Source organism: Balaenoptera musculus, chromosome 1 (assembly GCF_009873245.2).
Source record: "Balaenoptera musculus isolate JJ_BM4_2016_0621 chromosome 1, mBalMus1.pri.v3, whole genome shotgun sequence".
Classification (NCBI taxonomy): Eukaryota; Metazoa; Chordata; class Mammalia; order Artiodactyla; family Balaenopteridae; genus Balaenoptera; species Balaenoptera musculus.
In genome coordinates, this window is record NC_045785.1 from 111,762,159 (window position 1) to 111,902,562 (window position 140,404).

Here is a 140,404-nt window from a genome sequence, read left to right on the forward strand (position 1 = left end):
TCAGACCGTGGAAGGGGGTCCCCCTTCCTGCAACAATCAGGTGGAAAGAGAGAAACACCCTGATTTAATGAAGTGGCCCAGGGGCTCCCTTGGACTTGAGGCACCGTTGAACTTGAGGCACCCAATTCCAATTTCACCACAGGAGCCCCAGGTAAAATTGACAGTGGGGAATGAGCTGATTGACTTTCTGATAAATACAGGTACAGCATACTCTGTGGTGAGTGCCAAAGCGGCACAGAAAACCTCTCAATCCATCCCAGTCACTGGAGTCTCCTGAGAAGTACAAAATCGTTCGTTCTTACAACCTCCAGAAGGCCAACAAGGGGACCTCACCTTGATGTCCCTCACCATGTAAAAGGCAACTGGTTAGCTGGCCAAGCTGCAAAGAAGGCAGCAAAGGAAGGTGGTTATCGAGCCATGATAGGATCACTTCTCCCACAGATTGACTTGTCATAATACCAGCTGGTGTATTCAGAAAAGGACAAAGAGAGGACCAAAGAGTAGGGTTTCATTCTGATCACACCTCGCCTGGCTGGAAGTGTAGCGCACAAGGAACTGTTTTGATCCCTCGGGCACTCTTGGACACTGTGCTGCAGCACGTTCCTAATGGTACCCATTATGGGAGAGATGCCACCTTACAGTGGAGTCAAAACTATGCAATGGGGCCTAACCTACAAAAGACCATTCAGCGAGTCACTCAGAATTGCATGATTCGTGCTAAAAATAACCCAAAGACTGCTGTTAGACCTCCCCAGACAGGGACCCAACGCAGAGAAACCTGCCCCACCAAGGACTGGCCAATAGACTTGACTGCTTTGAGCTGCAGAAAACTTCAGATACCTGCTAGTGTTTAGACCCTGTCTCAGGATGGGTGGAAGCATATCCCATCTGGACAAAAAAAAAAAAAAAAAAGCTTCCAAAGTGGTTAAAGCTCTCCTTAAGGAAATTATCTCCTGATTTGGATTAAATCATTACCATTAACTGGAAACTACATTCTTCCTGGAGACCACAATCAATAAGAAAAACCGGGAAAATGAATCCTGCCTTAAAAAGGAGCATTGCTAAAATATGTCAAGAGACTAATTTAACTTGGGATAAGGTCTTGCCAGTTGCCCTGCTACAGATCAGAGTGGCTCCCAGAAGCAAGCTTAAATTAAGCCCCTTTGAAATATTGTATGGTAGGCCATTCCAGGTGTCTGCTTGGGCAGAAGAATGTATAAATGCTCTGAAAGACCTGGCAGCTGTCAATTATGTTAAAGCTTCGGGCACTATACTAACCTCTGATCATGAGTTTACCTCCAACAGCTCTGCCTATCCAACTGAAGCAGCCTTACATCCTTTCCAACCCAGAGGAGACTTGAGTCCTGCTTAAAACTTGGAGAGAACAAGGGCCTGAACATCAGCTGCTTGCAAGGTGGACAGGACCACATGTTGTATTACTTACCATGCACTCGTCTGTGGGATTAACTGGGATAAAGCCATGGATTCATCACACTCGGATTAAAGCAGCACCAGTGTCATCAAAGAACAACCCAGCTCCTAAGAGGCCTGGAGAGCAACGGGTCTGTGAACTCTTAGAAGGCTTAAGGTTGCTCTTTAAAAAAAAAAAAAAAAAGTATTGAGACTGTAACTTCATTGTAGCTGGAGAAGGGTCAACCTACTTGTTTAATCTTGCCCAAATGAATAGCACAGGAATCTTGTATAATTATGGCACAGTCAGAAAGTTAAAATCAATAGATATGTACGGGCAACTGGAACCAAAACTCCAAGTCCGACTACAAATTAGACAACAAAGGGCTAAGGGGTTTCATCAGGTTCAAATAGTTGTCGATAAAAAAAGGAAAGAGGAATGTACTACTGACTAAACGATTCTAATTTCCATTCCATAATCACCTCTTTGTAGGCACAGTTCAGCAGGACTAGAGCGGTCTTCATCCCTTTTCACACAGGACTGTGGAATGGGTCATTGACAGTGGGGAATTATAATAGGAAAGGACCTTATAATATCAATAGAATACAAAGTTAATCACTAAAGGGATGTTGCCTATAAACTTAAATTATACATAATGGGAACCCTGCATCCCAGGTAATGAACCTTAAGGTAAAATACCTTTATTTAGCTCACATTCCCACCTGGGAATGGCTGCAGGAAGAAATTGACATATCCCCTCCGGGGTCTGGCTGGAACCAGGACTTTCCCCCTCCCCTTTTAGTATAGAACTCTAACTAGGAAGATGGTTCTTTGGGGTGCTAATCTGCCACCTTCTCAGTCGGCGGCCTTCCTGAATGAAGTCGCTACTCCTTGTCCCAACATCTCATCCACTTGCTGCGGGGCAGGCCAATCAATCCAGAGCAGGAGCTTGAACTTGGTAACATTGCTTTTATTAGATATGATAATGACATTACAGCTACGGAAAAAAACGTGTTTTTAAAAAGATGCACATAAGTATATAGGTGTGGAATGAGATGATGTCCAGGATTTATTTGAAAATGCTTCAGCAAAGAAAGGGAAGACTGAGGGAAGATGCGCCCAGCAGAAGGAACAGAGTGCGAAGTGCCAGAGACCGGCAAGGGCCAAGGCGAGGTGGGGGCGGGTGGGTAGCGGAGGGATTGCCAGGGATCAGGTCCTGCGGGGCTTCGGAAGAAACATCCCAGGGTGAGGACAATACCCCCGAGGGCGTGGGGAGCTTAGTAGGAGAGGGACCGTTCGGGATGGGGCGGTGTCGGGGTACAGGCGCGGGCCGTGGGCGGGAGCAGCCTCCCCAGGCTTTCCGCGCAGCTCTGCGCAGGAGAGAGAAGGATGTGGACCAGAGCCGAGGGAGGTCAGGCATGGCTTTGCAAGGCTGGCTGGCTCTCCTTTCATCTTCCCTTTACCCCGTGCTGACAGGGAGTGCCACCTGCTCTGGCTTTGGGCACCCAGCGGGGATCATGTGAAGTCCCTGTCCTGGTGGAGCTTACTCTCCAGCTGGCGAGATGCACAAGAAACCCACACAGAGGTGAAATGAGGAGTTGGGGTGACAGTGTTGGTGATAGAATATACAGGGATCCTGTAGAGTTTTCTATTTGCTGTATCAAATTACCACAGAAGTAATGGCTTCAAACAACACAAAGTTACTATCTTAGGGCTCTGTAGTTGGACTTCAGACTTGGGTCCCACCAGGCTAAGAGCAAGGTGTTCCCAGGGCTGCATTCCTACCTGGAGGCTCCAGGGGAGAGTCCTTTCCTGCCTTTTCCAGTTTCCAGCGGTCACCCACATTCTTTGCCTCTCTGTTCTCTTCCTCTCCAAAATGGGCGACAGCAGCTTGGCTCTCTCTCCCATCACATCACTCTGACCTTTCTCCCTCTGACTTCTGCCAGCCTCTTCCACTTCTAAGGACCCTTGTAATTACATGTACCCACCTGGCTCATCCAGGATAATCTCCTTCTTTTAAAGTCAGGTGACTAGTCACCTTAATTTCATCTTCAACCTTAACTCCCCTTTGCCATGTAACCAAACATATTGATAGGTTCAGGGATGAGGACATGGATCTCTTCAGGGCCATTATTCTGCCTGCCACAGACGGGGAGACAGATGGAGATAGAGAAAGATGGAGGAAGAAAAAAGGGTATGAAAAGAGATACAGATCCTGGGTGAGAGGAGGGTTGTGGAGAGAGAGAGAAAAGAGACACCGTCCCAGGTGTGCTAGAGGGGCCCTCAGAAGGATTTCATCTGCTAGGCGCACCTTCCAGGGAAGTTGTTCCAGAAGAGCCTGCGGCTGTTCAGGGTTAGGCCAATTTTTAATAGGGAGGGAGGAAAAGAGGGCAGCTCTCAGCAATTCAATCCTGCCAGCATTTCCTGAGCATCAAGGCTATTCGGGAGACTTCCCTGGTGGTCCAGTGGTTAAGACTCTGGGCTCCCACTGCAGGGGGTGCCGGTTCAATCCCTGGTTGGGGAACTAAGATCCCGCATGCCACACAGTGTGGCCAAAAAGAAAAAGGCTATTCGGAGCCCTATTCCTGGGATAGCACCTCTCAACCTGGGGCTCAGGGGGTGTATGCAAATGTAAGTCTCCTTGGCTGGGGGTTGGGGAAGCTTTCACCAAATTCTCAAAGGGTCCTGGGACCAATAAAGTTAACTCCTGTCTTGAGGAGTGCTTAGAATGTACCTGGCTGCAGCCACTTTGGAAAACAGCTTGACAGTTCCTCAAAGTGCAGAGTTACCATATGACCCAGAAATTCCATTCCTAGGTATGTACCTGAGAGAACCGAAAACACGTCTCCACACAAACTGTACATGAATGTTCACAGCAGCATTATTCATAATAGCCAAAAAGTGGAAACAACCCAAATGTCCATCATCTGGTGAATGGATAAACAAAATGTGGTATATAGCCATACAATGGAATAGTGTTCAGCCATAAAAAGGAATGAAGTCTGATATGTGTTCACTACGTGGATGAACCTTGAAAACATCATGCCAAGTGAAAGAAGCCAGACACAAAAGACCATATGTAGTATGAGTGCACTTATAAAAGGTGTCCAGAATAGGCAAAGACAGAAAATAGCAGAAAGTAGACTGGTTGCCTGGCAGGCGCAGGGGTGAAGGAGGGGGCAGATGGGTAGTGAATGTTAATGGATACAGTGTTTCTTTTGGAGGTGATGAAAATGTTCTAAAATATAGATTGTGGTGATGGTTGTGCAACTCGGTAAATACCCTAAAGCCATTGAATTGTACAGATTAAATGGGTGAACTTTAAGGTATGTAAATTATCCCTCAAACTGTTTTTTTTTTTATTTTTAGGCAAACTCCCCGCTAAGGCCACCCCACTGCCTCTTTCTTTTGTTTTTTTTTAAAATAAATTTATTTATTTTATTTATTTATTTTTTTAGCTGTGTTGGGTCTTCGCTTCTGTGCGAGGGCTTCCTCTAGCTGTGGCGAGCGGGGGCCACTCTTCATCGCGGTGGGTGGGCCTCTCACTGTCGCGGCCTCTCTTGTTGCGGAGCACAGGCTCCAGACGCGCAGGCTCAGTAATTGCGGCTCACGGGCCCAGCTGCTTCGCGGCACGTGGGATCTTCCCAGACCAGGGCTTGAACCCGTGTCCCCCGCATTGGCAGGCAGATTCTCAACCGCTGCGCCACCAGGGAAGCCCCCTCAAACTGCTCTTAAAAAGGAGGAGGAGAAGGAGTGGCACTTGGCCCTTAAAGTATCAATACAAAGCATTTCACCTGATCATCACAACCATGAAAGGCAGGTCTTGCCCTTCCTCCCATCTTACAGGGGGGCATATCTCAGAGGTGAGGGATACCAGTCCAAGGCAAGATGACTGGTTAATGACAGAGCTTGGACTTGAACCCAGGTCTTCTGTATTGGTCGTGCTTTGTCCTGTGGGCCACTCTGGAGTGTGAATTAGGAGGTGACAGCGTAAGTGCAGCAGATAAGGAGACATCTTCTTAGTAGGTGCTGGAGAGGGGTTTTGACAGGAGGAAAACCAGATAGGGGGACAAGACCAAGCACTGCAAATGCTCACCTGAGCCACACTCTATCCTAAGCCCTTGCCTCACTTAATCCTCCCAGTCATGAGGGGGAGGTTGTTTCTATCACATCCACCCCCATTTTATCAATGAAGCTGGCTCAGAGAGGTGAGGTTGCCTACAAAGGACACAGCTTGTAAGTGATTTGAACCACATCTTCCTGACCTCAGGGCCTGTGATCCTTTCCCTCTCCAGGCTGCACTGATTGAGGAGGCCACCCCGGGGAAGGGGTGAGAACCTGCACTGGAGGCTCCAGGACAGATGCAGGGCTGGGTGAGGAAGGCCCAGTGGGGAGGCTGCAGGCTCTCTTCCCACAAGGCAATCTCACTTAGGGGTAGCCCAGGCTCAGTCACCCCCCAGGACTGCCAGACTAGGAGGAGGGGCCTGAGCTGGGAGAGGCAGTGTTGGATGAGTTGATCCTGAATGCCTGTGCAAGAGGTGGGGAGCCAGAGAGGAGGCTGAACCTGTCGGGGAGAAGGCTGAGGATGGGGGTTTGTTCTGAAGAGATGAGGGGCACAGCCTGAACGGGCAAAGCCAAGGAGAAAGAGAGAGGGGAAGGGGACTCGGGGAGACTGGGTCAGGGGCCAGACTGGCTGGAGCTTCTGGGGACAGAGGCCTGGATGCTTGGGTCCTTGTGTTCTGCCCCAACTAGATTCCCTACCTTGCTTTTTCTCCTCATCCTTTCTCACAGACAACCCCCCCACCTCATCTTTCCAGAAACTTTGCTTTTGGGGGGGAGGCTGCAGTTTAGAGGAGGGAGGTCCTACAGAAATAGTTAGGTCTGAACGTCAGCACCTTCCTGAGTCCCAGGCTCCTCTGGTGAAAGGGCAGTCCCCCACTTTTCTCATGTTTAGATGGTCAGCCCGGCTAGGGGAGGGGCCCGGGTTTCTTCCTTCTCTTTAGGATTGGGCAGTGGAGGCTGGATCCCCACCTCCTGCCTTCTGGCCGCCTCCCCGGCCCGGACGGCCCCACTCCATTGTCCCAACAAGAATAGAGAGAACAGCTTTGGAAAGTGACACTGTGAATGGTGAGGGGGCTGCTGGGGCCGTGACCAAACTAATGGGATGAGCTCCGTCACGCTGGGCCCGGCTCAGCGCCTGGGACGGCGACTCCTCTAGGAGAGTGGGGCTCTGCGCCCCTCCCTGGGACCCCCAAATCAGACCCCAGGCCTCCCCGTTCTGGCCCTGGATCCCCAGAGTCAGTCTTAGGGGAGCAGATGCTTCTCCCCACCCCCAGAACCTCACTCATTCATCAGTGTTTGAGAGGGAGTAAGGGGTGGGTCTAAGGCTGGGAGAAGATTCTAGAGGCTGGGAAAGGGGCGGGCTCGACCCCCCAGCTTTGCCCTCCTCTCACCGGCCGCCAGCCCTCCCCTGTCCCCGCCCCAGCTGTCTCAGTGTCTGGGTCCTGGCCCTGAGAGGAGGGGCAGTGGGGATGGGGGAGGGGAGGGGCCCAGGCTGAAGGCAGAGAGGGACCCGGCTCCGGGGGAGACGGAGCAGGGACAGCAGCCTCCAGCGCGGCCCCCGCAGGCCCGAGGCTCGCCGCAGCAGGGCCAGAGCCCCAACACTGTGCCCCCGAGTGTGTGGGGGGGATGCCCGCAGCCCGGGGCCCCCAGGCTGAAGGCGGAAGGCCAGAGCTGCCTGGGGGGGCAGCCAGGGCTGAGGGGGCCAGGCCTGTGGAGACACGGGGCCAGGGCTGCTGCTGCTCCCAGACTGGGGTACGGGGTCGGGGCCTGCCGGACGTGCGGGGGAAGGAGCCTGAGGGCAGTGGGGGGCAGTGGGCGAAGGCCAGGTGGGACAGGTGAACAGAAGGATAAGGCGGAAGACACAGGGGTGTGAGAGCTGGGGGGCAAAATGGGGGAGGGAGGCGTGGGGCGCCGAGCTGATAAGAGCAGAGGCGCTGGAAACGTGCAGGCAAGCAGGGAGGACAGGTATGTACCTGGGGGCAAGAGCTGTGTAGAGGGAGAGCCTGGGGGAGCAGACTTTGGCTGCCGTCCTGGGGCTTCGCCAGGAAGGAAAGCGGGGGCTGTGCAGTTAGGAGGGGCTGTCAGGCAGAGGGTCTTGGAGAGGCAGGGATCAAGAGGTCTCCCCGCAGGTGTCCCGAGGGTCCCGAGCCTGCCTGAGCCCTGGGCCTGTGGGCTCTGGCCCTTCCAAGGCTGCTGTCCGCCTCCGCCGGGCAGGTCCCTGCTCAGCCTCGTAGGCTGAGTTACCATATCCACGCGTGTGCGTGTAGTCGGGGTCTATGCACGTGGGTTCGCAGCTCTGCTCGTGCATTTCCGGGCCTGGGACATTGGTGTCTGTTGCGTATTTGCGACTTTGAGTCTGTAGGGACATCTCTGTGTGACCTGTGCTTGTATCCTCTGCGAGAGTGTCTGGGATGGAGACTGTGTCTGGGTTATGGGGTGGCCTGTGAGGTGGGGCTTTGCAGTCCAAGTGTGTGTGTCTGTGAGTGAGTATGTGAGCGTGCTCCTTCCCTCATTCAGCGGCGGGGGTCGCGGCGGTGGGAGGGGAGAGCCAGGAGTCCTGGGAAGCTGACCCTGTGGGCAGACACGCAGATGGGCCGGCGGGGCAGAGAGGGGACGACCTCATTGTCCCCCGGGGAGCACAATGCCCAAGCCTGGGCCCCTGACCTCGCCGTTGTGCCCGTGCCGCCCCCTCCCCGTTGCCAGGGCCCAGCTGAAAGAGGCCATGGATCATGGCGGCCCTGCTCCTCAGACTGCAAGGCCCTCCTCCCCCTCCTCCCTTGCTGCCCCAAGGTGCCCCCAAACTAAAGTCCTGCCTCCTCACCCCTCGCCCAGGCCGAGAGGGGCTCAAAACTGAGGGGAGGTGGTGGGCGCCAGGAGGCCGCCGCATCCTGGCCTCTCTGGCTGTCCCCGCAGGTCGCGCTGCAGGCTCTGAGCTGGCCTTCCTGCGGGAGCCGGGGGACGTGGTGGCCACGTGGGAGCGCCCACTGGTGCTGCCATGCCGGGTGGAGGGTGAGCCGCCTGTGTCCATTTCCTGGCAGCGGGATGGGCTGGCCCTGGCCAACGACAGCAGTGCCATCCTGATGCCCGACGCTCCCTGCATCTGGCCACCCCGCCCTCCCGCTGGAGCCTCCCCTCCCGCGCCCACGAGTACCACTGCGTGGCCCAGAACCGCTTTGGGTGCCTGGTGAGCCGGCGGGCCCGGGTGCAGCTGGCAAGTACGTGACTGGGCTGCTCCTGTGCGGGCAGGGGGGGCGAGAATGCGCAGGGGTACCCACAGACAGCACCCGCGGGGCACAGAATTGCCCAGGGTGGGCCTGGGCAGTGCCGACTTGGCCGTTAGACGCAGTATGCACAGTGCCTGGGGCACCAGAAGAAAAAATGAATATAATAATATATAATAATGCGTTGTTATTTTATAGTGCTGGATTATATTTGTCTTGATACCAGTGCAAATGTAAAACAGAATTTTAAATGTTATAGAGGAAGGCAAAGTGCTTATGGCCCAAAGAAATCACAGACGTGAGACTGCAGGGGTGCAAGCGAGGCGGTCAGCAGGGAGTGGCAGCCGTGGGCACAGAAGGGGAGCTGGGGCTCTGGGACAGAGCTGCTGGCTGCAGAGCCGGGGGCCAGCTCCCTATGCTCAGGTAGTCCCCGTGCCCTAGGTCTGTCGCGCTTCCATCAACATCCAGAGTCCGTCGAGGTTGAGCCGGGTGGAGTCGCCCGCTTCCAGTGCCTGATCCGGGGAGTGCCGGAGCCTTCCGTTTCCTGGGAGCACAACGGCACGAACTTGAGTACTGCCAACCACCGGTGAGCAGCAGCGAGAAGTGGCGGAGTGGCAGGCTATGGGCCACTGCACAGCCACGGACCCCCGACTCCTGCATCCTCAGGGTGACGCTGCTCACCTCGTGGCATCCTCCACATCACCAGCGTGAGCCGGGCTGACGTGGGCACCTACCGCTGCGTGGCACACAATGTGGCCAATACCCGCCACAGCCAGGATGCCTGGCTGACCCTGAAGGGTAAGCAAGGACCAGGGGAATCAGAGTGGGCACTGGGCAGAGAGGAGGGTGTGGGAGCTGGCACCACTGGGAGTGGGTGTGGCTGATTTGGTTGTATGTGGCACAAATACTCTTGAGCGCCGGCTGTGTATGAGGAATCTGCCGGGTGTGGGAATATAGCAGTAAGCAGGCGGAACGGGCTCGGTCCATCACTGGCTTCCCAGAGCTGCCAACTGAGTAGAGAGGGAGGTGCTGTGGGAACCCAGGGCAGGGGCCTCTAACCCAGCCTTGGGCTGTGGGCAAGGGCTGCTCAGGGCCTCAAGAGAAAGCTATACCAAGCTGGCTGTTGAAGGGTGAGCGGAGAGAGGCAGTCCAAGGTCAGGAAGGTGGAGAGGGTGGCATTCCTGGCATTGCTTTGTGAAAAAGCACAAGGGTGAGAATAGCACAGTTCATGCAGACAGTTCCATGTTGCTGGACCACAGAATGGGCAGAATTCAGGGTAACAAAAAATTGATGTAGGACAGGTAGGTGAGGCCCATCATGAAAAGGAGTTTGGACTTGATCCAGAGAGCAGTGGGAGCCCTTTATGGGTTGAGTGTGGGCTCCTGTGTCTCGGCTGGGAGTGAATGGCTGCGTGCGCTTGTGTTTGTGAGTGGTGTGCTTAGATGTACATATGCGTGTGTGTGTGCACATTTGCATGTTTCCTCTTTGGGGTGAGGATGAAAATAGCTTTGTACCTGAGATGAAACACCCAGAACGACCCCAAATGCAGGCCATGTGGGGGTGGGAGAGTTTTGTGCCCAAAGTGAGGGTCACAGCAGAGCCACTGAAGAGTTGGCACCTAACAGGAAACTGAGGTAACGCTGACGCCACAGCCTGAAGCCGAGATGCCACCGGGGATGTGAAGGGAAGGTGTGCGTGAATCATCCACTAGGGGGCCCCATAGTATAGATAACCAGTGAACCTTGGGCAAGCATCAAGGCAAAATTTCACCAAAGGGTGCTTAGTTTTTAAACTGAAGACTGAAAGGGGAAGAGGGGGATCTGTTGTGTCTCTGCTCTGGAGCTGACTTAGAAACTGAAAGCAAAGGGTGGGGATCAGGGGCTCCTCCCTGAGAGCAGAGGGAAGCCTGGGTGAAGTTCTTCTGGCTTCCCACTTCCTGTTCCCATCAAGCATCCGGGGCAGGAGGGCAGGGCGGGATGCCAGGCTTCCATGATGATCAGTACTCCTGGCCAAATGCCGGGCTACGGGCAGGCACGGTTCCTCCATCCTGCTGCATGTAGAGGCGGGGAAATGAATGTCCAAGAGAGCTTCAGGCAGCTGAGAAGAAGCAGGTGCCTTTTGGGCGCAGAGGATCAACCAGTAACTGAGGGTTCATGGGTTGCCTAAATATCAGGAAAGGAGCTGGGGTCAGTGTAGACTCTTCCCCAGGGACAGGAGCTGGGTACCGAAGCCCCAGCCATTCACTCCTAAAACACTTCCCTGGGGCAGGCCTTACCCTGGGCAGGCACCAGGGACACAGAATTTCCCTGGCTTTCGAGGAGCTCACAGCGGCAAGAGGGGTATACTGTCAGCTGTCCAGTGCTTCCAAGATCCAGGTTTGTGTTCCGCCTCTGCCGGTCCCTCTGATGTTGAACAAGCTACTTAACCTCTCTGACACTTGCTTTTCTCATCTGTAAACTTGGAGAAATAAAAAGCACTGCCCTCACAGGCTTGTAGTGAGGATTAAAGGGGACAATGCATTTGGGGCTCACAGTATAATGCCTGGCACGCGGAGAGGTTCAGCCAGGGATGTGTGAAGTGTCATTACATGGGCCAGCTCTACCTCACTGAACGGTCTGACCAGGTGGAACATGGCCTCCTTGGCCAAGGCCAGGACATTCCAAGACAGGCCACAGCCTGAACTAGAGCTCGTGGAAGGCAAACTGAGGAGTGCCTGGTACAAAGTAGACCCTCAGTATATGATGGTGGGATGAATGGATGAATGAACGGAGAATGGGTGAAATACTATTCTAGGCCTTGAGGCAGATTTGAAGATGTGGAAGAAGACTTTACACCAGTACTTGAGAAACTTTCATTTTAGAGACAAAATTTTGTGTGAGAAGTTTTATGTTTTTTGTTTTTTTCCGTGTGGCTTGTGGGATCCTAGTTCCCCAACCAGGGACCAAATCCAGGCCCCCTGCAGTGGAAGCACAGAGTCCCAACCATTGGACCACCAGGGAATTCCCGAGGAGTTCTTTTTTTTTAATATTTACTTATTTATTTATTTATTTATTTGGTCGCGCCAGGTCTTAGTTGCACCAGGCGGGCTCATGTGCGGCTCGTGGGCTCCTTTAGTTGTGGCATGCGAACTCTTAGTTGCGGCATGCATGTGGGATCTAGTTCCCTGACCAGGGATCGAACCCGGGCCCCCGGCATTGGGAGCGCAGAGTCTTAACCACAGCGCCACCAGGGAAGTCCCCAGAGGGGTTCTTAATAAGGGACATTTATGAAAAGGTTAAAGATATGTTGCAAAGTCTCATAAAATACAAAGTGGTAAAACAAGAATGGGGGTGACTGGATAAAGGAAAACAAAGGCCTGTTTCCCCTGTTGTTCACAGCTATTTGTTCCCAGTGTGGGAATAGCGCCTGGCATACGGCAGCCCCCCAGTGATGATTGGTTGAATAACCTAATAAAATGGGAGAGGGTGGCATAAAATGAAGACCCAAAGAGCAGTGTATTTCAAAAAACATTTGCATCCCTTCTGAGCAGTTGAGACCTGCTGACTTCTCAGGGGGGCCTGGCTTTCTTTCTGAGGGAAGGGTCTCCTGCCAGTTTTGTGGGTGACTTAGGGAAGGGGACTAGGCCCCTGGGTATCCCCCCAGGGTACCCCTCTACCTGGCCAGTTCATGTTCTGACACTGCTGCAGGCCCTCCAGGGGCACCCTGTAGCGGGGCATGCTTACACCCTCTCCTCTTTCCGCCCATCCAGTTTAACTTGGGGCCTGCTTAGTACACCAGAGCTGCTTAGCCCTGATACAGGCAGACCTCGGAAGTATTGCAGGTTCCGTGCCAGACCACAGCGAATATCACAATAAAGTGAGTCACATGAATTTTTTGGTTTCCCAGTTCATATAATAATCATGTTTACACTATACTGTATCCTATTAAATAGCACTGTCTAAATAAACAATGTACATACCTCATTTAAAAAATAGTTGATTGCTGAAATTGCTAACCATCATCTGATAACGCAGGATTGCCACAAACCTTCAATTTGTAAAACAAACCAAAAAAACGCACTATCTGTGAAGCGCAATAAAACGAGGTATACCTGTACTTACTGCCATAGGACCCTGGGCACGTAATTTTCTTTATCTGTAAACCAGGAGTAAAATAGCAGCCGCGCTGGGGTCTGGTCACTTGAAGACTAGAAGGGTCCTCCGGGAGCAGAAGTGTGTCCTGGGCGCAGGGGGAGAGTGCTGCTGCCTGACCCTTCGACTTGCTATTTCCACCTCACAGTGGGATCCCCACGGCTGCCGCAGGAGCCCGAGATTCTGTCTGGGCCTCAGAACCTGACGCTCACAGTGCACCAAACGGTAGTGCTGGAATGCATCGCCACGGCCCACTCACGGCCACTGGTCTCCTGGAGCCACCTGGGTGTGAAGCCGCCCCGTCCCACCCCGCCTCCTGGAGCCCCCAGCACTTGGCACTTCCGCAGCTCTGACCCCTCGTCTCCCTGTAGATGGCCGCTCCGTCGGCGTAGAGGGCATCCAAGTCCTGGGCACCGGGAACCTCATGATCTCCAATGTGTCGGTCCAGCACTCGGGCATCTACGTCTGTGCGGCCAATCGGCTGGGAACCCGGGTCCGACGCACAGCACAGGGCGTCCTGCTCGTGCAGGGTGAGCCCCGAGGGCCGGCCAGGGAGGGTCCTGGGGCGCCCCATCCCCCCATGGGAACCTGAATGGGGAGAGGGGCAGGGGCAGGAGGAAGGTGAGAGGCCGGGCCTCATGGCGCCCTCCACCTGCCATTGCCTGCCCAGCTCCGCCCGAGTTTGTCCAGTGGCCACAGTCCTTGTCCAGGCCTCCAGGCAACAGCGCCGTCTTCACCTGCGTGGCCCAGGGCGTCCCTGAGCCCTGGCTGGCCTGGTTGAGGAATGGGAAGGGGCTGAGTCCTGGGGATAACATTCGGCTAACCCACAACAACAGGTAGCTGAGATACCCCTGTCCCGCCCCCTCCACCCTGCCTGACTGCCGATGTATCCTCACCTGCCCCAGGCGTCCAGCCCCACCTCCTCACAACACTCTCTACCACCCACACAAACCCCCTGCATCCACCTCCACCCACGGGAGGCTCTGCCCTGCCTGCTCCATACGAGCAATGCCCACACACAGGTGGTGTGTCCTTCTGCTTCTGGGCAGGTCTGTGGGTCTCACCACCCAACCAGGGCAGGGGACTTGGCGGGAAGGAACCCCCAGTGGCTACGTCTGTTTTTCCCTTAGCACACTGATGCTGGTGGGGATCTCAGCGGAGGACGAGGCCATCTACCAATGCGTGGCAGAGGACAGCGCGGGCTCCAACCAGGCCAGTGCCCGCCTGGCTGTGACAGGGGACCCAGAGCCACCCCCTGCCCCCAGGTGTCTGCAGGCAACGGCTCTCTCCACCTCTGCCATTCTAGTGTCCTGGGAACCACCGCCCTCCAATGGGGACATCACTGGCTATGTGCTGCACCTCCGGCCCGTTGGAGGTGGGTGTGGGTGGGTGGATGGGAGTCCCTGACCCCAGCCCACTTCTCCCCTGACTGGGGGTGTCCCTGGGCAAGTTTCTCTCACTCTTAGTGACCCCCAGGCCTGTCTGGACACTGGCCGGGCCTCTGGACCTGTGGTCCTCTGGTACTTCCTTCTGCTCGTCAGCCCCTTTCTCATCCTGGCTCTGACTTCTGCAGCCCCCTTCCCTGCTCTCCTTGGAGACCTAGCTGAGGCTTTGTGCCCACTTTGTGGGGGTGGGGGATGTTTGTAGTGAGGGAGAGGGATGCTGGTTGCCAATCTGCTCTGCTTCTCAGAGCCAGCTGGCCCGGAGCTCCAAGAGGCCGTGGGCAAAGGCACCTTTGAGCATGTCTTCTCCAGTCTGGAGCCTGACACGGTCTATTCTATCCACTTGCGGGCCTACTCAGCAGAGGGTGCCAGCCAGGACCCTGCCTCCATCCACGCTTCCACCATGGGCAGCAGTGAGTGACACCCTCTCCAGCCTTGTAGAGCCCCTGGCCTCAGGTGGACAGGGCTGCCAACCAGCTCATCTCATTTCTCTGCAGCCCCTGCTGCCCTTGGCTTCTCCACCAAAGTGCTCAACGCCACCTCTGTTCAGGCCTCCTGGGAGCTGCCATCCCAGCTGGGGCCCATCCAGGGCTTCAAAGTCTTTCACCGCAAGCTGCCCGCTGCCCATTTTGAGGGGCCCCTGCTCCTGGCTAGCACTGTCAGTTCCTTCCTCTACACAGATCTGGGTGAGGCCCTGAAACTTCTTGTGCCCCCTCCTCAGTGTGGTCTTGCCCCAGGCACTGAGCTTCCTGGCCCAGCCAGGCCTGTTCCCTTCACAATCTCCTGCTTCTTGCAGAGCCAGCCGCCCTCTATTAGATCAAGCTCCAGGCATTCAGTGGCAACGGGGATGGTAACAGCAGTGCCCGTGTTGTCTCTTTGCGTGATGTGCCCCTAGCCGCCCCTGGTGAGGGTAGCAGGCCCGGGGTCAGAGCAGGCTCTTCCCATAGGACCTACGGCTGTCAGTCTTCAGGGAGGAGGAGGGGCCTGAGCTTTGCCTCCATCCTGGTCCTCTGACAGATGGCACTGTGTCCACAGAGTCCAAGGCTGGGTGCTCCTGCAGCCGGGATGAGAACAGCTCGCTGCCTGGGGTTGTGGTGGGCATCCACGTGGGCCTGGCTGCCCTCATCGTTTGCCTCCTTTGTCTCCTGCTGGGCTGGAGACACAGGTAAGGGCCAGGATGGCCATATGTGGAAAACTGCTAGGAAGACAGTCTGCACTATGGTGGCACAGGCCCAAAGAGCAAGAAAGGGCTTTTTTAATCCATGACTAATCTGTCTTACAAATGAGGACACTGAGGCAGAGAGAGAGGGCCAGTTCTTCTCACAGCTGTGTGGTATCAGGAGTGGGAGGAGGCCTGGTGGGCTGCAGGAAGCAGGGCAGAGAGCCACTGGGGCTCCCGAGGCAGAGAACAGGTGGCAGAAGTGGGCCAGAGCCAGATCCCTGCCATCCTGTGCACAAGGAAGGGGCCCAGCGTCTCCCGCTGTGGAGTATGGAGAAGGATGAAAGGCTGGGGCTGATGGATGCTAAGCCAGAGAGAAGCCCCAGACAGGTCAGGGCGCTGATCCTCCCTATCCGGGCAGCCTCTTCTGCAGACAGGGGTCCCAGGAGTGCTGGGCAGTGCCTCAGACTGCCTCGGACAGAGCTGGGGGCTGCAGAGGCCCGGCTCCGAGTGGAGGGAAGCCGGGGGAGAAGACTGAACTCATCACCCAGGTGAGGGGCATTCAGGTGAGGGGGACTGGGAAGGAGAAAGTAGTGTGCTTTGAGGCTCTGGGGCCGAAGCCTGATCACCACCTTCCCTCTCAGGTGACCGTGGAGCAGCCGCCCTTACCCTAGGGCCCTCCAAGTTGGCTCCCTCCCAGATGCCACTAACTCCGGCCCCACCAAAGAATCTATGTCACCTTTCCCTGCCACCCCGGAGTCAAGAAAGAACCAAAGGTCCCTAAGCCCCTCTCCGGGGAGGGTCAGGTCTGACCATAGGGTGAGAGAAGAGGTTGTGATTTCTGTTTCTCCCTTCTCCTCAAGAAATGGGGAAATCTGTGTCTTCCCCAACACACCAAATAACTCAAACTAAACCATGCTCAGGTGGGAGTTCTCTCCAACCCATTAGTCCTCCCTCATAACACCATCGAATATATCCTCTTGATCCAAAAATGAACTACCCAAAGATATATAGCTTTAAAGCCCCCCCCACAAGAGGGGACTCAGGGCAAGGGGCTCTGTCAGCAACTCCATCTTCCAACCCAAACCCCCAGTCTGTCTGAAATCTGTTTGTCTCCTCATGCCTAAGCTGGAGTCTGACCAGGGACAGGCAACCTGCATTCCTGCTGGTCTAAATAGGCAGGTGGGCAAAGGGGCTGCCAAGTTCCTTGCCCCCTTGTCCCAACAACAGAAGAGTTCTGAACATCTAAGCTCACACATGCTGCTTCTCTGAGCAACCAAATGCCCATCTCCCCCTTTCCAGATCCAAAGCATTGACCCCTTTTCGGGAGGCATGCCTCCTCATTTTTCTATTTTTGAAAGGAGATACTAGTTTGCGTTGAGGTTCTGTTGGCCTTGAATCCCTTGTAGAATGAGCACAGACGCTGTGGGGCACCCCACACATCTATTCCCCTCAATTCTAGGTGTCCAAAGAGCACCTCTTTCCCACTCCTCCCTCTGACCCTCCTGGCCCCCTTGTCTCTCCTCGTCCAGCTCTACCACAAACCTAAAACCAAACCCCAGGCTCTCCCTCAATCTGCCGCCCTCCAAGGCTGTCCAGTATTGTGTCAAAAAGGGGGTAGGGTCTTGGAGGAAGGAAAACCCAGGTCTTAGGGGGACCCCAAACACTGTCTCCTCTGTGCTCTTGTAGGATGATGCTCATACCAGTGACAAGACCTCCAGCAAGGCTGGGCCCTGCCCCTCCCCAACTGCACAAGGGGCATAAGCAGCTTTAACTAATAAATGTGGCAGGGGACCAAGAGGTTAAGAACAGCCCCAAACTTCAGGTCCCTGAGGAAGTAACATCCTCTCCTCTGCGTGGGCCTGGTCTAAGAGCTTTGTTGGAAATAAACCAAAATGGAAAAAATAAATTAGGATCTGGTTAACGCTCTGGATTGAAAGGAAAACCTGGGGAAGCGGGGGTGATGACATGGTAAGACAGAGCAGTTCCAGATCTTTCAGGGGATGTTGCACTGAGGCTGAGGAACTACATATTCTGCAGTTTGCTAAGGAAAGAACAGTGTGAGCTGTTTTAAGGTCCCCACCTGGAGAAACCAGCATGCTACAAAGGATTGTTTTACTGGACCCTAGAGCAGTGTGATAAGAAGGGCCAAGGACAGCTAGGGTACACCTCTCCTTAGGACAGGATGGAGGTCCAGCCTCTGGGTTAAATGCAGCCTCCTTACGGATACCTTTAGACCTTAAGTCATCAGGTAACTAAAGTGGGATCAGTGGCTTCCAGAACACTGGATCTACATAAAGGTGAGGGGAAGAAGAATACAGAGGTAAGTAGGGGCTTTAAATAATCAACACAATTGAAGAAAAGGCACAAACTAAAGGTACCCCATTGACTGGAGGGAGTATAAGTCATAGCTAATCTCCAGATCGCCCCTAAAATTCTCCCACCAAACTGCCCCCCCACGCCCCCCATGACTAAAGCACAAGCCACAGGAAAGTTTAGAAACCATTCCTTTCTTTATTAAACATAGCTTGCAAGTGATAAATATTACAAAGTTTTTTTTCTTTTAATCCTTTCTCCAAAAATTAGCTTATTATTTGAATCTGTCACTGCTGAAACGCTCAGCAGCATCTGAAACAGATGGGAGTGTATTTGCCTTTTTGAAAACCAGTTTCTATTGGTCTTAGTTTTTTCATTTTAATTCCCAAACACAATGCAGAAAATTAGAATGAGTTTGTTTTTTGTTTTTTGTTTTTTTTTAAAAAAAGGAAACTTAAAGAGTTGTGCAAAAGGGTCTTGTTCCCCTCCCACCCACCCCATTCAGAGAAGGCCATTCCCCATCCCACCTCCCTGCTCCCCACCCCACCACCAATCTATCCTTCCACCTTCACCAGGGCTTCACCCACCATCCTATACCCTCTCCAGGCTTTACCAGCCAAGACCTAGAGTGTGGGAGTACTCAGCCCAGGCTGTGGGGAAATTGGGCCCCTGAAGGAGACAGCTGTTGAGACAGCTGCCTTTAGGGGGTTCAGATGAGATCTGAGGGAAGGAGACAAGATGTAGACTATATCTGAGCTCTCCTACCAAGAAGTGAGTAAAGTTCTGCATCCTGTAGCTCACTAAGGGTGTGAGTGACCACCAACCTGGGGTATTCAATGGTCAACCACCCTTGAGGGCAGCTGCTTGTGAGGTGGGGCTTGGGGCCTGGTCCCTGCCCTTGGATGACTAGAGACATGAGGGCAAAGATGTCACAGGTTTAACTGATGTCCTAAACATCACTCTGCTGCCTTTCCTAAACCAAAAGGAACAGCAGGGGCCTGACAGCTCTCCAAGGGCACTGTCACACATTTACCCACTTCAACACTAGTAACTTTGGTTTCCTCCATGGGTTTTCAGCCCAACACTTTCCTCACCTCAAGTTTTGTAGGTGGGGAAGGAAGCATTTTAAACTTGGTGGCCAGATGATCTCCCCCTGTCTGCCATCAGTTCACAAATAAGAAAACTGAGACCCAGAAAATTAACTCTACCAAAGGTCACATAGCAAGTTAGTAGGAAAGCTTGGGACTAAACCCCAGGTCTCCAGACTGTGCCACCACCCACCTCCCTTTGTGTTGTGGTTCTCTTTACTCTCCACAGTCCGGACTAAGAGCCTTAGCTTTTGCAGTAACCCAGCCTCACCCCAATTTACAATGATGGATATGGCCCTCCCTAGGGGAGACTTGCTTAGGATGACTTGTTTGTTAAAATCATTTCTATCATCCCATGACAATCCACCCTCAAAGGCCCATGAAACTAGGTTCTTTTTTGGGGTTGGAGGAAATCCCTTGCATAAGAAAGCTTGACACTGAATTTTGTTATATAGGTATATTGTATATATGCTGATGCAATCAGAGGAAAAAAAACAGTGCAAATACAATTACAATTCATAATAATACTTGGTTTCAATGCCCCCGGGAACTGCCCCATTCCTCGGCTACCTCCCAACCCCCAGCACTTCCCCACAGTATCAACCTAATGCTGGGGGGTAGGGAGGGTGGGCAGGTTAGGGTAGGGAGTGGGCTCTGCCAAGGCAGTGCTGGTGACCCGGAGGGACTACTCCAGGGTGGGGAGGCAAGGCACAAATTAGGGGTGGGTGGTGGGGGAGGTGGCATCTCTAAGGAGGGATGGGGTTGGAGCAGCTGCCAGTCTCAGTGTGCTGGGCCCGGCCCACTCCCCTACCCACCCTCCACAGCCCTGCCTCCCTACCCCCTCCCCTTCCCCAGAAACCCTTTTGCACGGATCATACACAAACGGGCACATTACAAAATGACATAACACAGTTTCACAATATCCATGGCTAGGGCTTTTTTTTCTCTTTTTCAGTTTTTTTTTTTTTTCTACACAATGTACAATTCCTTTTAAATGGATCAAGAAATAGCTTATATACACGAATGAGTCCTTGTTATAACATCTCGGCAGCAAATATCATAAGCTAATGAAGGTCTTGTTGGAGGGGAAGGGAGCCTAGGACTGGGGTGTGGGGTGTGGAGAGAAGGTTATGCCTTCTGGAGAAGTGGGGAGAAAAGGGAGTGGTTGGGGAAAAGGAACAAAAGTAAAATATCAAGAAGCATCTTTACAAAGCAGTTCTATAGCTAATTCCTTTTAAAGGGGAAAGGAAAGGTAACCAAAGCAGGAAAACATTTATCTCTGTGTCTTAAAAAAAAAAAAAATTGTCTACCATACATACATCCAAAAAATGTGGAAAAAGTACTTATTCCAGGGATGAAAGAAGTCCAGATGCTGTGGTCAAATGACAAAAAAAAAAAAAAAAAAAAAGACAAATAAGGACCTCTGTCCCTCAGTTTTACCCAAGCCTTACTGCTTATCCACCCATATCAGGCTTCTAGAGAGTAAGCCACTGTCCATAAACTACTACTACTTTTAAAGCCTCTGGGGATGGAGGAAGCCAGGCAAAACTGGTGGGATCCTCACTCTAGTATCACCCTGAGCTTCAATGCTCCAGGGGTAAAATAACTCTGAACAGAGGGTCTTTCCTCCTATCTTTAGGGCATGAGGTTTAGTGTCTATGGGGCCCAAGGCCTGGGGATGGACAGCAACAACAGACTTGGAGGGACACAAGGCAATCAGTGATGAAAAAGTAGAGAAATGAGGAAAACAGAAGGACGGGGGAGAGGGAGGAAAGGGAGGAGGTGGAAGGCTAATACTTTACCATGATTAGGGGAACCTCACCCCTGTCACTAATCCCTGGGAAGGGTATGAAAATGGGGAGAAGAGAGGGTAAGAAATCAAACCTCAGCGATTGAGCAAAGGGTCACGGAGCTATACTAGTCAACAAGCAGCCTCTGTGTAACTGACCCTGAGGGGATAAAAACAGGGAAGACTCCATCCTCTCCCCTATCGCCTCAGCACCTTGGCAGGCACTCGACTACAGGCTTTCCTTCCCCATCATCCCCCATTCTCGACACATATTACTTCCAAACCCCATTCAAAGGTGGCCTGGCTCCCAGGGAAGGGACTCAGCTCAGGGCAGGGACACCCCCCAGCCAGACGGTATTGCACATTCTCTGTTCCTTACTTTTAATCTCAATTGACAAACTTGGGTACCTCGTACCTCTGAGCACCTCTGAGCTGGGGGAGGGGAGACATAACAGAAATGGCACTTCATCATGGGGGGTGCGGGGGGGGGGAAGAAGCTAGACAGACATGCCACAAGGCAAGATGACTTGCAGGGAAAGTATTTTTTAAAAAGCTTCCAATTTCGTGGAAGAGGGAAAAGCAAAACCAAACGATTTATCCAGTGCTTTCAAAGCACAGAGGGCAAAGGAGAGATGTAAGAATATATCTTTATATATATATATATAATTTTAAAATAATCCCAGACCCAGTTCCACTAACCCCCCTCCCTCTCCCACCACTTACAGTCAGGGATTCCACATTCCCCAGAAAAATACTCGAAACGACCCCATCACTACCTGTTACTAGCGTCTAGCTTCCAGATCATTTCACCACTGGGGGAGCCCAGACACAGGCTGCATCTCTGCTCCTTTATTAAGTGCTCAATGAATTTGGGGGAAGGGAGGAAAGAAAAAAAGCCAGGAAGGCCCGTAGGGCCAGTATAATCACCCACAGTGGCTCTGGAGTATGGGGAGTAGAGGCCAGTGTGGGGGGAACTGAGCCTGATTCCAGCTCCTTCTCCCATCCCCTCCCCAAACTTTATGGGGAGGATGTGCAGTTTGTGTGTGTGTCAATTTTAAAAGTGCCTTCTTACTTTAAAAAATTATTTAATTTTAAAAATAAAAGTGGGGGAACTTCCCCAGGTGGCTTTCAAGGGTAAAATGTTAAACTCCTCTCTTCATACCTCTTTGCTGAGAGTATCCCTTCCTTGAACTCTGGCAGCTTCTACGGCTGGAGAGACAGGTGGGCATACACTATGAGGAGAGCAGAAACCTCTACCTTTAAGGGGCTTCCCTTACCTCAAAAACAGCCTGGTCCTCTCCCCCTTCCCCCACAGTATGGGCAAATGGGATGCTAATCTCCCCAATCCCCAGAACAGCAACATTGCACAATTCAATTCATTCTCTACATTAGTAGCACTTAAGAAAAAAATAAAAACAAACAAAAAAGCAAAATTTATAGACTTCTGGGGAGAAAAAAGACAACTACTTGTATAGCACAAGTCCAGGATTTGTTTTGACATGAATTGTCTGGCTTTGAGCGGCTGGCTCTGCAGTTAGTGCAGCAGGGTCAGGGCAGGGCTCCAATCTGTTAGGTGCCCTCACCCTCATCTCCTGGCGCTCAGAGGGTAAAGAGACAAATGGGAGAGTCGCAACTGTTGGGAGGGAAACCCCTCTTTCTTTCTTCCTCTATTTCCTCCCTTTGACATTTCACTCACTCATGTCCATCCAACGTCCAGGACACCCAGCAAAGTCAGGCTAGGAATAGCCACTCCTCTACATTACAGATGGGGCTGTGGTTACCAAGGGCAGATTAGGATTTAAAAAAAGAAAAGAAAAGAAAAGAAAGAGATGGGGATGGGGGAGAATTTTACAAAGAAAATAAGATGAAATAATTTGGGGCTAGTTGGCCTGGAATAGACTTCTGTGTCTCCACTGGGGTCAGGAGACCAATCTCATTCCCCCAGCATCCAAAAGGCCAGGACCTGGTCTCAGTCCTCCTTGGCTCAACATTATGCTCATTGTCACGCCCCTTTCTCCCCCTTCTTTATGGGTCAATTCTAGGGTGGTTAAGTTTTAAAGCTTCTCCTTCCAGGCTCTTTCCCCTCATTCTTAGAGCCCAACTTCAATACTCAACACTGCCTCCAGAACTGTGCAGCTCAGAGACACCCCACAGCGGGTGTGCTATTCCTCCTTGTTTGATGCCACCACCTACCCCTGACCCTGGGGTTAAGTGCATTAAAAACTTCTGCCCCTAACACTCCCAGTCATGTCCTACCTGGCAGTTGGGGACCCTACTGCAATGCTCCTGTCACTTAACTGAATGTCATTTGTGTTTACCAAAAAAAAAAAAAGACGAAAGGAAGAGGAAAAAAAACATATTGGGGGGAAAATAAAAAGGTTTAACCGTCCACTGAACAAAGGGAGGACACACAACATCATTAAAAATGATAATAATAATTAAAGCATAAAAACAAACTTTAGAAACACACGTCAGAGGGCTTGGATTTCTCCCCAGGACCTCATTCTGACCTCTATCAGAGGCAAAGATCCACCTCACTGTTATAGAAAACTGAAGAGAGAAAGTGGCAGAAGAACAGATCGCAGCAGTGTGAAATACAGGGGAGGTGGCGGGGCAGGGCGTGTGTTTTCTTGTTGATTTCTACTGTTTGTCTTCTGTTTTTCTGTTTTGTTTTCCGTGTATGGTAGGCACCAGTACAGGCACTGCATGCGACGGAAGTTGGGGGCAACGGGAGAGGAGAGGAGTAAAGGATACAAGGTTGGGGCAGTACAAGTGGAACAGGCGTTATTTCTGTCCACTGATGGACTGCGATATAGACCGAGGAGGGATCATGTCTAAAAGGTATTCCCGCTGTCGGTCTGCCAGACTGGGGGCTTTGTGTCCTCCAATACCAGTGTTCAAGTATGCAATGTTGACACCTAGACCCAGGAGACAAAAGTGGAGCGCAGGTATTAAAAGAGGAAATGACACCTTCTTCCGCACTACCCTGGGGCTGCAGTGGTGGAGATGCAGAGGAAACATTAGAAGCTGTCTACATCTTTGCAGACTCAGTTAAGCTTTATTTCAGTAGCAACTACCCACCCTGCTCCCAAGCTTTAGGAGAGGTCTTCCCAAAACTTCAATCCTACCAGGAATAATAAACATAGTCCTGATGGTATAGAAGAGTCAGAGAAAACTGGTGAGAGGAAAATAATCAAGACAAAGAGGGAATTACTGAATCTGCTTTGGTTTTGGGGCTGCTGACTGTAAAGAAGCATCCCTGGGTCATTCAAACTGGATCAGGACAGTTAACCCTGCTATTCTGGCCAAAAGAGATCAATAACCACATGCCCACTAAGAGGGTACACTAGACAGGACTGTGTCATTTTCACCACTAAAATCCTAGTGTACTGTGCCTAGCATGTAATATGGATTTAGCAAACCTTTGCCAAATAACAAGAGTGAAGGGAGTAGGGCCTAAAGAAAGAGCAGAAAACAAAAGAAAGAACAATTCACCTAAAGGGGCTGCTAAAGAATTGCATACTAATTAGTCAATCCCTGAGAAAAGTTCTCAGATCAACACTTCTTACCTGGCATACCAAGGAGGCCACCTGGCACAGACAGCTGGGGTGCCTGTGCAAAGTTGGAAAGCATGGAACGGGCAGACGTGGGTATACCACGCTGGAGACTGCTTTGGGGCTGTGGAGCCTGCAATGATGAGGAGACAAGCGATCATAACTTTACCATGATGGAAGGTGTAAGGGGGAGGTAAGGATATGGGAGTACAGAAGAGCAGTATGATTTTCTGCAGAAGAAAGGACAAATTGAGATAAATGGCTGACAAAACCTCAAGAGAAATCCTCACCTGTCGAAGCGTATGATGTCTCATTATGGTCTCTTGTTTACTGACACTGGACACAGCTGGAGCCGTAGTGGGGGAGAGTGCTGCCTGCTGCTGTAATCGCTGTTCAATTTCCTGTTGGGAGTCATCAGGTCAAGTTGGGCAGGACAGCACCCAATTTCCTAACCAGAAAACCTAGAGGTCTTCTTATCTCTAATGTTGCCAGCTAGTTGGAGGGATATGGAAAAGGCAAAAGAGTTTGGTGGGGTAGGTGCACTAAGATCTCTGGGCACAAGTAACCTACATACTTCAATGATTAGGAATCCCTCTCTCCAAGAAAGCTGGCTCTCAGAAGTTGGCTGGAGAGATCTGGGTGGTGGCGATGAGCTGACTAATGTAATTAATTAAGGCTGATGAGTTACTAAGTTTTATTTTTTGACTCTTGTCTACCCATTTTCCAGGAGACCCATGATGCTACCCAAAGGGGTCTGATGGGCGGTGGGGTGGAAAAGAATCTGAGCTTCCCAACACATCTTCCCCACTCCAAGATATTCTCATTCTATTAATACTATATGAGAGTTCACACACACTAGCAACCACTAATCTTCATTGGGCTACTTTATAATCTACCCTTTCCTTTGTCATTTCTTTGTCAAATATGGACTGCAGATAATTACTTCTCTCAAAGAGATTTCTAGTACAAATATAAATCCCTCTCACCAAAATCCATTTGTTTAAGGAAATGAAATCAAGAATAGAGGAATTCTTTAGTACTACCAGGGAAAGCCAGGAGTCTCAAGCCTTTTGTCCCTTTCCCTTAAGCTCAGCCATATGTCATTATGCTCTTACCCAATCAGAAACAGTCAAATGGAAATGGAAAAGGCAGAATGGTAAGAAGAAAAAAAAGGGAACCCAGACCTCTAGGTTCTAGGAACTTAGATTCAGAAACCTAGATCACCTGGACTGTGGGGATCACAGAGACAACTCCTCTAAACTAGAAAGAACTGTCTTTTGGGAAAACCAAACCTGGGCAGGTGGCTGGTGAGAAGTAGTCAGAATTCTTACCTGTTCCTGCTGTAGGGCTTTAACAAAAGCATTTTTCAGTCGGTTGGTGTGTTCTGCCTTTAGAGCCTTCTTCTGGTTGGAGGTCATACATTGCTCACATAGAATCTTACCATTCTTTTCTTGCTTCCAGTGAGGGGTGAAATCTGTGCGGCACTGGGCACAAACAAAGGGTTCAACCCGCAGAAGTGAGGCACAGCTTTTCCCTAGATGCCAACAAAAAGAATAATCAGTGGTTTCACATTTCCTCTGTGTCTCCTCTGTTTCTCTTCATCAGATGATCTTTCTCCAGGAGTTTACTCTGCTGAATTAAGAAAGAGACTCTATAATTTATAAAATACTTTTATTTCATTTGATTGCAACAACATCACTTTAGGGAATTAGACAGTACCATCCCCATTTACAAATGAGGAAACTAAGTCTAAGAAACATAGCTCCAAATGACAAAGCTGGGACAAGAACCCAAGTTTTCTGATTTCCTATTACACCACACTGAGAAGAAAATGTGTGTCAGTTCAGTCAAAGGGCTCCACCTAATTCGACCAGTACTTTTGCTTCTTAGCATCTCTTTACCTCAGACCACACTTATCCCTATCATATACATTCATAATTTTTACCTATCAGTGTCTGAGTTATTCACTTTGTGATCTGTTTATAGCCAATACTGAGCCCTTTAGGCACTTTCCTCAGGTGTTCCCCTAAGTCCTTATGTTTAGAAATTCAGGCTTAATAACTTTTGTCAGAATAGACTGTGTGATGTTATTAATACTTTATAGTTCAGTGTTGGTTTACAGCTTTTACGTGGTCCTAGTTATCTTTATCAGTCTATTTTCTCAACTAAAAGCACTCAAACAGCAGGGACTGAATATAATAATGCAAGCACAATGCCACATAAACACTAACATTAAAAATAAGTGTTCTAGTCTTCAAATTATGCATGCATCACGCTAGGCACATTTAAAAGAGCTAACGATATGCTGCAAAAAATAGACAAGATATACAAAATACACAACAAAAATACTAAGTCTAAGATACACAGACACACAAAAAGCTTTTTGATACGCTGCTCCTAAACAGTCTCTGAATCAGAGACGGGAGGTGGTTTGGCAATAGTAAAGAGAGACTATTTAATATTACACAGTACCATGCAATACTCTGCCCATATCAACCAGGTTTGGCAACTTCTCGTTTAGATAAAAAGACTGCCCAACAAACAGCCTTACCTTGGCTGTCGATGACACTCTGTACGACTTCTTCCAAGCCTACCATGTAGATGAACTCACTATTGGCTGCACTAGGCAGGAAATGAAGCAAGGGAGCAGGTGGTTTAGGGGGTGGAATCTCCAGGAGTGTCTTTTCCAGCTGTTTGCGAAGAGCCAATTTGGCTGCAGCCTGTGAGTTGGCAGCATCAGTCATGGCGCTGGGGCTAGGAAGTGGTGAGGACACCCTGTTCACGGTCCCTGGCTGAATATGGGAGGCAAGGTTCATATAGATGGCAGAGGATGTTGTACGCTGACAGGGAACAGAAGAACTTGACTGCTGAAATAGATTCAGTATAGGGGTCAGTGATGGTATGTAGGAGAAAGAACCAATTCTTACTTTCGTGGCAGAGGACACTATCTGATCCTAGTCTGAACTACTTAGCTTCCCCCAAACTCAGAAAAAGACATGAGGCGTCCAACTTCTCCACTGAAAAAGGACTCTGGCACATAAGAAAGGAGAATGATAGTGGCTATGAACTAAAACTGCTGAGAGAGAGACTTCTCTGGTGGCACAGTGGTTAAGACTCCACGCTCCCAATGCAGGGGGCCCCGGTTCGATCCCTGTTCAGGGAACTAGATCCCACATGTATGCTGCAAACTAAGGAGCCCGCCTGCTGCAACTAAGACCCAGTGCAACCAAATAAATAAATAAAAATAAAACTGCTAAGAGAAAAATAAAGATTTGGGATGCTTTGTCATGCATCCTTTATGCTTCTTATTCCTTAGATCCCTCTCTCTCTTTCTTCTAGGCAGATTTTAGCTTACTGCTGCTCTGCTGCATATAACCTTTCTTCTCTACTACTACATAATTCCTCAGCGTTTCCACTTTTGGGACCACTGTCAACCCACCAAAATTACCTTTGTTGTCCTAGAGTTTCTCAGTGTCCCCAAACTTAAAATCTATGGTCCTTTCAACAGGGAAAGCAAATAAAAGATTTCTCTGTTTCCCCATGAGGGCTCCCTCTTACCGGTTGGTAATTGATGGCGGGATTCATATTGGGTGTTGTGGTGCGTACAAGGCCGGGCTTAGGTGGGCCCCGCTGACCCTGTAGCTGGGCTGGGTTTGGCGCAATCACACGTTGAGACATTAACATGTGTGGGAGGGTGGTATTGGTCGCTGAACGGATAACACTGTGACCCTGAACGGGAAGAAGAGGAAAAGATATAGTCATAGAGGTAAAACGCTTCACAAAATGCCAAAGAGAAAACACTGCCTATAATACATAGCTAAGTGGAAACACAGAAACATAGTCAGACTTGGTAATTTTGTCTAAGGATCTTTGGGGATAAATCTACCACCACTATAAAACCTGATTAGTGGTTAGGAATTCCCTGGCTTTTTTGGTATAAACTATTTAACCCTCTATAGAAAAGGGCTAAGCTGGAAACCTCTGGAAAAGAAAGACTACGGTGGGAAGATTAGTTATTCATCCTTCTACTGCAGACTAAATCATGCCATTAAGGACCAACAGGACTATCTATGGTAATAACACCTCTATCAAGGCCAGGTTCTTCTATTATCTTCACAAAAGCACCAAAACAGAGATAGGATAACAGGGCCCCCTGAAACTAAGATCACCCTATGGGTCACATACCTGCAATGTCCTCAAATTCTGTTCAACCCCTTGGGCCCCAGGCCGGGAGGGAAGCTTGGAGAGGCCTTGCTGTCCCACATGGGCAGGAGATGGCTGAACAATAGATGCTGCATTCTGTACAACTGGAGTCTGGGAGAGAGAAGAGAAAATGAGACAGTGGAAAAGGCTAATAATCAGAGGTAGAAATTTGGTACACTTCTAGACTTTCAAAACTCCTTGTCAGTCTGAAGCTCCTGTTGACCAGAGGGGAAAATAAGAAAAACAGAATCACGGTTTTCTTGATTAAGGCCCAAGATTTTTAAAAAATCACTATTCCTAGAGACTAAAAACCATGGAACCAGAGAAGAATGAGCCACCCAGCTGAATCTACCTGGGGTAGCCCATTCTCAAACCAGTTTTTCTTTGCTTTCTGCTAGTCCCTTCTTTCTCAGGCACAGTACCTTCTGGACGACATTCTCTTTCTGTAGCTGACTCTGTCTCAGTTTCTTTAACAGCACCAGTCGGGCTTCTTCCAATCTCAGCTCATCTCTCAGCTGCTTGATGAGCTGCTGCCGTTCCTCAATGCCTTTCCCCTGAGGAAACATGGAGACTATCAGCTATGGCAGCAGTTACTCAGAGTCCTTTCCTGCAAGATGATCTCTTCTTTGAGGTCCCAAACCTCCACCTTCCACAAGAAGCACAAGGGGCAATGGAATTGTTATCTTTGTGTCCCTAGCACACAGTCTGGCACAGTGCCTGGTATTCAGTAGGTACTCAAAAACTGCTTACAGAATGAAAGAAGAGACCACATATAAATGCTAATTAACCAGATTCCTGGCAAAATAGAAGAACAGCCAAAGGGAGATATTGCTTTCCTTTAAAATAATGTTTCTCAATCTTTTAAAGCCATGTTTCCTCTAGAAATACATGAAAACTTAGGAATTCCTCCATATTCTGAGACCCAGGATAGAGTATAGAATGTATCCTTCTAGCTAAGAGTTTACTTTACATGACTTGAATTATTAAGTTTTCATTTTCCAAAGATAAATTATATTGAATATGCGTTTTCAAACTCTCTTCTCCACTTGATTCTAATAGTTCCCTCTAAAAGGGCACACCTTTGAGGTTGAGAATCACATATGAAGAGTTTCATCAATGGGTAGTTTTTAGATCCAAAAAGTAAACACTAAAAAACCAGAAATGGGACTCTCAGGGAATTAAAGAGAATAGTAGAAGCAAAAAATGAAGAAAGGAATCTTTCTTTTCTTTACCTTAAACATCTCTAGGTTGGCTGCTTTGAGTCTTTCTTCCATTCGGGAGCTGGAACGGGGACTGGAAGCCTCATTATCAGACAAAACAATGATGTCTGGGGAGGGAGTTAGCCTTCCTCGGTCTGGCTCACTAGACAAGAGAAGAAAAATTAAGGCACTTCCAACAGTGAAAGTTCATAGAAAAGTTCAGAAAACTTTTCTACACTGACCAAAGAAATTCAAGGGAACTTAAGTCTGTCCTGATTCACCCAGGGAAAGACAGAGACACCCAAATCAAAGGATAAAGTAGACACCAAGATGTAAGTGATGACAAAACCTCAGCAAAAGTATTTTTCCCATCTAAATTCCTTACAGAAGATGCAGACAGAAAGACACTGACTGGCTTTAGGAATGGGAAAAAGAGATGAGTGTTTTTTATCACACTGATTTTAATCAAAATTCCAAATGTTTTCCTTATATCTCAGTCTCCTTTTGGGTTGTCTTGTTAGTTACAGAGAAGGTCAAGAAGGAAATGGTTAGCTTCACAGGGGAAGAAAGACAAAGGCAGCAGAGCCTACTTGTCCACCCCAGATACAGATGACACATCGCTAAGGAGGCAACCCATGATACTGATAACATGGTCCTGCCTATCTGACAATTTACAAGAAAGGAGGTTACATGACAACTCCACTGACAGTCTATCCTGTCAAGAGTTAAGGCCAAAAGAAGGTACTGTTGTCAATGGCTTGAGGGAATGGACAGTGCTAAGTATAAATGTCTACAGCCTTCTGGAGGACTGAAACTCCAGAATTAAATATATGGGACTTGCATCTACTTGCGAGTTCTACTTAGCAACTTCCCTCAGAAAGAAACTGTCTAGAAATGACTTTGGAATCTAAATCTTCCACACTGGCTATGCCTTATGGCCAATCCTATTTATTAGACAACTCTGGTTTTGATCTTCCTGGGGCAAGCCTTAAGAGCATCTTGTCCCTCTAAAATCATGAGAAATGACACTCACTGCATAAGACCTGGATAACAAGAATCCTGCAAATTCTAATTGCCGTAGGTTCCCAAGTCAGCGACCATATCCTCTAACTCTCCTCTGATTTCTTAACTCAGAGTTATCTTCGCTGACCCTACTTCTTTGAGATCTATAGTGTAGTCAGGAGTATGTAGGTCTAAAACAATGTGTTCTTAGATCTTATTTAAACAGGTAACTCAAACCTTTTATAACCACAGATCTTTATAGTCCTGAGAGCCTCTGACCATTTCTCAGGGCCTCTTGTCTCAGGTACTGTTGGGACTTGGATGCCTTTTGAACAAGGCACCCTGGATGGTTGGGATAGGCATTCAATTCCTCAACAGGGTAAAACTGAGTTACTAAACCAACCAAATTTAGCTGAGGAAATAAAGTAGGGAGACAGTGATAATAATGACTATCTTGGGAACTATTAAGTTTGTCTGCATCACTCTATAACCACTGCTCACAGACACAGCAAGCTGAGAATGTAGGCTTACAGAAAAAGAAGTCACTACAGGGAAAAAAGAACCTTCCATTCTCTAACCCCAAGTTCCTGGAGTAATGGTCAGGCCTAAATGAAGAGTTTGAATTTTTACTTATCATTTCTATATTCCTTCATGCCCCCCGCTTCCCCATCCCTAACAAGAACATGGGTGAACAACTTTGAGGTCTGGTAGATTTCTACTTCTTCTACATGATTCCCCAATGCTTACATCGACAGTCAGAACTCTTTCCATCCTGGTCCTGGCTAGATACACACCTCACAGATTATTTCTAACCTAAGGAATTCTTCCTTGCTCAAATGAGTGCCACCTACTGCTTAAGGACTGTCCAGCAACAGGACAAGCAGAGACATTCCTACGTGGAGATTTTGGAATTGAGCGACATTTGTGAGGAAGCTGTATCTGAGAAAACCCTAAATGATATTTTATTCCCAGATATAATCAGACTCACATTAGATAGATAGCACAGGTAAGGCAAAGCCCAAGTCAAGTTTCATTCCTCAATTGTTTTTTTTTTAACTTTTGACCTGGAATTCTGGCCTCATTTATTAAGCTTTTCCGGGGACAGAAATTATTTTGCTACTTTCCCAAACACATATACGATTTACAATATTTGGTGTTCTTAAGTATGAAACCCTACCAATTAGATAATATTAAAAGCCAGACTTGCTGCTGACATCATTTTGTGACTCAGACTGGCAGATTCCCAGAAACTATAAAACTCCTAATCCTTATCCAGGTAGTAAAAACAAAACCAGAAAGAAAACTGCTACGTCTCGACAGCATTCCAAAACATAAGCAGTGTTGGTTTCAAGCATATCTTATTTCACAGACATCATAACTTACCCAACTGATGGCAAAAAAGATATTTAGGCAATTATGGCTATCACATCAAGAGCCCTTCCTTCTTTCTGCTTTTAAATTCCAATTCCCTCCTCCTTTTTTATCCACATCAAATAAACCATTGTTCTCCATGCTGAGCAATCTATCAGTCTTGTTCATTCTTACAATAAGCTTGAGGCTAAGTGGAAATAGCTGTCAGTATATCTGGTCTGGTGAAAGGGAAGAAGGACGACAGGGCAGATAGGGCCTATTTTTTCACGCAGAATGGGGATCTAGATGGTTTACATCAAGCCTCTTTTCCTGGAGACCACTAAAAACAGTTCCCAGTTTCCAAAGAATCAAGTTTCAAAAGTTCATTCCTCTAATAAAATTAAACACACTGGTAGAGTTTTCAGGGTACTCTTTTCAATACAGAATTTATCTGTGATATACTGTAATTCCAACAGAACTGAGATCTTATCAAAATGTGTAACAATGTTTCTATGAAAAACACATTTTCAGTTCCAATGTGCATGTAAGGAATCCACCTAACATTTCTCCTCTTCATTGTCCCCAGTGAAGTAGTATTAGTCATCTGCCCCAGAAGGTTAAGGGTGATTATGGGGCAAGTGGGTTACTCAGGTGCATTATCTCATTCACCCACTTTCTTTTTTTCTAAAAGGATCTAAGGATTAATCTACTTTCATAACACTCTGCCGATACTATGTATAGCTCCCAAGAATTTTTCTCTTCTTCCACAACCACTAGAGAACTTACCTGAAGTTTCCTAAGGGTTTTAATGCTATTACCAAGACAATGTTCCCCTACTAGGTGTGGTTTAAAAAAATAATTCTGGGACAATACTAATAAGTAAACATTAAAAGGTAGAGAAAGAAACCCAAGTAAGATTGTAAACCATTCCTTCCTTTTTTCTTCTTTCTGCATCAGTCCAGCTTCTTAAGGATCCTGCTTTAGATCAGTCCTAGGACAAAGTCAGCAAGGTCAACTGGAGGGCAACTGAACAGTGAAGAGTAATTCTCATGTCTATCAGGTGTTTCTGAACCATGAATAAACTGAATGTTCTTAAAATTAGGGCTGTCTATACTATGATTCACTGTTCAGGTAGACTCTAACCTCAGCCAGTTCTTGGTACCTCTTTATATTGTGTTCTCCACAGTTCCAAGTACTCAACCTTGACCAAGACCTGTGAAAACATGTGCTTGTGTGCTGTGCGTATGTATGAGAAAGAGAGAAACAGCACAAGCATGAGTGTACTCATATAAGTGAACGTGTATGCACATATGGGGCTTGGGGAATGTGGCACAAATGAAGTAAGAATGTAGAGGATTAGCACATAAAGTTCCTTGTTGACACAAGAAAAGACAGGCCCATGCTCTTTGATGTAATAAAAGCTGGGTCTCCATAATAAACACATCCCTAAAACTCTTGGGATGATCTGAAGAAAAGGCTGTTCTTCCCTCCTAAAATGGCCATAAGATTAGAGTGAAAGTGTATATTAACTCGCTTCTAATTGGGGTATCAACTCTTAGTGCCTCCTTTATCCAGAAATGGCCACTTTATCTTAAGGGTAATAATTTTTGGAGGCACCTAGTTTCATCTAGAAACAAGAGGAATTCACGGTCAAGCCAGATAGCACAGATACGTCTTCATTCAAGAAGCTTTAAGATGAAAAACACCCTCCTCTCATTGGAAGTCATTCCTTTTTCACAGGCGTAGTTTATGAGAAGACCCTATCTATGGAGGCAGCTGAACTAAGCCATACCTCCGTCTAGCACTCATATCCACAGGCTCATCATTGATGTTTTCTTTGCCTGGCCTTCCAGCAGTCCTGTTGTCTCCATGAGGCCTGAGATTCCCATTGAGCTTCTCTTCATAGCCCTTGACACCACTGCCATCCTGTTTGGTGGGTAACTCATGTGGCACTTCAAGATTTGCCAAATCCTTCCGTTTGAGCAGTGCCAACATTTTCAGACGTTCCATGGCCTCGTGCCCCTCCATTTTGAGTCGCTTAGCCAAAACATCATCTCGCTCATCAGCTGGGTCCAAGCTCCGCTTCAACAGATTCAGGCGAAGAGCATCCTCTGTCATTCTATCCATCCTATGGAAAGAAATATACAAGTGCTTTATCAGAATAAAGTCCCTTAAATAGTCCATAAGGAAAGAAGAATCATAGGTATATACATGGAAGGTCAAAGTTAACTGAGCTAACATTCTACCCTATAACTTCCTAGATGATCTATATTAAAGGAGATTTCATCTCTCAACCTCAGCAGTGAAAGTAAACTTCAAACGCTTTCCAGTCACTGAGGTTCTTACTGTATAGATGCCTGAAACCAAACACCATTCTCACCTGGATAGTCCATTAAGAGCCTACATCTCTCAAAAAAGTAAACATTCTTTTGTGACTGGCTTTCTGTGCATGCATGCTCAGAAGTCAGATGCTTTGGTTTTAATTTTCATACCAAATTCTTCTCCTGGAGAAGACTCTTTTATGAATGGGAAGTTCCTCAGGTCACCCATGCATATCTTTAATGGGTCTATGTTACTGATGGAGACCAAGGGCATCTAACAGGAAGCCTCAGTTGTCTGGATACAGCAAGGGTCAGAGGGGCCCACTGTTATTTGCCCTCAATTCTATATAAATTCAGTATCTTGGCATTGTTTAATGAAGAACTCAGGCTGATAAAAGGTAATATTTTCTTTACTCATACAGCAAAGTTATTACAGACAAGCTAATTATCATTTGTCCTTCTCATTTTGATTTTTTACACTAACAAAATCTAGACACATAATTTCTCCAGCACTTTTAAATCCAGGGTTATCTTCCTGGTAGGAAAAAGCAATGTGACACTGGAAAGAAAAATTTTTAAGTCATCAAAACATAGGTTCAAACTGCTACTTTTACAAGGTCAAATATTTAATAAGTTACTTTACCGCCCCAGTCTCAACTTCATCTGTAAGAGTGGGCACTTGGAAGAGGGCTCAACAAAATTTAATTCCTATACCCTCAGGATATGACTACCACACCTAAGATACAAGATCAGGCTTGATAATTCACAGATTCAAGTAGTAGGACAGAGAAGATTACCGATGTTAACTGGTGCTCTTGCAAAGAAAAATATGTATGCACTTGAGACATCTTCCTTCCTGTAGTGCAGAGTAAAATAAGAGCTATCTGATTTTCTTCTAGTTATAATGAGGAAAAACAGTAACCAACAAAAGAATTTCCAGCAAGAGGAAACAGACCTTTTGGAGACCAGAGAAAAGTCAGAACTCAGATCTCTGAATTTTCAGGTAATGTTTCTTAATTCTCTTTCTCTTTTTTAAAGAACAGCTTTGTTGAGATATAATTCACATATCATACAGTTCACCTATTTAAAGTGTATGATTAAGTGGTTTTCAGTGTATCCACAGAGTTGTGCAACCATCACCACAATCAGTATTAGAACATTTTCATTATCTCCTCCTTAAAAAAACCCATACCCATTAGCAGTCACTCTCTTCCCCCTTCACCTCTATCCCCCACTAATTTACTTTCTGTCCCTAAATTTGCCTATTTTGGACTTTTTTTTTTTTTAAGAGCTCTTTATTGGAGTATAATTGCTTCACAATACTGTGTTAGTTTCTGTTGTACAACAAAGCAAATCAGCCATATGCATACACATGTTCCCATATCCCCTCCCTCTTGAGCCTCCCTCCCATCCTCCCTATCCCACCCTTCTCTAGGTCACTGCAAAGCACCGAGCTGACCTCCCTGTGCTATGCTGTTGCCTCCCACCAGCCAACTATTTTACATTCAGTAGTATACATACGTCGATGATACTCCCACTTCACCCCAGCTTCGCCCTCCCACCCCATGTCATCAAGTCCACTCTCTATGTCTACCTCTTTATTCCTGCCCTGCAACTAGGTTCATCAGTAACTTTTTTTTTTTTAAGATTCCATATATATGTGCTAGCATACAGTATTTGTTTTTCTGACTTACTTCACTCTGTATGACAGACTCTAGGTCCATCTACCTCACTACAAATAACTCAATTTGGTTTCTTTTTATGGCTGAGAAATATTCCATTGTATATATGCCACATCTTCTTTATCCATTCATCTGTCGATGGACACTTAGGGTGCTTCCATGTCCTGGCTATTGTAAATAGAGCTGCGATGAACATTATGGTACGTGACTCTTTTTGAATTACCGTTTTCTCAGGGTATATGCCCAGGAGTGGGATTACTGGGTCGTATGGTAGTTCTATTTTTAGTTTTTTAAGGAACCTCCATACTGTTTTCCATAGTGGTTGTATCAATTTACATTCCCACCAACAGTGTAGGAAGGTTCCCTTTTCACCACACCCTTTCCAGCATTTATTGTTTCTAGCTTTTTTGATAATGGCCATTCTGACCAGCGTGAGGTGATACCTCACTGTAGTTCTGACCTGCATTTCTCTAATAATTAGTGATGTTGAGTATCTCTTCATATGCCTATTGGCCATCTGTGTATGTCTTCCTTGGTGAAATATCTATTTAGGTCTTCCGCCCATTTTTTGGACTTTTTATATAAATGAAATCATACATTATGTGGTCTTTTGTGACTGACTTCTTTCACTTAGTATTATGGTTTTTTTTTTTAACATCTTTATTGGAATATAATCGCTTTACAATGGTGTGTTAGTTTCTGCTTTATAACGAAGTGAATCAGCTATACAAATACATATATCCCCATATCTCCTCCCTCTTGCATCTCCCTCCCACCCTCCCTATCCCACTAGCATTATGTTTTTAAGGTTCATTCATGTTGTAGCATATATCATTCATTACTTCATATTTTTTATGGCCCAATGATATTCCATTGTATGAATATATAATATTTTGTTTATTCATTTATCAGTTTATAGACATTTGGTTTGTTTCCCACTTTTTTTGGCCGCACCGTGTGGCAGGTGGGATCCTAGTTCCCCAACCAGGGATCAAACCCATGCCCCCTGCAGTGGAAGCGCAGTTTTTTGTTTTTGTTTTTGTTTTTATGGCTGTGTTGGGTCTTCGTTTCTGTGCGAGGGCTTTCTCTAGTTGCGGCAAGTGCGGGCCACCCTTCATCGCGGTGCACGGGCCTCTCACTATCGTGGCCTCTCTTGTTGCGGAGCACAAGCTCCAGACGCGCAGGCTCAGTAGTTGTGGCTCACGGGCCCAGTTGCTCCGCGGCATGTGGGATCTTCCCAGACCAGGGCTCGAACCCGTGTCCCCTGCATTGGCAGGCAGATTCTCAACCACTGTGCCACCAGGGAAGCCCAGAAGCACAGTTTTAACCACTGGGCCCGCCAGGGTTATGAGGGCTCCAATTTCTCCATATCCTCTTAATTCTCTTTTAACAGCTATAGATATGAAACATATTATAGCATATATAAACATTCTTTAGCTGCAGCTTCCCCAAAGATTTCTTATTTTGACATGTGTTACTTCTGAAGTGGTTTACCTTTAAAAAATACCCCCAGATGGAGTGACTGGAAAGTTGAATGCTACAGAACATCAAAAGTTAAGCCCTGGGCTTCCCTGGCGGCGCAGTGGTTGAGAGTCTGCCTGCCAATGCAGGGGACATGGGTTCGAGCCCTGGTCTGGGAAGATCCCACATGCCGCGGAGCAACTGGGCCCGTGAGCCACAACTACTGAGCCTGCGCGTCTGGAGCTTGTGCTCCGCAACAAGAGAGGCCAGGATAGTGAGACGCCCGCGCACTGCGATGAAGAGTGGCCCCCACTTGCCGCAACTAGAGAAAGCCCTCGCACAGAAACGAGGACACAACACAGCCAAAAATAAATAAATTAATTAATTAAAAAAAAACAAAAAACCTTCCCCGAGCAAAAGGTGCAGTCTAGGGCAGGATCCTCTACGCCTATGTTTAAAAAAAAAAAAATTTAAGCCCTAACTCCACAATGTCTTGGGTAACTTGATCAACACCTCATATTGAGAGTATGATTGAGAATACCATGAGGAGTTGCAGATGGTAAAAAGTCTGTCACTTGGGCTTCCCTGGTGGCGCAGGGGTTGGGAGTCTGCCTGCTAGTGCAGGGGACAGGGGTTCGACCCCTGGTCTGGGAGGATCCCACGTGCCGCGGAGCGGCTGGGCCCGTGGGCCACGGCTGCTTAGCCTGCAGGTCTGGAGCCTGTGCTCCGCAACAAGAGAGGCCGCGATGAAGAGTGGCCCCAGCTTGGCACAACTAGAGAGAGCCCTCGCACAGAAACGAAGACCCAACACAGCCTAAATAAATAAATAAATAGAAACCCTTCTTTAAAAAGAAAAAAAAAAAGTCTATCACTCAACTAATTATAGACCTAGATGAAAAAAGTACTTCAGAAAAGTACACAGCAAAATATATGAGTGTGTATTAACACAGTACAGTGTTCTAAGTTTTGAGATAAATTATATTTATGAGCACTGAAAGTATATGACAAAATGGCAAAATTCAACAACCTGGAGCTGAATGGAATTTGGGATGCCATTATTAGCTTGGCTTCTTCAACTGACAGTTCTACGAATAGCTGAAATCAGTTCAAAAAATTTCCTCTTTATTATAATGACATAAATGGGTACACTGGAAGTTGGGAAAAACCAGAACCAGATATTTGAATGTCTGAGGTAAGTAATCTTTCTCAATAGATGGCTTGAGAACTCTGACCAAAATTTCGTTGCCCACTCTTGACTTTACTGGCCCAACTTTATGTACTCACAGCCATGCCTGCTTCAAAATCCAATGAAATATGGATGAATCTTGAAAACAATCATACTAAGTAAAGTCAGCCAGACACTGACTTTACTTAGTCAGAAGGGCAAGTATTTTATGGTTCCACTTATATGAGGTACCTAAAATAGGCATATTCATAGAGAAAAAGCAGAATAGAGGCTATCAGTGGCTGGGGCTGGAGAGAAGGTAGTAAGGAGTTATTATTTAATGGGAACAATGTCTCTGGGATGAAGAAAAAGTTCTTAAATGGATAGTAGTGATGGCTGCACAACACTGCGAAAGTACTCATAGCTGAACCGTACACTTTAAAATGTTTAAAATAGTAAATTTTATTTTATGTATATTTTGCCACAATAAAAAGAATCCAATGTAATAGAGACTGATTAAAAATGGGCAAAAGTGATCTTTTGGGGGTGATCTAAAACTTGATTGTAGTGACAGCCGTACAACTCTATCTATCTATCTACTTATTGTCTGCGCCACAAGTCATGTGGGATCTTAGTTCCCTGACCAGGGACTGAACCCATACCCCCTGCACTGGTAGCGAGGAGTCTTAACCACTGGACCACCAGGGAAGTCCCTGCACATTTACTTTAAAAAAAAAAAAAATCACTGAATCATACACTTAAATTATACTCCAATAAAATTGTAAAAATAATATTCAATGTAAGTTTGTCACACACAAATTCCTCTCCAAAAAGTAAAACAAAAATTCTGTAAAATGAATGTTGTATGTTGCCTTTTAATGCCTAATCCAACTTTTTTGTTTCTTCTGGGCTGCAAATAATAACTAATATTTCTTAAGTATCTACTTAGAAGTCAAACATGCTACTAGCTACTTTATTATGTATTCTTATTTAAATTACCTCAACAAGTTACTAAGTGATACTATTTCTACTTTAGAGGTGGGAAAAAGTGTCAAATCAAGTATCCCAAGACTGCAAAGCTTTGGATAGTGAATCTGGAATTCCAACGCAGGTCTAGCTCACTTCAAAAATCTATTATACATTTTACAGCTACTTCAAAAAAAAAAAAATCGATTACACAGTACATCTCGCTACTCAGAGAGAGAATCTTAAGAAGCAGTGTTGTGTATTCATGTATTTGCACATGCATCTAACACATCCATTCCCCCCCAGACATTACATACATACTATGTGCCAAGTTCAGGGTTAGGTACTAGGAGTAAAGGTGAAAAAAGACCAGGTCACTGTCTTTAACAATTTCATTCTGATAGGAGACAGACGTGCATATAACTAAAGTACTTAGATGTTACAAGAACTCATTTCCTCTGCCTTCCCTATATCCTGCTTTTCTTCCTCATAATGAAGAGAATTCAATTCATCCAGAGGCAAAAGCTAGAAGCCTGGAAATCATCTTTGACTTTTCCAGACTCTTAAATCTAAGTCATCAAGTCCTATCAATTTTATTATCCTCCTCTGAATGAGAAAATATGTAACACTGGTGTGCTGCTATTGGCAGCCATCTTGTGACCATGAGGGAAGGCAGCTTGCAGATAAAGCAGACACTGTGCACAGTAGAGTACTGAGAGGAGAGCTAATTACATAGCTGTGCCACCAGATCAAACTACTTTGAAGCTAGTCCTGTTACACAGACCAATAAATTCCTTTAATGTTTAAGCCAGTATGAACTGGGTTTTCTGTTACCTAAACTGAAAATATCCTAAAGAATAGATAACTCTGTCAGAAGTGCTGAAATGAAATCGAAGTGGAGATATCCAATAAACAGGTGGATACATGGCACACAAACAAGAGAGCCAGAGTTCAGGCCACAGCTGGAGATAAATATTTGAACAGGTAAAGGAGGTAATTGAAGTAATGTACAGGGATGAGTGAAACTGTCCAGAAAAAGAAATGAATATATACTCAGAAGGAAAAGAGCCAAGGATAGAACCTTGGGCAATACCTACATTTAAGGATTGGCTGGTCAGAGGAAACTAAGAGAGCTAGGGGGAAACTAGGAAAGCATGACGTGTCAACAAATTAAAGGAGAGTAGTTAATTGTGTCCAACAATTACAGCAGAAAAATGTCCAGCTTTAAATTTACTGTTGACTGTTGTAAAAAACAAGAATGGCCAGATGGTGACAAAGCTTTAGATTCATGCTTGTCAAGTTTTTGACTCATCGTTAGCCCCAAATCAAAATACAGGTCTGCAGCGAAAACTTTTAGAAGATCCTGAGAGGGAAGAGGAGGGATAGAGGTGAGCAAAATGAATTAATATCTACTGAGCTGCCTTTTATTTAGTAGGCAATGTACAAGACCCTTTATATTTATTCCCTCATTTAATCACATTAGAGAAATATTAATTTATTTTTAGTGAATTAAACTTTACAGATACACTTGAAGCACTCTGTGTCACTTTCCCACCAAACCATTCTCTACCCTCCCTTCTTCCCTTCCCAGAGAAAGGCATTATGATGGATTTGTTATCATTCTATTACATATATATGTAACCATAAATAGTACATAGTATAGTATTTATTCATTTGTTTGTTTAGGCCGCACCGCACCTAAACAATTCCCTACTTCGTGTATTTTTAAAAGTAGCTCTTGGGACTTCCCTGGCCGTCCAGTGGCTAGGACTCCGTGCTCCCAGTGCAGGGGACCCGGGTTGATCCCTGGTCAGGGAACTAGATCCCACATGCTGCAGCTGGGATTCCACATGCCGCAGCTAAAAGATTCCCGCATGCTGAACTAAGACCTGGCACAGCCAAATAAATAAATAAATAAATAAAAATTAAAAAAAAAGTAGCTCTTGTATGTATCCTTTTTCATTTTGCTTTTCAATGTTTAATTTTTTAATATTTAAAATTTATCCAAGTAAATACATGAAGCACTAGTTCATTTGTTTTAACTGCTGTGTAGAACTCCACAGCAAAAATATTTGATTTAGTAATCATTCTCCAATTCAACATTTAGGCACCAATATGTCGATGTTTAAACCAATGCTGTGATTTCCACTTCTGGCCAAGATTCTGTAACACAGGACAGATTTGCCCTCTCACTTGAAATAACAAAAAAACTCCAGACAAAATACATGAAACAAGGTTTTCAAGACACTGGACATCAGGCAACAAAGGATAGTGATCCCAGAGGGACAGGAAACAAATGAGGTGAGCTCTACAACTGCACTCGTTTATTGCCATAGGAGAGTTTCTTTTTTTTAAAAAAAAAACCCTTTTATTTATTTATTTTTTGGCCTCATGGCATGTGGGATCATAGTTCCCTGACCAGGAATGGAACCCGCACCCCCCGCAGTGGAAGCGCAGAGCCTTAACCACTGGACTGCCAGGGAACTCTGCCATAGGAGAGTTTCTAGGACATGATGTGGGGAGGGGGAAATGAGGCAGCGCCAGGCAGACTCCTGAGTTCAAGAGAGGGAGATGAGGGTGTAAGCGTACAGTGAGACAAAGGCAGCTAGATTTCAAAAAGGACAGAGTACCATAGAAGTAAGAACTGCAGAAGATGGCTATCATAAAAAAAGACAGGTTAAGTATTCAGCATGTAGAGAAACTGGAATCTTCACACACTGCTGGTAGGAATGTAAAATGGCACAATCACTTTGGAAAAGAGCTTGGCAGTTCCTCACAAAGTTAAACATAGAGTTACCATATAACCTAGCAATTCCATTGCTAGGTATATACCCAAGAGCACCAAAAACATTATCTCTACACAAAAACCTGTACACGAGTGCTCACAGCGGCATTATTCACAATAGCCAAAAAGTGGAAACAATCCAAATGTCCATTAACTGATGAACAGATAAACAAAATGTGGTATATCCAATGGATATAAAGTCGTTGTATGTACATATACAATGTATAATAGCCATAAAAAGGAATGAAGTGCTGATGCATGTTACAACATAGATGAACCCTGAAAACATTATGCTAAGTAAAGGAAGCCAGACACAAAAGGCCTTATATTGTATGATTCCATTTATATGAAAAGTCCAGAATAGGCAAATCTATGGAAACAGAAAAGCAGTTAGTGGTTGCCTAGGGCTGAGGAGAGGGGCAAAACAGGGAATGACTGCTAAAGGGTAGGCAGGTTCTTTTTGGAGTGATGAACACGTGCTAATATTAGATTGTGGTAACAGTTGCACAACTCTGTGACTATACTAAAACCACTGAACTGTATATAAATGGGTGAATTTTATGGTATGTGAAATATATCTCAATAAAGATGTTAAAAAGTACAATGGATGATACTAAGCAGATTAGGTATTACAGGAAAAAAAGACTACTGAACCAGAAGACATAGCAATAAATATTATCTAAAATCAAACAAAGATGGACTTCCCTGGCAGTCCAGAGGTTAAGACTTTGGTTCCAATGCAGGGGGTGCAGGTTCAATCCCTGGTCAGGGAGCTAAGATCTCACGGCCAAAAAACCAAAACATAAAAACAGAAGCAGTGACCACCTAGAGGGGTGGAATAGGGAGGGTGGGAGGGAGACGCAAGAGGGAGAAGATATGGGGATATATGTATATGTATAGCTGATTCACTTTGTTATAAAGCAGAAACTAACACACCATTGTAAGGCAATTATACTCCAATAAAGATGTTAAAAAAAAAAAGAAGCAATATTGTAACAAATTCAATAAAGACTAAAAATGGTCCACATCAAAAAAATCTTTAAAAATGAAATAAAATCAAAGATAGAAAAAAAAGAAAAAATAAGAAGAGTCTCAGGGGACGAGGGGACAACTTTAAGTAGCCTAGTATACAGATAATTGGAGTCCCTCAAAGAGAGGAGAGAGATAAAGTGCACAAAAAAAAAATATATGAAGAAATAATGGCCAAAATGAGGACTTCCCTGGTGGCACAGTTGTTAAGAATCCGCCTGCCAATGCAGGGAACATCGGTTCCATCCCTGGTCCAGGAAGATCCCACATGCCGCAGAGCAACTAAGTTCGTGCACCACAACTACACATGCCACAGAGCAACTAAGTCCGTGCACCACAGCTACTGAAGCCCACATGCCAAGAGCCTGTGCTCCGCAACAAGAAAAGCCACTGCAATTAGAGGCCCGCCTACCGCAACAAAGAGTAGCTCCTGCTCGCCACAACTAGAGAAAGCCCGCGCGCAGCGACTAAGACCCAACACAGCCAAAAGAAGAATAAAGAAAAGAAAAAAACAGTCAAAATGAATAAATGATGAAAACTATAAACCTACAAATACAAGAACCTCAAAAAACCCGAAGCACAAGAAACATGATAAAAACTACACCAAGGGACATCATAATCAAATTGCTCAAAACTACTATAAAGGGACTTCCTTAGCAGTCCAGGGGTTAAGACTTTGCCTTCCAATGCAGGGGGTGTGGGTTCGATCCCTGGTCCAGGAGCTAAGATCCCACATGCTTCACGGCCAAAAAACCAAAACATAAAACAGAAGCAAAGAAGTTGTGGTACATATATACAATGGAATATTACTCAGCCATAAAAAGGAACGAAATTGAGTCATTTGTTGAGACGTGGATGGATCTAGAGACTGTCATACAGAGTGAAGTAAGTCAGAAAGAGAAGAACAAATATCGTATATTAACGCATGTATGTGGAACCTAGAAAAATGGTACAGATGAACCGGTTTGCAGGGCAGAAGTTGAGACACAGATGTAGAGAACAAACATATGGACGCCAAGGGGGGAAAACCGCGGTGGGGTGGGGATGGTGGTGTGCTGAATTGGGCGATTGGGATTGATATGTATACACTGATGTGTATAAAATTGATGACTAGGGCTTCCCTGGTGGCGCAACGGTTGAGAATCTGCCTGCCAATGCAGGGGACACGGGTTCAAGCCCTGGTCTGGAAGGATCCCACATGCCGCGGAGCAACTGGGCCCGTGAGCAACAATTACTGAGCCTGCACGTCTGGAGCCTGTGCTCCGCAACGGGAGAGGCCGCGATAGTGAGAGGCCCGCGCACCGCGATGAAGAGTGGCCCCCGCTTGCCGCAACTGGAGAGAGCCCTTGCACAGGGGCGAAGACCCAACACAGCCATAAATAAATAAATAAAAATTAAAAAAAAAAGAATATAAAATTTATTAAAAAAAAAAATTGATGACTAATAAGAACCTGCAGTATAAACAAACAAAAACAATAAAAAAAACAGAAGCAATATTGTAACAAATTCAATAAAGACTTTTAAAAAAACAGTCCACATCAAAAAAAAAAAAAACTAAAAAAAAACATGATCACATGTAAAGATAAGGATAACATCAGATTTCTTGCTGGAAACAATGCAAAAGAGAAGACAGCAACATCTTTAAAATACTGAAAGAAAAAAAATCTGACAATCTAAAATACCATACCTGTCAAAAAAATATCTTTTAAAAACAAAGATGAAATAAAGACTTTTTCAGTGATTTTAAATTTCCTTTATCAATCTTCTCCTTTACAATTTATATTTATTTATATCTTAAAAAGTTCCCCTAATTATGGCCTCAAAGCTTATTTTGTCTGAAAACTATATACATAGTTCTACTATAGGTAAAACAGATAAGGAACAAGGATTTACTGTATAGCACAGGAACTATATTCAGTATCTTATAATAAACTGTAATGCAAAATAATCTGAAAGTATATATGTAACTGAATCACTTTGCTGTACACCTGAAACACAATATTGTAAATCAACTATACTTCAATTTTTAGAAAAAGGGTTATTAACTACAGTCACCATGCTGTACATTAGACCTCCATGATTTATTTTATAACTGGAAGTTTGTACCTTTTGACCACCGTCACCCATTTTTGCTCCATTCCCCCCACCCACTCTGGTAGACCTCCATGATTTATTTTATAACTGGAAGTTTGTACCTTTTGACCACCGTCACCCATTTTTGCTCCATTCCCCCCACCCACTCTGGCAACCACCAATCTGCCCTCTGTATCCATGAGTTGGGTTTTTTTGTTTTGTTTTGTTTTGTTTAGATTCAACATATGAATAAGATCATACAGTATTTGTCCTTCTCTGTTTCACTTATTTCACTTAGCATAATGTCCTCAAGGTCCATCCATGTTGTCACAAATAGAAAGATTTCCTTCTTTTTTATGACTAATCCATTTTGTGTGTGTGTGTGTGTGTGTACACATATATATCACATTTTCTTTACCTATTCATCCACTGATGGACACTCAGGTTGCTTCCATGTCTTGGCTATTGTAAATAATGCCATAAAAAACATGAAGGTACATTATCTTTTCAAGTTAGTATTTTTGTTTCCTTTAGATAAATATCCACAAATGGAGCTGCTGGATCATATGGTAGTTCTAGTTTTAATTTTTTTGAGGAACCTCCATACTGTTTTTCAAAATGGCTGCACCAATTTACATTACCACCAACAGTGCACAAGGATTCCCATTTCCCCATCCTTGCCAACACTAACTTCTTGTCTTTTTGATAACAGCCATTCTAACAAGTGTGAGGAGATAACTCACTGTTATTTTTTGTTTTTTTTTTTGTTTTTAATTTATTTTTGGCTGTGTTGGGTCTTCGTTGCCGTGCATGGGCTTTCTCTAGTTGCAGCAAGCGGGGGCTACTCTCTGTTGCGGTGCACGGGCTTCTCATTGCGGTGGCTTTTCTTGTTGCAGAGCACGGGCTCTAGGCTCGCGGGCTTCAGTAGTTGTGGCATGAGGGCTCAGTAGTTGTGGCTTGCGGGCTCTAGAGTGCAGGCTCAGTAGTTGTGGTACACGGGCTTAGTTGCTCCAAGGCATGTGGGATCTTCCCGGACCAGGGCTCGAACTAGTGTCCCCTGCATTGGCATGCGGATTCTTAACCACTGCGTCACCAGTGAAACCCTCACTGTGGTTTTGATTTGCATTTCCCTGATGATTAGTGATGATGAACACCTTTTCATGTACCTGTTGGCCATCTGTATGTCTTTTTTTTTTTGGCCGCACGTCTCAGTTTCCCAACCAGGGACTGAACCCATGCCACAGCAGTGAAAGCCCAGAATCCTAACCATTAGGCCTCCAGGGAACTCCCCATCGGTATGTCTTCATGACCATTTAGTCTTACTCTCCCCTTCACTAGTTTCTACTGATATTCCTAATTCTAACTGTATGCATGCCCTTGGGCTCAATCATGTACCTTTTCTTTATTTGCACCCACTCCCTACATAATCTCATATATTCCTGTGGCTTTAAAGAGCAACTATATGCTAATTCCCAAATTTATATTCCTGAACCTCACCTCTCCTCTAAAATTCTCTTTATATATTCAACTGCCTAATTGTTATCTCCATTTGGATGTCTAACAGGCATTTTATGAACTTATGTCCAAAACTGAATTCCTGAACTCCTGGGAGTTCTCCTGAACTCCTGAACTCTCCTGAACTCCTTCCCCTAGTGCTTCCCACCTCAGTAAACGACACCGCCATTCAACCAATTGCTTAAATCAAACTCTTTGGAGTCATTCTTGGTTTCTCTTTCTCACACCCTACATGCATTCCATCTGTAAATTCTGTCAGTACTCTTTTCCAAATATATTTCAAATCTGACATCTTATCACCACTGTCATGTTATTATTCTAGTCCAAGCTATTGTCATCTCCTGCCCAGACTATTGTAATTTTTTTAAACTCTGCTTCTGCTCTTGCCCTTCTCAGTCTATGTTCCACAGAGAAACCACAGTGATCCTTCTAAAACTTAAGTGAGATCGTATCACTCCTTTGCTCAAGATGCTTTAATGGCATCTGTAGTGGTTTACAAACACTGTCACCCCAAATTCTTTGAAATTCCTCATATCAAGAGGTGGTGGTGGTGGGGGGAATCTGTGTCCCCATCCCTTGAATCTGGGTGGGTTTATGACTGCTTCAACCTGTAGAGTATAGCCGAAGTGATGCTGGGTGACTTCTGCCACTGGGTTATAAAAAGCAATGCAGCTTTTGCCTTATCCTCTGGAACACTGAAGTCTGGAGACCTGAACTGCTTTCTAAGAGGTACAACTACCCTGAGGCTGCCATGGTGTGAAGAAGCAAAGCCTCAGGGAGAAGTCACATGTAGACACTTCAGCTGGCAGGCCTACTCTTCAAGTCATCTCAGCCCACGCACCAGACATGTAAGTGAATGAACCCTCAGATGATTCCAGCCCCCCACTAATACATCTTCCCCACTCCTGCATCTTCCCAGCTACAGCACCATTCACTAGAGCAGAAACAAGCAATCATCACTGTGCCCAATCTGAATGAATTACTGACCCACAGAATCCAAGAGCATAATAAAAACAGCTGTTTTAAGTTACTAAGTTTTGGGGTAACTAACTTGTTGCACAGCAATAGTAACCAGAACAGCACTGCAAGTCTTCATCATAGCCTATAAGGCCCAACATAATCTGGCCCACTACCATTTGGCTTTATATCTCCCAATACTGTCCCATCACTCCCTTTCCAGTCAGTTTAGTCTCCATGATCTCCCCTGATAGCCATGTGGCTTGTTCCCTTATTTCCTTCATATCTCAGAGAGCCTTTTCCTACTGCATCTATTAGGGAAAACAAACAAACAACAAAAACACAGCACCTTTCATCATTACTCTGTCACCCCCTTATAAAACTTTATTCTTCTTCTTGGTAATTACGACTGCCTGGCCTATTATGTTTATATATGTTGGCCTGTTTCCCACCCACTAAAATATAAGCTCCTTGAGACAGTTTTTTCAGTGCCTGTCCCATAATATGTACTAGATAAATACCTGCTGAATAGAAGACCATAATCTGCACTTTTTAAGATATTCTATTTAGTTCTTTTTTCAAATCTGTCTCCCCCAAAGCACTTTTTCTTATCTTCTCAAATCTTTGTATTTAATAAATACATTTATTTTATGGACTATAGCCAATGGCTCTATTATCTGAAGTTTTCAATTCCTGCTGCTTGTTGTATCTGTGACTCTTGTTCATGGTAAATGAATTGTTTTCTTGTGCTTTTTGTCTTTTTTTTAAGAGCACCTTGTCTTCATTGGGACTTTATCTGTAGGAATCCTGTGTGGTTTGGATTGTGGACCTGTTCTTCCAGAGCAGTTTTTCATGTGCTTCTGCCACTTACTGCAAGGATATAAAGCATTCTGAATAATTTTTTATATTTATTTCTCAGCTTGGGGATCTCAGACAAAAATAATTTAAATCCATATGAGAGTAGCCTCATACTTAAGTTTTCAGGGGAGATTCCCACACACCCCTAGTCAGAGCCTAAGCTGAGACCGAAAAGTTTTCTTGTTTCCTTGAACTAGGGGATGGAATTTTTTATGGTCACCTCCCTTCCCTGAACATGAGCCTTTAAGGATCTTGGCTTTATAAGGGGATTCTCATCTCTACCTCTGTTCCATACAGGCCTAAACTTTGTCTCTTGGACCCCTCATGAGCATTAAGACCAAGTCTTTTAGGGACTTCCCTGATGGTCCAGTGGTTAAGACACTGCACTTCCACTGCAGGGGCCCCCGGTCGGGAACTAATATCCTGCATGCCTCGCGGTGCAGCGAAGAAAAAAAAAGACCGAGTCTTTTGGTTACTGAAACTAGAAAAGCCCCCAGAACTGCCACAGCATTAAGTCACATGCACACTGCTCATTTTCAGTTCCGTTTCATTCGTGTGGTTCCTGAGAATTTTCCTTACTTCTTTCAGGCTCAGCTATGTATTTAAAAAAAAAAAAAGTTTGTTTTACAATATTTTATCCAGCATCACTAGGTGGTGTTTTGCAATGGAATTGCAAACGGTTTTAGTTATATGGTCTGCTATACTCCAAAGTCAAAACGATGGTCTGGAAGTTCAAAATTTATTTTCATAATAACTAGCTCAGTATCCTTTCAGAGCAGATAGGCCACCCAGCTTAAAATAAACAAAACAATACCAAAGACTACTAACTGCAAAGGGGAAAACACACCTTAACAATAGAGAGATCTTGCTATCACCTTAACCCAGGGATCAAACTTGGCAGTGAAAACAGTGAGACAATCAGATATTATGTGCCTCCTGATGTGATGCAGTATGAAGTACACAGCATCTCCCATGAAGTATTTTTGCCAAAAACATATAAACTTTACACTGAAGTCCAGTTTACAGGACATACAGAGAGTCCGAGAACAAGCTAAATGATGCCATATGGAAACAATCTGACAAATCTACAATGAAGAACATGTTGCAAATAGACTAGTCTGGTCTCTTAAAAAGTTGATATTAAAAGGGGGGCGGCACTGCAGACTGTTCTAAATTAAGAGACACTTAGAGATATACCAAATGCAAGGTATGATACTTGACTGGATCTTGGTTTAAAAAGAAAATCTACAAAAGATATTATGAGGAACAACTGGGGAAATTTCAAATGGACTGGGTATTAGATAATATTAGGGAATTACTATTAATCTTGTTAGGTGTGATAATGGTATTGTGGTTGAATAGAAAATTGTCTTTCTTGTTTGGGGAAGCAAATTACCACAAACTTAGTGGTTTAAACAGTACAAATTTATTAGCCTACAGTCTGGAAGTCGGAAGTCTGAAATGGGTCTCACTGGACCAAATTCAGGGCATCAGCCGGGACTCTTAATTTCTCCTGGAGTTTCTAGAGGAGTATCTATTTTTGTGCCTTTTCCAGCTAGAGACCACCTGCTTTCCTTGGCTCATAGCCATTTCCCCATCTTCAAAGCCATCAATGTTGGGCCCACTCCTCATGTTGCCATCTTTCTCTCTTTTGCCTTTTTCCTTTTAAGGACCTATGGGATTACAATGGGCCCACCTGGATAATCCAGAATAATATCCATATTTTAAGGTTAGCTGATTAGCAACCTTAATGCCATCTGCTGTCTTAATTCCCCTTTGCCATGAAACTGAACATATTCATTGGTTCTGGGGATTAGGCTATAGACATCTTGGGGGAACGGGGGCATTATTCTGCCTAACACTTCAATCTTAAGTATTTAGAGGTAATGTCTAAAACATACTTTGAAATGATTGAGCAAAAATATGTATATGTTACTACCTATCAATGAGGCAAAACATTCATTGTTGACTCAAGATAGTTACACAGCTGTTCATTGTACTATTCTTTACATTTTTTCTACATATTTAAACATTTTCAAATTCTTAAAAAATTGAAAAGTTTAAAGACTGCTTTAATTAAAAAAAAAAAAAGATAAGCAGAACAGAACAGACTCCTTTTTCAAAAGGAGGCCTTTAACCTGGCTACAGGGAACAGTAATGTGGATATATTTAATACGGACAGTGTGTGACATTCAATAGAGCAGCACTATTAAGGTGAAGTGCATGTAGACTTCCTGATACTGTGGATATGGTTACCAGCTGGGTTTGTTAGGGATTAAGTTGCTCTTTACATGCAGATGACAGGGTCCCACCTGAAAAGTGAGATCATTCTGAGTTAGTTATCACGGTCCTACTAACTGCCTTGGAAAAAAGACACATCAGATGAGAAATCTGGATTCCTTATGTCTTGCTTTTATATTTAAAAAGGAATAAACAGTAGCTTTATAATTTTTTAATAAATATAACTTTAAAAAAATATATATATATATATACATAGCTCTGGCTTGCCTTTGCTACAGTGTCCTTTCATAGAACAAAGATTCCCTTTTCAACTGTAGGCACTAATAAAACTCATTGCATGTGATAAAATTTTCATGTTAATAAAATATGTAAAGATTAATCACCAAGTCCACTATATTCATCTATTCAAGTCCAAAAAGGACTTGAATAAAAGGTAAAAAGGAAAAAAAGTGATAGAGGGAGAATTCAGACTACAGAAGTCTATGGGGTTCAGAATGGGATAATCCTAGTAAATAAATCCTTATGACAATTATAAACAGGCAGTGCTGAAACATCACCCCTTCTTACATTTTAAGAAGGGGCAATTCCTGGTTTGCTTTCTGCCACTGGGAGGCATCAATCAGCTACAGGTCTACCAAGACCTGTTCACTCCCATGTAATATTTTAAATAACTCCAAATCAGACAATCCAACAACACAGAAAGAAGGTTGGAGGAAATGAGAACCTCCATCTCAATGAAGGGATCAAGTGAAGATTTTTCTGAAATCATTCAAACAGTTCTGAAGCACCTAGTATGTACACAGTAGTAAGAAATATAAGTAATTAGAGGATGAGTTCAAGGATCATACAGTAGTTGAGAAATCTGGAGATGTGTTTACCCTCAGAGAAGAAGTGACCTAGTAATAAGACTGCTATGATGTGGATGACTTCAAGAATAGAATCTAAGTCTCAGACTAGATAGCTGACTTCTTCCCCCTTCTTGCAAGATTCTTCTTGCTTCTGCCACATGAGTTACACAAATGTGAGGAGGTATCCTTTCCTCTATCAATCTTATTCTTTCTCTTGTATTCCATATTTATAATAGATACCATCATTCCCTTAATCAAGTTGGAAACCCTAAAGTCATGTGAGATGACTCCTTCCTACTTCATTCATTCAATTAATTTTTTCATAGATTCTAATATACATAATTTCCTCTATTTTAACCTCTGATATCAGGGCGTATCTTATAATCAATGGCATCTAACAACTGACAGTATTTCTTTTTCCTTATTGGTTCATAAAATATTGACACATCTTAAAACCAATGGCATCTTCACGTTTGCAGCAACAAGGATGGACCTAGAGATAGTAAGTCAGAGAAAGACAAATACCATATGGTATCACTTACATGTGGAATCTAAAGTATGACACAAATGAACTTATTTACAAAACAGAAACAGACTCACAGACATAGAAAACTTATGGTTAACAAAGGGGAAAGGGGGTGGGGGAGGGAGAGATTAGGAGTTTGGGATTAGCAGATACAAACTATTATATATAAAATAGACAGGGGCTTCCCTGGTGGCACAGTGGTTAAGGATCCACCTGCCTATGCAGGGGACACGGGTTCGAGCCCTGGTCCGGGAAGATCCCACATGCCTTGGAGCAACTAAGCCCGTGCGCCACAACTACTGAGCCCGACTGCCACAACTGAGCCCGTGTACCTACAGCCTGTGTTCTGCAACAAGAGAAGCCACCACAGTGAGAAGCCCGTGCACCGCAACGAAGAGTAGCCCCTGCTCGCTGCAACTAGAGAAAAGCCATGCGCAGCAATGAAGACCCAACACAACCAAAAATAAATAAAATTAATAAATTTTTTAAATAAATTAATTAAATAAAATAGATAAACAACAAGGTCCTACTGTATAGCACAGGCAACTATAATCAATATCCTGTAATAAACCATAATGGAAAATAATATGAAAAAGAATACATATATATATGTATAACTGAATCACTCTGCTGTATACCAGAAAGTAACACAACATTGTAAATCAACTACAGTTCAATTTAAAAACAAATATCAAAGGCATCTTAGATTCCATGAAATACAATATTTATGAAATGCCTAATATTTATTATTAGCATTTTTCTAGGCACTCATGGACTTAACATTCTAGTGGGGAAAAGAAACAATAAACAAATAATACGGGCAGGTAAAGCAGTGATAAGTACCTTAAAAATAGTTAAGCATGAAAAGGGGACAGAGCGTCAGATCAGGGGAAGAGACTATTCTTAAAAGCACAGTTGGGGGACTTCCCTGGTGGTCCAATGGTTAAGAATCCGCCTTCCAGTGCAGGGGACTCGGGTTCGATCTCTGGTCGGGGAACTGAGATCCCATATGCCTCAGGGCAACTAAGCCTGTGCGCTCTAGAGCCCGAGCGCCACTAGAAAGCCTTCGTGCTACAACGACTGAGCCTGCGCGCCACAACCAGAGAGAAGCCCCCGTGCCAAAACAAAGAGCTGGTGCACCACAACGAAAGATCCTGCATGCCTCCATAAAGATCCCGCGTGCTGCAACTAAGACCCAATGCAGCCAAAAAAAAAAAAAAAAAGCATAGTTGGGAAAGTCCTATCTAAAAAGATAACATTTGAGCTAAATCCTGACTTAAGTGGAAAGTGAGCTATGCATGTATCTGGGAGAGAATATACCTGGTAGAGAAAAAAGCAAGAATGCTGCTTGAGACAGAATGGTGCTTAGCATTATGCTAGAAACAGTAAAAAGGTAAAGATGAAGTGCCATATCCAAGAGGGAGAGTGGCAAGAAAAGAGGTAGGAGAGGTAATCCTGGGGCCAAACCAAGTATCAGGATATACCTTGAAAGAAGAGCCAACAGAAATGTTGGTGTACTGGATGTGAAGTATGAGAAAGCAAGCAGTCAAGGATGACTCCAGGGCTTTATCATGAATGATGATGCCTTTTATGAAAATGGTGAATAACGGCATGTTTAGAGTGAAAAACGAAAAGTGTAATTCTAACATGTTAAGTTTGAAATGCCTATTAGACACAATCTAGAGTTAAGAGGAAATGTTTGGCTGAAGATACATATTCAGGAGTCATAAACATACAGACAGAATTTAAAGTCACGGGGGTAGACAAAATCATTTAAGGAGTGAATGTAAACAGAGAGGAGGTATGAGGGCTGAGCTCTGGGGTACTCCAACATTTATAAATTGAAGAAAATACCTAGCAAATAAGATTGAAGAGTGGTCTGTGAGGTAGGAAGAAAACAGGAGAGCGTGGTGTCCTGGAAGCCAAGTGCCTTTTCCCCCCACAAGTCTAAATATCTCTAAAAGATCTAAATGTCTCTGGAGTTTCTCCATTCTTTCCAACTTTCCTGCCATTCCTTAATTCAGAATATCATCTTTTCTCTCTTAATCTATGGCAAATATTTTAAAAGATCTTGTGGTCTCAGTATCTAAGGTGTCCCCCGCTTCATCTTCCATATAGCCAGTAAAGTGATCTTTAAAAAAAAAAAAAAAAAAATCTAATCTTATCATCCCATCCTTAATATCAAAGACTTCCCATTATCTACAACACTAGCACACAGGTCCCTACATCATCTCGCCCCAATTTACCTTTGCAACCTTAACTTCTACTACTCCTGCCCTCAAGTATTTCATGCGCTAGGCACACCTACATATTCTTTCATGCTTCCAAGCTTTTCTGTGTGCTATTTTCTTTCCCTAGTAAATCCTCCAACTCTTACTTTAAGACTACATAAAGACATTTATGAATAGGGTGAAATATGTCCTCGTTTGCATGGGACAGTCCCAATTTATACCTGGTGTCCCCTCCTGATGATTAACAATATTCCTTTCACCTTTAACGGTGTCTCAAATTAGATGGTCATCCTATCTATGAAAACATCCCTGTTCCCCTAGGCAGTTTTTTCTTCCCATGTGTTCTCAAACCATTTTGAACATGTCAGTACCTGTCTCATTACTGAATTACTTGTCCTTTTCCCTTAAAAAAAACTGTGAGCTCCCAGAGGTCAGGAGCCTTATGTATTTTTCATTTTCTTATCTCTTGCACCTAACCTGTTCACAAAAGGCAGTCAAAAATTCCTGGTTTAAAGGGACTCTAACTTCTGCAAACACTCTGAGAACAGGAGGTAGTCAGAGGAGAGAAAGGGTATGGTATTGGGCAGCAAGCCTGAGACTGGGAGCCAGTTGGGAGAAGGGGTAATCTGCTCCAGGATTAAGAGCACAGGACCCATACACGAGGAGGATAAGAAGCTTCAATTCAAGAGGGCCTGCCTCCAAAATGTTTCCAATCTATTAGAGAAATATGTTACGTACTTTCAAAAAGTTTTTATCTCAGGCGTTACAAAGAAACATTCCAAAATTACATATTTAAAAAATATAAGTATGCTACTGGAGTTCAGAAAAAGACTGCACAAGTCTAGGAAAATGTTTATGAAGCTGGAATTTTATCAGCTCAGCATACTGCCAACCTTATGTGGCAAATATATAACTGAACAGTAAGCTCCTTGTAGTATCTCTATATCCCTAGTTGCTGAAAAAGTCCCTGAACAATAATAAATGTTCAATAAATGTTTCTGATGATTAATGTAACTTACATTAGTTTTTTTAGTTTGCAATGTACTTTTACATACATTGCACTTTATATGAAGATAACATCCCTATAAGATAGGCAGAGTAGTAAAACTGTCTCAGTTTTATAGATGAAGAAATCAGGCTTCCTGGGATTTGTAGAAGAGACTAGGTTTCTAGCTTGCCAGTTAACACAAACTCATCTTCATTTTCTGAAGAGCAATGCTACTCAAAGTGTGGTCCACAGACTGGTGCTGGTCCATGAACTGTTTGTTACCACTCTGCAATAAGATAAGCATACAGGTTGCGAGTAAGCATTTAGAAACTTTTATTTTAATTTGACAGAGTAATTTTATGCCCGTTGAATCTAACAATTAAAAATACTGGGCTTGTATTTGGATATCGTTTTTTATCCCCCTTTTCCAGTAATTCATCTCACTATATGTACAAAAGTATTGGTCCATGCTATATTAGAAAACCAAACAAAAAAAATTTTTTTTAATTAATTAATTTATTTATTTTTGGCAGCGTTGGGTCTTCATCGCTACGTGCAGGCTTTCTTTAGTTGCAGCAAGCAGGGGCTACTCTTCTATGTGGTGCGGTGGCTTCTCGTTGCGGTGGCTTCTCTTGCTGTGGAGCACAGGCTCTAGGCGCGCGGGCTTCAGTAGTTGTGGCTCGCGGCCTCTAGAGCGCAGGCTCAGTAGTTGTGGCGCACAGGCTTAGCTGGTCTGCGGCATGTGGATCTTCCAAGACCAGGGATAGAACCCGTGTCCCCGGCATTGGCAGGCGGATTCTTAACCACTGCGCCACCAGGGAAGTCCCAAAATTTGGTTTTTTTGAAGGTTTGGAGAAGTATCACTAAAGAGGGCAATGCAGACCAATGTGTCACTCATGGATGGAACTCAATAAATTTAATTTTGTCATTTTTCTTTTACTTTAAATCCATGTTTCTCTAAGTATCATTTTAAACCCTACATCAGAATTACTTCAGATATGTGTTTAAAATGTATCCTCCCAGGGCCATTTCAAAGTAATGAACTGGAATTGCTCAGTGAGGAGCCAAGGAATCTGCATTTTATCATGTTTTCCTGGTGATTATTATCACTCTATATAGTTTAAGAATGACTGCCCTAAACTTTCACAAAAGAAACAGGGAAGTAAGTAATCTAGGGAGTATATAATTAAATAAAAGAATAGGAGTTAGCCACATTTTTCCAACCTCCTTCAGAACTTATCTATAACACTCCATTTTTCTTTGGGCAAAGTAGAGAAAATGTAAGCTTTCCTTAGGAATATTATAAAAATAATACTTAAAAGAAGAAAACAAAAAAAAATTTTTTTCATGTTTTATACCAGGGCACTAATAATAATGGGCGGTAGGAAAGAAAAGTTTTGAACAGTTGTGATCTTTCACACTGCTCTGAAAAACATGATCTCTTAGGTATATTTCATACACACATACTCAGGAGAACCTCTTCTCAGATAAATCATTTTTTGAGTGATATATTCATCACACAAATCTGAAAACAGTTGGGGGAAAGTGCACTTCAACAGGAAGAGAATTAACATCTTGTGTACTGGGAGCAAAGGGGCAGGGGATACAGGAGAAAGGAGAATAACATTTGAGCGAGGCTAAATATCAAAACTGTGGGCTAAGAAACACAGAAACAACACTTCATTTAACTCTCAAAACATTCCTATGAAGTCTGCATTATCCCCATCCTATGAATGAAGTAATTGAGACTTAGAAAGACTAAATAAACCTGTCTGGGGCTTCCCTGGTGGCACAGTGGTTAAGAATCCGCCTGCCAATGCAGGGGACACGGGTTGGAGCCCTGGTCTGGGAAGACCCCACATGCCACAGAGCAACTAAGCCCATGCACCACAACTACTGAGCCTGCACTCTAGAGCCCGCAAGCCACAACTACTGAGCCTGTGTGCCACAACTACTGAAGCCCGCGCGCCTAGAGCCCGTGCTCCACAACAAGAGAAGCCACCGCAATGAGAAGCCTGTGCACCGCAACGAAGAGTAGCCCTCGCTCACTGCAACTGTAACACTCTGTTCCATCAGTAAAGACTTTTATTCAATTATTGTCTGCCATAGGTACAACATATGAAAGTAGTAGCACACACACCAACTAAATATTTACCATATACACACTCTCATACTCAGACTAGTAAAACCAGAGGTATTTGAATTCAGTGGACTGTGAGGGTAACCACATTTTTGCACTTTGAGGAAACAAGAGCTGGGAGGTGGTCATGAAAGGGAAACAGCAGTGATTTGTAAGCTTTAGGAGAGTCTTACAAAAGTTTTTGGCTTCACAAAAATTTCTCCAAAATATCCCTCAAGGATATTCATAGCTCTGTATACTAAATTACTCATAACAGAGAAGGGAGAATGTTATAAGTAGCGGCCTAGCCAGATATTTATTCCACAAAGAGTAGGTCTAATAAAGTTTCTGTAATGAAAATTCTTGTACTTTAAAGGGATAAACATAACCATACCAATAAATTCTATCTCAATGGAGCTTCAGAGATTAGTAGGCTCATGCCCACTACTTGCAAATGTAAGCTGAATGAATGGCCATTTGACTTCCACCAAACTGGAAGCAAATTGTACTTCCAGGTCCTGGCAAAGATCACAGACCAATGGTTCTGTTCTGCACATCTCCAAACTACCCTAATGCAAACCAGATAGCTGAGCTCCTTCCAGGCTATCTAATGCTTCCTACTGCCAATTATTCCCAACAATTAACTCCACACTTTCCTAGGATGGAACCTCTCTATTTTAGTTCCCTAAAGGAACTTAAACACATACAAACCAAACTGCAAAACGAATTCCTCAAACGGGGGTAAAAGCCCCTAAGGAAAAACAAAGTGGCTACAGAAAATGTTAGATGCTACAAAGAGTAAAATTATCTCTGAATGTACCATTTTATTGGATCATCTTAGAAGTTGCTTCCATACAGTCCTAGAGGTAACAATCTCTGGAATTCAACATTTGATGCAACAAAAAAGATTGTGGACAAGGGCTTGAGAAGAGTATGCATCAATGTGAATACCTGAGCTCTATTAACTACTTCTCATTAAAAGGAGGTTTCGATAACAGGGAACCAAGAGAGACCACCCTGATCTCTGTATAAGACAAAAAGACACAGGACAAATCATACCCTAAAGTGTTTATTATACTACAATATATCTAGCAATATTATCAACCATAGGTTAGAAATAAACCTGACACAACTATAGAAGACACTGGCAGATTACTACAAATATCACTAAAGCTGTTACAAAACATCAAGCCTGCAAAGAAGGAAGCTGGGATCCAAAGAAATCACATTTCACTTTTACCAACTTTCTGCTGAGTCAAGACTTACCTCTACAAATTAAACGTGCAAAAATTACATGTATGACACAGTTAAAACTTGTCTTAAGCCACTCTTAGGTAGAATATCACAAGTCCTACTTAAATTGATCTACACTGAAAACAAAGGCACATTAACCCTTTCACCCAAATCCTGATTTATTTTTCTGATACAGTACGCATTTGGTTATTGTCTTCCTTCTTCCTCTACCAACTTATAAACACTATGGAGTGAAGGATTTGTCTACTTTGTTCACTGCTATATCCCCAGTTCTGAGATAAGTTCCTGGCACTTAAAAAAAAATGACTCAATGATTACCTGTTAAGTGAATAACTGAATCCTTCATTTGCATGCTACTTTGGTAGTGGACAATGGAGCAAATGAGACTGAGCAAATGCTACACAATTTTAACTTCAACAGCAGAGCTGATTCATTTCTGCTATTTCAGGATTATTCAGCTTTCTTACTAGATGGAGACTTCTGATGATTATTCTCTATATAAACATCTTCCCATTTCTAAAGCAAGAAGCTTCAACCCCCATACAATATCCCCACCCTATTCTAGGTGGTCAGCTAAGTTTTGGCTCCCCATTTTTCATTTGGGTTTGTAGGTCAAGGAGGCAAGGGGATATACCATGCAACTGCCACCCCCTGGGGTCACAGAGAAAATTATGTATCAGATACACATATATGGGTAATTAACACCAAGGCATCAAGAGCCCCTAAAATGATTTCTGTGGCTATGATTTAGAATGGGAAAATAACAACACAGAGCATCATCAACAGAGAAGGACCTTAAGACCCTTTCAGCAGGAGAGAACAGCTTCTCAGCTGGTTTCTTGCTGAATCAATTTTTCATATAAATCTGATTAGCCTTCTTGCAGTATAATACCTTCCACTATTACTTACTACCTGGCCCCCTCTACTCTGCCCTCCTAACCAAGTTACTCTGTCCCAATCTTCCAGAAGACAGTTTCACTTTTATATATACATATACTACTCTCCTAGACTTTCCCCTGCCACACTTCTAAGTAAATTTCTGTTCTTTATGATAAAACATATTGCCTAGTTAATTAGTCCTATCCAAGTATTTATTTTTCCAATGTCTTGGTACTGTTGCTCACTGCCCATCAAAATCAATCCCCCCCTCCTTCCATAGTAATGGAAATACCGGCTACCTAGCTGTTCAGCTCACTACATTTCCTAGCCTCCCTTGGTGATCGTTAGGCTAAATTCTTGCCTTGCCGATGGAATAAAGAGGACTGATGTGTGCCGCTTTCAGCCCAAGAACTATTAAAAGTAGGCAAACTCTTTCATGCTTTTTCCCCTTCCTGCTGGCTGCAACACAGTTTCAAGCCTGCAGACAAGGACAATACCCTAGAAGTTGATCCCCCTGATAGTGGTATCAGCATCTCTTAGGAATTTATTGGATATACAAACTCTCGAGCCCCATTCCAAACCCATGAATCAGAAATTCTGGGGAAAGAGACTAGGGACTGTGTTTTATGTTTTAACAAGCATTCCAGGTGACTCTGATGCACGCTAAAGTATAAGAACCATTGTTCTAGGGATCAGCAGGAAAATTAATATAAAAGAACCTGAGTTCCTGAATTACCACACAAAACAACAGAGCATCAGGAACCAATCACTTTGGGCAATTACATGAAAGAAATACGTTCTATCTTGTTTGTGCCCTTGAGTTTTTGGATCTTTGTTGCAGCTCTTAGGCATACTCTCCCAGTTCTCAAAACTTTTTGGTCTCAGGATCCCTTTAAGAGGACACTCCTAAAAATTAAGACTCCAAAGAGATTTTTTGCTTGTACGCTATAGCTATCAATAGTCACCATATTAGAAATTAAAACAGAATTTTAAAAACATTAGTTCATTAGGACTTCCCTGGTGGTGCAATGGTTAAGAATCCGCCTGCCAATGCAGGGGACATGGGTTCAAGCCCTGGTCCAGGAAGATCTCACATGCCGCGGAGCAACTAATCCCGCGCGCCACAACTACTGAAGCTCACGCGCCTAGAGCCTGTGCTCCACAACAAGAGAATCCACCGCAATGAGAAGCCCGCGCACCGCAAGAAGAGTAGCCCCCACTCCCTGCAACTAGAGAAAGCCTGCGCGCAGCAACGAAGACCCAATGCAGACAAAAAAAAAATTTAAAAACACAAAAAAGACCGCTGGATTCCCATAACTGCTGCTGCATTCAATCTGCTGTGATATGTTGTTTTAGTTGAAGTATATATATATGGAGAAAAGCATTTTTTTAAATATTTATTTATTACTTATTTGTCTGCATCAGGTCTTAGCTGAGGCACGCGGGATCTATGCTGCTGCATGTGGGATCTTTAATTGCAGCATGCGAACTTCTTAGTTGCAGCATGTGGGATCTAGTTCCCTGACCAGGGATCAAATCCAGGCCCCCTGCATTGGGAGTGTGCAGTCTTAGCCACTGGACCACCAGGGAAGTCCCCCAAAAAATCTGGTCTTAAACAGATGAGTAGTTAGAAAAAGAAGGGCATTTTTTTAAAATTTAAAGTCTTTAATGAACTCATTATTTAAAGAAACTTTTTCAGCTTTGAAATTTTAAACTTACAGAAAGTTGCAAAAATAGTTCAGAGAAGCCCTACATACTCTTCATCCTGTTCTCCCTAATGTTAACATCTTTTTAAAAAATTATTTTTAAAATTGAAGTATTTTAAAATTAAATTTTAACTAAAGTATAGTTGTAGTGTTATCTTACATAACCACAGTATAACATTACTGAAACCAAGAAATGAATATTGGTTTTTCTAAAATTTCTGTTTATTTTTGGCTGCGTTGGGTCTTCGTTGTTGTGCACGGGCTTTCTCTAGTTGCAGCAAGCAGGGGCTACTCTTGTTGCAGTGCGCAGGCTTCTCACTGCGGTGGCTTCTCTTGTTGCGGAGCACAGGCTCTAGGCGCGCAGGCTTCAGTAGTTGTGGCGCACAGGCTTGGTAGTTGTGGTTCACGGGCTCTAGAGTGCAGGCTCAGTAGTTGTGGCGCATGGGCTTAGCTGCTTCGCAGCATGTGGGATTTTCCTGGACCAGGGATCGAACTTGTGTCCCCTGCATTGGCAGGTGGATTCCCAACCACTGTGCCACTAGAGAAGTCCCCTGAATTGCTGATACAATACTATTAGCTACTCTACAGGCCTTATGCACATTTCACTAGTTTTCCTGCTAATATCCTTTTCAGACCCAGGATACAATCCACAATCCCACATAGTATTTAGTTGTCATGTCTCTTTGGTCTCCTCTAACATGTGGCAGTTTATTAGTCTTTCTTTACCTTCACATTTTTGAAGAGTACTGGCCAGTTCTTTTGTAACATATATCTCAATTTGGGTTTGCCTGATGTTTTCACATGATTAGACTGAGCCTATGTATTTTTGGCAATGTCACAAAAGTGATGTTGTGGCTTTCTCAGTGTATCATATCAGGAAGTACATAATGTCAATATGTTGAACTTTAATCACTTGACTGAGGTGGTGTCTGCCAGGTTTCTCCACTGAAAAGTTATTATGGGGAGATACTGGAAGGTTATGCTAAATCTCATTTTGCATCAAACTTCCACCCACTAATTTTAACATCTATAGATAATTCTTCTTTGTTTTTAATATTTGTTTATTTTTTAGCTGTGTTGGGTCTTAGCTGTGGCACGCAGGATCTTTTGTTGAGGTGCGGGCTCTTCGCTTCATTGCGGTGCACAGCCTTCTCGCTAATTGTGGTGTGCAGACTTAGTTGCCCCTCGGCATGTGGGATCTTAGTTCCCTGAACAGGGATCGAACGGGCACCCCCTGCATTGCAAGACAGATTCTTAACCACTGGACCACCAGGGAAGTCCTTACAGGTAATTCTTGCCTGCAACAATTATTACTGTAGCATTTGCCTAATGTTTCCATCATTCTTACATATTTTGAATTTTACTGGAATAAATAGCTGTCCCCTCTTCCCCATTTATTTATTCAAGTATTTATTTATAGCAGTATGGACTTGTGGATATTTATTTTATCCCATGGGTTATAGTTCATTACTATCATTACTTATTTTATTCTTCAAACTGTCCCAGACTTGGTCACTGGAAGTTCCTTCAAGTTGACTCTCCATCTTTTTTTTTTTTTTTTAGCATTTCATTACTTTCTGGTTACACGTGATATTTCAGATTCATGTGAATTTTTTCTCTGCCCTAGTCATTTCTCCAAGGAGCTCTGGTTCCTTTTATTGGATACTGGCATCTAGAAACCAAGAACTGGTGTCATATGTGCTTGCTGCGCTACGGTGGTGTCCTCTCAGAACAAGAAATATATGTATGTGCATACAAGCACACGTCCATGTCTATATCTGTATATGTGTATGTGTGCAAAAACATGTATACAGATTAAAACTCGTGAGTTCATACTGATAACAGAGAGGGATATTCTAATACTCTTTTCAATTGGTCAGAATTGTGGACACCTTCATCTTTGATATACTCAAAGCTCAACACACGTGGGCAAAGGACTTGAACAGATATTTATCCAAAAAATATACTAATGGCCAAAAAGCACACGAAAAGATGCTCAACATCATTAGTCATTAGAGAAATACAAACCAAAACCACAATGAGATACCAATTCATACCTCCCAGGATGACTATAATCAAAAAGACAGAAAATAAGTGTTGGTGAGAATATGGAGAAAGTGTAATTCTAGTATATTGCTGGCAGGAATGTAAAGTGGGACATCTGCTTTGGAAAATGGTTTGGTAGTTCCTCAGAAAGTTAGAATTATCAAAAACATAGAATCGGGCTTCCCTGGTGGCGCAGTGGTTGAGAGCCTGCCTGCCGATGCAGGGGATGCGGGTTCGAGCCCTGGTCTGGGAGGATCCCACATGCCGCGGAGCGGCTGGGCCCGTGAGCCACAGCTGCTGGGCCTGCGTGTCTGGGGCCTGTGCTCCGCAACGGGAGAGGCCCGCGCACCGCGATGAGGAGTGGCCCCCGCTCGCCGCAACTGGGGAGAGCCCTTGCACAGAAATGAAGACCCAACACAGCCAGGAATGAATAAATAAATAAATAATAATTTAAAAAAAAAAAAAAAGCTATGGAGTCTACAGAAAATATTAAAAAAAACAAAAACAAAAACATAGAATCATCATATGCCCCAGGAATTCCATTCATAGGTAAATAACTAAAAGAATGGAAAACAGGTATTTGGGACTTCCCTGGTGGCGCAGTGGTTAAGAATCCGCCTACCAATGCAGGGGACACAGGTTCGATCCCTGGTCCGGGAAGATCTCACATGCCGCAGAGCAACTAAGCCCATGCGCCACCAACTACTGAGCCTGCACTCTAGAGCCCACGAGCCACAACTATTGAGCCCACACACCACAACTACTGAAGCCCATGCGCCAAGAGCCCATGCTCCACAACAAGAGAAGCCACCGCAATGATAAGTCCACACACCACAACGAAGAGTAGTGCCCCTGTCCTCCACTCACCACAACTAGAGAAAGTCTGCGGGCAGCAACGAAGACCCAACGCAGCCAAAAATAAACAAATAAAAAATAAATTAAAAAAAAAAAAAAGAAAACAGGTATTCAAACAAAAACCTGTACAAAATGTTCGTAGCAGTACTACTTACAATAGCAAAAAAGGTGGAAACCACCCCAATGTTCACATGAATGTGAACTGATGAATGGATAAGCAAAATGTGGTATATTCTTAAAGTGGATATTATTCAGGCATAAAAATGAATGAAGTACTGATATATGCTACAACATGGATGAACCTCAAAAACATGCTAAGTGAAAGAACAGACGAAAAAGGTCACATACTGGATGGTTCCATTTATATGAAATATCCAGAATAGATATATCCATGGAGACAGAAACCAGACTAGTGGTTGCAAGGCGCTGGGAAATGGAGAAATGGGAAGTGACTGCTTAATGGGTACAGGTTTCCTTTTGGGGTGATGAAAATGTTCTGAAATTTGATTTAGGTAGTGGTTGCAAAACGCTGTGAATGTACTAAATGCCACCGAATTATACAACTTAAAATAGTTAATTCTGTTACGTGAATTTTACCTCAATTAAAAAAAAAAAACAACACAGTAGTTTCTAAAGGTTAGTTGCAACGTGAAATCTGAAACCTTATCAATAAACTTCATACTGTTACTTTAAAATCCATTGTCTACCTTATACTCTGAATGGCTCTTTTACCCAAGCATGATTTTTTTACATCATGCATTCATCATCTGGAAAATTCTGGTCCACTAGGTCATGTAGATTTCAAATGCTGATACAGTTCATTATAAAATATATATTTTTAAAAATCACATTTGTCAATACCACCACTAATCTCAGCAGAAAAGTATTGATATTTAAGTCCTGGAAGCTGTCAAACTCATGGTTTAATTTTTATTCGAATTTTATCACTGGGCACAAATACAGTCAGTTGCTTTCCTTGAAAAATTTTAAGAATATGTCTGCCAAATACCCAAATCTAAAGATCATAGTTCACTGATAATTCTTTTTTTTTTTTTTTTTTTTTAATTTTGTAGGCTGTGCCGTGCGGCATGTGGGATCTTAGTTCCCCGACCAGAAATCAAACCCGTGCCCCCTACATTGGGGGCACAGTCTTAACCACTGGACCACCAGGGAAGTCCCTGATTATTCTTTCATCAAGTGACAAGTAAAATCAATGTTCTATGAAGAAAGCAGCTAGGTAGCTTGTAACTTGATTACACTTTTCCTTGAGTCCTTGAGACAACCACTGTAGCTCAACATGTAGCAAAAGTGGTTTATAAGTACTTCTCATTTCATCACACAAAATATTCAAAACCCATGTTCTGAAAGGTCAAGATTAAATAAAATTCTTTTTTTTTTTTAAAGTGGAAATTTTTTTTTTTTAATTAATTAATTTATTTTATTTTTGGCTGTGTTGGGTCTTCGTTTCTGTGCGAGGGCTTTCTCTAGTTGTGGCAAGCGGGGGTCACTCTTCGTCGATGTGCACGGGCCTCTCACTATCGCGGCCTCTCTTGTTGTGGAGCACAGGCTCCAGACGCGCAAGCTCAGTAGTTGTGGCTCACGGGCCTAGTTGCTCCGTGGCATGTGGGATCTTCCCAGACCAGGGCTCGAACCCATGTGCCCTGCATTAGCAGGCAGATTCTCAACCACTGCGCCACCAGGGAAGCCCCTAAAATTCATTTTTACTGCTTCATCAAGAACATTCTTAAGTGAAACTAGATTTTTTTTTTAACCTGCAAGTTTAAACTGCATGGCAATGAAGAATACAATGACTACTAGTACAGTTTGGTGCCACCGCTTTGATTCATACTAAGGCATCAGAGCAGTTTTACTCACCACTGTTTTTGGATCATCAGTGCAAATGCCAACAAAGGGAAAAAGGCAAAATAATGCCTCTGTATTACTATGAAATAGCTTTCATCGCAGGACTCCCTGAAAGGGTCTCAGGGATCCACAAGAGTCCATAGATCACACTTCTACTTTTTTGTGTTAGTTTCTGCTTTATAACAAAGTGAATCAGCTATACATATACATATATCCCCGTATCTCTTCCCTCTTGCGTCTCCCTCCCTCCCTATCCCGCCCCTCTAGGTGGTCACAAAGCACCAAGCTGATCTCCCTGTGCTATGTGGCTGCTTCCCACTAGCTATTGATTTTACATTTAGTAGTGTATTTATGTCCATGCCACTCTCTTACTTTGTCCCAGCTTACCCTTCCCCCGCCCCGTGTCCTCAGTCCATTCTCTAGTAGGTCTGTGTCTTTATTCCCGTCCTGCCCCTAGGTTCTTCAAAACCTTTTTTTTTTTTTTTTAGATTCCATATATATGTGTTAGCATACGGTATTTGTTTTTCTCTTTCTGACTTACTTCACTGTATGACAGACTCTAGGTCCACCCACCTCACTACAAATAACTCAATTTCGTTTCTTTTTACGGCTGAGTAATATTCCATTGTATATATGTGCCACATCTTCTTTATCCATTCATCCGATGATGGACACTTAGGTTGCTTCCATGTCCTGGCTATTGTAAATAGAGCTGCAATGAACACTGTGGTACATGACTCTTTTTGAATTATGGTTTTCTCAGGGTATATGCCCAGTAGTGGGATTGCTGGGTAGTATGGTAGTTCTATTTTTAGTTTTTCAAGGAACCTCCATACTGGTCTCCATAGTGGCTGTATCAATTTACATTCCCACCAACAGGGCAAGAGGGTTCCCTTTTCTCCACACCCTCTCCAGCATTTACTGTTTGTAGATTGTTTGATGATGGCCATTCTGACTGGTGTGAGGTGATACCTCACTGTACTTCTGATTTGCATTTCTCTAATGATTAGTGATGTTGAGCATCCTTTCATGTGTTTGTTGGCTATCTGTATATCTTCTTTGGAGAAATGTCTATTTAGGTCTTCTGTCCATTTTTGGATTGGGTTGTTTGTTTTTTGATATTGAGCTGCAGGAGCTGCTTGTAAATTTTAGAGATTAATCCTTTGTCACTTGCTTCATTTGCAAATATTTTCTCCCATTCTGAGGGTTGTCTTTTCGTCTTGTTTATGGTTTCCTTTGCTGTGCAAAAGCTTTTAAGTTTCATTAGGTCCCATTTGTTTATTTTTGTTTTTATTTCCATTTCTCTAGAAGGTGGGTCAAAAAGGTAGATCACACTTCTAATACACTTGTTAGAGTAACCTACCAATTCATACTATTTTGCAGGTTTAATGCAAACTCCTTGGCAGCAAATCTCTCCTTTGTACTTCCCTTATTATCCACTACTATGAAATGCCCCAATAGACCATGTAAGCACTGTTATTGCCTAACCAACTCCAAATGGTACTTTCTTTCACCTAACTCGCATCAGCTACGTCAACGGACCTCTTCCCACTATTCCCCAGGCTAAAGAATCCCATTCCTAAAAGCCTGAAATGATTAATTCCTTCTGGTCCATTTAAATCTAGTCTATTTTAATTACTTCCCTTTTGATTTCCAGAACTTGCTTTCTGGTTCACTTTTCTTAAAAAAAAAAAAGGACTCTTGATCTAGAACAGGAGTCTGCAAACTTTTTCTGTAAAGGGTCAGACAGTAAATATTTTACACTTTGTGGGCTAACTTCTCAACTCTGCTGTTGTAAGCAAAAGGCTGTGTTCTAGTAAAACTTTATTTATAAAACCAGGCAGTAGCTGTAGTTTCTGACTCCTGATCTAGACTCTTCCAACATATACGTCAATCAATCCAGTGTAACTCAAAAGATGCCAAAAGTTTAAAAAGGATATAGTTACAGACTGGCTAAAGAAACTAATAGGAACACTGAAAACAGTATACACAAACCCAATAGATAGGAATATTAGTAATAGCTGCTAACACTCACTGAGGTCTTATTATTTGCTAAGCACTGTGCTAAAGTGCTTCACAATGCATTACTTCATTTAAGCCCTTTAAAGGAGAGCTTTAATAATTTAAATAATTCTCCTTTTACAGAAGAGAAAACAGAAACATATAAGGTCTCATAGTTTGTAAGTAGCTAAGCCTGACTCAAACACAGGTCTTTCCTACTGCACGGCCCATGTTCCTAATCATCAGACTATGCTATCTGTCTATATTGTCATTTTTTAAAAAATAATCCTTTTTTAAATTTTTAAAATAGATTTTATTTATTATTTATTTATTTATTTATGGCTGTGTTGGGTCTTCATTGCCGGGCTTTCTCTAGTTGTGGTGTGTGGGCTTCTCATTGCGGTGGCTTCTCTCACTGCAGAGCACAGGCTCTAGGCGCGCGGGCTTCGGTATTTGTGGCTTGCGGGCTCTAGAGCGCAGCCTCAGTAGTTGTGGCGCATGGGATTAGTTGCTCCGCGGCATGTGGGACCTTCCCGGACCAGGGCTCGAACCCATGTCCCCTGCGTTGGCAGGTGGATTCTTAACCACTGTGCCACCAGGGAAGCCCCCCATTTTTAGTTTTTTAATCCAAACTGCTAAGGAAGTAATTCTAAATAAAACAGACAGTCACTGTTTTAACAGTCTCTTCTATTTCATTGAGTTTACTGCACAAACCTTGGCTCACGTCCTTGAATGGAAGAGCCTAGGTGACCTTGCCTTAGATGACACACTGTTTTGTTTAATAATACACACCAAGGATCATAAAGGCTCCTATGCTTAAATGAGACAAGTTAGGATGTGCTGCCTAAAAAGCTCATGAATAGGAGGTAAGCAGCCCTCTCCCACTATCACCTTATAATAAATCAGCACAAATATAACATTATCTTATCATACTAACACATTTAATAATAATATATATTATAAAGAATAATTATAATAAATCAGCAGAAAAGTTCTGATATATATCAAAGGAAAGCTGCCAGACATTATTTAAAATATTAGAATGGGGAGATCAGCTTGGTGCTGTGTGACCACCTAGAGGGGTGGGATAGGGAGGGTGGGAGGGAGACGCAAGAGGGAGGAGATATGGGGATGTATGTATATGTATAGCTGATTCACTTTGCTATAAAGCAGAAACTAACACACCATTGTAAAGCAATTATACTCCAATAAAGATGCTAAAAAAAAAAATAAAACATTAGAATGAAGGAGACAGAGGTGGTCAAAGGACATATTTTTCACACATCCTTCAAAACTACTCTTCAGTCACTCCTAAACAGTAACTAGGGCCTATGGGAATTAAGAAAAAAAAAAAATCTGTCCACTGATAGAATGTGCTAACTTATGCCTCACTGATTTTAACTACCTAACCATAGATTATCGCTACTAATCTGCTTCCAGGTACAAAGAGAAAAGTTAAAAGTGAAAGACTGCAAAAGATTTTTGAAACCTATCAGTCGAATACGTAAGCATCCTATAGACAGAATTAAAACATAACAATACTATACATACGCACCTGTAAAACGGCTGGTTCCCATGGAGGACATTACAAATAATATTGGGTTGGCCAAAAAGTGCCTTCGGTTTTTAAGTGAAAATAAAAGACACATTTTTCATTTTCACCAAGAACTTTATTGAACAACGTATTCACCCTTTTGTTCCACTACCTTCTGCCATTTTTTTTAATAAATTTATTTATTTATTTTTTATTTTTGGCTGTGCTGGGTCTTTGTTTCTGTGCGAGGGCTTTCTCTAGTTGCGGCAAGCGGGGACCACTCTTCATCGCGGTGCGCGGGCCTCTCACTGTCGCGGCCTCTCTTGCTGCAGAGCACAGGCTCCAGACGCGCAGGCTCAGTAGTTGTGGCTCACGGGCCCAGTTGCTCCGCGACATGTGGGATCTTCCCAGACCAGGGCTCAAACCCATGTCCCCTGCATTGGCAGGCAGATTCTCACCCACTGTGCCACCAGGGAAGCCCCCTTCTGCCATCCTTCAGGCAACTTCATAATTCTATCTTCCCAAAACTTTTTTTTTTTTTTTTTTTAATTTTTGGCTGCATTGGGTCTTCGTTGCTGCACGCGGGGGCTACTCTTCATTGCGGTGCGTGGGTTTCTCATTGCGGTGGCTTCTCTTTTTGCAGAGCACGGGCTCTAGGCACGGGCTTCAGTAGTTGTGGCTTGTGGGCTCAGTAGTTGTGGCTCGCAGGCTCTAGATGCTGGCTCAGTAGTTGTGGCTCACGGGCTTACTTGCTCTGCGGCATGTGAGATCTTCCTGGACCAGGAATCGAACCCGTGTCCCCTGCATTGGCAGGCAGATTCTTAATCACTGTGCCACCAAGGAAGTCTCCCAAAACTTTTCATCTTTTTGAGCAAAGAACTGTTCCAGGTGCCTTTTACAGTCTTCCAGGGAACTGAAATTTTTTCCAATAACAGAATTTTGTAGGGACTTCCCTGGTGGCGCAGTGGTTAAGAATCCGTCTGCTGGGCTTCCCTGGTGTCGCAGTGGTTGAGAATCTGCCTGCCAATGCAGGGGACATGGGTTCCAGCCCTGGTCCGGGAAGATCCCACATGCTGCGGAGCAACTAGACCTGTGAGCCACAACTACTGAGCCTGCGCATCTGGAGCCTGTGCTCTGCAACAAGAGAGGCCGCGATAGTGAGAGGCCCGCGCACCGCGATGAAGAGTGGCCCCCGCTTGCCGCAGCTAGAGGAAGCCCTCGCACAGAAACGAAGACCCAACACAGCCAAAAAATAAATAAATAAATAAATAATATTTTAAAAGGTGCTAATAATTAAAAAAAAAAAAAAAAAAGTTTTTTTTTCACTTAACTTACGTGGAACCCAAACACCAAAGCAATTAACATAACCAAGCTGGTGCAAATGACTTTCAATGCTTGATTTGGATATTTTGAGTATGTGGGCTATCTCCCGCGTGGTATAACGTTGATTGTTCTCAATTAATATCTCGACTTGACCGCTATCAACTTCAACTGGTCTATCCGACCGTGGAGCATCGTCCAGCGGGAAGTCTCCAGTACGAAACTTCGCAAACCATTTTTGACACATTCGATCAGTCACAGCACCTTCTCCATACACTGCAGAAATCTATTTTTGCATTTCAGTTGCATTTTTACCTTTCTTGAAATAATAAAGCATAATATACTGAAAGTGTTGCTTTTTTCTTCCATTTTCAATATTAAAATAGCTACACAAAAATTCACCAATTTTGATATCTTTTTTTAGATGCACGCTGATATGACAGCTGTCACATACAATCTAACAAAACTGTTTTGAATGAAGATGAAGACAACTAAGTGCTACTAGAGCCATCTTACGGAAAAAACCGAACAAACCTTTTGGCCAACCCAATAGTATAAGAGGATAACATCAACTCAAAAAGGTAATTATTACTTCCAAGAACTAGGGAATCACACAACTTGGAATGAATCTTTATCTAGCCTTTAGGTTTGAGCTAGGCTGGTCTCTGTTGCTGTTTTGTCTTTAGTATTCAACTGACAGGGAAAAAAATCTCCCTTAATCAAAATGGACATTTGGAAGAGTGAGCTCCAGCTACTTGTGGTGGGGAAGTAACTGGGGGCAGCCTAGGAAATAAGCAGGCCAGCCACTCTTCTAAGTCCCAACCAGCAACCCTTAAAGAAAGTACAACCTCATATGCACCTCCTCACACTTGCATCAACACTCACATATCAAAGAGAAAAATATACACAGTATATTCAAAGATTGTTGCTTGTGAAAACATGGCAAGAACACAAATTCATGGGCTATAACACAAAGACTCAAAAAGACTGAATTAAGGAACTTCCTCTAGACTGCAACATGACAAACCTTATTATAGGATAAACTACTTCAAAAGTTCTCTCTTACTCTAAAGTCTCCCTACCCACTTACTGCACATCAGCGTCATTACTCCAATCAGACAGGAGCAAAATAAACTTACATAAAATGACTGTAACAGTATGACCTTCTTTTATTCCCTAACACACTTTATTTCACATTTCCACTTAACACAAGAGCTGTTTCATATATACGTTAACACACCTAAGAAGCACATAAAGTGAAATTAAGAAACTAGGAAAAAAGGCACCATGGTAAATTAGTGGTAAATTGAAATACAATTTCTAAACGAGCTCTTAATGACCAATTAAAGATACAATCACTCCAACTGAATCCCAAAATTGTAACACTTGCAATGTCTGGAAGCTTAGATCTTTCATTTTTCCTTCCTTTCACATGCTGTTTGACCTTCCCTTTGAACAATCCTAACTCTGCAGCAGATGGCAGGGGGAGACTACTGCATTTTTGTAATACACGAAATAAAACAAAAACAAGAAATAAAGAGAAAAGAGGGGGAGGACTCAAAGGAGTAGCTAATAGATAGTATTTGCTCTATTATTTGGCCTTTTGCTTCTCCTTAAGAGCACCTCCCCCAGGACTTCCCTGGTGGTGCAGTGGTGAAGAATCCACCTGCCAATGCAGGGGACACAGGGGTCCGGGAAGATCCCACATGCCGCGGAGCAGCTGGGCCCGTGAGCCACAACTACTGAGCCTGCGCTCTAGAGCCTGCGAGCCACAACTACTGAAGCCTGCGCACCTAGAGCCCGTGCTCCGCAACTAGAGTAGCCACTGCAATGAGAAGCCCGCGCACCGCAACGAAGAGTAGCCCCCACTTGCTGCAACCAGAGAAAGCCCGTGCACAGCTATGAAGACCCAACACAGCCAAAAATAAATAAATAAACAAATAAATTTCTAAAAGAAAAAAAAAGAGCACCTCCCCCCTCACCCTGTACCCTTGGCAATACTGAATGATTAGAAACAGTCTGGAAGAAAAGAAAAAAGTAACAAATTATAGCTGTTAAATTCAGGAGGCATTTCTCTTCTAGTCACCCCTCTTCCTCAAGCACACACACCTCCGAATCGGGGCAGGAAGAAGAGACTCGGAACAAACTGCTTCACCTTCCAGAAGAGTTATTACTACACTTCACTAGGAACAAGGTCACTACCACCTGGACACAGAAGCCCTGTCTCATTTTGCCACAACAGAAATATGTGTTTTTTTGTTTTGCTTTTTTTCAATAAAGACAGGAAGGAAAAAAATGTGCGTATGTACATACATCAAAAGGGTATTTTTCTTGCTCTAAGCCTTCCCCTGTTCCTTGTCCATCAGCACAAGTAAGCAGAGATGACGCAGACTTCCTTATATAATAGCCTGTGATTTCCTAGACTGCAGGCTTTTCCCTTTGTGTTCTGTATACACTTACACATGCGAGTGCGCGCACATTCTCATTGCTTTGCAGCCCCTGGCACGATGCCAGCACTCAGTCAGCTGGTTGACTCCATTCACAGAGCAGCCTCGGAGCTGACACGGGAAGGGGGGGTGGGTAGTGAGGATAAGGGGGAGCTAGAACCATCACTGCTACAGACAAAAGAAATTTAAAAAAAGAAAAAGAAGACCTTAGCATAACATTCCTCTCACAGCTTCAGCTTGAAGAAAACTAGAATCCAGAGACCATTATAGCAAAAGGATGAAGTAGAAGGGTTGAGGATCCAAACCAAAAGGAGCTTTGTATGAGAAACAATTATCCTGCAACAAATTTTTAAAAGCAACAGTACTTATTACTTCAATCCCATCAGAAACCTCAGCGTATCACCTTCTACACATAGTGAGGAAAACGTTGTGAAGAATTGAGTTTCTGCTTTTAGAAAAAGAAAAAAAGGGCAGGGGGGGGGGCGGGCAAGACAGTTAAACGTACTTACAGGTATACATTTTTCTGCTCCCTCCTTTAGCTGCCAGGAAAGCTGGAGACAAGAAAGGGGAGGAAACAGAAAAAGGAGGAAAAAAAGGAATAAGAGATGGGTTTAGGTTTGTTTGTTTGTTTGTTTTGTTTTGTTTTTTAGGAGGGGTTCCCTTTCTCTGTCTATCGTAAGAGAAGCTCTTTCTATAGCACAGGGGAGGCCCCATACGTGCCAGCCCCCCTGGGAGACCTGCACAAACCCGGTCTCCAAGCGGGCACTGCCCTGCCAATCACATGGCGTACTGTTATATTAAACAAAAGAAACAGGGGGATGCTTACTTTTACCCATGATGCCTAGCGGGGGCAGGAGCGGGGTGGGGGGGATAAAAACCAGTTGTAGCCGGTTTATAACCTCAGGACATGGAATTATCTCTTAATTTTTAAAAGTCATTTGTGGTACAAAAGTCAGTTAGTCTCCCCACCCTAACTATCACCCCCATTATTCCGGCCTAGTGCCAAACTTTGCCTTCATTCATGAGAGCTAGTTTCCTCTCAAACCATGATGCTTTAACTGTTTAGTTTCCAAAGCCAACATCCAAGACAGGAAATCACAGCATCAATACCAAACCCCAAATTACCAAAAAACGAAGACATATTGCCAACCAAGCTCCTTTTCTTTATCCCTTATTGCTAGTGCTAGGGAACAGACACTGATAAGACACTAGATAAATTCACTAAAGATTTTTCTCCTGAAGCTGTCTCACAGGTAGATAGCTCATTTAGCCCTATCAATTCACACCACTCAGGGCAGTTGAATCCACATCTAACAAAAATCATATAGCAAGGTTTCACAGCAAAGTAGTCACAACAGTATATGCAAACTATAAAAATGGCTTAGGCCCTTGTAATGTATATTTTACAACAATTTCTCCTAATTAACATTTTTTTTGTTTTAGAACAGATGTCTCCAATCACTTTATAAGGAGTTTTTATTTCCCAAGAGTACTGATTAGGGGTCAGAAAGCAGTGGGAAAGAAATCCAAGCCAACCAAAGAGGAGGTAAGGCAGTGGTAACTGTTTTGGCCATCTACTAGCTGGAGGACCTTTACTCTAGGATCTCTGCAAGAAAATAATTCTTTATAAACAGTAACAGGGAATACTGGGGGCAGGGGAGAGATTTCCTTACTTTTCAATTGATATCTCTTATCAATATATCACCCAAATACCTGCCTCATTTGGGCCTCTGAAACTCAAATCGTAACTGTACTTACTCCATCAGAATCTCTCACAAGGGACTTCCTTGGTGGTTCAGTGGGTAAGACTCCGTGCTCCCAATGCAGGGGGCCCAGGTTCGATCCCTGGTCAGGGAACTAGATCCCGCATGCATGCCACAACTAAGAAGTCCGCATGCCGTGACTAAAAAAAATCCCGCGTGCCGCAACTAAGACAAATAAATAAACATGTTTAAGATGCCTTAAAAAAAAAGAATCTCCTACAAAACTCTTGTTTTGTCCAAATATTAAAGCTTCTAGAGTCTAGAGAATAGAGAAAAATAATTGACACCCTACCCAAAGATATTAATTTGTAAATAAAAGTTTTCCTGAGCAATCTAATATTAACTTCAATTTTCAGAAAAGGAATACTGAGCTATATCTGAAATAGGTAGTACTGATCACTGGCATAAGGCATTCAATAATTTACAAACTACAAAGGAAAACCCTACATCTACATCTACATCTACACCAAGCTAAACTTCAAGTGCTTGATGTTGTACCATCTCAGTCACAATAAGCTGTACTTAATAGGAGCCCATCAGAGGTCTCCAGATCTAGATACTATCATTTTAGGAGATAAAGGAAAACATGATGTCTGTGATAAATGGGGGAAAGAAAATAATCAATTTTCCTCTTAACACATTTCCACAAGAGACCAACTATGAATTTCAAACTGAAGTTCACTAGTTCCATGTTTAATCAGGGTAGGGAAGACTGTCCATCTTTTAACAATCATTCAGAGGTCATGCCCATTTAAATCCATACATTTGACTGCATCTAAACATTGGTCAGCCCGTGTGCCACAACTAGAGAGCCCGCATGCTGCAACGAAAGATCCCGCATGCCGCAGTGAAGATCCTGCATGCCACCACAACTAAGACCTGACGCACCCAAATAAATAAATAAATATTAAAATAAATAAATTAAAAAAAACCCTCTGGTTATCAGTGTTCAAGATAACATAAAAGGCTTAGATACAGTTAAGCTGTCGGGAGTGATTACCTTTAGCAAAGAGTTAATTCTCCCAACATTATACAGGTTAAGACAGTATACTATGTTTACTACAATGCCTGCCTTTATATTAAACTGATTAGTAGTCCAGAAGTACCAGAGATGCTCTCAAACCAACAGGTATTTTTCTTCAGAATCCTCAAAAATTAAGAACTATCTGGTAGCCAGTGACCCTGCTCTTTTCAGCTAAATCATCATCATCCAAAACCAAAGGTATTTAATTGTGTAAGCTGAAAACTTTAAATTTAGAAATACTCCTTGGTAAATGTTATCCAAGTTGTGATGCTCTGAAGAATATGAAATTCTTTAAGAAAAAGAGACGATCTAACATTCACTGAGCATTTAATACGCTAAATATTTATTTAATCCACGCAACAAACCAGAAAAGTGAGGTCCTTTCCCCGTTTTATAGATATGGAAACTAACTTGGTAAAATTAAGAAATTTGAATGAAGTCACTCATTCAGCTAACTCATTCAGTAGATGCTGGCTCCAATGTCCACACTTGGTCCACTACAGCATGATGACTTGAGCATTTCTTGGCCAAAACTCAAGAGCCCAGTTCACTATGTTTGCTGTGCCAATCTCCATTCTATGCCACTGGACTAAAGAAAATATCAGCCAAATACAACTGAAGTAAAAAATACAAACTCTTTGATTTCTACTCCTAGAAGACTTCATCCAGGACTTCTTTTGAAAGGCTGATAAGCATATACAATCTAGATATGTACAAAAGACATCTGATAGATAAATGTCTGGGAAGGTCAAATCATAAAGGGTACTAATCATCGTGAGGAAAGAGGTGATTATCTATCTGGACTCAGGAAACAGGATTCAAATTAATTATAACTAAAAGCTGGAAGGTACTCCTAAAAGACAAATATGAACTTCAGAGAATCAAATACTTTTTTAAAAACCTCAGCAATATCAGAAACAAATTTGCAAAAACTATATAGTCGCCCATCTCTGCTCTTTACAAATTTTATAAGTAATTTGCTAAATTTTTTGTGCCGGTTTTGATATATATCCTTGGGCTCAGAGAACAAATGGATCAAAATTAGAACCACTGCTAAGGTTAAAAAATAAGATCTATTTTTTTCTTTTTTTTCCCCCCGCCCACCATAAAAATCTACTTTTTTAAAAAAGCCAACTTAAAAATTTTAACATACACCTAAGATTATTTTGTATAAAATTCACAAGCTATTTATTGGTGTCAAAAGCAAACAAATAAACAAAACAAAAAAACCCCCAAAACCAAGCTAAAGTTAAAAAGCCCAAGCTAAAAACCCAAGCTGCAGGGCTTCCCTGGTGGCGCAGTGGTTGAGAATCTGCCTGCCAATGCAGGGGACACGGGTTCGAGCCCTGGTCTGGGAAGATCCCACATGCCGCGGAGCAACTGGGCCCGTGAGCCACAACTACTGAGCCTGAGCGTCTGGAGCCTGTGCTCTGCAACAAGAGAGGCCGCGATAGTGAGAGGCCCGCGCACCGTGATGAAGAGTGGCCCCCACTCGCCGCAACTGGAGAAAGCCCTCACACAGAAACGAAGACCCAACACAGCCAAAAATAAAAATAATAAATAAATAATAAATTAAAAAATTAAAAAAAAAAAACAAACAAAAAACCCCAAGCTGCATAGCTGTAAGTCCTCTCCTGCACACTCCTTATAGTCTGTTTTCAGTGGGTCTAGTCTATTTGGAGAAATCAGCTCATGATTTTGAAATTACTATTACAATAACAATCAGATCAAAGAAGAGCAGAACCCCATTCATCTGATCAATAAGCTTCCATTTTTTCATTAAGTGTAGATAAACTCAACTAATCAAAATGAGAAGTTAATTCTTAAGGCATGGGGAGTTCTTCTCTACATATTTAGAAATAGTACGTGCAATCAAGCAGTACTACAAAGAAAACCATTTTGCTGTCCCAAGCTTGATGCACAAATTGGGAATTACTTCCAGAATAATGCACTGATTTAGTCTTTAAAAACAGGTGATTTATGCTCATTAGGTAAAACAGAATAATTCCTATTTTAATGGGGAAAAAAATCAGTCTTCAATTACTTCAGAGTTATAAATTAGTGATTGATTGATGATACTGAAGTGTCTACCACTAATTGGATGTATTTATTAAAAATTTGGTTAAAGCAAATAAAAACTAACTACGCTGATACAGCAGAATATGGACTGGGTCTTACACAGGCACTAAAGAAAATGAGAACAAGACTTCCTGTTCTGAGATAGTATTTAAATTAAGGAGTACTGTTTTTTTTCAAAGTAGTATTCCTCAATGTGTTCAGTCCTGGGTTTACAGGAAATAAAATTGTTGTAGAGGGAACTTGCTGGTGGTCCAGTGGTTAGGACTGGGTGCTTTCACTGCCAGGTCCCAGGTTCAATCCCTGGTTGGGGAACTAAGATCCTGCAAGCCACGTGGTGCAGCCATAAAAAAAAAAAAATTGTTGTAGAGGCGACAAAGATCTCTACTGTTCAAGTATTGCAAATAATAAAAAGTTACTGTTATACCCTACTCTCAATGACTTAATCAGCGTACAGAAGAAGCAAATTACATCAACCATTTCATCTCTCATGAGACATAAAATGTTCCTAGACCAGTCTTTTCTATGAGGGTGGTTTACCCTACCAAAGGCACTGGGGAATTTCACTGTCTATCGCTAGGAAAAAGAAACATGAAAATCATCTAGAGCATTAAGTTAGTCTTTAACACCTACAAAATAATAATTCTCTTCCAAAAGACAAAGCAACTCCAGCGGGGATCCACAAGGTATCTAACTAGTATAGTCTCAGGGACTTCCCTGATGGCGCAGTGGTTAAGAATCCACCTGCCAATGCGGGGGACACAGGCTTGAGCCCTGATCAGGGAAGATCCCACATGCCGTGGAGCAACTAAGCCCGTGCGCCACAACTATTGAGCCTGCGCTCTAGAGTCCGCAAGCCACAACTACTGAGCCTGCGTGCCACAACTACTAAAGCCCACGCACCTAGAGCCCACGCTCCGCAACAGAAGCCACCTCAATGAGAAGCCCGCGCACCACAACAAAGAGTAGCCCCCGCTCACCGCAACTAGACAAAGCCCGCGCGCAGCAACAAAGACCCAATGCAGCCATAAATAAATAAATATATTTATTTAATTTTTTAAATAAATAAATAAATAAATAACTAGTATAGTCTCAAACCCCTAACTTATTCTCATCCTTGTATCAGCAGCATGCTATTGATTCCTAGGGACCAGGCCTGAGAACATCTCATTTCTTAATACTTGACTGCTGTTTTCATTCTCTCCTATCTGTACCTTCCCTGTACCTTTATAGGGGTACCAAGTTCTTTTCAGACAAGTCACATTTAAATGTTCATACACATCTGACAATAAAAACGCAACTCAAGGGACTTCCCTGGCAGTCCAGTGGTTAAGACTCCATGCTTCCATTGCAGGGGGCATGGGTTCCATCCCTGGTCAGGGAACTAAGATTCCGCATGCCACGTGGCACGGCCTAAAAACTAAAATAAACAAACGGACGAACAAAAAACAAAAATTTCAACCCAAACATCCTAAACACCTGTCATCAACTAAGTGCCACAGAGAAAAGTCATGTTTTAGTAGTCAAATTAACATTTTGTCATAGATTTTCTAAGCACATGGATTCTTCTTGACCTGGCTTCTTCCTGTTACTAGGTATCCACCAGTGTCTCTCCCTCTCTAGCTTTCAAAGGGTAGAGCTCCTAGGCTATGAGCAGCTTTGCTTAAAGCTTCAGATATTTTACTCTGCATTAAGCTTCTCATCTTTCGCTTCTGTTGTAAAGACTGCTCTTAGCTTTATCACTAAATCACAAACAATGCCTGTAATATATATATTATATATACACGCACACACGTGCGTGCACGCACACACGCACACACATACACATACACACACAGAGCTACCCTCTGTATGCTCATGTTCCACTCAATCTCCGACTTTAAAAGAGCCTCCAGGGGCTTCCCTGGTGGTCCAGCGGTTAAGACTGCGCTCCCAATGCAGGGGGCCTGGGTTCAGTCCCTGGTCGGGGAACTAGATCCCTGCATGCTGCAACTAAGAGCCCACCTGCCGCAACTAAAAGATCCTGCATGCCACAATGAAGATCCCTCGTGCCACAACGAAGACCTGGCGCAGCCAAATAAATAAACATTAAAAAAAAAAAAAAAAAAAGAGCCTCCAACAAGGAAGAATCTAAGATAAAATAAATTATCACAGCTACACGACTCCCATAAACTTTAAAAATCTATCCTCCACTTTAATAATTACCACACTGAATTCCTCTGCTCAACAGGCTATGCTAGAACTAGATCTACCTATCCATTAATGATCTGATCAGAGATGGAGAAATCGCTTTGGAGTCTAACCTACTGTCCTGACTGGGCAAGTTCAGAATTCACTTCAATCTGTGACAATCTTGGTACACCTATGACACAACCAGTTACTAGAATTTCAGGACAACCACCTCATATCACACTAATGAGGTAAATGGAGGCCAACATAAAAGGAAAGATCTGGAAAGAGAAAAGTGGTAAATATCTGATTGTCAAATTTAAATATCTTCAAAATATGTTCTCTATATTTTCAACATTAAAATTAACAACCTCAGTAATAGTGACACTTTGGGCCAGATAATTCTTTGTTCTAGGGTCTGTCCTGTGCACTGCAGGATGCTTACTCTGGCCTCTACATACTAGACACCAGTAGTAGTACCACCACCACCAGTTTTGAGAATGAAAAATGTCCCCATACACAGCCAAATGTCCTGTAGGGGGCAAAATCCTTCCCAGTTAAGGACCATTACATTAGAGTGAACACCACCAACATGATTTTACTCTCAAAGAGGTCTGTGTCTTGTATTACCAACAACCTCAACCCTGCAATTTAACACAAATACTACCAGAGGAAATAAGAAAAGTAAGAATAGTGTCAAATACCTTTAGGGGTGGGGAAGGATAATGACTAGGAGGGAGCATGAAAAAGGCTCCTGGGTGGAGGTAATCTTCTGTATCTATCTAGGTGGTCACCTTATAAAACATTTTCTGTATTTATACTATACCTCAATTAAAAAAGAAAAGTTTAACAAAAAAAACACAACAAAACAAAACAGAGGGACGACTTCCCTGGTGGGGCAGTGGTTAAGAATATGCCTTCCAATGCAGGGGACACAGGTCTGATCCCTGGTCTGGGAAGATCCCACATGCCGTGGAGCAACTAAGCCCATGCACCACAACTACTGAACCTGCACTCTAGAGCCCGCGAGCCAAAACTACTGAGCCTGCGTGCTGCAAGTACTGAAGCCCGCATGCTCTAGAGCCTGCATGCTGCAACTACTGAAACCAGCGTGCAACAAAGAATTATCTGGCCCGAAGTGTCACTATTACTGAGGTTAATTTTAATGTTGAAAATATAGAGAACATATTTTGAACATATTTTAAAGAGCCTGTGCTCCATAACAAGAGAGGCCACCGCAATGAGAAGCCCGCACATCGCAACGAAGAGTAGCCCCCGCTCACCACAACTAGAGAAAGCCCACACGCAGCAACGAAGAACCAACGCAGCCAAAAAAAAATAATAAAATAAATAAATTTTTAAAAAAACTGATAGGCAAGAAGCTTGATAGTATTTCCTTGCTTCAACGCTGCTAGAAATCAGGTGCAAAAGGTACAGAACCAAGACATCTGAGGAGCAGGGAGATGAGTACCTAAATACTTCTTGATGATGCAATGATTTACTCCTGAATTCAAGAGAGTTGACAGTATTCAGGTCCTTCCTTTAGGCACACAGCTCCAATTACTCATTCTTTTTTACCTACAAAGCTTTCTAAGATTGATAATCACATCTGAGATTAGGGTCATATATATCCTGTTCACTGAGACTTTCATACCTTTGACTTTGGAAGTGAAGAATGGCCCTTCCAAAACCCCTCTAACAAGAAAATCTCTAAGTAGCATTAAAGAGGTCTGCATGAGATCAGGTATGAAATATATTGGCTCCTAACACTAAGACAGTTGCTTATCCCCAAGCAAAAACCCCACTCAAACAAGAACTGGATTCTCTACTCCAACAAATAGGGCAGATAAAGGGGATAATCTGAAACAAAAAGGAAAGTAGGAGGGATCATAAAAACTGAACAGCTTGTGAGCCTGTAAGAGTGGCCGGGAATATTTTCAGACCAAGAAAGCAATTCCTAATACTGACTGAAATATTAAGTACAGAGAAGTTTAGAAGATCTTCCTATATCCTACTTGTACATCCATAAATTTCCTAGAAAAAAAAATGTCATCAGACTAGATATTTTATGCTTCATTGCTTTTTATATCCAAGGCAACGGTATTAAGATCCCTTTTTGAAGGGTCTTTTAAAAAAGAAAAATTCATTAACCAAACATTTCCAGCTGAATAAAAAATACTGTAGCTATGGCTTTGAAAACTAAAACAATATCGCTTAAAACACCTTTTATAAGGAAGAAAAGATGAAGAGCACTGATTTTACTTTTCCGTTTCTTCTAATATAATGAGAGCAGAACAGTCTTACGTAACCTGGGGAGAACGTGAACAAGACAGTTACCTCAAATAGGATTACTTGACTTTTGGCGCTGAACGTCTCAGACTACCCAATGGAGTGCAAGGGAAAGATTAATGTTTCTCAGGGAAATAAGTCATGATGTTTTTACAAATAATCAAAATTACATCATGTTGCCCTGAAGCGGAAGTATCTGCGTAAGAAAAATTTCTTCTGTAGGGACCTAGCACTATGTCTTTAAAAAACACCAACTATATTGCAATGGATTCAAAACACCACTACTGCTATATAGGTTAAGTTCCCAAAACTAAACACTTGGCCAAAGTTTAATACACCTAAAAGTAAAAGAAGGATTACTGAAAGAGATGTCCCTACTTCAATGACTTTGCATATTCAAATATTACATTCCTTTAAAGTGCTGCTGCTCTACTGAAAATTGTCGGAAATAATAAACAATAAGCTACCAAAACACCAATCCCAAATCACAAAGCTCTGGTAGATATTTAAAACTGTCAAATATCCAAGGTTAAATGAGAATCAGGAACTTTAATAACAAGCAAGTTAAGGAGTGATTCAAAGGGGGAAAATATATTAGATTTAGACTTATCCAAGAAGGTGAGACTACTACTGGGCAACCTTTTTTTTTTAAATTTTTAAATATTTATTTATCTATTTATTTATTTAGGCTGTGCTGGGTCTTAGCTGCAGCACGTGGGGTTGCAGCATGCGGGGTATTTGTTGTGCCACGCGGGCTCTTTAGTTGCGGCATGCGGACCTCTTAGTTGCAGCATGCAAACTCTTAGTTGCAGCACACGTGTGGGATCTAGTTCCCTAACAAGGGCCCCCTGCATTGGGAGCACCAAGTCTTACCCACTGGACCACCAGGGAAGTCCCTGGGCAACCATTTTTAAAACTTCCATGAAAGTCAATATCTGGCTGACTTTTCTTTGATTAGGATGTTCTTTCAAAAAACACAATCTGGGTATAACTACCTCCAACTTATTACAAGTATTCACCAAATAGCAGCTCATCTGCCCAGTTATATCACCATTATGCTAGGAAAAGAATTCATCTATACCACACATTGGCCTTTTTCTGTAGAGGGCCAGACAGTAAATATTTTAGGCTCTGAGGGCCTTATCTTTGTTGTGACTATTAACTCTGATACTGTAGCAGTGTGAAAGCTGTCATCGACAATATGTAATAAATAAGTGTGGTTATTTCCAATGAAACTTTATTTATGGAGACCAAAATCAGAATTTTGTATAATTTTCACATATCATGAAGTATCTTTCTTTTGATTTTGTTCAACCATTTAAAACCATAAAAAGCATTCATAACTTAGCTCATGGACTGGACAAAAACAAGCAGCAAGCAAAATATGGTCTACCGGCCCTTAGTTTTGCTGACTCCTGATCTATACCTCTCATTTACTTTTTTTTTTTTAATAAATTTATTTATTTTACTTTAGGCTGTGTTGGGTCTTTGTTGCTGTGCGCGGGCTCTCTCTAGTTGCGGCGAGCGGGGGGCTACTCCTCATTGCAGTATGCAGGCTTCTCAATGCAGTGGCTTCTCTTGTTGTGGAGCACTGGCTCTAGGTGCACGGGCTTCAGCGATTGGGGCACGTGCGCTCAGCAGTTGTGGCTCGTGGGATCTAGAGCACAGGCTCAGTGGTTGTGGGGCACGGGCTTAGTTGCTCCACGGCACGTGGGATCTTCCCAGACCAGGGATCGAACCTGTGTCCCCTGCATTGGCAGGCGGATTCTTAACCACTGCACCACCAGAGAAGTCCCCCTCTCATTTTCTTTTTTTCAATTTATTTATTTTATTTATTTATTTTTGGCTGCATTGGGTCTTCGTTGCTGCACACGGGCTTTCTCTAGTTTCGGTGAGTGGGGGCTACTCTTTGTTGCGCTGCGCGGGCTTCTCATTGCGGTGGCTTCTCTTGTTGCGGAGCACGGGCTCTAGGCACGTGGGCTTCAGTAGTTGTGGCTTGCGGGCTCTAGAGCGCAGGCTCAGCAGTTGTGGCGCACGGGTTTAGTTGCTCCCCGGCATGTGGGATCTTCCCGGACCAGGGCTCGAACCCATGTCCCCTGCATTGGCAGGCGGATTCTTAACCACTGCGCCACCAGGCAAGTCCTCTCATTTACTTTTATTAAACACTTCAAATTTACACAAAAGTGTAGAGAATAATATAACAACCATTTACTTATCACACTAACTTAAGAGATATAACGTTACAAATAAAACTGAAGCTAAGTATTCCAATCCTATTTCTCTCTTCCTTTCCCCAAAGGTAACCACTAGACTGAATTTGGTTTACCACTGCCATGGTATTTTTTTTGTTTTTTTGTTTGTTTTTTTTTTAGTACTTTTACTTTATGTGTGCAAGTATAGCTATATAAAACATTATATCATTTTGCAAGTTCAAAATTTTTATGGGATTATATCATATACATATGCATATCACTTTGCAACTTACTTTTTTAACGTTACCTTTGATAATTTACCCAGGTTGATACATGTAACTTGTTCATTCATCTTAAATGGTATACAGAATGCCAACTATGGGATATCACAATTTAGTTTTCCACTTCCTGTTCACTCAACAAATTAATTACATATTATATGGCAGGAATTGTTTTAGGTGCAAGGGCTACAACAGTGAATAAGGCAAAATTCTTCTCTCCATGGAGTTTACTCTGATAAGACACTAGCACTTTCTCTTTACTGACATTACCTCTTTCCAAGTGAAGTCTCAAAAGTGACCCTAACCTAATTTTATCCAAAGCATAAAAGAAAGTGAAGAAAAAAAAAGCCATCAATTTTATTTAGTAAATGGAAGAGAAATCCTTTCTCCTTCATTAAGGTTTGTTTAAAGATATTTCTTGCTAAGCTAAAAGAGATAAAAGAAAACTGCAGGAATAAATTTCACCCCAAATATCAAAATCATTAAGCTTTCGACATTTTAAAATTAGAACCCGGGGCTTCCCTGGTGGTGCAGTGATTAAGAATCTGCCTGCCAATGCAGGGGACAAGGGTTCGAGCCCTGGTCCGGGAAGATCCCACATGCGCGGAGCAACTAAACCCAAGAGTCACAACTACTGAGCCTGCGCTCTAGAGCCCGCGAGCCACAACTACTGACGCCTGTGCACCTAGAGCCCGTGCTGCACAACAAGAGAAGCCACCGCAATGAGAAGCCCACGCACCGCAACGAAGAGTAGCCCCTACTCACCGCAACTAGAGAAAGCCCGCACACAGCAAAGAAGACCCAACACAGCCAAAAATAAACAAATAAAGTAAATAAATTTATTAAAAAAAAAAAATTAGAACCCCATTCACAGTTGCCTGCATTTAGACTTACACTACAAACAGGGAGTACTGATGATAAGACATCTGAAGCTTCCAGTTTCTGTTCCTCTTCATTTCCCAAAACCAGTGTCAAGCAATAAGGAAGATAAAGATCAGCAGTGGATCTAAATCTTTTGGTCAACAGAAGGAAATATTATAGTAATCCAAAACTTAATAGAACTGATATTAACAGGCCTAGAAGACAAGTTTTGCTCCTTGGAAATAAAATGACAGACTTTCTGAGTAGGAATTAAACAAGACATCACCACCAACAATAATAAATTAATGAAACAGTCTCCAATGCTCTTTTAATTCCAAAGGAGATGGTAACTTTGAACACATCTCATACCCTTGAATTAGTCAAATTTCCTGTCACTGCTTAAGGATGTGTACGAAAACTAAGTTTGTTTCATTTTACTGCTGCCAGTAGGCCATGAATGTGGGATAAAATAAAGAATGTATGTAGGGTCATGGTACCACCAAAGGTAACGCCCTTCTCTGGGCAAGTGAAGGCCTACTAATAAGTTCTAGGTTCACTAAACAAAATTTAAATCTACTGAATAAAAAGAATCACCTTCACCCTAAAAGCAGAGAAATGCGATGAGGAAGAAGACAAATAACTGAACAATGAGCAGAAAACTAGTTGGAAAGGAAATGAGTCGTATAAGGCATTTGGTCTTATTTGTCTTAACATCCCCATTCCCTAAAAACCATATAACCCTGCTGATTTAGCAGTGTTTGGCTTTCTGCCTCTGCCTACTGGGAGTTTAACAAGAACTCCAGTAAGGAGTTTCCACGAGAGCAGTCAGCTGGGAACTGTATATGCTCCTTATTCCTGAAGTTGTCCTGATTTTAAAAGATTGTGGTGACAAGAAATCACCTTGTCGAAACTTTTACATTTACACTGACAATTGAGAGGTTTGAAGGACATTTCCAAAAAGTAAAATTTGCTTCTAAAATGCATACTCCTCTTCCCAACAACTGGCTACAGTTAACATGGCCAATAATCAAAATCCAAAGATATCTGCATTTAAGGAAGGAAATTCTAATAAAGTACAAAAGTGCTTCCAAAGGCACTTGAAGACAGTACTCATCATTGTCCAGCCACACTACTTCTCTCAAATTTAGATTTAAATTGAGTTGTTTTAGAAACTCTCATAGCCTGTTGGTGTGAATATATTAAATATAAATACAAATTATTGGAAGATAATTTAGTATCTAACAAAATTTTAAATGTGCATGCCCTTTGGTCTAGTAATTATATTTCTAGGAATTTTACCTACAGATATACTAAAATGTATAAAGATGTATGTAAGATGTTTCACTGGAACCCTGGTTATGACAGTATACCCACGCACTGGAAACACCCTAAATGTTCCTCAGAGGGGACAGATTAAGTACAAATTAAAGTATATCCATACAATGAAATATTGCACAGCCACTAAAACAATGACAAACATTGTGTAATACACACACACACACACACACACACACGAAGAGTACAGCATAATGCTCAAGAATTTGAGCGCAACAGTCAAACTTCCAGATTTTGTGTCCCAGCTCTTTTACTGACTAGGTATGTGACCTTAGGCAAATCACTTAAGCTCTCTGCGCCTCAGTTTTTTTTTAATCTGTAAAATGGGAATGATGACAGCATCTACCTTTAGAGTATTGTGAGGATTAAACAAGTTAATGTGAAGTGCTTAAAATAGTGCCTGCACATAGAAAAGCCCAGTAAATGTTAGTTATTATTAAAAACATATCCAAGGGAATTCCCTGGCGGTCCAGTGGTTAGGACTTGGAGCTTTCAGTGCCGTGGGCATGGGTTCGATCCCTGGTCGGGGAACTAAGATCCTGCAAGCCGCACAGTGCAGCCAAAAAAAACAAAAACAAAAACAAAAAAACCATATATCCAAGGTATTAAATGGACATGGGCAAACAATTACAATGGCTAAAACTAAAACAACAGAAGTTGGGATAGACAAAGATAGATGGAATAAAGAGAGGTTTTGAAAACAGAATTTTCAGGATTTGGTAAGCTTAACTCACACTCAGACCCAAGTTGTAAAAGGTGCTGATATGTTGTTCCTCCTACGTTGTTAGTTAATTTATAAATACATTGTATCTAGTATTGCAGTTATTTTAATACCTGTCTTCTCTTCTGCACTATGTATCCTCTTGAGGACTGAGGCTGTATCATTTATCTTTACATACTCTACAACACCTATGTGTATGTCTTTTACATAGTAGGTTTACGATAAACACCTAATACCTATGAATGTTCATATGAATATATGAATGGTCAGGCTTTTTCAGTTCCCCACAACCAGCCGATTTAAGTGGTTACAAAGTAAACAGAGCTCCATGGAAAAGAGACCCAAGTTTTCTCTTTATCTGAGTGATTAACCGTCATTTTCCTAAACCAAACCAGTCTAGGATAGAGAAAACCACCTGGGGTCTATACTCCAGGAATTGGAAAAATAACCCTGTTATCACTGATCAGAGCCTAGGATTTTCTGACGTAATTTGGGATTTAGGACCACTGATGAAATTACAAAAGAGATTTTATGAACTATGTAATCAGCATTCCTAAAATAAGTTTAATAACCTAGCAGTACTCAAATTATGTTTACTCAATGCTGACTAAGAGAATAATAGCAATGAAAGTTATTAAAGAGCAAGACTTGCAGGCAATAGGAAAGGTATACAGCCATAAAGTCGAATATTCTTTCCCAACGAAGTTCTGGTATCCATGAAAAGATTTTCACCCTTAAAATTTTCATTTAAAGAATAAGTAAATTCTCTACATATAGATTTGAAAAAAATCTCCTATATTATTAAATGAAAAAAAGCAAGACGTGGAAAACTATGCCATCTTTTGTATAAAAAGAAAAACTAAAAATAAATTCACATTTGCTTGCATATATATAAAAAACTCTGAAATGATAGAAAAGAAAGGAATAACAATGATGTGGGGCTTAAAACTAAGCAGGTGAGAAACAATGATGAAAAACTTTTCACTATGTATCTTGATTTTTTTTTTTAATTTGAACCAAACTTTTAACAATAAATAAAATGTTCCAACCATAACAAATTCATTTACAAGAACGAAAGCTATTTGGAGTAACCTTGTTTCTAATACCGTAGAGAAAAATACTGTGATCCAAGGAGCTAGGTGAAATTAAAACTCTCCATGATAGAAATCAGCTGCCATATTATAGTAACAGCATTCCATTCAGTTTAGTTTTATTTATACTGTTTGGCCCAAAATAAAAAAGGATGTGAACAGAAAAACCCAGTCTAAAATTCATATGGCATCTCAAGGGATCCCAAATAGCCAAAACAATCTTGAAAAAGAAGAGGAGTCAGAGGACTTACACCTCCTGATTTCAAAATTTACTACAAAGCTAGAGTAACTGAAACAGTGTGGTACTGGCATAAAGACAGACATACAGACGAATGGAACAGAACAGAGACTCCAGAAGTAAAGCCTTGCATATATGGTCAAATGATTATCAACAAGGGTGTCAAGACCATTCAATGGAGAAGGGACTGTCTTTTCAACAAATGGTGCTGGAAAAACTGGATATCCACATGCCAAAGAATAAAACTGGACCCTTACCTTAGAGCATATACAAACATTAACTCAAAATGGATCAAAGACCTAAACATAAGAACTAAAAGTATAAAACTCTTAGAAGGAAACAAAGGAGGAAAAAGCTTCATGACGTTGGCGTTGGCAAAAATTTCTTAATACAACACAAAAAACAGGCAACGAAAGAAAAAGTAAACTGGATCTCATCAAAATTAAAAATTTTGGGGACTTCCCTGGTGGTCCAGTGGTTGACTCCCTGGTGAGGGAACTAGATCCCGCATGCCACAACTGAAAGATTCCGCATGCCGCAACTAAGACCCAGTGCAGCCAAATAAATAAATAAATAATTTTTTAAAAAATTAAAAATTTTTGTGCATCAAAGGACATTATCAACAGAGTAAAAAAATAACCCACAAAATGGGAGAAAACATTTGCAAACCATATATCTGATACAGGATTAATATCTAGTATAAAGAACTCCTACCACTCAACAACAAGAAAACAAACAACCCAATTAAAAAATGGGCAAGGCCTTGAATAGACACTTCTCCACAGAAGATATACAAATGACCAATAAGCACATAAAAAGATGCTCAAAATCACTAATCATTAGAGAAATGCAAATCAAAACGATGAGATACCACTCCATAGCAATTAGGATGGCTTTTATAAAAACAAAAATTAAAAAAAAAAAGAAAGAAAATAGCAAGTGTTGGTAATAAGAACGTAGAGAAATTGGAATCCTTGTACATTGCTGATGGGAATGTAAATGATATAGTCACTGTAGAAAACAGTACGACAGTTCCTCAAAAAATTAAACATAGAATTGCCATATGATCCAGCAATTCCAATTCTGGGTATATACCCAGAAGAATTGAAAGCAGGGACTCAGATGTCTGTACACTCATGTTCACAGCAGCATCATTCACAATAGCCAAAAGGTGGAAACAACCGAAATGTCCGTTGACAAATAAACAAAACATGGTAAAGTGTGTGTATATATATACACACATGTATATATACACACACATACATGTATGTGTGTGTGTATATATATATATATATATATCATGGAATATTATTCAGCCTTACAAAGGAATGACATTCTGACACATGCTACAAAATGGATGAACCTTGAAGGCATTATGCTAAAACGAAATGAGCCAGACACAAAAGGACAAATATTGTATGATTCTACTTATGTGAAGTTCTTAGAGTAGTCAAATTTACAGAGACAGAAAGTAGAATAGTGGTTGCCAGGGGCTAAGGGGAGGAATAACAGGGAATTATTTTTTAATGGGTACAGAGTTACTATTTGCCAGGCAGAGAGAAGTTAAAGGTCTTACAACTAGTAAGCAGCAAAGTAGAAATTTGAACCTAGGACTCTCCAACTGCAGAGCTATACTTTTAAAAGTGACCAAAACTTATTCTAAATTAACCAAAGAAGGAAAGATTTCAACTAATTATGTAAAAATACCCCCAAGATTAGTACCAATACTAGACTATTTTCTCATATCCAGACACCAGAATTAAGTGTATGCACAACACTGAGAATGGTTAGTTCTGAAGGAGAACAAGAGCGAGTGCAAAGTTTTTCAGAATAACCAGCAAAACCTAATGCGACACTCTAGGCAACACATGAAAGATGTGCTAAGCAGCCCCAGTAACAACAAAATTAAAATGACCACTTTCAAAGGCTTATTCAGATAATTCTTAAAGCTGTAAAACAATGAGTAAAAATCTCACTGTTCTCCTCCAATACACCTCTGTACCATAAAAGTGCCCCTTATACAGTCATCTTCACACTCTCAACCAAACTGAACCTAGAAGACAGCAAAGAAGTCACACATAACTAGAGACACTTCTAAGTTTTATTTTTTGATACAACTTTATCATATTGTATTTTACTCCCTCCTGTGAATATTATCAGGTATTCAGTCAGCCAGAATAGAAGGTTTAATCTGGAAATAGAAACTGCTCAGATTCCAACCTTGGTTATACTCTTCTGTGACATCTACCACTCTGTCTTTGACAAAACTGGGAACCTACAATTTAATACCAGATATATATCAAGGCTTCGGTAGTATGAATGCAACAATCAAAACAGTTCATTACAGATGGTACTCCTTCGTGTACAGTAATTCATTAAATCTCAAAGAAATTTTTACACCACTATTTAAGCTAGAGACATCTTATTCCCTTGAACCCTCAAGGCTTTTCAAAGTTGCACTTGCCATTTTTAAGATGTTTCTGCCCACTGCAAGCAGAGCTGTAAAAGATCCTTTTCCAGTCACCCATATTCCTTGAAAGCTTTCAGTTTAATATTAATGCATTATACAGAACTCAACTGGGAAACAGCTCTCCAAGCAGAAGGTGAAGAGTTAAAAATGCAGGCTAATGAAAACTTAAGACTGAATCCTAGTGCAATAAGAGACCCATATTCTGGGCTTCCCTGGTGGCACAGTGGTTCAGAATCTGCCTGCCAATGCAGGGGACACACTGGTTGGAGACCTGGTTCGGGAAGATCCCACATGCCGCAGAGCAACTAAGCCCGTGCGCCACAACTACTGAGCCTGCGCTCTAGAGCCCGCAAGCCACAACTACTGAAGCCCGCGTGCCTAGAGCCTGTGCTCCGCAACGAGAGAAGCCACTGAAACGAGAAGCCCGCACACTGCAACGAAGAGTAGCCCCCGCTCGCTGCAACTAGAGAAAGCCCGCGCGCAGCAACGAAGACCCAACGCAGCCAAAATTAATAAATAAATAAAATAAATAAATTTATATATTAAAAAAAGAGAGACCCATATTCTAGTTTCCATTCACTTGGCAGAAAATATCTGGATTTAATATACTCTTAAGAAAGCAAAACTTTCAAATTCACAATGCACTCAGACAAGGAACTCAGCAAGCATTCTTTACTAACTGAATTATAAAATGAGAAAAGAAGAGCATTAGAGTAACATAATAATTATTCATGGACACTACTACATGAGAAGAGTGTCATGCTACTCACATCAGATTTCCATAGAATCTAATATAGGGTCTTCTAGCCAACCTGTCCAGAGCAGTAACAATACACATGACCAACTGCTTCAATCCATTTGATAGCAACAATCAATCTAGCCATATAAATGTTAAAGAGTGGTTAGAAAAGTGCCCCTCCCTCCAAAATATGTTATCCTATTGGGGAAATATTTTCAACATTTTTCACTGGCAGCTCAACCTATTTAGTGTTCAACACCATTCAGGTAACCTTTATGCCTTTAAACAACACAGGACAAATTTCTCAAAGTTTTGTTTTAATTTCAAGACTAATGTATCATCTTTAAAGGACTGAAAAAAATCAAAGGTATTGTTCCTTCTTGCCTCTGATCCCCAGGTCTGTCTGCATGATTCACAGAAGAGAAAGAATGGGGGGCTTTACAGATTCCTTAGTGTGATACTACCATCTTTACAGAAAGGAAGGGTTTCTTGCTCCTGGCTCAAGGGATTCTGCTCACTCACAAAGCTGAAACCTTACTCTCCTGCTTCCTAGAACGTCAGATGAAAGAAGGTGGGGGCAGCAGCTCAGTAACAGTTATCCTCCTGAGAACTCATTGAAGGTGAGGGCCAAGCTGGATGAGCTGTGCCATTTGCCTTAGAAAATTCATAAGGAAAAAAACTGCAGCCTCCGAACCAGTGAAGTTTCTAAAATATATGTAGTCTAATGCCACCATACTAGTTCTCTGAAAAACCAGCACACGAAAGCAGTCAATTCCCTCATTCAAGAGTGACAACCCTTAAAAAAAAACAACAACAACCCATGAAGAACTACAGGGAAGCAGAATATCAAGGTGCAGTACTGTCTTCTCGAAGAGATGCTCTTTCATGGTCAAATAATTTCCAGAAGCTTTGCATCCTTTAGCCTTTCTTTTACCACTCCTAATACACAGTGTATATTTAGACACGCAAGGCTCTGGGATATTATGTTGTAAAGAAATCTGCCTTAACGCAGAATTTTTCAAAACCCTATTTGACCACATTATATTTTCATATAAGACCTATTAATATTGAGGAAAACTATCTTTCTTTTGTTTGTTTTGTTTTTGTAAAGGCAAAACAAAACTCTATGAGAAGCGTTAGGAGAATGGTAAGATCACAACTTTTGGAGTCAGGCAGAGTTGTTCAAATACTGGATTCACCACTTTCATTAATTTTTGAGATTCTAGCAAAATGACAACCTCCCTGGGAATTGAGTTTTCTCATCTGTAAAATGATCATAATATCTCCCTCACAGAGTTACTGTAAGAATTTAAATAGCATGATAAAGCCTTACACAAAGAAAGTGCTCAACAAATGAGTTTATATTTACATTTTTAAAATTCCCTTCAGGGACTTCCCTGGTGGCGCAGTGGTTAAGAATCTGCCTGCCAATGCAGGGCCCACGGTTCGAGCCCTGGTCCAGGAAGATCTCACATGCCGCAGAGCAACTAAGCCCATGAGCCACAACTACTGAGCCTGAGCTCTAGAGCCCACGAGCCACAACTACTGAGCCCGTGTGCCACAACTGCTGAAGCCGGCACGCCTAGGGCCCGTGCTCTGCAACAAGAGAAGCCACCGCAATGAGAAGCCCGTGCACTGCAATGAACAGTAGCCCCCGCTCGCTGCAACTAGAGAAAGCCCCTGTGCAACAAACACCCAACGCAGTCAAAAATAAATAAATTAATTAAATAAATAAATAATAAAAATTCCCTTCGAGTTCCAAAAGTTGCAAAAATGCAATTTTTTAAAATCTGAGGGAAAAATTACAGAATCCATGACTGAAATACTCCCTGAGAAGTGTAATTTCTCAGGATTTTGCAAACTTTTTAATCCACTGGACTACTGACAAAGCCTTTAAATTTGCCACATTTAAGATGATATAGGGGGACTTGCCTGGTGGCACAGTGCATAAGACTGTGCGCTCCCAATGCAGGATGCCCGGGTTCAATCTCTGGTCAGGGAACTAGATCCCACATGCATGCCACAACTGAGAGTTCGAGTGCCACAACTAAGGAGCTGGCGAGCCACAACTAAGGAGACCGCCTGCCGCAACCAGGACCCGGTGCAACCAAATAAATAGTATTTAAAAAAAAAAAAAAGAATGATATACAGGAACACACTACATCTACTGATAAAAATGGATATGAACAAACACATGTTGTAGAAGAGTATTTATGGTTTCAGTGATAAAAAGGGCCTTACATGAATATAAACAAGAAAAAATGAGTTGTGAGAAAAGCTCAGCTTGTGTCAGCACATAATAACTAACAACTGTACAATGTTTTAGCTTATAAAACATCTTTACATGCATAATCTCATTTGACTGACAAAGAGACCTAGTGAAACAGATAAAGCAGCTACTGATCCTCATTTCTACGCTGAGAAAACTATGGTTTGGAGACTTCAAGTGACTCAACCAAGGTCACACAGATGATAAATAGAACCAAGACTCCAAACTTGTTCTTCTGCTCCCAGAACATAACAAATAGGGCATCTTCTAAATGTACACAGCATTTTCTCAACCCACAGAATTATTCATATTTTAAAACACTTTTTGGGTGACAGGCACCATGCTAGGCACTGGAGACACAAAAGTAAAAAGACATGGTATCTCTTTATTTCAGAATGTTGTCAGACCATTGTGGGGAGACAAGCAATATTTATAAATTAGAGTGAGATCAAAGAAGAAAGTTTATCTAAGTCTCTTCGGGCAAGTAAAGGAAGGCTTACCAGAGACAGCAGCATTTGAGATGAAATTTGGAAGCTGATCTGGGAACTAAAAGAACTGTATTTGCAGGACTTCCCTGGTGGCACAGTGGTTGGGAGTCCGCCTGCCAATGCAGGGGACACGGGTTTGAGCCCTGGTCCGGGAAGATCCCACATGCCACAGAGCAACTAAGCCCATGCACCACAGCTGCTGAGCCTGCTCTCTAGAGCGTGCAAGCCACAACTACTGAGCCCGTGTGCCAAGAGCCCGTGCTCTGCAACAAGAGAAGCCACCACAATGAGCAACCCACACACCGCAACGAAGAGTAGCCCCCACTCACCGCAACTAGAGAAAGCCCGCACACAGCAATGAAGACCCAACGCAGCCAAAAATAAATTAATTAATAAATTAAAAAAAAAAAAAGAACTGTATTTGCTCATGTATAAACTGTAAAGGGAGGAAAGTAAGGCTGGATAGAAAAACAAAGGTCAAGATTTACAAAGGGGCTTTGATATTATGCAGAGTACCTTTAAATGATTGGAAACTATTGAATACCTTTGAGAAGGGGAAGTAGAATAATCAGATCTCCATTAGACTATTTTGAAGAGAATATGATTGAGAGTTTAAAAGGAAACAAGACTAAAAACAAACAGAACTGTAAGAGATCATGGCAATATTCCAAATAAGAGTTGCTGTGGTCCTGAATTAGGAGACCCGCAATGGAGATACAGAAAAAAGGTATAGATTCAGAAATATTTGGAAAGTAACGGATAAGGGAGAGAGAGAGAATTGACAATGATGCTCTCATTTCTGGCTTAGGTGACTCAATGAATCACAAAAGGGGAATAGATGATGAAAACGTTGAGCTTGAGGTACCAATGGAATACAGAGATGGATACGTCCAGCACAAAGTAGACAACTGGAAACAGAGCGCTGGAGTTTAGGAAATGTGATAATATATGTGAATATATATGAAGATTTTTTTCCATAATCAAGTATTATTTACCATTTCAATGGGAAGGCAATCATTTTACCATTATTTGTATAATGCTTCAAAGTTCAAAAAACATTTTAATATCCTGTATCATGCTTACCACATTTCATAGTTTTGTTATAAACAAATACGAGGTTAGGAAAAATTATTATTCCTATTTGATCAAGAAATAGTTATTGAGTATTAACTATATGCCAAACACTGCACTAGGCATTAAACAAAACACCAAAGTAAATCCATGCCTTCATAGACCTTCCATCATACCAGGGGAATCAATAAGCAATAAACGTAACAAATAAGTACGTTAGAAAGCTGTAAGTGCTATATGAAAAAGAAAGAACAGAGAAGGATTACCAGTGAGGAGTGGAAGTTGAAGGTGAAATTTTAAATAGGGGTAGGATAAAGTCTCATTGAAAAGGTGCCTTTTAACAAAGGCTTGATTGAAGAAGGTAAGAAAATTAGTCATTTGTATTATCTCTGTGGAAAAAACTAGCTATTTCCCACTAGAGGGAATAACTAGTGCAAAGGTCCTGAGATAAAGAGTGTGGCTGATGCACTTAAGGAACAAGTCAACGTGGCTGGAATGGAGTGAGCAAAAGGGAGGATGACAGGAGATCAAAAAGAGAAGAGTAGGGAGAGGCAGATCACGTAAGACCTTAGAGCCCACTGTAAAGACTGGCTTTTACTGTGCAAGAAACGGGAGTTCAAAAATTTGGAGGCTTGGGAATTCCCTGGCGGTCCGGTGGTTAGGACTCCGTGCTTTCACTGCTGAGGGCCTGGGTTCGATCCCACAAGCCACGCGGCCAAAAAAAAAAAAATTTAGGAGGCTTACCCAAAATCCTGTATCTAATAAATGGTAAAGCTAGGATTTGACCCGGGATTTCTAGACTCTCTACGCTTGTGTTCTGTTATTCCAATTTGCCACTTATTAGCCCACAAACTCCCTCCAAGGAAGTGTGAATTTAAATATCCTCAAAAAGCTAACTTTATAAATACCTTCTAGGTTAGACATGCACAACCTCTCCAATTAACACTTCTAATCCCTCACAACCATAATGAGAATTTACTAATCTTAAAGTCTAATCTAAATCCTAATATTCCAGCCTATTTCTGGGGAGATTACAAACTCCACCTTCCCCGTAAATGAGACAAGATCAAGAAAGCTTTATTAGGAGGCTTAAAGCATGACTTTCAGGTTCAAGTAACGATAACCTGAATTACTTTTAAAAATGTATACTAGCCAGATGTGAAAAAAAAACAAGAGAATGGCTCAGGAATGCCAAAGTTTTGTCATTTTCCTTAATAGTTTTAATAACAATTAAGTTCACATGTAGTCAAAGAAGCTTCTACAATTATGACGACTCTTTGAGGTCTGGGATTTGACCATTTCATACCTCAAAATTAACAAAATATGTGTCCTCATTCATCTGTTGCTTTTGGTACTACAACCCAGAACTCTTGATAGCGTCTTGCCAGTTGATGGCAACTTACGGCAAAGACCAGAGGATTTTGAGGGAAACATCAAACATTACTGAGTAACCATCTAGAAGTATATCAGACTGGTTAAGCCCTTAATGATCCTAGGTCACTCCTTTCCTACTGAATAAACTCAAACTGTATAGGGATATTTCATATATCCATAAAAGAAAAGGTAAAAGATGGAACATGAAGAGGGAGCATTTCAAATCAAATCTACTCTTCAGAGGCTTTCATCACTACTACGCAAATATAGGAGGCTCTCTGCTTCATGGACTCTGGAGCCACCAAAATCCCCAACCAGTCCCTACAGAAAAAACGTCACAGGGATTACTAAAGATAAAACAAACTATATGGCTAATAGAAGCTTTCCCCCACAAAGCCAGTTCTTTTCAACAGAAACTGAACTTCCTTATGTATCCTTTCTCAGGCTTAGCCAATGCAAGAGAACTGCAACTTTGTGTGGCACTGCCTGACAGGCTAGATTTTTCCTGAGCAAGAGGTGAACAGCTTTATGCCAGGACTAGATTTATAGTCAATCTGACTGTCTTTTCTTTTCTTCCCCTCTAAACTGTCTCAGAAAATGCCTGGCTATTGTGCCTTAATATGTAATGAAGCAGAGCTTTAAGTACTGCAAGTGGTCTGGAGAAGAAAGTCCCTCAGTTCCAGTATGGCTCAAATCATGATTTCTCTAGCAATTGTTTTAATCAACCAAAGCTGGTTTGGCTTTTCTCAATGAACTAAATGAGCATCCTGAGCTGAGTGCAGAGGGGCTACTTGTCAGCATGACTCCCAACGAGGTGGCTAACATGGAATATGCTCCTGAGTCTAGAAACCAGGACAGCACAGCTGCTGTTCCCCTAAATACGCACCTTCAGCTTGATGGGTGGGGGAGGTAAGGAAGGAAGGAAGAATCAGTAAATTGAAACAAGAGGGACATCCCTGGTGGCGCAGTGGTTAAGAATCCGCCTGCCGATGCAGGGAACACGGGCTCGAGCCCTGGTCCAGGAAGATCCCACATGCCTCGGAGCAACTACACCCGTGCACCACAACTACTGAGCCTGCACTCTAGAGCCCACGTGCCACAACTACTGAAGCCCACGTGCCTAGAGCCTGTGCTCCGCAACAAGAGAAGCCACCGCAATGAGAAGCCTGCGCACTGCAACAAAGAGTAGCCCCGGCTCTCTGCAACTAGAGAAAGCCCGCACACAGCAAGGAAGACCCAACACAGCCAAAAATAAATAAAATTAAATTAGAATAACAACAGGCCTAGTTTACATACAACATACAAGATAAGGCTTAATCCAGAGGTCCCAGCAGAAGATTAGGATACTATTATTGACACACTGACTCTTCCACACTGCTGTTCTCTAAACAAAACCCAACCTGGAGATCTGGCCAGGCCCAGGCGGGGTGGGGGGGGGGGGAAGGTGGGGGCGGTGGGTGGTAAGGAGAGACATTAGTCCAAAAAAGGGGAGGCAGGCAGCACACAGACTTTTGAATGTACTTTAAGACTATGAAATTCAGAACAGAATTCTCACGTTTCCCTTCCCCACCACCCTACGGCCTTACGCTAAACACAGCAGTAAAAGTTACTGCCATAACTTACATCTGAAGTGCTGATCAGGGAACCTGGTTAACGTTGTTCCTAGACAAGTATTTGAATGTAGCCTCTATTCAGACCCTACTGGGACTGCCTCTAAACAGGAAGTTAACAGACATCACACATAGGCAGGGAAGGCAAACCACAGTGTCATAAAGATGGATGCTGCTGTCAGCTACTCATCACTCTCACCTCATCGAAAGTGTTCTCAAGTCAGGAATAGGCAGGACAAAAGTCCATAAGCCTCACCTCTTCTCAAACCGGGTCACTCAGCCTAAAGGTCCAGCCTTCTGATTCCTGCTAATTAACACTTATCTACTTCATTCCTTACCGTGATGACTACCACTGCCACTAGGCTAAAAAACTATATTCCTCTTAAAACGGAACACAGTACTACCAAATCAGTACTCCCATTAACTCGTTATTTATACAGCCCATCTGCTTAAAAAGCCCAAGGAAAGACTATTCTTGACACAGCCCATTCCAAAACAGTCAGAGACTGAATATCAGTCACAAAAAAGCAGCACCATTTCCAACAGGTGTGGGCCTTCCCTCAAAGTATATTAAGCCTGTCCATAGCACCACCTTTACCAGCTCCAGCAGTAGCCTCTTCCCCAACCAAGCACCAACAGAAATGCTACTCCAGGACAATACTCTACCGAGACTGCTCCAAGACCAAAAATATGAATCCAAATGGTTATCTCAAGGAAGAGTTTAAGTCAGTGTATCAAAGAAGGAGCATTAAAGTTAGCACTAAACTCCCAAATAGGATAATCTCCAACATACAGACAACAACATATAGACAGCACGCTGCTGCAAGAAAACAATCAGAAGTCATCTGTACTGGGACGGAGACTGGATGGCTGGAGGACACAGGTGAGAAAGAGAGAGACTTCTTTTCACTTTGAATCACATGCATGCATTGTCTTTTTAAAAAATAATTTTGAGAGAAAAATGTTTTAAAAACTCAAAAGCATCAGCTCTTCTCCCAACATAGATCTGTTAAACCGGCTTTTACTCCAGATGCTGCAAGTTCAAATCTCTCTTTCAGTCTGGCCTGAAAGCACTGCTCTTTTCCTTTGCTGAAACACACTACGTTAAGCATCTCCCAGCTCCTTCACACGCACACAAAAGCCCTCTAAATAATCATTTATCAGAAATGAGAAAACTGGTTCTTGGAAGGCTACCTGATTCTCCAGATGACAGCAGCAGAAGAGGCTGATAGCTAGCTCAGTTAGCATCCACATGCCACCCACCCACCATCAATGCCTCCATCTCCACTTCAGTGCCAGCCCTATGAACTAACACCTTGTGTGTGGAGGGAAGTTGATGCTAGGGAAGAATCCAAAGAGGCTACCATACCTTTATGAAGGGGGAAAGTGCCTGGGCCGGCGAATGGCACCGAAAGCTCTGCACTCATAGGAGTGGCTAGCTCCTTGGTGTAATTGAGAGCTGGGAGGCAAAAAGTACTCTAAGTCCGGATTTGGTTTAGGAAAAGGTAAGTTCTAGTTCCATCGAACCTCAGGCACTGAACTGGGATACAGATCCAGTGGGTCCCAGGAGCCCAGCTGAAGAAAGGGGTAGTTTAGTCCCTAGAGAAGACAAGTACCCACACAGGCTTAGACAATTCCCTTCTAAGGGAGGACGAGGGAACGGTAAACGATGAAATAAAGGAGTAAAGGTTCTGCGTTCCAGATCCCTTCGCCTAAAGAAAGGTAATCATCCCGTGCTTCCTTCACCCTTAAGGATCCCCCATTTGTCCCAACCGCCAGCAAACACAAGACTGAGAGCAGGGAGCGGCCCCCGCACCCTGAGGGCACCACTGGGGGTGGAGAGAGTTAAGGGGGGGCGCGCTAGAGAGGAAGGAGGGGAGCATGGCGGGCCTGAGGCAGTGAGTGAAAGCGGGGAAGGCGGGGGAAACGGGGCGCGAGGGAGGGGAGAAAGAGTAAAAGGAGAAGAAATGAAGGGACACGAGCTGGGGGCGCGCGAGGCCGAAGTGAAAGACCGGGGCGCGCGCGCGGAGCGGGGGGAGGGGATGAGGTGAAGGGGGAGCGCGAGGCGGGGGCGCGCGGTGCCGGGGTGGGGGGAGGGGGACGCAAGGCGGGGGCGCGCGGGCGGGCGTCGGCTCGCGGGCGCTTCCCCTCCCCCCGCCCCTCCACCTTTCCCTTCCCCCACCTCCGCCACCACCGCCTCCTCCCAGCCTCCCTCCCTTCCTCGCTCCTCACCGCCCCCGGGCGGGCGGGCGGCCAGGCTGGCCTAGGCCAAAGCTCCTCACCTGGCGGTGGCGGTGTAACTCCCGGCTAGCTCGCCTCCTCAGGCGGCGGCGGCGGCGTCGAAAAAGGAAGAGGCGACGGCACAGTAGGTTCCGGACCCCGCTGACGGGACCGGGGGCGGGGGTGGGAGAGGGGGGCGGGCCGGACCCGGGCGGGCGGGCGGAGCAGACACTGCGGTACAGACGGGGGCAGCGGCGGCGGCGGCGGCTGCACCGGCGGCGGCGGCACCACACAAACAAGGACGCTGATTGGGCAGCTGCCAAGCGCCTCGACTCCGCCTTCCCCACACGCCACGACGCCCATTGGGCGACCTGAGCCGGCCTCCCCGCCCTCCTCTTCTCGACCACACCAATAGAAGACGGGATGCCGGGGCTACACCCCACCCTTGAAGAGTGAGTGGCTGGAGAAGTGATGATTGGCGTACTTAAGATCCAATCGTAAACGGAGGAGGGGGATGGTCTAGCGGGGGCGCGTTAATGGGTACCTCGGCCAGTCCCAGACACATCCGGGTCTTCAGCAGCCCATTAAGTGTCGGGGGTCAAAAAATCGCTTCAGGCTGCAACTTTACCTTAGAGACGTTTTGGTCCCCAGGCAGCCGCCGTACCCCAGTATCCCAAAACCGGGATTCCCCTTTGGCCTGCTCTCGTTCTTCCAATTCTAAAGATGGAGACTGGCGAACAGCGCTGGGCTCTGTGTTGGGTGGTGTTTCATCGCGACAGAATCCAGAAATTTCACGATAGAAGTAGCTTGAGGCGCTCGGGCCTTGCAGTCTATTTGGGGCGTGGCCTGTCTCCGTCTGCCAAAGGCCTTGAGCTTCCTGGTCTTCATTGTATCCCAGCACGGCCCTGTCGTGACTGAACCACGACAGGAGAAAAAAAGGCAGCTAGCCAAATTGCTGAGAAATTACGCCGTGCAGAGCCCTCGCAGCTCCTTCCCTCGGGATCTCTTGGTCTGGTCAGGTTCACAGTGAGGGAAACAGCCTCCCACTCCACCGACTCCACCTAACTCAAGGCCCAACTCCTGCTAGCCTCCCTACTTCCCCAAAGCAGTTAGGCCCACCTAAACTCTCAGCGTTTCTCGAGCACTTACCACAAGTATTGTTCTTGAGCATCTGAGGATAGGGACCAATTATCAGAGTCAGTGTGTTGAAGGAATAATAATAGCTAACGTTTTGGGAAAAGAGACTGAGGCACTGTTCTATATATGCATCCTTATTTATTCTTTTAAGAGCTATGCGTGGGTTATTTTATTTATTCCTCATAACTCTGTGGGGTAGATGCTGTTATCCCCATTTTACAGATGAGGAAAATGAGGTACAGATCAAATGACTTGCCCAAAGTTACACATGGTAAGTGGCAGAGCTGAAATTTGAATCCAGGTAGATCAAGAAACAGGTTCAGAGAGGCTAAGGAACTTGAAAAGGTCAGACAGCTGATTAGTGACTAAGCAGTGGTTTGAACCCAGAAATAACTGGTTCCAGAAGCACTAGAATGTGTTTTTCGAATCATTTAGAAGTCATGCTGTGCAATAGAAATGAAACTAATGAAGGACATGTCCACAAAAATACAGGTGGGCCCCCGAACACACACACGTGCAGAGGCATGCCCCAATTCTAAAGTGGGTAAAACACCTTCTCTTTCCAAGAACATGGTCTCTGGAGTCCAACTGTCTGGGTTTGGATCTCTTACCGGTTGTGTGATTTGGGTGCAAGTTACTTAACCTCTAGTCTCTATGCCCTAGTTTCCCTATCTTTAACATGGGAATGCTTGATGAGTACCTTAGTTCATAGGGTAATGGTGAGGATTATAAAATATACATTTTAAATGTTCAGAGGGGTACTTCCCTGGTGGCGCAGGGTAAGACTCCACGCTCCCAATGCAGGGGGCCTGGGTTCGATCCCTGGTCAGGGAACTAGATCCCCCGTGCATGCTGCAACTAAGAGTTCGCATGCCACAACTAAGGAGCCCGCGAGTCGCAACTAAGGAGCCCATGTGCTGCAACTAAGGAGCCCGCCTGCTGCAACTAAGACCTGCAAATAAATAAATATTTTTAAAAACAAAAGCTCAGGATAGTGCTAAGCACATAGTAAGTACTCGGTAAACATAATATTAACTATTATGAGAATTTTCCTCACTTTTCCAACAATTCCACCCTCTTAGTTCAAAATTCAGCTTCGATTGGTATTCTACCTGTAGTACCTGTCTTATACCACACTGAAAATTATGTCATTTTAATTCCTTCACTGGCTTGGTTATTTCACACACGATACAAGACCTATTATGTGACTAGACACTCTTCTATGTGCTGGGGATATACAGTAAATAGGACAAAGTCACTGCCCTCATGGAAGGTACAGCCCTCTTTCCCTAACCTGCTGCTTTGTCCATTATCAGTTCAGTGCACTCTCTGCTGTCTGAAGGGCCATTCTTCAAGGGCTGCAAGGATATGAGAAACACAGTGGTGGAAGATACCAGCCTGAGGAAGATACTAGTGAGGCCTGAGAAAATGCCTTTCAGCAAAATTAAAATCAGGCCGTGGAGGGGGAACTTTCAATCTGGAGCAATCAAGCTCCAAGAAAGACAGATAAGCAAGGCCACTGGTGTAGTGGACATGACTTGGCCCTATGCAGGCTCTATTTGTTCGTTTTCTTTTTGGGGCTAACATTTATTGAGTGTGCTTAGCACTTTATGTAGATTATATAATTAATCTTTGAACAACCTCCCCAATTTTCAGATGAGGAAAAACTGAGGCACAGCAGTTAAGTAACTTGTCTGATGTAATAAAATTAGTAAGTGCCAGAGACAAGATTTAACTAAAATTTGTCATACTCGAACCTACACGCTCTGAAGTCAGGGAAGAGAAATGGGGCCAGGTAATTTGGACTTATCCTGCCCCTCATACAGCTCCCTAAGCCACAGGACAGAGATGTCAGATGCTGTGGTGAGTACTTTGCTATTGGAATCCCCAGACACTCTCGCGGTTAAAGAATTCTGTAGTTCCACCCACCTGACTATAGGCCTGTTGAAAAATGAGAAGCACAAGCTGGGAGGCAGAGTCATCATTATCATTTGTGAAGCAAGGGGCACTCTAGACCAGGAAGACTGTATGCTCTATTAAGGTAGGGACTGAGCCCCCAAATTCTCTCTATAATTCCAGACGGTTCAGTGCACAGCTGGGCATGCTACACTCAACAGAAACATGTTTTCAGGAAGGAAGTCACTCAACTTTGCAGAAGGTTGTTGGGGATGATACAGGGAAAGTTTGATTCTAGGGAGTGAGGTCTGATCAGAACCTGGGGTGACATGAGGGTTCCCCTCTGAAGAAGGCATCTCCTAGTCTCTGGCAAAAACAGATGGCATTTCCTAAGCCCCTCCTTTGCAGCTCCTTTAGGACACTGCTCAAGTTAGGATGGGGACGCATCCTCTGGCTTGAAGGTCCCAGAATTCAGTAGTAGTATGGCTCTCTTCATCCACCAATATCCACCCCCAGGAATTTGCACTAGAGGCTCATGTAAGTTATTTCCTCCATTGACACTCCTGCCCTCCTTCCCCAAGATATTTCTGTTTTGTTGGCTAATTCCCTTTGGTAATTGGTTTTGCAGCTCTGTTAGGAGTGTTTCCTGTGTTTATTTCATTATATAGGAAAGAAAGGGAGAAATCCGAGTGGACCAAAAGGATTAGAAAAATGATGCCTGGATGCCTGACGCCCACACGCAGTGAGCCCCTTAATCCTTGCCCCTGTCTTCCCGGTGCTGTCCCCAGGCTGAGACCCTGGTTGGAAGAGTACTGCCTTCAGCTAGAGCAACTAAGGTAGGCCTAGAATGAGTTCCAGGGCTCCCAGGATGCGTGAGAGCTGCCCTGTGGAGGTACTGGAGAAGTTGGGAGGGGGAAGCTGTGGGGAGAGGAAAGAAGGCAGAGATGAGCTCAGGGCCCCCAGAGAATGGAGTCTTTGTGTGGGGTACAGATGAGGGACAAGGGGGTGATTGTGTGGGAGGGCCGGAAGTACCACACAGACTGGCACCACCATAGCCAGCACCGGATTCACCCCTCTCCTGCTCCAAGAACTCCCTGTGCCCCAAGGGACCAGTACCAGACCTGGTCAGGGAAAGCAGTGTGTGCCTGAAGGCAGCAAGGGACGAAAGGGTGTAAAGGAGGATGTGCAGCCAGGAGAAAAAGTGAGGTATCCCCCACCATTATCCCAGACTCAGAGAACAGGAGGCAGAAGAAAAAAGACAGAAGCAGCTTTTACTATATTACATCCAACAAAACTTCGCAAGGAACAATCCCTTATTGCACAGTCAGGGCCCTGGGTGGGTGAAGCATTCCCCAGGGTGGAGTGCACAGGCAGGATCAGGGCTAGAGGGGCACCAGTTTTTCCTAAGGGGAGCCTGGGACTCCTCTAGCTCCCACCTCCTAACTTTCAAGGAGCTACAAACCACTGGACCATGCGGCCCCATTTCCCTTCTCTTTCTCACTGTCCATAAGAACCTCATAAGCAAGGGGGCTGTGGCTCCAGAATAAATAACTTAAAATAAAATACAAACACTAAGGTAGAAAGGCATGGAGAGCCTTGGGCTCCTTCGGCAATTCTAGGGAAGAGGGACCATCATTGGTGGGGAATGACATCCCTCCCTCCCATTCAGGGCAAAGGCTCAGTAGCTCTGTATCTTTCTAGTTGTTTTTTAAAACAAAAACTTATAAAATGACCAGGGCAGTGCAGATCTGTGGGTACCCTGGAGAGGAGTTCCTGGTATAGGATGAGGTGGAACAGAAATGTGCCAGCTCCCCCCAGGCCTCCTCCAACATCAACATGAGCACAGAGGGCAGGCTGGAGATAGGGGAATTGTGACTTTTGGTAACAGTGGGTCCCTCTTCCTGCTGCCCCAACTCAGAGCCTACGGCTGGGCATGCTTCCCAGCCTATTCCCAACTCCTCTATGAAAGCAACAGGGAAGCAGGTTATCTCTAGAATCCATTCTCCCTCACCTCCTCAGCCCAGGCTGGAGAAGGAAGCTTAAGGGTCCCTAGCATTCCAGAGGTGCTCCAAAATATTTTCGGCAGTCAATGGCCTTTGGGGTGGGCATCTGTGCCCGCCGCTGCCTCAGTTCCTCCTTGCCCATGCTGCTGGCCAGCTTGTTAAAGGCAGACTTGTACTTCTTGTCGAAGGCCACTAGGAAAGAGGGTGGAGGTAGGTCAGTATATTAGGATTCCAAGCTTCCACACCTGGCCCCAGATCCCTAAACTCCTCAGCCCCCTGCCTGCTCCCTCACCTATGTCCACGTGGTCCTTGCCCAGAGCAGCCAATGTCAGGAATAAGATCTCACGGTAGATGCCCCTGGAGTGGAGACAAAAGGGTGTAAGTGAGATAAAGGGGGTATGGAGCCCGGGACAGACCAGGGACCTCTCAGATAGGAACACGATACCTCTGTAGGTGCAGGCCAGTGGGAGGGGGCCCTAGAGTTTCCAGCAGGAGCCCTATAGCCTTGTGCACCTCATTGAGACCGACATGGCGCAGCACGGACTCCAGCAATGCTAGACTAAGGGATGCAGGTACTGGGCCTGGCCATACCACCCGCTGGGGGATCTGGCCTGGGTGAAAAAAAAGAAGGTAGCCAGGATTATTGAACACTCTAAGTCTGGGACCTTCCCCTTCCCATCCTAGGCCAAATACCAGACTCACTGTGGACCCTCCAGAGCACATAGAGAGGTGGGCAGCTATTGGGGTCAGGGGTCAGGACATCCCACAGCAGCCGCACCTGCACAGATGCTGGATCAGGCATTATCCAAGGAGATGGGGCCTGCAGGGAGCCAAGATAAAGGAGAGAGGCTGATGGAGTGGGAGGCAGGGGACAGGAAATGGACAGGCGTTATTCCAAGAGACAGGGACATTACAGGACATAGTCAAAGAGAAGAGAGAAAGGAACTCTTATTCCCCATGGGAATGCAAGCTCTATGAGAGCAAGGACTCTGTTTTGTAATCTGCTACATCCCTAGTGCCTAAAGCTCTGCCTGGAACCTAAAAGGTGCTCAATAAATATTGGTGCAATGAATAGAGCAATAAACAGATGAACAATAACAAATTATTTTCTGGGTACCAGGCACTACACTAGGTGCCTTAACAACAGCCCTGTTTGTGGGGGTGGGGGGCAGCGCTTATGCCATTTTACAGATGAGAAATTGTAGCTCAGAGTAGTGAAGTGAAAGGGCCGGGAATCAAACCAGGTACAACCAACTCCAAAGCCTGTGCTCTTTCTATAGCACTGAAGACACAGAGGACTGAGAAACAGAGCTGGGAGATGAGAAAGCAGGGACCATATCAGGGAACTGACCTGGGGAGGTGGGGAGCCATCACAGGAGGCCAGCACCAGACATGGCAGAATACTGGGCAGGCGTAGCCGCTGGAAATACCACAGAAGGTTCCAGAAGATGATGGGGTGAGCAGCAGGCAGCTCAGGCAACGCCAGCACCTCACTGCCCTCGTTCTCTACCAGCGACTCCAGTTCCTTACGCAGCACCAGGGGGCTCAGATACGCCCATGCCCCACTCTCGACACGCCGGGAGGTACCCTGTCAGGCACAAAGCGAGAGGGCAGTGGAGGGCATGTACCACAGCCCCATCCTCAGAGCCACAATTCCCACTGGGCCACCATGTCCAACAGCTTCTGGGACGTCCCTTGCCCTCAATGCCTACCTCTCCCCAGCACCACTGGGGCCACCCACAGGGCAACACACACACACACACACACACACACACACTGCTCGTGCCCCTTTGGCCCAGCCCTTACCCCCACGTGTCCGTTGCAGAGCTGGGGCTCATCCAGGGCAAGGCAGAGCCTGCGGTCACTGAGCACAGGGCCTGGGCCCCCAGGGACAGGAGCATCTTTGCTGCCACTGGCACCAGCAGAGGCAGGCTTGGGGCTGGGGGCACTGCAGCGAGATAGCAGGAGGAGGGTCAGCCCTCGGACCTCCACCTCCCTGACCCACCCACAGCACTCGCCCTGCTTTGGGCACCTGGGTCGGGAATCAAAGGTCTGGACACTGAGTAGGGGCACAAAGGGGCAGGTGCAGAAGGGACAGGTTGTGTTGAGGTTGGAGTCGTCAGGTGCCCAGCCAGCCATGATCTCCTCATCATACACCAGGGAATCACAGGCACGGCACAAGGAGCAGCTAGACAGCAGAATCTGCAGGCAAGAAGACCCCAGGAAGCAGGCCCCTTTTGGCCTCTAGGCTCAGGAGCCCGTGCTCCTTCCCCAGCCCCTCTCATCTTCACATCCCAGCCCAGGCTCCTCCCACCTCCTCCCCAACCCCTGCCTTTGACAGAGTGAATGGGTGTGGTGTATGTGTGTGTTCAAGCACATCTGCATGGGAGGGGTTATCCTCACTTCCAGGGAAGGTGGCTGGAAGGATCCAGGGGTGTCACTGAGGCGCTCTGAGGAATGGCGAAGGCTCACGCTGCTGAGAGAAGATTCTGAGAGGTCCCACTCACTGCCCAGAGAGGCTGAGCTCTGCCATCACATGAGAAAGCGTAGTTAGCCACACCCATGCTCCTCTTCACCCAGGATGCTGGCTTCAGCCACCCCTCAGGGCCCTCTCTGGGCACTCCTGGTTAGCAGCTCCTCCCCAGGCCTCCTGGTGCTCAAGTGTCTGGACCCTCCCCTCACTGGCTACCTCGGATGCAGTGGATCCAGGGCGCTCCCGGGGGCGCAGAAGGCTGTCCATGGGGCTGCGGCGGGCTGGGGGAGGCAGGTCAGGGGGCAGCTCAGGTGGGGGAACACGAGAGGCAGGGGAGCGGCGGGAAGGAGTGAGCAGCTGTTGGAGGCGGGCACCCAGCCCTCTTCGGGGGGTGCTGGCCTCATCCTGACGCCAGCCATCCTTGGGTACCCGCCCACTTGGCCCTTGCAGGGTTTCAGTGGACTGGGTACTCAGGGCTGAGCCTGTGTCCCCTGGGCTGCCTCCAGGTGCCGGCTCCTCCCCGGTCAGGCTCAGGTCTGAGAGGCTTCCATCGTGCCAGGGCACAGGTGATCCCCGGGATTCCAGTACCCCCAAGGCCTCTATCACTACAGGGCAGAAAAGAATCAGGGAAGATGGAGTCCAGCCCCTCCTCCAGGAACTGAGTGAACACAATTCCTGGCTGTACAGACTCTGGCACCACTGCCCCCACCATGGTGACAGTCCAGGCAAGATTCCCTCAGCATCTACGGTGCCCACCACAAAGCACCACCCGTCTATCCTGGCTCTGGCCTTCCCCTCTTTCACTGGCAAGTGGTCAGGGAAGCTGACGGGGCTGAGGGTTGGGGTGTGGGACAAGGGCACTCACTGTGGGCCACGCCAGCCTCCACAGTGGGCTGTGCCCCTCGGGCACTACCCAGGCTGCCACTCTTCACCAGGCGCCCCGTAGGCGAGGCAGGGTCCCTCAGGCTTCGCCCAGCCCAGGTAGTCTGGCGCTGAAGGGGGCGGGTAGGGGAGGGGCGCTCCAGATAGGGCTCTGTAAAAGACAGAGAGGGGGTTGAAAGGCAGCCAGCTAGAAACCCAGCCCCCGGTTCCAAAACAGAGCTCCTTACGTGGACCTGGATTTATAGGGCTCCTCCCAGGCAGAACTTCGTCTCTTTTGTTACCAGCCAAGTATAGTTTATCCACTCTGAGAACACCCAGTGCCAGCCACTAGACCAGCCCCAGCTCTCCATGCCTATCCCCCTGCCCGTGTCACCAGCCCCTACCCACCTGTCTGGGAGCCGCCTGCCTCTTGTGCTGCCGTCTCTGCCTCCTCCTCCTGCTTCTGATGCTGCCACCGCTGCCGCCGTTCTCTCAAGGGCTGGCGGAACTGAGCAGCCCCCAGGACCACGTTCCGGAGCTTGGCCCAGCGCAGGCGCCCACCCGGTGTACCAGACGGCCACTTGCTTTCCAGCACGGCCTGCCAAGCACAGTGCCCATGAAGATGGCCTACTTCCATACCCTGGCCTCAGCCTGACGCCAACTGCCTGACCTGGAGCCCCAGGGACCACCTTCTCCTCCAGACATCCTGCCTAGGACTGTCCTGCCTGTGGCTCAGCCAGGAACAAGAGCCCAGAAGAGACAGTTGGCAGCTGCCACCCTGGGGTTCTAGAGGAAGCCAGAAGCAGTAGCAACAACCTGGATCCAGACTCTGCTGTTTATAAACTATGGGCTTTGAAGAAATCGGTTCATTTTTTTGGTCATTAGTTTCCTCATCTAAAAAACAGGAAATATAGGTTAGTATCATGGTTAAGGGCCCGAATTCAGGAAACATCGGCATGCCTGTGTGCATCCCCTAACTCCCTAACTTACTCGCTGTGGTCCCTCGGACAAGTTACTAAGCCTCTGCAACCTCATGGCCTCATCTGTAAGATGGGGACAATAATCATTCCACTTCATGGGGCTGTGGTAAAGATAAAATGATTTGATGTGGAAAATGTATTTGGAACAGTGCCTGGCATATTGGCTCCCACTATTAGCTATCATCGGGAGGTAGCAGTACTCGCCCAACCTCCTTGTCAGGAGTATTGTGGGTGAAAATCAAAGCAGCCAAGTATGAGAAAACCGTCTGTAGGTGCTAAGGCACTAGAGGAGCACAATGGGTGACAATGGTGACAGGACCTTGTTGGATTGTATGGGCCCGATCTCCAAGGAGAGGGGAGAGCAGCAGGTGTCAGGGAGCAGCATCCTCCCCACACACATACCTGGCACAGGCTGCCATCCCCCCCTCACCCCAAATTAGGTACCTTGTTATAGTAGCCGTAGGTGATGGTGTTGGGCACGATGCCTGCCCGCCGCATGTCCAGCATGACCCGCACGGACAACACGGGCTGCCCATAGTGTGAGCAGAGCTGCATCAACACCCGATAACACACCTGGGCCAGGAGACGCGCAGGATGAGAGCGGACTCACTCCCAACCCAAATCCTCAAGTCTCAGCGAGCACCCTTCTCCAGCCTCCCCAATTCTCACAGACTTCACTGGCCCCTGGCAGCTCCTGGGCTTGCCTCAGAGCCACCTACCCTTCCTGCTGACGCTGCCACCCTGCGGTCTCTACTGCTACACCCTGAACATGCTCATTAATTCAGTGAATGTGATGGAGCACCCGCCCAGCTCTCAACTTGTGCCCGTGCTCCCCGTCTGCTTTCCATGGTCACCAAGTTTCCCTCTCACAGCCCCCATGCCTGCACAAGCCCCTGGGACTGGGCGCGGGTGCCCACCTCGTCGGGCAGCACCACCTTGCGGCTCTCCATCTGGCGCAGCACCTGGTAAGCCGTTTGCAGTGCCCGCACCCTGGAGGGCGCCAACCGCACATAGGCAGGCAGACACAGGAACCACAGCCCATAGCAGTGGCCCAGCAGGCACCGGGCCCAGAGCTCAGGCACAGCTGCTGACTTTTGCGCCATCCTCTGTGCGATCTTCATCTCCTAGGTAGGGCAGGGGACACACCTGGGTGAGTACGATGCCAGGGCAGGGCAGATCTTAAAACAGTGTGGGAGAAGCAGCACCCTCCTTGAGGAAGGGTCTGTGCGCTGACGAGGCGGGAGGGATGCTGCACACACAGCCCAGGATCCCCAAGCAGAGATGCCTAGCTTGAGCATGGGCAGGTGCCCTGGAAGAGGCAGCAAGCCCCTGGTTTCCCAGAGTGCTCAGAAAATGAAGATGAGGATGATGACAGTGGTAACAATAGCTAATATTTCATGTGCCTTTTATGTGCCAGACATAATTGAAACATTCCAACAACCTTATGGGGTAAATACTATTATACCCATTTTACAGATGAAGAAACTGAAGCAGCAGCCCTTGGCCTGAGCCAGATGCCTCTGGGGGGCCCACCTGCGGGTTACCTGTTTGGTACGGCGAGGGGCAGGACTGCTGGGGGCACTACGGGATGGACCTGGCACAGGCAGAGCCCCGGGTTGCTCTTGAGGAGACTCAAACAGCTCAGCCTGTAGTTCGGGGAATCCATCGTAGCTGGAGGGGCAGAGAAAGGCAACATCAGGAGCACTCGGCACTAAGTCAGCCTATGGGGCCTCACAACAAGTGAGGGGACAAGAGGCTCTCACCAGTACTGGGGGGTAGATTCACTGCCCTCTGGCGCCGGTGGCTCCTCAGGAGGTGTGATAAAGACAGTGAGCTCACTTCCCGACAGCTCCTCCAGCTCCACCAAGGGTGTTGGGTCAGGCTTCTCCTGCTCTGGGTGGACCTGGAGCAGGATGGTAAGAGAATGAGCATCTCCCAGGAAAGCATAGCCACAGGGAAGGAGGTAGTGGGTCCAGATTCCACCAAGGCCCTGGAGACAGAGCTGGGGGATGGAGTGAGGAATGGGAAGACAGTATGTCTATGAGGCCGGTCACGTATGCTGCATAGGCTGTGCCCTGTATAACTCCAGGGGCACCATCCCTGCCAGAGAGGAGATGTAGAGTGTTTATACCTGGGATAACAGAGACTGCCAAGAGGAGAGCAGAGGGCAAAGGGCATGAAGAGAAGGGATAATGCCCAATACCTTGTCAACACAAGAGTCAAAGAATTCCAGGGCAGCATGCCGAGCAGAGCCAAAGGAACATTCCTCAATGAACTGCGAGAACATCTGTGTGTGCAGCAGCTGGGAGTACAGCTTGTGGCTGGAGCGTTCCCGGGATTTGAGGAAGCCTGACGGGTGAGAATGGGGCAGAGAGGAAGGTTACCAGGGGTCCCTACCACAGGCACCCCCTTCCGAACCCTTTTCTTGGCTCCCTGCCAACTTGGCATCCAAGGCCATCAAAGCCATCCCCTCTTTGGCCCCTCTGGCACCACTACACCACACGCCAAGCCGACCAGCTCAGCTACCCCAGCACCACAGTCTCATGGAATCCCTCCCTTTTATCTGTCAGCACCTAGGACCTCAGACTGGGGAGTCTCCAAGGGAAGAGAGTTTCGCCCATGGGGGTGGCTCACCACAGGCGTCACTGTGTCCCCACCAAGCCCAGGGCTTCCCAGAGGGCAGGGCCACAGCTGGTTCATCTTTGTACCCTTATCCCCTCTCCAAGCCCAGAAGAGCATACAGCTCAAAGCTGGTGCCCACAAAAATGTGTGCTGAGTGAAGGAACAAGAAACTGTGTGATTCCCCGTCCCCCCGGGCTTCCCCATGGGGCCCAGCCCCTGGCCACCCCTCCCGTGACACCCTCCCCAAGCAGAGACAGGCTCCCTTTACCCTGCAGGAAGAAGAGGTTGTTGACATCACGAGACCCCTCAGAGGGGGCCTGGGTGAGCGGGCGCAGGAAGTCCCGGTAGCCCTTGAGCAGGCAGGCCATGAAGCGGAGGAAGGCTCCCTGGACCTCGCGCTCCAGCCGGGCCCGGCGGCCGCACACTGCCTCATAGTCTGTCAGCAGGAATTCCAGGGAGGCCTCCTCCTCGGGTCCAGTATATGCTGGGGACCAGGGCAGCCTGAGAATCAGGGCCAGCACCCGTAGGGCTTGCCTCAACCCTGCTCTTCACACAGAAGTCACTGTTGCTACCCCACCACCGGCAGGTCCTAACAGACCTGGTACCAATAGTAACTAAAAAGTTACCTTCAGGGACTTCCCGGGTGGCGCAGTGGTTAAGAATCCGCCTGCCAATGCAGGGGACAAGGGTTCGAGCCCTGGTCCGGGAAGATCCCACATGCCGCAGAGCAACTAAGCCCGTGCGCCACAACTACTGAGCCTGCGCTCTAGAGCCCGCGAGCCACAACTACTGAAGCCCATGCGCCTAGAGCCCGTGTTCCGCAACAAGAGAAGCCACTGCAATGAGAAGCCCGCGCACTGCAAGGAAGAGTAGCCCCCGCTCACTGCAACTAGAAAAAAGCCCGCACGCAGCAATGAAGACCCGATGCAGCCAAAAATAAATAAGTTAATTAATTAATTTTTTAAAAAAAGAATTTACAAAAAAAAAAGTTACCTTCAGGTAACAGTTTCAAGCCTCCCCAATGACAAGCTCAACCTCCCTGACATATTCAGGAATATTAATGTGACATGCGCTTCCCTCTTGCTTAAACTAGAATTTGAATTCCTCTCACTTCCACCAAATGAAAGCCTAACTCCTCTAACCTCCTCAAGTAAGGTCAGCTCTCCACAGGCCTCCCCAAACTGGAGGTTTAAGGTCAATGACAGTTTCCAGCCTCCCACCCCCACCCACGCTCCTCACTCTGATCCAGCTGCTGGTACAGGTTTGTCAGTGTAGCCAGCAGAACCTTGTAGGGTCTGCGGGGCAGGATCCGAGGGGAGAGGGGCTTCTTTTCCTCAGCCCTGTGAGATAAACAGAGGAAGAAAGGGTGATGGGGCTCCTCGCCAGCCTCCTCCACGTTTTGCCTGAGGCTCCTTTTGAGCAGGTACACTGCATACACCAGCCCTCTCCTGCCCCCCACCTCGAAACCCCCTGGACAAGACCCAACCCTCTTACTGGAAGAGCGTGTTGGTATCAAGATCGACACAGATGACATCCGCAGGCGGGTCATGCAGATCGAAGTAACTGGAGTGGATACCCACGATGAAGGGCACGGGGGCGCTCAGCACGTCTGCCAGCACTAGCGGGCACAGCGGAATGTAGGGGCACTGCCAGTGCAGCGGGAAGATCATCTAAAGCATCAGGGAGTGAGGACCAGTGAGCAGGGCATAGGGGCAGCAGGAGAGGGGGCCTTGGCCCTGGGGGGTGGTGCCTGTTGAGAGAAGCTGTGGGAGTTGGGCTCCAAAGAAGAGCTCCTGACGGAAGCTGTATGTCCTGTAGGTCGTGCCCAAGGGTAAAAGGCTGAGGAACCCTCCCCAAGGAAAGAAAAGTAAGGAGAATCTAGGCAGGGACTGGGGCACCAGAAAGAACACTCTAGGCAAGGCAGTCTGGGCAGGGTAGCACTCACAGAGACGAGGGCCTCGCAGACGCTGGTGAGCAGGTCCGGCCGCAGCGAGTGGACTAGTAGTTTGTGCTCCGTGAGCACAGCCAGCAGCAGCGTGATAGCCAGCTCAGGGCCCAGGCTCTGCAGCAGCTGCAGGAAGCTGGCACCACTGTGGGCAATGCCAAAGTGGGAGAAGAGTCAGCAGGAGGCCTTTCCCTAGTCACTGGGCACAGACACCACCTGGGCCCAGCCTGCACACATCTCAACACCTGTGCCCACCTGCCTGGCACTTACCATGTCCTTGGTCATCAAAGCCCCCCCAACCTGGGCACATACCTGAGGGGCAGGGGTGAGGATACAGGCTGGCAGAGGAGCAGGTTGTCATAGGGAGACATCTGGGAGACAGAAGAGCCACAGGTCAGGATGGTGAAGACTAGCCCCTGGCAATTCTCCTCCTCCCATCTAGCCCCAGCCTCAGCCCCAGCTCTCACCTGAACCAGGATGCGGGGTCTCTGTGGGGAAGGGAAGGGGACATTGTGAATGAAGTGGGAGATGTGCCTGGGGGAGAGAGGGGTCCAGTCAGAGGCAGACTCCCAGTCTACTTCATTCAGCCACATTTGCTCTTCTCCTTCACCTGTCCACAAGAACCTTACTCCTCCCTGAGATCCACCTCGAGACCGGTGTGAGCCATCAGAGCCTCCATTATGTACAGCATTTGTGCAAATCAGAAAAGAGATTCCCTCTGGGCCTGCAGAGCCCCTGGCCAGGACTTAGCTAGCAAGTGTAGCCTGGATTTCAGGCCCCACTCAGCCCCTCAGCCAGGAGCATTTTTGAGATGGACCAACTCTCCAGCCACACACTACAGCCCCATCCCCACTCCTCTGCCCACCCAGCTCCCCCTGCCCAGCCTAATCTCGTCCATCTCTCCTGGCCTCCCGATCCACTCATAACCCTTCCCAGTGTCGGGGAAGTCTCGTGCTCACGCTTCCAGGGGCAGGCGGTGGGGGCCTGAGACGGAGTAGCGGTAGAGGAAGGTGAGGAAGGCGCGGAAGGCAGGGAAGGCAGGCCAGCGGGACAGCACAGCGATGGCACGGCGGCTGCGCACAGCTCGGCCCCCCAGTGCCCGGCCGCGCTCCACGGCGCTCAGCAGGCCCAGGGCCCGCGCTTGCCGCTCCGAGAGCCTGGTCCTCGGGAACGCCTCGTAGAACTGCAAGGCAGCACCGTACACCTGGCAGGGGCAGAGGGGCAGTCAGGCGGGCCCTGTGGAGCCCGGACCCCTGACCACACTCTGCACACCCACCTTATCACCAGCTGCACCCGTGAGCACAAAGGTGGAGAAGACAGGCACGGGGTACTTGGTCTGGGCAGGCCAGCACTCGATAGTGGCCCCCATGGGCAGGCAGAAGACGGGCACTGACTCGGGCAGCGGGAACGCCTCATTGTCCTCCTCTGGGTAGCGGCCCAGCAGCTCTGCACCCCCGGCAGAGTGGGGGGTACCCAAAAGGAGTAGGGTCCATCAGACTCCAGGGGAGGGAAGCAGGGGATCCCAGAGAAGGGCCAAGCGGCAAAGGGGAAGTGAGTTCTGTGGACACTGAAGGTACCAGCCAAGAGGCACCAGGGCAGAGGGACACAGAGGGTCAAGGGGTTGGAGAGACAGAGGGGCTACTCACCTGCCTCATACACCAGCGTGTTGGCCTTGGCCAGGCCCACCTTGTAGCACAGGTACACTGCTGGGCCCCACTGCCCCAGAAATGGCAAGAGACAAGCAAACACACAGCTAACAAAAGTTTCTGGGGTTCATTTTCTCCACCACCCCTACGTGGGCTTTGTCTTTATAACTCCCACTAATCCCAGTCCCCCAAGACGAGAGTCACGCCTCTGGGCCCCGCCCCGCCGTTAGACGCCTTGGTCCTCAGATACCCTTTGTGCCCAGTGTCCACACCATCACACAGAGATGGTGCAGGTCTCAGCTCCTGGCTCAGGGCCCCACTCACCATGCCAGGGTTGAGGTTGCGGGGCAATCGGCAGTAAGTATGAGGCGTGCACTCGCCCTTGCTGGGCAGCACCAGGCAGAGGTCAGTGATGCCCAGGGCATGCAGCCCTGCCCCCTCTGCTGCCCGCCGGTAAGTGAGGTAGGTGCGGGGGTGCCCAGGGCCTGGAGGGGCCAGGTTGGCTGAGTGGCTGTAGGGTGTCGTAGCTAGTACTTGGAAGCCAGGCTTGGGACGTTCCTTCCCCTCATACAACACCCTTGGCACAGAGAACAGAGAGAGATGTCAAAAGTCCAATACAGAGGAGAAAGACCCCAGTCCTGCTAGATCTGCCTACCTAGTCCTACCTACTCAGCCTAGTTAAACCCTAACACCAGGGCCCACTTCTTGCTGAACTCTGCCCTCCAAAATCCTGTGTCCCTCTTCTGCCCTTGGCTCTACTTCTTGATCAGTAACAACTCCTCAAACCTTCCATGGTTCTCAAGCTCATTAATAAATACTAAGAATAAAAGCTACCATTTATTGACTCTGTGCTAAGTCCCTTATATGGATTATCTCGTTTAATCTTCTCAACCACCCTATGAGGAGGTATTATTTTCCCCAATTTACAGATAAGGGAAAAGGCCCAGAGGGGCTCAATAACCTGCCTAAGGTCACGTAGCTGGCAAGTAGCAGCACTAGTATATGCACCCAAATCTGTGTGAGAACTAAGTACGCACAACTTCAGGCCCTTCTCCCCGGCCTCTAGCCCACTCTCTTCCCATTCCCATTGCACATCCCTCATCCCATACCCCTACCTCTCCCTGCCTCACCCCAGATCTCCTCCCAGCCTCCCTTGGTCCCAGCATGGGTAGGTGCACACACCCCAGCTCAACGAGGGGGGGCCTGTCACGCCCCCTCCGGTAGCAGATGACTGGTTGAGTTCCACCCAGGAGCCCAGCACTGAGTTCCAAGGGGTGGCCCCCAGCAGAAGCCTGGATGCATGTGTAGCCCTGGGGCACCTCCTCGCCCAGGGCCCTAGCGATGACTGCCACATCTGTGATGGGCTCAGCTGGCCGGGGAGGGCGAAGGGGCCCACTGGGTTCAGGAACCCATGTTTCCTCAGGGATGGGTGCTCCGTTCCCTGCAAGCCCAGCTATCACGAAGTAATCCACCAGCCGGGGGGGCCGCTCCTCCGCCATGGCCCCCCCGTCACTCACTGCATCTGGAATGGCCAAGTGGGAGAGAGATGAAGCAAGGAAGGCTGGTGTTGCCATGGCAACCAGGGAGTCCCCCTCTTGCTTCCCTCCTCTTCCTAGTCCTTTCAAGGAAAAGCAGGATCAGTGGTCAGCCAATCCTAAACTCTCCCGCCTGTGACATCACCAGGCCCTCACAGCCCACCACAGCTCCTTAAAGAGACCAGGACCCTCCCTCTTGGTGGTACCAGCCCTCTTCCCAAAGAACCCAAACTCCACTCCACCGCACACAGCTAACCTGGGCTCTGACATCATAGTTTCTGTATCCCTTTTAAAGACCCCACCCCTCTTCACTCCCCAACAACAGAGATCACAATCTTTTCTGTAATGGCCTGCAATGACATCATTCCTTCTGGCCATGACATCATGCCAACTTTACAGTCTTTTTATGGATTTCTGGCCTTCCTACTCTAGTTGACATTCTAAGAACCTCATGAGCCAGCTAATATTCTTAAAGAGCCCACGTCTAGGTTTTTGTGAGGACTCCACAAAACCCAAGGTTTAAGCATCTTTCCGCCAGACTTAAGTGTCCTTTTTTCCTAACTTAGCTCCACTATCTGACAAAAAAACCAGTGCCCTCCAACCTCCAGGATCCTTAGGTATCCCCAGTTAAGTCCAAAGCAGCAGTGGGAGACAGTCCCAGCAATCCCCAAGCCCTCCTCCATGGAGCCCAGAGACAGAAACAGGCCCACAACGGGTCTTCAGTAACTCTTCTCACCTGCCTTCATGGCCCAACCCCAGGGAGTAGGAGCCCCAAGGGTCCCAGAGTGCCCCAGGGTGCAGAAGCTGGGAAAGAGCTTGGTGGGTGGCTTGCAGCTGAGGACCGAAGGCGTGGGGGCCGCTTCAGAGGGGAAGGGAGGTGACTTCCTGAAACAGTGGAGGGGAAGCTGCAGCTCAGCGGAAGCCAGCCTATGGGTGTGAGAGAGAGTGTGTGTGTGTGTGTGTGTGTGTGTGTGTGTGTGTGTGTGTGTGCTGGGGGAGGTGGGTACCGTTGAAGGTGCCAACACAGCATCATTCCAAGTTGGAACCTTAGACTAAAGGACCCGGAGCAAGGCAGAGGAGGCTCAGACTGGATCCAGGATGTACAATCCTACCTAACCTCCCACCCTTGCCAAGAGAAGAGGGGGCAAAGGAATCTCAGTAGCCAAGCTGGCTCTCCTTAACCTGGCCTCTGGCCACACACACACATACACACACCAACTCCAGCTTAATTTAGTCTCCACATCTGCGAGGTGAAGCCAGGAGTTAGCGTCAGCCTCCTGATTTAGCTCTGGGACACAGCCCCATGCCTCGTCCCGTGCTGGCGAATGGGAGCCCTATGCCCTATGCCCAAGGCAGCAGGCGGGAGCCATGAGGTTGAGACCAGCAGAAGAGCGAGTGGCCCCCATCGGCAGGACCTCCGCACCCGGGCCTCTCCTCACCGGGCCAGGGAAGAGTCCTGCAGAAGGCAGCCCTTTCTCCCTGGGGAACGCAAGGGGCAGGGGCGCCACTCCGGGTCGCAACGCCCACAAGCCGGGCGGCGGGAAGTTCGTGTTGGGGCAAAGGGCGCGCCGAGCGGGAGGAGGCTGAGGAAGGAGCAGGAGGGCAGAGAGGAGCGGCCGCGCAGGCGGCCGGAGACGTGACGGCAGCAGCGCCGGCCGCCGCGTGACCCGAGCGGAGGGAGGGGTGCTCGAGCTCTAGGACCCGCGGGAGCAGGAGGGGTGCAGGGCGCCGGGGCACTGCTAGCTAACTCCGGGCTGCACCATCCCCTCCACTTTCACTTCCCCAGGAGAGAGGAACCGGAACCAGATGTGCAGCGCCGGAGAACAGCTGGGGGAGAGCCCCCGCCCCGCCGGCACTCCCTCCCTTCCTTCCCCGCCCGCCGCCCCGCCCGGTCCAGCCCCTACCTGCCTGCCCCGCGACTCCCCCCGCCGGCCGGCCCGCGGGCGGGTGGCTCGGAAGGCGGGTTGGCGGGCCGGCGGGCGGCGCGGCTACCCGGCCCCGGACATGTCGCACCCGACTCGGGCGCGGCTCCCGCCGGGGCGACGAGTGAAGGAAGAAGAAGCGGCCGAGGGCGCCGAGGCGCGGGGCGCCGTGGAGGGAGATCCGGGCGATCCCAGCGTCCCCGCCGCGCTGCGCCACTTGGGGACTGTGCTGCCGCGCCGCTCGCTCGCGCCGCACGGCCCTTCCGGCTCCCACTGCGCTGGGGGACGGGTGCTCCTCCGCGCGCCCCGCTTTCTCTGCTCCCCCCACCCCCCCCTCCCCCCTCCCGGACCGCGGACGCCGCGGGTCCCCCCCACCCCCAACCTCCCGGGCCGGCGGCCGTGACCCTGGCAGCGCCTGCCCAGCGCCCGACCGCCTGCAGCGCGACCCCTGGCGGCTGGGAGGGCCCCTTGCACTCAGGCGGCTTCCCACCAACCAACCATTGCCGCAGGACACTGACCCCTGAAGTCTGAGGCGCTCTCCCGTCCCACCCTCGGTCCTACTCAGATGTGGCTTTCCTGCCTGCGTGAAGGCCCTGAAAGCCTAGTTTGCGGAGACCCAGGTGGCTGCCCCTACTTCCAGGTTTAGGGCACACTGCATTCCCTTCCAGCCTAAGCCAGAAGCTCTCAGTTCTCTTTTCTGAAAATGACAACAGTTTTGGAAAGAGGAAGAGGAGAGGCCAGGACTGTAGGGTGTGGGAGAGCAGAAGAGGTGGGGGTAATGGAGAAGGGGCACTACTCTTCGGTGCTGCATGGGGGAGAGAATAGAGGGCAGAAGCTCAGATGGTCAGAGGGCTAGCAACCCAAGCCAGAAAGAGGAAACCTCTTCAGAACAGGTTAGCACTCAAGCATCTGAATGAATGAGTGGAGAAGAGTGGGGAGGGTGAAGTGAATTCATGCATTGTGAGGGGGCAGGAATGAGACCTAGGAGCATGGGGTCAGAGGCTGGCCAGGTACCACAGCTAACTTCCAGGTCCTCTGGGCTTAAAGGGCCATAAAGAAGAGGGAGCCAACCTGAGACCTACCTGGCGTCCGTAGTTTTTAAATCCTCTCTCCTTGGGAGCCTTAGCACTGAGGCCAGCTACCCCCAGGAAAACTAGGATCATTCTACCAGAAAAATCCAGAGCTGAGAGCGCAGCCAGCAGTCACCTCTTCATCTCCTGACTCACTGCCAGGCCTCAGGGTTGAGAAAGCAGTAACTTGTCTGGCCAGTCAGAGCCCCTGTCCCCTGATGCTGCAGCAAGGCCCTGGACAGATGAGAGGGCGCATGTGCTGCCCCAGGGGCCTATGCCCAGCCTGCACCCCTATGTCCAATGCTGAGTACAAATTCTGAGGCTTCGGGGGCCCCTCCACAATACCATATGGTGTTGAAAAAACGCAAAAAGCATACAGATGAGAGGGCCCATGCCCCAAGAACTCCCTCGATCCCGACCTGCCAAACTGATCCCAAACAGTAGCCAACGACACCAAGGGTTTGATATGATTTTTTTATTAACATAATATATTTAATAAAAAATAATATCCACTCTGGCTCTCTCCTCCATTGCAAGGGGAAGAGTGGTGAGGAGGGGCTGGCACTGCCCACCCCAGGCATCCGGACAAGCCCTGCCTCCAGGGCTCCCCTCTACCCCCTGCTTTCCAACAGGCTCTGACCTCCAGACAGACGGTTCAAAGTTACAAGTGCTTTAGGCCCTCCCTTGAGCTCCCCCAAGCCCCATCCCTTGTGCAGAATTCAGGGGCCACCTGGACAAACCCCTTGCCTTTTCTCATTCTTGGGATCCTCCGTTCATGTCAGAAAGAGGATCTGGGAGCAGAGAGTAAAGTCTCTACTGGCCAGGGGGAAGGGAGGAAAGGGACAGTGATGGGGGACAGGGCCGAGAAGAGGGATGTCGATGAGGTGCCCTCACTGCAACCGGTCACTGCGGAACGAGTCCTCCACAGCAGGGTCAGGCAGCAGGGCACAGGGGTCGCTCAGCATGTTGAGCCCCTCCAGGCCCAGCGGCTCCATGCGCAGCTCCTCCTCCAGCCCCAGCCCCAGCTCCAGCCCAGCTGCTGACACCTCAAAACCAGGCACTCCAGCCAAGGCCGCTGAAATCTCCTTAGAGAAACCGGGCGAAGGGTCTCCTGTGTGGGCAGAAGAGACGAGTGAGGACCCCATGCCTTGCGAACTCTTCCAAGACCCCCTCAGTCTCCTGCTGCGCCACCAAATGTACCACGCCCTCCTTCCATCCCCCATCACCACCCACACCTCTTACCTGTGAGGATGATGTTAGGCCCTGAGCCATGGCGGGAACAGTGGGTTAAGTTCTGGTGGTTGAGGGCATGGGGGTCCTGGGGACCACTCACTGGCCCCTCACCCCCTAAAAATCCAGGCCCTTCAGAAAAGCCAGGAGGATCCAGCGCCAGGCTGGTTGATGGGTTCTCCATGCTGAACTGCTCCAGCTATGGGCACACAGACAGGCCTTGAGAAAGCGGGCTTCAGAACAGGGTGGTCCTGCCTGCCTTTGCCTAGCTCTGCTAACACATCCTCTTTGCCCAGTAATCTTCATACACCTCCCCCTACCCCACCCCGCTTCCCACCTCCACCATGGGAACAAAAGCAGAGACAGCGGGAGATGGCCACAAGCACAGCGAGAGAAGTGAGCACGGGGCCCAAAGTAGGTGTGGGCACCGTACCTACTGGGACAGAGCATGCGCGTGCCAGGAAGACAACGGGTCAAAGCAGTAGTCATCAAAGAGCAAGCTGCGCGGAGGTAGCTGGGGGAGAGGGGCAGGAGTCGGGGTCAAATGCAGGAAGAGAGGAGCCCCAAGCTGGCGGTACTGTGTTACCTGGGGGCAGGTAAGAAGGCTCTCCCCCACCTAGATCTCCCAATTCAAAATGCCCCCCTCGATACCACTCAGGCTCTTTTGGCCCACTCCCAGCCCCTCCCCTGCTTCTGAGCTAGGGACCCGGGTACTCACGTTCCCCAGGCTGAAGTCACTCATCGGCCGGTGGTAAGACTGTTGCCCATGCCCACTGGGGCTGGGTGGGTACAGTGTCCCATAGTGCAGCTGCCTGCCTGGGGGCTGCCCACCGGAGGGCTGCACTGAGCAGGCCTGAGAGGGCAGCCCCGGCTGCTGCAGAGGCTTTGGGGTGGGTGGCTGGGTGGGCAGAACCAAACTTGGGGGGCTGTACGGGTATGGAGGCAGCCGCTGGTCACTGGGCAGCTTACTGGTGTCCAGGGCGACGCCCTGAAGAAAAGCGAGGAGAAAGGGGGAAGCTTACCCCTCAATGTGCCCCCTGAGAGGAGCTCTTTGTCAGCGCTTCCCACCCTTTTAAGCTGCGACCCTTGTCAACACAAACCCAAAACCGTTCCATTGGGCATCGCTGGGGTACAACTACTCTCAAAAATGCATCTCAGGATGAAAGTGACTGAGAGCGGTTAACACAAGGATAATTTTGAATCCACTCCAGGAGTTAACTATTCCTAAACCTTGGTACTTTAACTACTGCTAGTAATCAACTACTTGTGACACACCTCACAAGTGACTGATCACACAACAGTGACCTTGAGAATGGCTGTTCTAAAGCCTTGAAGAGGCCAGAGGGACTGTGAGAGGAAGGAGGGAAAAAGGAGGGAAGGAGGGATGTTAGGCTTACTCCAAGTTCCCAGAGAGCAGAGCCCTTGCTGGCCTGACCTTAGTCTTTCCTACAGAAAAGGGGACCTGCATAAAGATGGAACATAGAACACACATTCCAGGGAGGAACAACAGAGAAAGAAAGGGAAAGTAGGGCAGAGGAGAGGGGAAGAAGAGCATTAGGGTGAAAGAAGGGGAGCAGACAGAACAGAAAAAGGGAGAAGTATGGGGAGGGAGGGAAGAGCTAAGAATGTTAACATTGAGGAAAAAACCCTAAACAAAAATTTTTAGTAATGGTCCCAACTCTTCCCTAACATGCTGTGTAAACTTGGAAAAGTCACTTTCCGTCTGGGCCCCAGCCTCCTCATCTGTAAGATGAAGGGACTGGGCTCCATCCTCTGACAGTCTCTGACTCTATGAAATCTATCAAAGAAGGAGAGGAGATGGGAGAGGGGATGGGACAGGATGGAGGCAGGAGAAAAAAGACAGACAAGGAAAGAAGGATAGGAACAAAAAAGAGAGAAAAGGGAAAGGACAAGCTATCACTTGTCGAGCGTGCACCTGGGCTAAGCATGGTGCTGCGTACTTTCCGTATGTGATTTCCTTTGATCCTTACGTTGCTGTCCTGGTTTTATAGATGAGGATGCTGAGGCTCAAAGAAGTTAAATAACTGTCCAAGGAGACTGCTAGTAAGAGGTGGGGCCAGGATTTGACATCAGAAAACTTAAACCCAGGTTTTGCATTCTTAAGCCAAGAGGAAACAAGGTGGATAAGAGTGGGGCAGGCAGAGGACAGAGGAATGGAAGGGGATGGATGACACCAGGAATACAGGAGTTAAGAAGAAGAGGTATTTGAGGAAAGCAGGGTTGGGGGGAGAGAACTTGGCAGGAGAAGGAAGGGAAGGGAGACAGACATGTAGGGAAGGGAGCCACGCATACCTGAGTGATGGAAGACAAGGTGGGTGACATTGTTGGCGAAAACTGTTTGGGCAGTTGCTGTTGGGACCTTCTGGCGTCGGCTGGGCCCACGGGCAAACTCAGGGGACTGAGGGGCACACGGCGGTGGCGGGGGGAAGCCCCAGGGGTAGAAGCTGGGTAAGGGGGGGCACCCAGCACCGGAGATGAAGCAGAAGAGGAGGAAGAGGAGGAGGAGAGGGCCGGGGCACTGAGTGAGGGGTGACCCAGGGAGGTGGTGGGCAGTGCATGGCGGGCCAAGGAGGAGGCAGGCAGTGAGGGGTGACTGTGGGAGCCCTGGAGCTGGGGCTGAGGGCTGCTCAGGGAAGCCTGGAGGTTGGGATTGCTTAGGGAAGACTGCAAGGATGGGTGGCTGAGAGGTGAATGAAGTCCTGTAGGCACAGACAAAAAACCAGAGATGCCAACATTACTGATGGGAACTGGGCCTCCTTCTGCCCAGAACGGGTAGCAGTGGCCAGACTACGGAAGTGGCAACACAACGTCCTCCCTACTCTGTCCCTGACGGTCAGGACGGCATTGCCCGCTTGGGGGCTGCTCTCCACCTTCTTTCTGGGAAAAGCCACACCTACCGGCTCTCACTGGCAGAAAACTGCTGTGAGGGAATCCTGGGGTACACAGGTGAAGGGCTGGTGTGGGCAGTCACAGGAGAACCCCAAGGTGCTCCAGCCTCCCACCCCTTTGTCCCTCCAGCTAGGCAGCACCCCAGGGACACACAGCCAAGACAGCCACTCACCTGGTGCATCATAGCCTGGGCCCAGGCCCAGGCCCCCGCTGATGCCCAGGTGGGTCATGGTGTGGGTCAAATTGGAGGTACTGTTGCCCCCACTCAGGCTGGGGTAGACTGTCTCCTCTGGGTCCAGGGGGGTGGGCAGCGGTGGGGGAAAGTGCAGGTTGGTGAGGTCAGGTAGGGAGCCTCCCGTGTTCATGGCAGGTGGGAGGACAGGCACAGTGGCAGGCTGGTCAGGAGATGGAAAGATGCTGGGGAAGGAGAGGAAAAGATGTAAATGGGGGTAGGGGGCAGTGGTCAGGGAAGAGCAGAGATCAGCCTTCCACATTTCCCTTTGCTTCCCTCCTCCGCCCGCTCAGCCGACCTCAGAGAGATACGTACTTAATTCCAGGGACTTCACAGGACCGAGGTCGGGAGGAGGATGAGGACAGCTGAGGCGAGAAGGAAGAAGGTGGCAAATGAGGACAGAGCTCAGTGGAGGACCCTGAAGACCCACCCCCTGGAAAGAAGAGGGGCAGTGGGCCACGCCTACCTTCTTAGCATCCCATGGTTTCAGCAAATGCTTGTCATCTGGCAAGTTCTCCTCAATAGCAGGGACTTGAAAGAGAAAGACTGGTGATGAGAGGGTTGAAGGAGGAGGCAGGACAGGAAGCAGACGCAGGTGGAAGGGCTCCCACTCCCTGGCCCTGAACAAAGCTCCCAACACCAGCCCAGGGGTTCTCTGCCATTCAGTACCCGCACGTACCAAATGTGGTGAGGAACACATACCTTTGGAGTCCATTTCGCCATCCAGAAAACCTGCAAAGGATACGGTGGAGCTGGCTGCAGTGCCCACTTGCCTACCTGCTTCAAACAAAAGCTCCACGGCTACTCCCTCCCCTGGGACATGGCCACTTACCTCCACGGCGGCTGGGCAGGACGCTGGGGGGTGCAGGGCCTGGATAAGTGTCCTGAGGGCTGGGGTTCATCACACTTGTGTGAAGGGCAGAGTCAGAGCTTGTCCTGTGAGGGGAAAAGAGATGAGCTGGCACCTGTGACAGTCTTCCTGGTCCTCATGCCCTGCTCAGTAGGGGAAAACACTAGCTGGGCTGGGACAGGGTGGGGTGAGGGAGCAGGGCCCCAGAAACTACAGATAAGAAGAGATGTGGCCTAAAGAAGGCAAGGGCCATCACCTGTTAAGTGCAGATGGTAGTCGAAACAACTGCCCCTTCTCTGCAGGGAAATTGCCCCAGGGCATTGTCCTGGGATGGAAAAACAAAGTGATGAGGAGGAAGGCTAGCAATGGACCAGAGGGCAGGCATGGGGGTTGGAAAGTGTGGGGCAGCCAAGAGGGCTGGGCACCCAGGATCATCATGCCTCTTTCTTTCTGGTTCTGCTGATATCTGTGATCCGTGAACCCTCTCCCCAAACAACCTAGGAGATCTGGAAATAACTCCTCTCTGCCAGGACAAGCTGAATAGGAATCTTGGAGCCCAGCAACTGTGCTGGGTATGAGTCTTAGGGATGAGATGGACAGGGGAAGAGTTCAGAAACCTGAATGCCAGAACACTGCACCTGGCACCCACTCTTGACAGGAGGCAGCCGTTTTCACCTGCCACCCTACCATTCTCCCCTCCCCCCCCACACACCCCAGCTGCCATTAGTCCTGCTCTGGCTGGACTGGGAGGCTTGGCCACACGTGTCAACATGGCCCCGACTGGACTCTGACCCACCCACTCCACCTGCCCCCACCCCTCCCAGCCCTGCCATTATGGGAGGAGGTACTGCTGAAAGCCTGGCCCAGCGGGCCCAGACCCAACCCCAGCTCCCGCCAGAGACAAGTCAGAGAGTGGGCAGGAGATCCTGCCCGCCCTGGACACTGACCTCCGCCAGCTGGACTCCGGGGGAGGAGATAAGTAGGCAGGACTATAGGGAGAGCTGTCAACGTGAAGAGCACCAGTTAAGGGAAAAAGAGAGGAGGGGGTGGATGCGAGAGAGACCAGATGAGAGAAAAATAACGGAAGGCAGCAGGTGAGTTGTTTCAAGAAACAAACACCTTTCTCCTCCTCTATGAGGGGCAACAATAGGGGCAAAGAATGGAAGAGAAAAAGGGAATCAGGCCTAGAGAAGCTGGAAAATAGAGGCGAATATCTAGGCAGGGCTTGGGGCAGACAGGTCTGTGGAGGTCTCTGAGACTGAAAGCTAAGAACAGAAATGTGAGCAGGAGGGAAGCAAAATCCCTGTAGCATGAGACATATCAGGGAGCCCTGCCTCTAGCAGCCAAGAGCAAGCTGAAGTGAGGATGGTCAGTGCCAGCCAGAGTTGGAGGACACAGTCTCAGGAGGGGCAGCTCCCTGTCACAGGAGCCAGTGCTGAAACACGCGCCAAATGTCACTTTTCAGGGAACCTGGGTAAAGGAGAGCTCCCGCAGGATGGCACTGGACAACACTTCAGGTCCCTTTTCCTACCATGAGCTCCTGAGGAACCCCACCCCACTGCCCTCCAGACTCTGCAGCCCCTCAGTGAAGGATATGTGGCGGGGGTAGCGGCGAAGTGGGGACACCATTCTTCGGGGATCTCGCTGCACCCGTTCCACCAGCCCGTGGTGCCGAGTGCTCCGGGATGAATCCAAAGGGGAGTGGAGGGGGCTCTGCCAAAAGAGACAGGCAAGTCAACAGAGGGAGCTGCATGAGAGCCTGCGCTCCCCCAACTGGTGTCCACTCACCTGGAACTCAGCCAGGCCACAGCCAATCTGGTTCACGTTGGGCAGAGAGCCACCATAATGGGAGCTCCTTGTGTATGCCAGTCGCAGTTTTTGGGCCTGTAACTGAGACATGTAGGACAAATGGGAATGTCAGGGAGGGTCCTGAGCACTGTTCCTGTGGCCACCCTTGCCATCCCTGTCTCCAGGACATGCTACTATTGCTGCTGCTTTTAAGAGATCTGCCAGAAGAAAAGCCAGTACTGGGGAGAAGGTCCACTGAGAACTGGTGCAAACAATCTGCCCTAGCTCTTCCTCAGGCTGCCCCCATCAATGCTATCACTAATGCCTGGCATCACCCTGCCAGGTGGAGCCTGATACTCTGCTCAGGGCCTGTCCTAGTCGGCATCAGTCTAAACAGAGTCCCTGAGGGGTTGCCAGGAGCCCCTAGGCTAGTCACATGGGTTAACTCCTGGGGAAGGGTGCCTATTAGGCACCTCTGCTTTCCCTTCCAGATGCGTCCAGGACTAATTGGAAGACAAGGGAAGGGCCACAGGTGGATGCCATAGAGCCATAACTGCCAGCCTCTTTCCTCCCGACTCTGGAGGGCAGGCACAAGCTTCTGGGCTCTGCCATTTGCCCAGCCTCAGGAAGGCTACACAGAGCCAGTACCTCCCAAACTAGAACAACTAAGGAATGATGGCTCTTCTAACTGGAAAAACAGTGCCAAAACAAAGAAGCATTCTTCTACCTAGTCCTAAAGCCCCTGAATTGGTAGGGGAGCCTGGAGAATGGGGGTGAGAAAAGCAGTAGCCCACTCCAGCCTGGGCCAGAGCCGTCTCCTTGGCCTCATCCTCACTTTGGGGAGATACGTCTGGCACCGGAGTAAGACACCACAACCCTCAGCCTGGCATGGTTTTAGTCTGCCTAAAGGTCTCATGTCCCTCTGTGAGAGGTGAGCACCTACTTCTAAGACTCAGCTACTGCCACCCCAGCCAAATAAGGAGACCCAGGGCAGCTGATGAGTGGTTAAGATTCTAAGAGCTTCCAGGGGTCACACTGTTTGTGCATAGGCCAACAACAGAATTGACTTTCTGTTCCAAGAGGTCAGTCCAGTGAGTTTAGAGGGCACTATGCTGACCTTTGGGCCACTTCAAGACTGCTACTAATATACATGATAACCCCAGCTTCCAGGAGTATAGGCCCCAACAGCCACATCTGCCTCACATGAGACCTCCCAGCTGGCCAGATAACAGGCTGAGCTCCAGGTCTCTGATCCCTAGCTTTAGACTCTTGGGTCCCCAGGACCTGGACATGTATGCCCACTAGATTTTTTTATGTGCAGAAGAAAAGTTAACCAACAGGGGCAAGGTGAGTGGAGGGGACCTTTTGACAGACCAAGGCACCACAAAGAAAGAAGGCCCAGTTTTGAGCTTTTGTTTGTACCTATAAGCCCTAAGATCCCACCACTCCTCCGCTGTCAGATGGAGGTCAGCCTCTGGCCCACCTTCCTGGCTCTGCCCCCACTTTGATCAAAAGCTCCTAAAGGGGGGACAGTCCACAGTTAGATCATGATCCTCACGGCGGTTAGAGGGGGTTATGCACACACACACACACACAATTTGCTTCCCCACCTTTCTCTGTTCTGACTCCCAAAAACTAGGACACATGGTCTCTAGAGACTCAAAAGAGTAAAAAACACAAAAAAGACTAACAGAGTCAAGGGAGACACACACAAAAATACAACCGGAGTTACAGTCATAGGCAGGTTCAATCAAAGGCAGTCAGACGAGCAGAAACAACTTTGAAATGTGGTATTTATGTTTGGCCATCCATCACCCCTTAAATTCCTTCTAGCTCCCTGCCATAAGGGATCACTGCAATATCCTCACCTGCTGTTTTGAGAATAATGTGTCCCTAAATTAGGACTGCATACCAGCTAGGCAAACTCCCACCCCTCTCTCTCTCTGACATCCAGCCCTGGGAAGCAAGAAACCAAGATCAGGGGGCTTCAGAAGCAACGCCGCCAGGATTCCTTCTTTCTGGAACTTCCCAGGAATGAATATTCCCTACACACAGAAGACCCTCCAAGGCACCCCATAACTGACCCACAAAACAGTCGTCTCTCTAGAAAGTTCAGCTAACCATCAGGTTCCACATAACCTACAGCCAACTGGTTACCCCCTTTCGAGATCCAAAGCCCTATCTCTCCTCCAAGGCGGCCAGGGTAAAATACCACCAGTCTGTGAGCAATGGACCTCACCTTCATTCACGTCAGGAAACCACAAGAAGTATTTGAAAAAGGAAGCAAAGGGACGGGACGCAGGAGGGGACTTCCTGCCCCACTATACCCAGCGCTGCCGTTCAAACCACTCAAGGGGCCCTTTCCCGGAGATACTAACTGCCGAGAGTAGCACAACAGGGCAGAGGGACCAGAAGAGAGGAGATCACCAACTGAGAGGAGCCAGACTAGGGCAAGCAGGCCATCCCCCAACCCCATAACCCAACATAGAAGATGCTTCAGCAGAGGCCCTGAGAGAACTCAATCAGAGATGCACAAGGACCACCCACCTCCTACCTCCGCCGGGCTTCGGGGACCATCTCCTCTCTCTGTCCACTGCTGCCTCACTTTCTCAGTTCCCATTCGTTCCCAAACCCTCCAGCCTCTCTGGAGTTTCGACCTCCTCCCGCAAAACCCGTCTTCCTGCCCCCCGGCCCTCCACCCGTGCCTCCCAGACGGCGGCGCCCGCTACCCCTGCCGCGTTCCGCCTCTTTCGCTGCGGCTCCCGCCCCCGCCCCGCCTCTCGGCTCCCCACTCGAGAAGTGCTCTGCTCTGCTCCCGCTTGCCGGCGCGGCCCCTCACCCGGGTGGAGCCGATGTCCATCATCACCTCCTCGAAGGCCGCCGTCTCCTCGGCCTGACGCTGCTTCTGCAGCGCGATCTTCTCACTAAACTTGCGCGGATTGGAAGCTGAGGCCGTGGCCGAGCCGGGCCCGTTCGCCCCCGACGTCGCCATCTTCCTCCCCCGTCCCTCCCCGCCACCCTCCCAATACAAGCCACGGCCTCCGCCGCGGGCCCCGGCCCGGCTCTTCCAGCCGTAGCCGCCGCCGCCGCCGCCGCCTCAGCGAGCACCGCGAACCCGGCCCCAGCCTAGCCCTGACCTGCTGCGCGCGGGGCCCGCCGGGAATTATAGTTTGTTTACGTGACTCCTTCGCAGCCCCAGTCACGCAATACGGGTGAGGAAACGGACACCATTTCCCAGCTGCCCTGTTGACTCCGGGAACTGGGGACTTTGCTCCTCCCTCTCGGCTCCTCCCTGCGCGGGGCAATCTGGGAAAAGTAGTTCTGCATTGGTCCCGAGCCTACAAACGCGAAGGGGCGAGGGATTAAAGAGAGGAAAGGAAAAGGGAGGAAAGGGAAGGGGTGGAGACAGGGAAGGAAGCAGGAAGAGACAAGAGGAAAAATTTGGTCATCTCCAGGGAAGGGAACTAGAGGGACCTGAATGAAAACAGTGAGATCAGGGATATTCAAACAGTCCTAAACATCTGGGACTCAGGCCCTCTCAGACTTGCCATGTGCCCACCCCTTTCCCAAGACAAATGAATCAGATACCGTACAGATGTGTAGAAACTTGTTTTATTTGGGTAACATGTCCCAAAACAGGTCAGTTAGTAAAATAGATTCTAGAGAATATGGCCCTATGCACAGCCCTCCCGCCCCAAAAAATAACCCTGGGGGCCAGCCTTCCCCTTCCCCCTTGGGATCCTCTGGTATAAAAAAAGTTTTGGCATCTCAGTGTTTATCATCTAGGCACGGGGCACCATGTCCATTTTCAGTATTCCTAGGGTGCAGCAGTAGTGGGGGACGGTAGCTCTGCCAACCTGCCCCCCACCCCACCTCAGCAAACATTTCTGTCCTACACCACAATCTGGGACCAAAACAAAGAGCAAGCTGACCCTTCCACTGAGGTGCTGGGCAGGGCTCAGTGCCATCACTTGTGCTTTGAGAAAGAGGGAGGGGATTTATTTGGCACTTTAAAAATACAGGAGTGACCAGGACTGGAGAAGCCAGAGAAGGTACCAAAACTGGCAGGAAGATGCCATTTGGCACTAGTCCCCTGGGAGAAGGGAAGAGGAAGATAGATATGAAAGTAGGAGCTAAGAAAAGTTGGAGGGGTCCACTCCAAGTGACAGAGGGCTGAAATGGGCTAGAACCAACAGGACTGCTGACTCTGGGCCTATGCCCTCTCTATACCTCTATCCCACAGCAGCTGGGTACCCACCTCCAGCCTCCCAACTATCAGCTTGTCCCTATGTGTAGTGTCTGATCCCTGATACCAGCACTCAGTGTCTTCCCCAATACTAATGTCCCTTGATCATGTCTCTAGTGACTTGACCATCTTTTGTCCCTTGGGCCTGGGGGCCAGGCTCTTGTCTGCCCACTTCCCTCTCATTGGCCAAATAGTCCCAAAGGCTTCATCCTTACCTCCCAGAGAACTCTTTGGTCCTCAGTACCTCCCTTCCCCACTCCTTCCTATTCCCCACACACTGGGAGAGGGGGAGGAAGGTCAAGGGCACGTGATACCCAACCTCCCGTGCGTATCTTGGAGCCCCCTAGACTTGGATAAAGAGCAGGCCAGTGAGCAGGGCAAAGCCTGCTAGGAGCAGAATGACCTTGAGGATTCTCTGCTCAGAAGTGGCCAGCTCCTGGGGCAGGATTTCCAGGAAGGTGATATAGAGAAAGGTGCCAGCCGCCATGCCCTCCAGCACAGACTGGGCCAGCTGGTGCAGTGGCCCTGCTGACTCTGCCAGAGCTGCACCCAGTCCAATGCCCAGGGGTGTCATGCATGAGAAGAGGATCCCACAGCCAGCCACCACCTGTGCTCGCAGGTGGCTCTGCAGCAGCCGCAGGGATAAGCTGACTGCCAGGATACCCTTGTGGAGCAGCAAAGCCAGGCACAACTCCATTGCCCGAGCCCGGTCTCGCTGCAGCCCCACTGCCAGCCCCTCAAACACTGAATGCAGGGCCAGGGAGAAGACCAGTACACAGGCACGCAGGGCTGAGGGGGCTGCCGGGGCTCCACCTGCCTGTGGGACCTCTGGTCTGTCATGCCAGTGCTGCAGCCCACCATTCGCTGTTCCCAGCAAAGCCCTCATCTCCTCTCGAGGTGGTGGCCCCGACTGTTCCTTGTAAGCCAGCGTGATCTGCTCCATCACCAGGACCAGGAAGAAGCCCATGGCCAGGATGAACTCTTGTAGGGGGAACTGGAGCTGTGGGCAAAGGGGACAGCGTGGACTTCAGGAGACAGGCCAAGAATGGGAAGGAAGAGTCAGATGCAGAGTTTAGTGGAGTCCCAGTTACACAGACCTGGGGTCCCACACACAGAGCCACTCTCAGTTACACAAAAATATAGTCACTTGGTGCCACAGACACAGAATGACACACAACCGTACAGATTATGGTGTCACTCCCAGTGTTACATGTAGATCATGGTTTCTCAACTTTAGTACTGTTAACATTTTGGATTGGACAATTCTTTGATGTAGGGGGCTGTCCTGTGCACTGCAGGATGTTTAGCAGCATCCTTAGCCTATACCCAATAGATGCCAGTAGCAAGCCCTCCCTCCCTGAGTTGGGACAACCAAAAATGTCTCCAGACATTACCAAATGTTTCCTGGGGAGGTGGGGGGTGAGGGTGGAAGGATGACAGGGGTGGGCAAAACCACCCCCAGCTGAAAGTCACTGAGGTAGATGGACACAAAGTGTCACATGTAGGCCACACATTGGCCGACTTTCCCAAATGTTCACACACAGAGCCACATACTGTCACAGGGACAATCAGGCTTGCACACAGTCACACAGAGACACAAGTCACTCAGTCACAGACAAACAGTTACATTCAGTGTTACTTCCTCAGTTCCTCCAACTGTCTCAGTTTTTCCAATAAGACTGTCCTATGCCTTGGACTTGATCTTCCCCACACCCTACTTCCTTGGGTTATATAGCCTTTTGGTCAGCAACACCGGGTCCCTGGGAATTGCCTCCTACCTGTCCCAGGCCTGTAGGGACCTCTATCTCCAGCCCTTCAGGAAAGGGTGAAGGGTGAAGATGATTCTTGGAGGGCTATTAACTTCCTGGAGGCTGAAACTAGAGAAACCTACAGATAGGTCACACACCTGGTAATAGGGTTCCTCACACTGTCACAAAGGGTACGTAGGGGTCACATAGGGACTGAGGGGGTGAGAACCTACAGAAAGAGTTATGCTCTATGACTAAAAATCACAGCTCATGGGGCCACATGCCAAGAGCCTTCCATACAGTCGTGGAGTGACACACGGACAGAGCCATACAAACACCTCTCCTAGAAGCATGTGATTGAACACCCACATACACAGGGTCACATGCAGATGACCGGGGCTCACCGTCACATGCAGGGCCGCCAGGGCCTCATCTATGGCAGCCAGGTAGTCAGGCAGCAGGTCCAGGAGACATGTGGCCAGAAAGACACCACCCGCAAAGCAGCTTACCAGGCTCAGGGCTTTTTGGCGGGAGGCTGGGCAGGAGTGGAGCATAGAAGGGAATGAGCAAATGAGCCCCACTACCCAACCTAAGCAACAGTCACTCTTGCCGTCCCCTCTTAGGTCACCTTCCTTAACCCCAGAGCCTTCCCTCCCCCAAGCATCCATGGCAGCAGGGAAAAGGAGAGGCTTACCTGAGGCTTCAGGGTTAGCGCCGGGCCGGCGCAGCACACAGATGGGCACTAGGCTGCAGATGAGAGTGAGCACCAGCAACAGCACCAGGGCCCCCAACTTCACCTCCAGTCCCACGGGCACTGGGGGCTCCGAGGCTGCTGCCTCGGGGCGCCACACCAGGAGCTCTGGCTCTCCCCAGGGCCCCATGGTGGCTGTGGTAGCTCCAGTGACTCTCAGACCTAGGAAGACAGGGTGAGTGGGGGAGTGGTCACTAGGGAAATATGGGGCCAAGGAAAGGGGAAGGCTGGTCAGCAGAATGCAGCTCCCTCACCCCAGCCACTCTGTGACCTTCCCTATCCCAGTGTGACTCATCCACTCCTGTATTGGGAATATCCCTCTTACCCCTCAGACTTTATCCCTTTCAAGTGACTTCTTCAAGTGACTTATTCAGGGACCTAGCAAGGGGGAAACTGAGGCATGAGGAATGTGTGGATATCTCATTACCCTTTCACGCGGAGCTCCCAGAAAACTAGAGAGCTGGGGTCCTCTAAGCAAAGGAGAGGTCAAGCCTCCTTTCCAGGAGGGAATGGATGAAGAGAAGAGGGTTCAGGGAGAGATGTCATGGGTAGCTTCGTGGACCACCTGAACAGGGAGAGCTGGTGTGCTCTCCCGCTCCCACTTCCCCAGCGCCATCCCCCCGAGAGCAGAGAGCGACCGTTTCAGGCCACAGGCTGGGATGTCGGGGCAAACGACCAAAGAGGGGGCCTAGGCGTCTGGGGTCCCGGGACGGGCTGACCCAACAACTGAGGGCGGTGTCTGGAAGTCCGGGCTCCGGGAGGCGGGGTCTGAGGCCGCCAGCGTGCCGGGAAGCTGAAGAAGAATGTGAGAGCCCGGACTCCGGCTCGTAGGCCCCGAGAAGCCTGGGCGGCCGACCCGGATCCCGCTCTCTGGGATCCCGCACTCACCTCTCGAGGGTCTCACTACAAGACATCCGCTCTGTTCCGGCCTCCAGTCGGGAATTCCCGCCCCCTCCCCATCGTTTACCCCTCCCCCCGCAGCCGCGGCGTACCGACCCCCCCAGTGGCCAATGACAGCGTCCAGAGGGCGGGGCCAGACTGGGAGTGACGTGAGCTAGGAGCAATCAGAGGCCAGCAGCCAGAGCCCGGCTGAGGCGAAGACAAGCGGGGCGGGGCAAGGGAAGGGAATTAGGAGAGCACCCAGGGGCTGAGGGGCTGAGGGGCTGAGGGCCTGGGGCGCTGTGGTGGACGTCTGACCGGCGAACGTGGCCGGTCAACGAAGGCTTCGATCCTTTGAAGATTCTAAAAGAGGAAGCTAGAAACCCCGCGGTCAAGGCTGGTGCTCCATACCCAACCCCCGCATTCCCAAGTCTTCCGCCTCCCACATCTCTGAGGATATCTGCCTGGTCTTGGGCCGAAGTCTTGTTATCTCTCTTAGAAGATTCTAAGATCCCCTTCTGTGCACCTGGGCACCAAAAGGAAAGCATTCCCTTCTTAGGACTGACTTCCTTGCTTGACTCCCTCGCCAGCGCCCACAAGGAAGAAAAAAGACAAGGAAGAATTGGAAAAGGGGAATAGCAAAGTGAGGGTATTTCTTGAAAATCAACCCTTCTTGAACTACCAATGGCCGGAGCTGACTTCCCTGCAGCCTTCTGCCTGCAAGTGGGTAAAAAAGTGGTGGGACCCTTCTCAGAGGTTGCTGAAACCCCACTCAGTGAGGAGCTTCTCTCGGCACACTCCAGCTTATCACCCTTACCGTGCCTCGAGGCATCTGGCCAGGGTTCTCTCCAATCGCATCTGGAACTCTCCAACTTCTCTCCCTCCAGCCCTGTTGGCCTCCTTTCTGTTTTCTGTTCCTTGAATGAACCAAGGTATTTTCGACTCTGGACCTTCACTGCTTCCTTAGCCTGGATTCTCTTGGCCCACATCACGGTGCTATCGGAATCCTCTTCTAGTCTCATGGGAGGGTAGGGTGCAAAGGAGGAAAATAAAGGGGGGTCAGTCTATTTTTTTTTGCAAATGTAACAAGGCCTCACCTAAAGAAGGAACAAGGTGATGCCTCTGAGAAGGCTCTGGAAATGCAGGCCAGCAACTTCCTTAAGAAAAGGGAATATCAGGACTTCTTGGTGGAGGGGGTCTAGGAGAAAAGAATCGTACAGGATTCTAAGATCAGGATGTAAGTGGAATGTGGTATTGGTGTCCTGTCACTTAATGAAAGTATCGTTGCTGTTCCAAGCTCTTCATTAAAAGATAAAAATTACTGGGACTTCCCTGGTGGTCCAATGGGTAAGACTGCACGTTCCCAATACAGGGGGCCCAGGTTCGATCCCTGGTCGGGGAACTAAGATCCCACATGCTGCGGGGCAACTAAGCCCGCGTGCCACAACTACTGAGCCCACACGCTCTGGAGCCCACGCGCTGCAACTAGAGAAGCCCATGCGCCACAACAAAAGATCCCGCCTGCCACAACTAAGACCCGACACAGCCAAATTAAAAAAAAAAAAAAAAAAAGTCCGTATATCGCAACTAAGAAGCCCACATGCCACAACTATAAGCCCACATGACCCAGCAAAGATCCCATGTGCCGCAACTAAGACCCAGCTCAGCCAAAATAAATAAATATTTTAAAATAAAAAAGATAAAAATTACTATTAGGGAAAACAGATTATTCAAGGGAATATTATGCATGCACTGGTTTGTCTGTCGCAAATTATGCTTTCAAGATGATTGTTAATTAGTAAATTAACAAGGAATCATGGACTGGGAGTCAGGACACTTGGGTTCTAGTCCCAGCTCTACCTTAATTTGATGTGTGATCTTAGGCAAGTCATTTTCCCTCTCAGGAGCTTGATAAATCAGGTGGAAGAAGGAAGTTAGACTAGCAGATGATGCCAGAGGTTCCATCCAGTTCTAACAACAGAGGCTGAGTGCAGTCAGCCCTCCCTATTCACAGATGCAGAACTGCTACCGCGAATACAGAGGACTGCTTGTACTACATCATTTTACTTAAGGGACTTGAACATTTGAGGACTTTGGTGTCCGAGGGGGATCTTGGAACCTATCCCCCACGGATAAGCGGGGACGACTGTATATCTTCCACTTGATCATTTCTACACATGCAGCCTGCAGGAAGCCCTTTGAAAACTTTCTTCCTCTAGGAAAGATCTCAGCAAGGACAGCTCTGCTTTCCTTAGAGCTCTGCATGAATCTAGGAAGCCTGCTTTGTCTCCTCACTACTTGAACAAGATGCGGGGAGATGAGCAGGAAAGCCAGAGTGGGAAAATTTGAGAAAGCCCCAGCAAGGTAGCTTCGTATAGTGCAAAGAATATGGGCTCAGGCATCCAAATCTTGGTTCAGCTACTTACAAAGTGTGAATGAAAAATGTTGCCTGCCATATGAGTAAACAAAGGATGTTGCAGCCAGCAAGCCACTACAGGCGCCTCGTAAGCCCAGAGAGAACTCAGGATGGATAGGAATGGGCTGCCCTGCTGCCAAGCCCTCAGCCACTGCAGCCACCCCCAAAGGTGTGCCCTGAGGGACTTGGGATGGGATAGAACAGGAAACTGGCCCTAGAGAGCTAAGGTGCAAATCAAAGGAATAATTTCAGTGAGCCCAGGCTCTTACATTTTCCCCTACATAGAGTGCTAAATTCATTAACTTGAGATATCTGGTTTTCTTTAATTAATAATAATCCTTTGATGTTCCTAATACCTGGTCTTTGTTGCAAAAACTCCTGTATATCCTGGTTCCTCCCTTACCTCTTTGGAGCAGTCCCTCAGAGCTGTCTGAGAGGCTGCCTCCCAGGCTTGAAGTCCTCAGAAAGACTGCCAAATAAAACAAAATTCTCAACTTTTAGGTTGTGCAATGTTTTTCAGTCAACAAGAGTAATCTTGAGAAAGTTACTGAACTTCTCTCTGCCAGCTGTGAGTTGTTATGAGAATTATATGAGTAACATGAGAATACCTGACCATGTATCAGTTACTCAATAAATATTAGATCCTGTTCTTGTCTTTACCCTCAGCCCATTTAAATTTTCATGGGAAGAATACCAGTTTGAACTCTGGATCCACAACCCAAATTTTTGTGCTTTATTCACTCAGCTATCCTTTATCTGAAGTACTGCTGGGGAGGCAGGCAGATGAAAATCATACCTATATCAGTATTATCCTCTATCCATTATTTTATTTAAAGTGAATTCCTGGGTCATCAGTCTCTGGACCAAGGCAAAATGTCCTGAGTTTCGGTATTACTACATTCTAGTCACGTATCTGTCTTCTCATTGGTAAAGTTAGTAAAACATTACCTGCCCTGTCTACCTCAGCGCTGTTGTGTGTTAAATGAAGAACAATGCTTATAAAAAACATTTTGTAAACTATACAAATGCAGGACACATATTGCATATTGTCGTTGGTAATCATACGCAAAAAATAAGTCATTCCCAAACCAAATCCGAATGATTTTTTAACCTCTTGCAGTTTTCTAGGCCCTTGTCCCTCCGTTAGTTAACAGAGAGTCCTGTGAGTGTGCGTATATAACTGCTGTTCTTTATCAGTAGCATAATGCATGGATTACGGATTTGGACAACCTGCGATTGCGCGACTTTCCGCCCGCTGAGTCAAAGCGCTGTCACATAACTTGGGTCAACAGGTTATTATTTACTCCCTAACACTTCGGAGTCACGTGGCAAGTGAAACCAAACCAAGCCTCAGCCCACATTCCGGAAGTTCCGCCGGCGCCCCACA

At 46.5% G+C, this 140,404-nt stretch overlaps 4 protein-coding genes and 1 long non-coding RNA gene across 21 annotated transcripts; 1 reads left to right on the forward strand and 4 right to left on the reverse strand.

Moving 5' to 3' along the window:
• The first annotated feature begins 12,980 nt into the window (after nt 1–12,980).
• LOC118891726 lies at nt 12,981–14,121 on the forward strand. Its single transcript, XR_005019162.1, has 3 exons — nt 12,981–13,110; nt 13,196–13,354; nt 13,955–14,121. It is a non-coding gene; the product is annotated as an uncharacterized LOC118891726 (long non-coding RNA).
• A 5,607-nt stretch (nt 14,122–19,728) lies between these two features.
• Nucleotides 19,729–102,080, reverse strand: GATAD2B (GATA zinc finger domain containing 2B). 4 transcript variants are annotated; one of them, XM_036856588.1, is made up of 12 exons: nt 101,940–102,080; nt 74,106–74,147; nt 33,719–34,054; nt 29,608–29,737; nt 28,798–28,929; nt 28,358–28,486; nt 27,731–27,901; nt 26,724–27,039; nt 25,504–25,706; nt 24,463–24,573; nt 24,188–24,305; nt 19,729–23,536 (listed from the first exon to the last, which is right to left on the reverse strand). In XM_036856588.1, the coding sequence occupies exons 3-12, from the start codon at nt 34,051–34,053 to the stop codon at nt 23,403–23,405; spliced, it is 1,779 nt and encodes a 592-aa protein (XP_036712483.1). In that variant the 5' UTR covers nt 34,054; nt 74,106–74,147; nt 101,940–102,080; the 3' UTR covers nt 19,729–23,402. The 4 variants fall into 4 exon arrangements, with proteins under 4 accessions (XP_036712483.1, XP_036712491.1, XP_036712474.1 ...); XM_036856596.1 differs by lacking the exon at nt 74,106–74,147 and having other exon boundaries at nt 26,724–27,036; XM_036856579.1 differs by lacking the exon at nt 74,106–74,147.
• Nucleotides 102,081–106,161: 4,081 nt separating this feature from the next.
• On the reverse strand, nt 106,162–121,203 carry DENND4B (DENN domain containing 4B). 8 transcript variants are annotated; one of them, XM_036870362.1, is made up of 28 exons: nt 120,880–121,203; nt 118,623–118,962; nt 117,765–118,017; nt 117,441–117,510; nt 117,071–117,240; nt 116,754–116,998; nt 116,262–116,328; nt 116,107–116,165; nt 115,795–115,939; nt 115,344–115,519; nt 115,089–115,189; nt 114,118–114,333; nt 113,431–113,576; nt 112,991–113,130; nt 112,772–112,898; nt 112,145–112,351; nt 111,672–111,800; nt 110,656–110,845; nt 110,252–110,419; nt 109,600–109,991; nt 109,317–109,439; nt 108,946–109,115; nt 108,720–108,861; nt 108,265–108,501; nt 107,616–107,733; nt 107,359–107,524; nt 107,206–107,270; nt 106,162–107,105 (listed from the first exon to the last, which is right to left on the reverse strand). In XM_036870362.1, the coding sequence occupies exons 2-28, from the start codon at nt 118,937–118,939 to the stop codon at nt 106,960–106,962; spliced, it is 4,485 nt and encodes a 1,494-aa protein (XP_036726257.1). In that variant the 5' UTR covers nt 118,940–118,962; nt 120,880–121,203; the 3' UTR covers nt 106,162–106,959. The 8 variants fall into 8 exon arrangements, 7 of the variants coding, with proteins under 7 accessions (XP_036726257.1, XP_036726266.1, XP_036726272.1 ...); XM_036870371.1 differs by lacking the exon at nt 120,880–121,203 and adding an exon at nt 120,415–120,861; XM_036870377.1 differs by lacking the exon at nt 120,880–121,203 and adding an exon at nt 120,191–120,211.
• Nucleotides 121,204–122,427: 1,224 nt separating this feature from the next.
• On the reverse strand, nt 122,428–132,256 carry CRTC2 (CREB regulated transcription coactivator 2). Of its 7 annotated transcripts, XM_036873636.1 has the most exons (15): nt 131,817–131,949; nt 130,400–130,495; nt 128,978–129,079; nt 128,786–128,902; nt 128,137–128,198; nt 127,446–127,514; nt 127,172–127,275; nt 127,042–127,095; nt 126,806–126,870; nt 126,655–126,704; nt 126,280–126,524; nt 125,511–125,917; nt 123,916–124,185; nt 123,210–123,396; nt 122,428–123,078 (listed from the first exon to the last, which is right to left on the reverse strand). In XM_036873636.1, exons 4-15 carry the CDS (start codon nt 128,816–128,818, stop codon nt 122,858–122,860), a joined length of 1,767 nt encoding a protein of 588 aa, XP_036729531.1. In that variant the 5' UTR covers nt 128,819–128,902; nt 128,978–129,079; nt 130,400–130,495; nt 131,817–131,949; the 3' UTR covers nt 122,428–122,857. The 7 variants fall into 7 exon arrangements, with proteins under 7 accessions (XP_036729531.1, XP_036729504.1, XP_036729487.1 ...); XM_036873609.1 differs by lacking the exon at nt 130,400–130,495 and having other exon boundaries at nt 131,844–132,256; XM_036873592.1 differs by lacking the exon at nt 130,400–130,495 and having other exon boundaries at nt 131,817–132,253.
• A 315-nt stretch (nt 132,257–132,571) lies between these two features.
• On the reverse strand, nt 132,572–136,681 carry SLC39A1 (solute carrier family 39 member 1). Its single transcript, XM_036830627.1, has 4 exons — nt 136,611–136,681; nt 135,666–135,884; nt 135,376–135,506; nt 132,572–134,223 (listed from the first exon to the last, which is right to left on the reverse strand). The coding sequence occupies exons 2-4, from the start codon at nt 135,850–135,852 to the stop codon at nt 133,567–133,569; spliced, it is 975 nt and encodes a 324-aa protein (XP_036686522.1). The 5' UTR covers nt 135,853–135,884; nt 136,611–136,681; the 3' UTR covers nt 132,572–133,566.
• Between the last annotated feature and the right edge of the window lie 3,723 nt (nt 136,682–140,404).

What these genes read in the sequence shown, in the direction of transcription:
- GATAD2B (XM_036856579.1), bottom strand. Translation starts at nt 34,053, where the DNA reads ATGGATAGAATGACAGAGGATGCTCTTCGCCTGAATCTGTTGAAGCGG. An exon ending in AGAATTTGAGGACATTGCAG is followed by an intron (nt 27,902 to 28,357) that starts GTATGTGACCCA and finishes CTTCCCGTTCAG; the next exon opens with GGTCACAGTGTTATCCGTTC. An exon ending in TGGCCTCCTTGGTATGCCAG is followed by an intron (nt 23,537 to 24,187) that starts GTAAGAAGTGTT and finishes TCCTGGGTCTAG; the next exon opens with GTGTCAACATTGCATACTTG.
- SLC39A1 (XM_036830627.1), bottom strand. Translation starts at nt 135,852, where the DNA reads ATGGGGCCCTGGGGAGAGCCAGAGCTCCTGGTGTGGCGCCCCGAGGCA. An exon ending in CGCTAACCCTGAAGCCTCAG is followed by an intron (nt 135,507 to 135,665) that starts GTAAGCCTCTCC and finishes ACTCCTGCCCAG; the next exon opens with CCTCCCGCCAAAAAGCCCTG. An exon ending in TGGCGGCCCTGCATGTGACG is followed by an intron (nt 134,224 to 135,375) that starts GTGAGCCCCGGT and finishes CTTTGCCCACAG; the next exon opens with CTCCAGTTCCCCCTACAAGA.
- CRTC2 (XM_036873592.1), bottom strand. Translation starts at nt 131,969, where the DNA reads ATGGCGACGTCGGGGGCGAACGGGCCCGGCTCGGCCACGGCCTCAGCT. An exon ending in TGGCGAAATGGACTCCAAAG is followed by an intron (nt 126,871 to 127,041) that starts GTATGTGTTCCT and finishes TTCTCTTTCAAG; the next exon opens with TCCCTGCTATTGAGGAGAAC. An exon ending in GCCTAACATCATCCTCACAG is followed by an intron (nt 123,079 to 123,209) that starts GTAAGAGGTGTG and finishes CTGCCCACACAG; the next exon opens with GAGACCCTTCGCCCGGTTTC.
- DENND4B (XM_036870342.1), bottom strand. An exon ending in GATACCAACACGCTCTTCCA is followed by an intron (nt 115,190 to 115,343) that starts GTAAGAGGGTTG and finishes TTTATCTCACAG; the next exon opens with GGCTGAGGAAAAGAAGCCCC. An exon ending in TCTGCAACGGACACGTGGGG is followed by an intron (nt 108,502 to 108,719) that starts GTAAGGGCTGGG and finishes TGTGCCTGACAG; the next exon opens with GGTACCTCCCGGCGTGTCGA.